General features: G+C 46.8%; 1 protein-coding gene across 1 annotated transcript; it reads right to left on the minus strand.

Annotated features, from left to right (window-relative positions):
* Positions 1-9,977: 9,977 nt before the first annotated feature.
* On the minus strand, positions 9,978-103,623 carry ACER3 (alkaline ceramidase 3). The gene is made up of 11 exons (XM_054164600.1): positions 103,479-103,623; positions 67,089-67,199; positions 57,060-57,112; positions 50,375-50,427; positions 46,893-46,974; positions 45,669-45,704; positions 27,777-27,835; positions 23,143-23,244; positions 17,514-17,618; positions 11,721-11,766; positions 9,978-10,831 (listed from the first exon to the last, which is right to left on the minus strand). The coding sequence occupies exons 1-11, from the start codon at positions 103,579-103,581 to the stop codon at positions 10,778-10,780; spliced, it is 804 nt and encodes a 267-aa protein (XP_054020575.1). The 5' UTR covers positions 103,582-103,623; the 3' UTR covers positions 9,978-10,777.
* Between the last annotated feature and the right edge of the window lie 40,556 nt (positions 103,624-144,179).

The raw sequence follows: 144,179 nt of genomic DNA on the forward strand, positions 1-144,179 counted from the left end.
CAGGGGGGATGAGCTCAATGATCTGCAGAGGTCCTTGCCAACCCCTACCTTCTCCCAGGTAACCAGCACCAGAACAAGAGGACACAGTCTCAAGCTGTGCCAGGGGAGGTTTAAGCTGGAGGTTAGGAAGAAGTTCTTCACAGAGAGAGTGATTGCCCATTGGAATGGGCTGCCTGGGGAGGTGGTGTGGAGTCACCATCACTGGAGGTGTTTAGGAAGAGACTTTGTGGGGTGCTTGGTTGCATGGTTTAGTTGATTAGGTGGTGTTGGATGATGGGTTGGACACGATGATCTCGAAGGTCTCTTCCAACCTGGTCTATTCTATTCTATTCTATTCTATTCTATTCTATTCTATTCTATTCTATTCTATTCTATTCTATCTGTGATTCTGTGAAGTGGGAGAGGTACCTGGTGATCACTCTCTGACCCTGGCTGCTGGGGTGTGATGAGACTGGCTGGGTAAGCGCCTACTGGTCCATGATTTCTGCCTGGAGAGGTCCTGCCCTGCAGTGATTATCTTCCTCTTACCAAGAGAAGCAGGACAAGAATGAGGTGAAATATGTGTAAACTGCATGCTCCAAGCTGCCAGCATGTTCTGACTCAGAATACAGAATACAGAATTAACCAGGTTGGAAAAGACCTTCGAGATCATCCAGTCCAACCTATCACCCAACACCATCCAATCAACTAAACCATGGCACCAAGTGCCTCATCCAGGCTCTTTTTAACACTTCCAGGCATGGTGACTCCACCCCCACCCCCCAGGCAGCCCACTCCAATGGCCAACCTCTCTTTCTGTGAAGCATTTCTTCCTAACACCCAGCCTAAATCTCCCCTGGCACAGTTTAAGACTCCTGCCTTTCCCTCTCCCATCCATATCAAGCACCTGAATTCCCTTCTAACTGTTGTGTGCTGGAGGAGGTGAGAAGATCCTGCACCATTTGTAATCAGCACTACACCTCTGAGCAAGGACCAGTGCTCAAAGGGCACAAGGCAGTAAAGGCTGAGGAAGCTCAGAACAAGTGCTGGAGTTCAAAGTGAACACAAATCACGTCCCCCTTTGCTTTAAAATGTTTCTGTGTTTGCTGGATGGCTGCCGGAAAGAAGCTTTCTGATACCGCCATGGGGGCTCAGGCTGTCAGAGCTGCAGGCAGGCAGCTTCTTCATCAACGCAGGTCACAGAGACTTCTGCAAGGCCTCTGACACAGTCCCCCACAACATCCTGCTCGCCCAGCTGGGGAGATATAGATTTGATGGGTGGACTGTTCGGTGGATAAGGAACTGGCTGGATGGTCACATCCAGAGGGTGCTGCTCAATGGCTTGAAGCCCAGATGGAGAGCAGTGACAAATTATGTCCCTCGGGGGTCTGTGCTGGGACCTGTGCTGTTTAATATTTGCATCAATGCTATAGACAGTGGGATTGAGGCACCACCAGCAAGTGTGCAGGTGACACCAAGCTGAGTGGTGTTGCTGATATGCCAGAGGGACAGGATGGCATCCAGAGGGACCTGGACAAGCTGGAGTGCTGAGCACAGGTGAACCTCATGAGGTTCAACAAGAGCAAGTGCAGGGTTCTGCCCCTGGGCTGGAACAATCCTCACTATCAATACAGATTTGGGGAGGAGGGGGTAGACAGCAGCCCTGTGGGAAAGGACTTGGGGGTGCTGGTGGGGGAGAAGCTGGACATGAGCAGGCAGTGTGAGCTTGCAGCACAGAAGGCAAATCACATCCTGGGCTGCATCCAAAGCAGTGTGGCCAGCAGATCCAGTGAAGTGATTCTGCCATTTTACTCTGTTCTGGTGAGACCTCACCTGGCGTACTGCATCCAGGTCTGAAGCCCTCAATACAGGAAGGACATGGACCTGATGGAGAGGGCTGTGAAAATGATAAGGGGGTTGGAGGACCTCTGCTATGAGGACAGGCTTCCAGTTCCTGAAGGGGGCCTACAGGAAGGATGGAGAGAGACTGTTTACAAAAGCCTGCAGTGACAGGATGAGGGGTAATGGCTTCAAACTAGAGAAGAGCAGATTTAGATTGGGGGTGAGGAAGAAGTTCTTCACTATGAGGGTGGTGGAACACTGGAACAGGTTGCCCAGGGAGCTGGTTGAGGACCCATCCCCAGAGACATGTAAAGTAAGACACAACAAGGCCCTGGGCAGCCTGATCTAGTTGAGGATGTCCCTGCTGACTGTGGGGAGGTCAGACTGGATGACCTTTGGAGGTCCCTTCTGGCCTGGACCATTCTATGATTCTGTGATTCTACTTGTGCACCCACTAGCTAAAACACACAGCCACCCATCTACCAAACAGCCATGGAGACAAAGAGGCCACCCCTGTGCCCAGCAACACAAAACCCAAGAAACACTTAGAAAAGTTATTATTTAACCCCCAAAAATTCCTTCATTATTTGAACTATAAAGACACAAATCAGTGCTTGAGTGCAGCAGGAATAACAAAAAGAATACATCAAATACTTCAAAGCTCCTGTGCTTTGCAAAACAAGAAATAGGCTGATACATAGAAAGGCTCACGTTAGTTACCAGCTGGTTTGGGTAGGAAGAATCAGTTCAGTGTTAACAACATGGTCAATAAAGGTTGCTCCTTGCAGCTCTGTTTCACAAGTCAACTGCTCTTCATCAGTCACACTATCTGCAACACCATACTGAATTTCAGGGGGAAAAAACCCCACACTTCAAAACTGATAGTGTGTCCATGTTAGAAAGTTTGGTCAGATCCAGTTTTGAGCTCCCCAGTTCAAGAGACACAGGGATCTGCTCCAAAGAGTCCAAGGGAGAGCTATGAGCACTGCCTTGTGAGGTGAGGCTGAGAGCCCTGGGGCTGTTTAGTCTGGGGAAGACTGAGAGGGGATTTAATCAATGTTTATAAATATCTGAGGGCTGGGGGTCAAGAGGGAGGGGACAGGCTCGGCTCAGCTGCAGCCTGTGATAGGGCATGGGGGAGTGGATATAAACTACAGCACAGGAGGTTCCACCTCGACATGAGGAAGAACTTCTTCACTGGGAGGGTCACAGAGCACTGGAACAGGCTGCCCACACAGGTTGTGGAGTCTCTCTGGAGGCTTTCAAGCCTCATCTGGATGCATTCCTGTGTGACCTCTGCCAGATTCTATGGTCCTGCTCTGGCAGGGGGGTTGGACTTGGTGACCTTCAGAGCTCCCTTCCAACCCCTAACATCCTGTGATCCTGTAATGCATGGGCTGTTTCATGGCCACTACAGGTGGCCAGATGTTGTTTGCTAAGAAATTAAGCATCCTCAGTGCATTAAGCTGAGTTGAAGAGTCAACATCCAACAGTCAGTTTGGAAGATCAAGAGAAAACGTAATTCCTGTTCAGTTTAAGGAGTACCTACTGCTTCTGCTGCTTGAAAGTTCTCTCTTCTGAAAGCCAGGGAACAACAGTGCACACAACCAAAGAACCTCCTGGAGTGACTAAAAAAAGAGTTAATTTAGAAAATTAAATTAATTTAGAACATTTTGGTCTGTGGTTTGCTGTGAGCAGATGAGGTGAGGACCAAGTTCTTCACTGAGAAAGCCGTTTGCCATTGGAATGTGCTGCCCAGGGAGGTGGTGGAGTCACCGTCCCTGGAGGTGTTCAAGAGGGGATTGGACGTGGCACTTGGTGCCATGGTCTAGTCGTGAGATCTGTGGTGACAGGTTGGACTCAATGATCTTTGAGGTCTCTTCCAACCTTGGTGATACTGTGGTACTGTGATGTGAAAGCGCATTCTATCCAACACTGGCTTTGGAGAAAGAGAAATAACTTCCAGAGCTTTGGGGAGAAGGAGGCTGACTCTGAGATTGTGCTTACCAGCAATTCCTGTGGCCAAATAACCAAAAGGCTTTTGATCTTTGCATTTTAAAAGCTCAGTCAGCTCTAAACGTTGGTGTGCAGATCCAGCTTGTGTGAAATATGTGCAAAATTGATTTGCAGGCACGGGTTTAGGGCCTTCCATTAATTAGCTGGGTTCTGGACTTGGCTCTTCTTAAAACTGCAACTACATCCTGACTCATTTTCAATGAGTAAAAAGGGAGAGTTGCTAAGTACAGTAAGAGCTTCAGGCATCAACCTTGCCCCCAGAATTATATATCAAAATCCCTGTACCCTGTATCCTTGAGTCCTGTGTCCAGTTCTGGGCCCCTCAGCTTAGGAAAGATGTTGAGTTGCTGGAAGGTGTCCAGAGAAGGGCAACAAAGCTGGGGAGGGGTCTGGAGCACAGCCCTGTGAGGAGAGGCTGAGGGAGCTGGGGTTGCATAACCTGGAGAAGAGGAGGTTCAGGGGAGACCTTATTGCTGTCTACAACTACCTGAAGGGAGGTTGTAGCCAGGTGGGGGTTGGTCTCTTCTCCCAGGCAACCAGCACCAGAACAAGAGGACACAAGTCTCAAGCTGTGCCAGGGGAGGATGTTAGGAAGGAGTTCTTCCCAGAAGGAGAGCTTGGCCATTGGAATGTGCTGCCCAGGGAGGTGGTGGAGTCACCATCAGTAGAGGCGTTTAAAATGAGACTGGATGAGGCACTTGGTGCCATGGTTTAGTTGATTAGATGGTGTTGGGTGATAGGTTGGATCTGATGATCTCAAAGGTCTTTTCTAACCTGGTTAATTCTATATTCTCTATTCAGTGCTCTCTGAAGCAACTGGATGGGAGCTCCAGTAACAGGGCTTTGCATGAAGTGCATTGCATTGACTGCTGTGCCCTTATCCTGCCTCTCATCAAACTTACACACACCAAAACAGCTGTGGGGCTAAATCCCTCAACCAGCTTTCAACAGCTGAAAGGATGCAACAACATCAGGGACATAGGGTGGTCAGACTCAAGTCTCATGCTCAAGTCTGAGCCAAGCAGAGACAGCTGTATTTCTGGAAAACCATGAAAAAAAGCAGCACAGAGAGCAGGTCAAGGGAGGTGATTCTCCCCCTCTACTCCACCTTGGTGAGATCCCACCTGGAGTACTGCATCCAGTTCTGGAGCCACTATTACAAGAAGGATCTGGACCTGCTGGAATGTGTCCAGAGAAGGGCCACAAGGATGATCAGCGGGCTGTAACTCTTCTCCTATGAGGACAGACTGAGGGAGTTGGGGCTGTTCAGTCTGGAGAGGAGAAGGCTTCGAGGAGACTTTATTGTGGCCTTCCAGTATCTGAAGGGGGCCTACAAGAAAGCTGGGGAGGGACTTTTTAGGGTGTCAGGTAGTGATAGGACTGGGGGAAATAGAACAAACCCAGAAATAAGTAGCTACACATTGGATGTTAGGAAGAAGTTCTTCCCCATGAGGGTGGTGAGACACTGGAAGAGGTTGTCCAGGGAGGTGGTGGAAGCCTCATCCGTAGATGTTTTCAAGGCCAGATTGGATGTGGCTCTGAGCAACCTAATGTAGTGTGAGGGGTCCCTGCCTATGGCAGGGGGGTTGGAACTAGCTGATCCTTGAGGTCCCTTCTAACCCTAACAATTCTATGATTCTATGAAACACAGCCTGTGTGAGCAACCTGATGTCGTGTGAGGTGTCCCTGGCCATGGCAGAGGGGTTGGAACTAGATGATCCTTGAGGTCCTTTCCAACCCTAACAATTCTATGATTCTATGAAAAAGAGCCTGTGTGTCTCCTGCAAACAGGAGAATTTGTAACCAAACCCAAACTGCCTTGTCTGAGGGATCCCTGGAGGGAACACAGCCTTAGCTCTGAGAAAAGACTTGCCACGAAGAGATCAGGCACTTGGCAGCTGCAGGCAGTCCTGAGCAAGGAGCTGAACACAGAAACCCAAACCCAATCTCTTACAAGTTGTACAGTGTGTTCCCCGCTGCTAAGGTTAGGGGCTCTCAAACAGAGCCGGCAGAGGATGTTCCAGATGGATAAGAAATGTTTTCGTTCAGGTAGGAAACAACCCGTGCCACGCTCTGGCCTGATGCAAAACCAGCTGAGTCATCTACAACCAACCAAATGTAACAGTCTGCATCACCTCTGTGCTAAAGAGCGCAGAGTCAGCATGCAAAGTTAGCTGTAGAAACAGCAAAACATTCAAGCTCCTTACAGGGGTAGCTAAAGCGCAGTTATCAGGAGGGTGTTTGATGTAATACTACAGGATTCTGTGCTCAATCTTTTGTTATTCTCTTTCCATGTAAGATCTTCTTAATCTTCTTTTGGCTTTTGCTTCTTATGGGTAATAAAGCTCCCACCATTTATCCCCCTTCACACTAGACTCCACCATTTATCCCTCTCCACGCTAAAGCCTCCACCATTTATCCCTCTCCACGCTAAGGGCTCCGCCCTTTATTCCTCTCCACACTAAAGCCTCCACCATTCATCCCTCTCCACACTAAACAGCCACAGTTAAAACAGCATTTTGCAGTCAAAGCCTCCCACTGTCTACTTATAAAGTGCAGATGTAGTTTAACCTTTCCATTGTTTTACCTGAATGTGGTAATTTAAGGTATGGGGCACACATCCTGCCAAAGTGAAGGTGTCCTCCTGGATTCTGAGGTCTACTGAAGAAAAGAGCAGTGCTGCTTTGGCAGAGCTCATCTTCCACTGAGAAAGGGGGCATTGACTTGTTTCACCACCTGCTATTTAGAAGCTAAAAATAAATCCATGGAGAGAAAGAGGTTTTAGAAACCCCTCAGTATTACTGAAACTCTTGAATGCAGACTAAACACAGTGGTAGTGACTGGGGGATACACTCTGTGGTCCTGGGAGGACTTTTCTGTTGTTAAGTTTCACATGGAGGAGAAAAAAAAACACCAAACCAACCCTCATTTATCTGTTTGAAATCAGGTGTTGGAAGCAAATGCTCTTAAGAACCAACTGCATTTCAAATCATACAATTTCCCTTCAGCCAAACAAGACAGCACAACATTAGAGTAAAGGAAAACTCGTTGTAAGACAGTATTTTCCATCACATCTCTTCCAAACCCATGTAAAACAAGTGATACCATTTCCATCTTAGCTTTAAATGGAACTTCACTGCCAAAAAGGTTTTGCTTCACCTCTCCAAAGCCCTCCTACACAGATGAACAGCAGGCTGAGCACAACCTAAGAGTGCCAGACCCCCACAACCAGTCAGGATGGCTATGGAGAGTGAAGAGAGTCAGCTGTGGATCAGTACAATACTGCTGCCAACCTCAGGGGCTGGGCATGGTCTAAGTCAGGCTGCTGAAAGGTCTGCACATTCAGGTAGAAGTAATTAAGGGCATGGGTACTGTACTAATACATGACAGAGGTAGATTGGCAAATGGCAGAGACTGCATATCCCAGTTCTGACCATGGGGTAGCCTTCTCAACACTCCAGGGCAGCACATCTTCCCTGTGCTGAAAGCAAAAGCACTTCAGCCAAGTCCAGAGATGAGTAACACTGCCAGCCACCAACACTGCCTTCCAAGTATGGATGAGGTTCCTCCTGATGGCAGATTTCTGTTTGTCTTATCTTCACTTCTGGAGAATGCATGTCTCGAGCTGTATCCAGGGAAGCTAGATCCCCAGCATAAGGTATGGTGTGGATCAGTACTGGGAGAGTTACTTTGAGGTCTTCCCCTCTTATTTCCAAGGAAGAATGCTTCAGCTCATGCTCTGCTGCTGATCTGTGCCAAGATGATGGTCGTAAGGCGGCAGCTCTCCTGGTTCCTCATATATGTCAAAGAATCAAAGAGTTCATTGCTATCAAGTCTGTCCCAACACACCCTGTAGGATTCATATTAAACCACACCAGCTGCTTCCATAATTCTCTTTAAAGTAGTGTGAAACCTACTCAAAAAAAAAAGCCCCAATAAGAGGATCAAAGATGACAAACCTTACAGGACGCAGTGCAAGAAAAGTTTGGGGATATGCTGCTCTAAGGTTTGCAGGATAAAAATCAGCAATGTCAGACAACTGATACAAATAAATAAAAAAGAATTAAAAAAGAAGCCATTTAAGAGCCACTGAACTGCACAGGAGTAAGGATGGATTTCTTTCCAGGCACTAGAAGCGGCAGTCTGAATTCCAGTGGCATGCAGCTGAAACTGGGGTTGCCATTTTCAGCCTCACTCACAAGATCTGTAAGGCAGTCAAACCAAAGCACCCATAAGTTCATATTAGTTTATGCTTAGAAGGACACAGACAGAAATTACATTCTTCAGGGTCTAGATTAATACAGGGTGAAATAAAAAACAAAGGCTGCTGGAAGGGGTGGTATAGAGGTGTGCATGGCCTTGGTTATTTGGAATGAAGGAAGAAGCCAATTTGTGTCCTTTTAGAGACCAAATCCTCACTGACAAATGAAACAGGAATGAAAAGCTAACAGCAGCATGAAATTACAACAAGAGCTTTTCCAGCCTTCTTTCAAATCCTGACAATTTAATCCAAGATCTGAAAAAACAAAGAAACAACTCCTCCCCCCCCCCTAAAAATCCCCAACAACAACCAACCTAAACACCTTCTAGTTGCAAATGTGTAGCAGAATCAATCGATTCCCCTAGAAGATGGCATGGTAGAGATGCCTATAAGAAAGTGGCTTCTTAGCACACTCTGCTTCCTGCAATTACAGGACAACCAGACAGAGCCTCCCCAAGATCCTCCAGCTGCAAACCTAAGGCCACTAAAGGTCATTTTTAAACGCTAACATCACACCAAGCAGATGTCCGAAGTGACTGTTGCTATGTCTTGTCGCTGCACTGCTCCTCTTAGGGGATTCTTTCCGTAATTTATGAATGAAATAAACACTGAAAAAAAGGGCCCCAGTGTGGAGGGAGCCTGGAGGTCAACAGGCAGGCACTTCCTTTTGTGTTTTTTTAGCTACATTTTTAACACAGTTCTCCAAAGCTCTCGACACAACCAAAAATACCTTCTGGAGAATTAAAGACACTTGAGCCAAGTTGCCATTTCCCTACCTCTGTGCTAGTTATTGCAGCCTCTTTCAGTCTGAGGATCACTCAGGTTTCCCAGCAGAGGTGCTGAGCTTGACCATGGAACTAGAGCCTACTGGCATTTAACATTTCCAGTCGGGAATCTTTCTAGTCATTTGCTGATTACAGGCTGAAATGAGCTGCTATCAGCCTGTGCTTGAATCTCTCTGAAGTCACTCAAGGTTAACTATCTTTTGCTAGCCCTGAGTTTGGGTCTACTTGATCCCAAGAGTCCAGGGTCAGTCCCAGAACAAAAGCCATGACATCATTTGGAGACTCACATCAGTTCAGGGTGTTACTGATGGAGACAGAGGATGAAAACACGGGGGGTAAAAAAATACATTGAAGGGAGGAGACCATTTTAGTCAGCACTGATTGTACAGTACTCAGGACTTTGTGATCTGGGAGACAGCTTTATAGCTGCATTACCCTGCCTTGCTGCTGTGGGCATGTTTTAAATCAATGGCACTTCAATCAGTCTTGAGCATTTTTTTTCCCTTCCTTCATGGCAAAAAGACTAAATCCCTCAGAGCATCAAAAGCAGACAAAAAACTGCATAGCGTGGCAGCAGGTAGGCCCTAGGCCAGACTCTTGTCACCCCAAGATGTGAGAAGCCAACATCACAGCCTCCAATGTGAGGTATATTTTGAAAACCTCTGTTGGTTCAATATTTATTTATTTTTAATGCTTCCTTATTAATTTTCCTCAGCTGGATAGCTCAAAATTGCAGAAACCAGAGGGTTTCACCCTCCCCATCAATTCCCAAAGTCTAGTTTTAAAAGGGTGGTCAACTTTTCACAGCGTGACCTTGGGGTGGACACATTAAGAGCAAGCAAAGTGCTGCCAATTGGTTTTTGGGGTATCCTCAACATCAGGCTTCTTCTTTCCTCTTTCTTCAGTATTTCTGAATGAGAAGATGTTTCTGAAAGTCAGACCAAGACTTGTAAAAGAAGGGAAAGCCACGAATTCAAGGCTGAACGACCCCACATCCGAGGTGTTTGTCAATCTGTAGCATGAAAGGTACAAGGGCAGTAAAAAGCAGGGATAGAAAAGGGAGGCATGGAAGTAATAATTCTAAAAAGTAAAGTATTTCTTGTGGGCTTTTTTACAGTCACTTTGCAGTCTCCTGATGGATCACTGGTCAGAAAAAAACACACATTAGGAATTCAGTTTCCACACTCAAATAAGACCCTCTGTATAAATGCCTCATCATCCTAAGTGTCTTCTGCCGGTCACACCCTGGAACATCCTCCGTGATGTACCTCAGCTGGACTAGAGAGGAAACGAAAGCTTGGTACAAAGCAAACCCAAATGGCACAGGTATCCCAACTGAAATTGCAAAAGAGGCTGTGGGAAAGCACAAGAGAAGAAAGCCCTAAATCAACCATTACATACTTCATTAATTGTAGAAAAGTGCAAGATTAAAGTAGTTCAGGTTAAGCACTGAGCTCACTAGCGGCCACACGAATGCTCAGCTCGGCCACCGCCGGCCTGGTTTTGCCATTCAGTTGCTACCATGAGTTTTAAACCACAGAAAGAACAACTGAATGAAAAGAAAAGGAAAGGTTTGCAATATACTTCCAAAATGGTTAGTCTTCTGTGACCAGCACGAAATATTAGCTCAGTATCATCAGCTATACATTATATACAGGAAAAACCAAAGGGGTCTTAATCTTTCCTTTTAACAACTTAAAATAAAGCTGTACTAAACATTATTTCCCTAGTGTGCCAACAATTTGCTCTGTCCTGGCCAGCTGGCCTAGTAGCACAGAGAAGTCCTTTAACAGGAAAAGGGACTTGAATTTTGACACTTGAAGCCACAGTTAACTGTTGAATCACTTCATTCGGCCAGGCTTAGGTGATCCTGGTGCGACTGCTGGGGTCTTGGTCAAAGCTTCTTGGGTGGCTCCACAAGGAGAACAGGCCATATTCCAAAAACAAACTGTTAGAAAGAGAAAAATAAGAGGGGGAAGATTTCCTGGACTATTATGGCACTTGGAACAGAAATCAAACACTGTTAACCACCACTTCAACTGCATTGCTAAAGAGTGTCCAATGGAGAGCCTGGAGGATGCTTAGGGGACTTGGGCATCTCCCCTGTGAAGAGAGACTGAGAGCCCTGGGGCTGTTAAGTCTGGAGAAGAGAAGGCTGAGAGGGGATCTGATCAATGTCTATCAATATCTGAGGGGTGGGTGTCAAGAGGAGGGGGGCCAAGCTCTTTCTGGTGGTGCACAGTAATAAGGAACAATGGATACAAACTTGAACATAAATTGATTCCACCTCAACATGAGGAGAAAATTGTTTACAGTAAGGGTGACAGAGCAGGCTGCCCAGAGAGGCTGTGGAGTCTCCTCTGGAGACTTTCAAAATCCACCTGGAGGCATGCCTGCATGGACTGCCCTAGGTGATCCTGCTTTGACAGGGGGGTTGGACTCGATGATCTCTGGAGGTCCCTTCCAACCTCTAACATTCTGTGATTGCTTGGGATGTGAGTAGAAATCAAAGATAGCATCCATCAGGAGGCATCAGTGAGCCCCAACACAAGCTTGTTTAGGAACAAGTCCTCTACCATGAGGGGAGTGGAATGCTACAACAGGTTGCCCAGGGAGGTGGTTGGGGTCCCATCCCTGGAGATATTCAAGACAAAGCTCGACAGGGCTCTGGGCAGCCTGATCTGGTTGAGGATGTCCCTGCTGACTGCAGAGGGGCTTGGACTAGATGAACTTTGGAGGTCCCTTCTCAGCCCAGACCATTCTATGCTTCTAAGCTCAATGCACAAGACATCCAAATGCAGCCCTGCATGAATGGACATGAAATATTGCCTGCTTACCTTCACCTTTGGCCTGTGCTTCAGGAACAGTGTCCTTGTGTATAAACTGAGGAGGAGGAGGAGAAAAGCATGCTTAAAATGTCATGTATGAAACAGCACACAAAAGAATAATGATACACTAAGCCCAGTTTTATTTTCAAGCTAGAGAAGATTTCCTTCTGTGATTGCAGAGCTCCCCATTCTGCCTAGATTCTGCCTACAGTAAATCCCTTTGTGTTAGAGTGTGATTAGCAAACTAATCTACCCTATCACCCATGTGGGTGGAGAGGGAGTGAGCCAGGGAAGTAAATATTCCCTCTGCTATGGAAAAGACTAAACAGAGACCAGAGCCTGTCATTTTGGAGGGATGAAATTAAATCAGTGTACCACAAAATACAGCAGATGTTATGGGTGTGGTGGGGAAGCAGCACAACTTCATTCTGCATCTGCATCCCCTTCCTAGCTCCATGTCCAGATGGAGATGGGTGACAAGTGGTGTCTCTCAAGCATCTGTACTGGGACCAGTGCTGTTCAATATCTTCATCAGTGATACAGACAGTGAGACTGAGGCACCCTCAGCAAGTTTGCTGGTGATACCAAGATGAATGGTGTGGTTGCTAATTCTGAAGGATGGGATGGATGCCATCCAGAGGGATCAAGATAGGCTAGACAAGTGGGCTGAGGAGAATCTCATAGGGTTCAATAAAGCTAAGAGCAAGGTCCTGCACCTAGGTCAGGACAATCTTCAATATCGATACAGGCTGAGGGCTGATGAAATTGAGAGCAGCTCTGCAGAAAAGGAGTTGGGGGTGTTGGTGGATGAGAAGCTGGACAGGAGCCAGCAATGGGCACTTACTGCCCAGAAGGCAAATCACATCCTGGGCTGCATCAAAAGAAGTGTGGCCAGCAGATTGAGAGAGGTGACTGACACTCTGCTCTGGTGAGACCTCAGCTGGAGTACTGCATCCAGCTCTGGGGCCCCCGACACAAGAAAGACATGGCAGGTCCAGGAGGGCCACCACGACATCAGAGGGCTGGAGCACCTCCCCTCTGAGGACAGGCTGAGAGAGAAGGGGTTGTTCAGTCTGGAGAAAAGAAGGCTCTGGGGAGACCTTATAGATGAATTTCACTATCTGAAGAGGACCGACAGGAAAGGTGGGGAAAGACTGTTCAGAAGGGCCTGCAGCAACAGGATGAGGCACAACGGTTTTAAACTGGAGCAGGGTAGATTTAGGCTGGATATTAGGAGGACCTTCTTTACAATGAGAGTGGTGGAACACTGGAACAGGTTGCCCAGGGATGTGGTTGAGGCCCCACTCGTGGAGACATTCAAGGTCAAACTTAATGGGGCTCTGAGCAACCTGATCTAGTTGAAGGTGTCCCTGCACACTGCAGAGGGGCTGGACAAGATGACCTTTGAGGGTCCCTTCCAACCTGATGCAATCTGTGATTCTGTGACCCCACTCTTTTATGTGGAGAGAGCTGATGTCACTGTGTGGCTGAGAAAATACTAAGGAAACCACTGCCTGTAGTTCATTTGGGGTATGAGAGACAAATCAGGCATCTGCACATTCCCTAAGGGCTAAAGGATGTAAACCCAAATGATTTTCTCTGTGCAGCATGCTAGAAAAACCTTGCCTGTGCTCCCTGAGCTGCCTACATTAGCTGGCTTTCTGTAAGGAACTTCCTTCAAAGATTGTCTCAAGCTGTTTAAGGCAGCAGACAACCTGGCAGCCAAAATGGAGCAGCTGTTGTCCACACACCATGACATATTTTACAGATCCAGATGCAGGCACATATCATAGATCCACATCCATAGCTATAGGTAGGTATGTACGTATCCATGTACAGGACAAGAGGAAGCAGCAGCAAGGTGGGTCAGGGGAGGTTTAGGTTGCATATTAGGAACATTTTCTAACCCCAAAGGGTTTTCAAGCCCTGGAACAGGCTGCCCTAGGAAGTGTTGGAATCACCATCCCCAAAGAGATTTAAAATCCATGTAGATGTGGTGCTGAGGGCCATGGTTTAGTGGTGACCTGGCAGTGCTGGGTTAACTGTTGGGCTTCGTGAACTGAAAGGTCTTTTCCAAAAAGAACAGTTCTATGATTCTCTGATAAAAAAAAGCCATCAGAAAGCGAATCACATCCTGGGCTGCATCAAGAATAGTGTAGCCAGCAGGTCAAGGGAAGTGATTTTCCCCCTCTATTCTGGTGAGATCCCACCTGGAGTACTGCATCCAGTACTGGAGCTCCTACTACAGGAAGGATCCGAAGGTGCTGGAATGTGTCCAGAGGAAGGGCCACAAGGATGAGCAGAGGGCTGGAGCACCTCTCCTATGAGGACAGACTGAAGGAGTTGGGGTTGTTCAGTCTGGAGAAGAGAAGGCTACAAGGGGACCTTATTGTGGCCTTCCAGTATCTTCAGAGGCCTATAGGAAAGATGGCAAGGGACTTTTCAGGGTGTCAGGGAGTGACAGGACTAGGGGGAATGGAACAAAACTAGAAATGGGCAGATTCAGCTTGGATGTTAGGAAGAAGTTCTTCAGCATGAGGGTGGTGAGAGACTGGCACAGGTTGCCCAGGGAGGTGGTGGAAGCCTCATCCCTGGAGGTTTTTAAGGCCAGGCTGGATGTGGCTGTGAGCAACCTGATGTAGTGTGAGGTGTCCCTGCCCATGTCAGGGGCGGGTGGAACTAGCTGATCCTTGAGGTCCCTTCCAACCCTAACAATTCTATGATTCTAAAGGTACTTCTTTTCCTTGCATTTGCCTTTTACTATCTACTATCACATCTGCCATAAAAAGGAGAGTACATTGTTAGATGTTGAAAAACTGCTGTGTAAGCAATTTTTCTTAACTACACAGAGTGTACCTGTTGAACATCTATGTTTGGCCTGAAACCGTGTCAGGGGAGGTTTAGATTGGCTATTAGAGAAAATGTCTTTATTGACAGAGTGGTCATGGATTGGTGCCCAGGGAGGTGTTGGAGTCACCATCCCTGGAGGTGTTCAAGAAATGTGTGGACACAGCACTTTGGGGATATAGTTTAACGGCCATGGCAGTGTTAGGTTGATGGCTGGACTCGATGATCTTAGAGACCTTTTCCAACCAAAACCATTCTATGCTTCTATGAACTAACAGACATTCTTTTACAGTTAAATGGTAAAATATCAACACATTACATGATGAACTAACTACAGAAATCCTCTAGCATCCAGCTTCAGTTCTGGGTTTTGTTCCTGGTTCCACTAGATGGTGGTGCAGAGCAGAATGAGAGACACAAATCAGCTGGCTGCAAGCTCACTAATTTAGGCTATGGTTTAAGTCTCTTTCTAAAGAGAACATCCTTGCACTTCTGGGAACAGACTTCAGCCATCACCCTTCTGCTTTACAGCATGATGCCTGCTGGTGTTCAGCAGTGACAGTGCCTATAAAAAAGATCAATTATGCTTCTAAAATGAAACATGTTGAAATACTTTGGGATTGCTGCTCAAGAACAGCAAGGTATTAATGGCTTACATTTGGGATTAATATACTCTGAAATGGTTTAACTGCTAGAGGCTGACCATTTCTCAACTGCATGCTCCTGAAGAACCAAGACTACATGAAGATTAACGACTACATGGCTGGGTGGCTGAGCCCAGGATGTGGTGGTGAATGGAGTTAAATCCAGTTGGTGACTCAGGGCTCAGCAGTGGGGTCAGTCCTCTTTAGTATCTTTCACAATGATCCTGTTGAAGGGATGGAGGGCACCCTCAGAAAGTTTAAAGATGGTATCAAATAGGGTGGAAGTGCTGATCTGCTAGAGGGCTGGGTGGAAGTGTTGAGCTGCTTGAAGATAAGATGTACAGAGGGATTTGTGCAAGCTGGGTTGATGGGATGAGGCTAATTGCATGAGGTTCAACATGGCCAAGTGCCAAGTCTTGCACTTGGGTGACAACCACCCCATGCTTGGGACTGGAAAAGGACCTGGGGGTGCTGGTCAACACCTATCTGAACATGAGCCATCAGTGTGCCCACATGGCCCAGCAGGCCAACAGCACCTTGGCTTGGAACAACAAGTGTGGCCAGCAGGACCAGGGAAGTGATTGTCCCCCTGTACTCAGCATTGGTGAGGTTGCACTTTGAATGGTAGGTTCAGTTTTGGGCCCCTCACTACAAGGACACATTCCTGTGTCCAGAGAAGGGCAATGAAGCTGGTGAAGGGTCTAGAGCACAAGGCCTGGTGGATGTGGGGAGGCCTGTGGATGTGGTCTGCCTGGACTTCAGCCAGGTCTTTGACACCATCCCCCACAGCAAACTGCTGGCTAAGCTGCCAGCTCGTGGCTTGGACAGCAGCACTCTGTGCTGGGTTAGGAACTGGCTGGAGGGCCGAGCCCAGAGAGTGGTGGTGAATGGTGCCACATCCAGCTGGCAGCCAGGCACTAGTGGTGTGCCCCAGGGATCAGTGCTGGGCCCCATCCTCTTTAATATATTTATTGATGATTTGGATGAGGGCATTGAGTCAGTCATCAGCAAATTTGCAGATGACACCAAGCTGGGAGCAGATGTTGGTCAGTTAGAGAGCAGAAAGGCTCTGCAGAGGGACCTCGACCGACTGGACAGATGGGCAGAGTCCAATGGGATGGCATTCAACAAGTCCAAGTGCTGGGTGCTGGACTTTGACCATAACAACCCCATGCAGAGGTACAGGCTGGGGTCAGAGTGGCTGGAGAGCTGCCAAACAGAGAGGGACCTGGGGGTGCTGATTGACACCCGCCTAAACATGAGCCAGCAGTGTGCCCAGGTGGCCAAGAGGGCCAATGGCATCCTGGTCTGCATTAGGAGCAGTGTGGCCAGCAGGAGCAGGGAAGTCATTGTGCCCCTGTACTCTGCACTGGCTAGGCCACACCTTGAGTCCTGTGTCCAGCTCTGGGCCCCTCAGTTTAGGAAGGGCATTGAGACACTTGAACATGTCCAGAGAAGGGCAACAAGGCTGGGGAGAGGCCTTGAGCACAGCCCTGTGAGGAGAGGCTGAGGGAGCTGGGGTTGTTTAGCCTGGAGAAGAGAAGGCTCAGGGGTGACCTCATTGCCCTCTACAACTACCTGAAAGGTGGCTGTAGCCAGGAGGGGGTTGGTCTCTTCTCTCAAGCAACCAGCACCAGAACAAGAGGACACAGTCTCAAGCTGTGCCAGGGGAAGTTTAGGCTCGAGGTGAGGAGAAAGTTCTTCACTAAGAGAGTTGTTCGTCATTGGAATGTGCTGCCCAGGGAGGTGGTGGAGTCACCATCCCTGGAGGTGTTCAAGAGGGGATTGGATGTGGCACTTGGTGCCATGGTCTAGTCATGAGGTCTGTGGTGACAGGTTGGACTCGATGATCTTTGAGGTCTCTTCCAGCCTTGGTGATACTGTGATACTGTGAGCTGCTGAAGGAACTTAGTGTTGCTTAACCTGGAGAAAACGAGGCTGAGCGGAGACCTTTTCATTCTGCAACTACCTGAAAGGAGGCTGGAATAAGTTTGGTGTTGATCTCTTCTCCCAACCCACAAGCAACAGGATGAGAGGAAACGCCCTCAAGTTGTACCAGGGGCGTTTATGTTGGACATGAGGAAAAACTTCCTTCACTGAAAGTGTGGTCAGGCACTGGAACAGGCTGCCCAGGGAGGTAGTGGAGTCACTGTCCCTGGAGGTGTTCAAGAAATGCGTGGACATGGCAGTTCAGGACATGGTTTAATGGCCATGGTGCTGCTGGGTTGATGGTTGGACTCAATGATCTTAGAGGTCTTTTCCAACCAAAACAATTCTGTGAATAACATCCAGTTTAGAAAACATTTCCTACCTAAGCAGGATGTGGAGGTAAGAGCCCAGGCCTGTGAGAATATGCCACCATGCGTGAAACTGTGTCACAGCTCCCACGACGGGAGGCATCTTCTCTCGTAGTGCTCTGTAAGAAACAAACATCACAATTATTCTTTCCCAGTACAGTGAGTGATCAGTCACTTCTGCACTCAATTTCAGGGAATATATTTATGGCATCCCACAGTCCCAGAGTTCTACCACTCTCCTTCTCCCAACTCCTGTGAACTTAAGACGAAATGCTGAGTTTAAGAGCTGAGAGAAGAAACAGGATCCATCAGACATTACCACTTGACATCTGGCAATCACACCACCAGCCTGGCTCTTCTCAGAGATGCCCAATGACAGGACAAAGGGCAGTGGGGGCAAGCTGGAGCACAGGGGGTTCCATGTGAACATAAGGGAAAACTTTGCTGTGAAGCTGCCCAGAGAGGCTGTACGGTCTCCATCTATGGAGGTATTCAAAACCTGCCTGGACATGTTCCTGCGTGACCTGCTCTAGGTGATCCTGCTCTGGCAGTGGGGGTTGGACTTGATGATCTTTTGAGGTCCCTTCCAACCCATAAGGTTGTGTGATTCTGTGCTTTGTGGAAGCTCAGCTTGCTTTCCTCTGTGCATGAGGCAAGAATGGCTGTTTAGTGAGGAAGCAAGGGAAGCAGAGAGTTTCTGCTCTGCCTTAGTGAGGCCACATCCTGGGTTCCAGACAGGGAACTACTAGGGAGTGTTGAGTGCAGGCTACGAAGAGGAGGAAAGGCTCCTCTGTGAGAAGGAAAGGCTGAGAGCCCTGGGGCTGTTTAGCCTGGAGAAGAGCAGACTGAAAAAGGACCTTCTAGATACTTATCAATATCTAAATGGCAGGAATTGACAATGGGGCAAGACTCTTTTCAGAGGTGCCCAATGACAGGACAAGGGGCAATGGGCACAAATTGGAATACAGGAAATTCCACCTAAACTGGGCCCCTCAGTTTAGGAAGGATGTTGACTTGCTGGAACGAGTCCAGAGAAGGGCAACAAGGTTGGTGAGGGGCTTGGAGCATAAGCCCTATGAGGAGAGACTGAGGGAGCTGGGGTTGCTTAGCCTGGAGAAGAGGAGACTCAGGGGTGACCTTATTGCTCTCTACAACTACCTGAAGGGAGGTTGTAGTGAGGCAGAGGTTGGTCTCTTCTCCCAGGCAACCAGTACCAGAACAAGAGGACACAGTCTCAGGCTGCGTCAGGGGAGGTTTAGGCTGGAGGTTAGGAGGAAGTTTTACACAGAGAGAGTGATTGCCCACTGGAATGGGCTGCCTGAGGAGGTGGTGGGGTCGCCGTCACTGGGGGTGTTCAGGGCAAGGCTTGACAGGATGCTTGGTTGCATGGTTTAGTTGATTAGGTGGTGTTGGATGATAGGTTGGACATGATGATCTTGAAGGTCTCTTCCAACCTGGTTTGTTCTATTCTATTCTATAGAGGCAAGTAAAGGCTGGTAAGAGTTTCTATCAAGAAATTAATGATAGGAATAGAATAGCTCTAATCAATTTTAAAAACTTCTTTGCTATGAGGGCGCCAAAACCCTGGACCAGGCTGCCCAGAGAGGTTGTGGAGTCTCCTCCTCTGGAGAGATTCCAAACCTGCTTGGATGTGACCCTGTGTAACCTGCTCTGGGTGACCCTGGTTTAGCAGGAGGGTTAGAGTAGATGATCTTCAGAGGTCCCCTCCAACCTCCATCATGCTGTGATTCTGTGAAATACTCCCCTAAGATGCTGGCATTTTGCAGTTATGGAATGCAAGCTACTTGGGAAGAGGCTAAGGGATGGAGACAGAGAAAGAAAGGGCAGGCACCACACTGCCCTGATTTCTCCTGCTCACCAGGCTTCTGCAGGTAATGCCTGCTTTGGTTGCTGGTGGAGCAGAAGTTTGCATCTGCATGTCTTCTCTTTTTGACTTTCATTTCACATTCAGTCAAAACAAAAAGGGGAAAATTCTGATTGCAGGTGCTATGGGAGAAAAATCTGCAGCTTCTGTGCTACTTTATTTACTGCCTGATGTTACAGTGTTCAGCCCCTTGACTAAATGCTAATCCCTCAGCTACTGCTTGGTTGCCAGAGCTGCTGAGGCACAAATATGAACACAGAGCTTTGATTCAGTCAGCCTGGGAATGACAGGGAATGTGGAGTACACAGCCTGTCACCCAAGCAGAACCTCTGAGTCTTTGGATGGCAGGAAATCTCAGAGCTTAAGTTCAAAAAGTGCATGGATCAAACCAGGAAAGCTGAGTGCCACAGATACTTTGGGTTTGTTTTTGTTAAATAAGCTTCAGACTTAATGAGATCTGAAAATCAAAACCCCAAAAGCTGAAGCAAGGTAACAGCTTTGAACATGAAAACCCAAAAGAGCAGGTAGGTGGATGATTCACAAGTTAGATCTTCAGAGAATAAAAGCTTACAAGGAACTGGAATATGTTTTCCCCAAAGGTTTGGGTAAAAATGCCACCTGGGGAAATTCAAGGCTCTGCAGACATCTGATCAAAGCTAGTAAACACGGGTGTGTTTTTTTCCCAGCATCATAACCAAACAAGCATTACAGGAAATAACTGATTGGGTTTTGTTGTTGTGTTGCTTTTTTTTCCCCCTTTTCAAAATGAGGATGGAAAAAATGTGCTTCAGCAGCTGGTGTAAGCTGGGAGTCTAGGATCAAGTTCAAAAGCCCCTCGGCCGTACCGCAGCTCAGCAGGCTTGGTGACTTGTGGGGGTGATGATCTCACCAGTGAAGTGATGCAGCTGCAAGAATCAACCCCTGATGGCAGTATTTGCAAAGTCACTCTATAACCACCCACCTGTGCTGGCACAAAACTTCTCTGTCCTATCTGTATCAACCACTTCTAGAGGTGAGGCACCATATTTTATACTCAGTACACCTAGCCAGAGCTTCGAGGATAATGAAGGGACTTGAACATCTCTCCTGTGAAGAAAGACTATGAGAACTGGGACTGTTTAATCTGGAGAAGAGAAGGCTGAGAGGGGACCCTATTATTGTCTATCAATATCTAAAGGGTGGGTGTCAGTAGGAAGGGACCAGGCTCTTTTCAGTGGCACCCAGTAATAGGACAAGGAATAATGGATACAAGCTAGTACACAGCAAGTTCCACCTCAACATGAGGAGAAACTTCATTACAGTGAGGGTGATGGAACACTGGAAAATGCTGCCCAGAGAGGTTGTGGAGTCTCTTTCTCTGGAGACTTTCAAAACCCATCTAGATGCATTCCTGTGTCCCCTGCCCTAGGTGGCAGGGGGCTTTGGCAGGGGATTTGTACCCTATGATGTCTGGAGGTCCTTTCCAACTCCTAACATTCTGTGATTCGGTGATACTTCGTAAGAAAAGTTTCAAGCAAACTCTGTTGGAGTTAATATTCCGCTGGCCTAACCCAGAGCAGGAACTCCTGAGCCAAAAGAGGCAGATGGAAACAACTAGACTTCTCTACAGCACACTGTGGTCTGGCCCTGACAAAGCAACCTACTGGGACACCACAGATTCAGCAGCTTAACAGTGTATTACTCAAGAATGGATTTTCTGGAGGCTGGCATCAACCTTCCCATCTTCAAACTGTGGTGGAACACAACCAAGCCAAAAAAGGGAGCCACAATGCAGATGTGCAGTTCCAAAGGAGCACACATTAAGAGAACAACCTGCTGGACTGCTGCTCTTTCATCACAGACAGGATATGCAGCCATAATCACAGAAGGTTTGGGTTGGAAGGGACCTTTCAAGGTCATCAAATCCAACCCCACTGCAGTCAGCAGGGACATAGAATCATATAATTGTTAGGGTTGGAAGGGACCTCAAGGATCATCTAGTTCCAAACCCCCCTGCCATGGGCAGGTACACCTCACACTACATCAGGTTGCTCACAGCCACATCCAATCTAGCCTTAAAAACAGCCAGGTATGAGGCTTCCATCTCCTCCCTGGGCAACCTGGGCCAGTGTCTCACCACCCTTATGGGGAAGAACTTCTTCCTAACATCCAATCTGAATCTACCCATTTCTGGTTTTGTTCCATTCCCCCCAGTCCTATCACTCCCTGACACCCTAAAAAGTCCCTCCCCAACTCTCTTGTAGGCCCCTTCAGATACTGGAAGGCTACAGTAAGGTCTCTTCAGAGCTTTCTCTTCTCCAGACTGAATAGTCCCAACTCCCTCAGCCTGTGCTCATAGGAGAGGAGCTCCAGCCCTCTGCTCACCCTTGTGGCCCTTCTCTGGGCATGCTCCAGCATGTCCAGATCCTTCCTGTAATAGGATCTGCAACCAGAGCAGGTTGTTTAAATCCCCAAACAACCTGACCTGGAGTGTTTTCAGGGACTGGGCATCTACTGCCTCTCTGGGCAACCTGGGCGGTGTCTCACCACCTTAAGTGTAAAATATGTCTTCCTTATATCTGGTCTAAATCTCCCCTCTTTCAATTTAACTTCATTAGTTCTTGTCCTCTCACAATAGATCCTGCTAAAAAGGTTGTCCTCATCTTCCTTAGAGACCCCTTTTAGGTACTGAAAAGCCATAGAAAGGTCTCTCCAGACCTTCTCCATGCTGAGCACGCCAGCTCTCTCAGCTTGTCCTCACAGAAGAGAGGTTCCAGATCTTGCATCATGGTTGTGGCCTCCCCTGGCCCTCTTCAATAGGCCCATATCTCTCCTGTGCTGAGGACTCCAGAGCTGGACCCATCAGTGCAGGTGGGGTCTCAGCAGAGCAGAGCAGAGGGGTGGAATTTCCTCCCTCAAATAGCTGGCCACAATGTCTTTGATGCAGCCCAGGATACAATAGTCCTTCTGGGCTGTCAGATGGTGGGTTCCTACAAGTTTTATCTAGAAGCCTTTTTTTACCCCATTTGGCAATATATTAAACAGAGAAAAAGCCCTTCTTGGCCTCCTCTACAAGTGCTAAGCCAGAAGACTTGAGGCTAATGATGACAGCCAATCATGGTGTACTGCCTCACAGAGTTACTGTTCCAGCAGCTGTTGTTTACTGCTGACAGATATATTGCAAGAGATATTTCTTTAACCTGCAGAACTATTGCTGTTGGTATTTTCCTTGGAAATGGCAAAAGCAGAAACCAAATGAAGAAAAAAAAAAAATCCAGGCAGGATAAAAACCCCATTCAGATGAAATCAAGTGTGAATAGCAAGCTTTAGCAAGCCACAGATGCTCAAAAATTACTTCAGTGACATTACTTTCTCTCAATTTAAACTGAAGTTTAAGAGAAATACCATCTATTTTTCCAAATAAATCTATTCAAGGATGAGAAAAAAAAAAGGACATTAAAGAAATGGCTGAGCAGTGAATTTGGTCATAAGCAAACTGGATATCACCCTCATGAAAGTTTTTTGTAGGCAGCACACCATAGAAAGCAGGAGATGGATCTGAATACACACCAGAGGAAAACCAAAGCTTTATGTTAAAAGACTTTTTTAAGAGCTCTGTGGACAAAGTGAAAGAACTCACCTCAAAGTGAAAGAGCTCATCCCAAAGTGAAAGAGCGAAGTGAAAAACTCACCTCAATGTGGAAGAGCTCACCTTAAAGAGCTCACCTCAAAGTGAAACAACAAAATGAAAGAACTCCCCTCAAAGTGGAAGACCTCACCTCAATTTATCACAGAAGATGTTGTCCACATTCCAGAGAAAAAATCCCATTAAAAATACAGTTAAAGATGTATAGCCTAGACCTCTAAGCCATGGGTATACCCTAGAGAGAAGAAAAGAAGATAAGTTTAGTTCTAGATGCTTTAAAGGCAGCTAGTAACATCCATCAATACCATTACATACAAATAAATTGCTCTTTTTTGTTGTTGTTTTTGTTTTCCAAAGGGGAAAATATCATAGTATCATAGTATCAGTCAGGGTTGGAAGGGACCACAAGGATCATCTAGTTCCAACCCCCCTGCCATGGGCAGGGACACCCCACACTACATCAGGCTGGACAGAGCCTCGTTCAGCCTGGTCTTAAACACCTCCAGGGACAGGGCCTCAACCACCTCCCTGGACAACCCATTCCAGGGCTTCACCACTCTCATGGTGAAGAACTTCCTCCTCACATCCAGCCTGAATCTCTCCACCTCCAGCTTCATATTTCATCTATTTAAATGCTCTACTACACCTCCTCCCCTCTCTCCTGAATTCACATTCTCCAAGACTGGTCTGACAAATGATCAGCTTTTCCATTTCTGTTGCTCTCCTAAATGCTGCTCTCTCCTAAGGCAGCAAGTGGGGCAACAGAGTCACAGAATCAACCAGGTTGGAAAAGACCTCAGAGATCATCAAGCCCAACCTATTACCTAATACCTCCTGAAAACTAAACCATGGCTTCAAGTGCCACATCCAAGGGAGGGCTACCAGGATGACGAAGGGACTGGAGCACTGCCTGATGAGGAGAGGCTGAGAGCCCTGAGGCTGTTTAGGCTGGAGAAGACTGAAAGGGATTTAATAAATGTTTATAAATATCTGAGGGCTGGGGGTCAAGAGAGAGGGGACAGGCTCTGCTCAGCTGTACCCTGTGATAGGACAAGGGATAATGGATATAAACCACAGCACAGGAGGTTCCACCTCAACATGAGGAGGAACTTCTTTACTGTAAGGGTCACAGAGCACTGGAACAGGCTCCCCAGAAAGGCTGTGGAGTCTCCCTCTCTGAAGACTTTCAAGACCCATCTGGATGCATTCCTGTGTGACCTGTGCTAGATTCTATGGTCCTGCTCTGGCAGAGGGGTTGGACTTGATGCTCTCCAGAGGTGCCTTCCAACCCCTGACATCCTGTGATCAAGAACCATGAGGCACATGGCAGAGACTACACTGATATTCCTGACTCAGGAACAGCCATCAGCAAGCCCAGGACATGAAAGAGCACTAAATGGCATGTTATACATGCTGGTAATTAAGTAATTATAGCCAGGATTGTTCAGGGAATAAATGGTGGTGTTTGGTGAAAGAATGAGAGAGAGGCTGGCATCACTTTTTAATGGGGAACATGCTTTGTGAAGAGAGAATGTTTGCCAAGCTGTAATCTTGGGAAGGAAGCAGATGCAAGAAAGAGATGAAAAGTGTGTGGGAAACAGGCCGGAACAGCAATAAATGATGAGGAGAGGAGGAAGCAGCAGCCTGGAAGGTTGTTCTTTGAGATTTTTACTCTAAACTTCAACTTCTGCACTAAGAAATGTGAGTGAGAGGAAGTTAATAGGTGTGTTACGGCAGGAAGAAATAAAATCAGCATGTGCAAGCGCTGGCACAGTCAGTGGAAAGACAGGAAAATGTTTGAGCAGTGCAAAGGAAGTAAATCATAGAATGGTTTGGCTTGGAATTGACCTTTCAAGGTCATCTAGTCCAACCTCCTGCAGTCAGCAGGGACATCTTTAACTAGATCAGGTTCTCAGAATGGTTTGGGTTGGAAGGGACCTTTCAAGGTTATCTAGTCTATCCTCCCTGTAATGAGAAGGGACATCTTTAACTAGATGCAAAAGTGACTTCTAGAGAAAAGAAAAGGTACCTTCAGGTTGGCACAGCCTCCCCAGCAAAACTAATTTGAAATTAGGAGTAGTTCAGTAAAAATCTACAAGTAGTTTAAATCTACTTGTCTCCCTATCCCAACTTCGTAACAAGTTTGCATACTATAACCAAGAGGAGAAGCAAGTCTTTGTAGAGCCAGGTTGCAATGAAATAAGGTAGTTAATTAAGAAAATACACTTCACATCCCTAGAACAGAACCAAAAGAGTAGGTGGAACTCCAGAGACAGACTTTGCTGGAGGCAAACAATGAATGATACCCTGGGAGGGATAATACCAGCGGTATCAACAGTGACAGAGGATCAGGTAGACTTGTGAGGGATTGTGTGTTTGGAAAGCTGCAACTTGGAGAGGGACCTATGGGTATTGGCTGACATTTGACTGAACATGAATCAGCAGTGTGCCCAGGTGGCCAAGAAAGCCAACAGCATCCTGAGCTTGTATTAGAAACACTGTGGCCAGGAGCAACAGGGAGGGAATCATCCTCCTTTACTGGTGAGGCCACACCCCGAGTACTGTGTTCAGTTCTGGTTCCCTCACCCCAGGAAGGACATTGAGGTGCTGGAGGGTGTCCAGAGGAGGGCAATGAGGCTGGAGAAGGGCCTGGAGTGCCTGGCCTATGAGGAAGGGCTCAGGGAGCTGGGGGTGTTCAGTCTGGAGAAGAGGAGGCTCTCTACAACTACCTCAAGGGAGGCTGGAGCAAGGAGGAGGCAGCCTCTTCTCCTTGGTGTCAAGTGACAGGACTAAAGGAAATGGTTTCAAGCTGCACCAGGAGAGGTTCAGTCTGGATATTAGGAAATATTTTTTCACTGAAAGGGTTCTCAAACATTGGAACAGGCTGCCCAGATCAGTGGTGGAGTCACCATCCCTGGAGGTGTTCAAGAAATGTGTGGACCTGGCACCTAGGGACACGGTTTAGTGTTGACCCTTCGGTGCTAGGTCAAGGGCTGGACTGGATATCTTCGAGGTCTCTTCCAATGAGATATATTCTGTGATTCTGTGAAAATGCTTCAGAAATAATGAGAATGCAGAAGTGTGTGCAATTTGCAGGACTGGAAAGAGAAAAGGCCCAAAGGTTTGTTTAGACAGACAAAGAAATTTTAATCTAAGTACCTGGAACTGTGCTCAGTCCTGGTAGAAGAAAGAAATTAAATGATCTGAACTTGATTCAACTTAGTTTCCCTTGGAAGTTCTCTAGGTTACCATTAAAGTTTCCATGTTTGTGGGTTTGTAAAGTGTCTTTAAACTGATGGTTGTTTCTAAAGCTGCAAACAAGACACTATTAGTTTGAAGCTCTTCTTGCTTAATAGAAGTCTGTGAACATTCCCTCATGGGCTATGGGGATTAATTGGGAGAAGTCAAACCAAATTAACTGGAATTGCAATTGGAAGGTGATCACAGAATCATAGAATGGTCTGGGTTGGAAGGGACCTCCAAAGCTCATCCAGTCCAACCTCCTCTGCACTCAGCAGGGACATCCTCAACTGGTTGCCCAGAGCCCTGTTGAGGCTCACCTTGAATATCTCCAGGGATGGGGCCCCAACCACCTCCCTGGGCAACCTGTTCCAGTGTTCCACCACCCTCCATAGCAAAGAACTTGTTCCTAAAATCCAATCTATATCTGCTCTGCTCTAGTTTGAAGCCATTGCCCCTATCCAATCATTGCAGGCCTTTGTAAACAGTTTCTCTGAAGCCTTCCTGCAGTCCCCTTCAGGTACTGGAAGGCTGCTATTAGGCCTCCCTGGAGCCTTCTCTTCTGCAAGCTAAACACCCTCAGCTCCCTCAGCCTGTCCTTGTAGCAGATGTGCTCCAATCCCCTGATCATTTTTGTGCCCCTCCTCTGGACCTGCTTCATCAGGTCCATGTCCTTCCTGTGTTGAGGGCTCCAGAGGTAGACACAGCACTGTAGGTGAGGTCTCACCAGAGCAAAGTGGCAGAATCACCTCTCTCCATCTGCTGGCCATGCTGCTTTTAATGCAGCTCAGGATGCCATTTGCCTTCTGGGCTGCTGAGTGCCCACTGCTGCCCCCTGTCTAGCTTCTATTCCATCATCACCTCCAAGGATGAGCAGAGGGCTGGAGCACCTATCCTATGAGGACAGACTGAAGGAGTTGGGGCTGTTCAGTCTGGAGAAGAGAAGGCTCCCAGGTGACCTAATTGTGGCCTTCCAGTATCTGAAGGGGGCTACAAGAAGGCTGGGGAGGGACTTCTCAGGATCTCAGGTAGTGATAGGACTAGGGGGAATGGAATGAAGCTGGAGGTGGGGAGATTCAGGCTGGATGTGAGGAGGAAGTTCTTCACCACGAGAGTGGTGAGGCCCTGGAACGGGTTGTCCAGGGAGGTGTTGAGGCCCCATCCCTGGAGGTGTTTAAGCCCAGGCTGGATGAGGCTCTGGCCAGCCTGATCTAGTGTGGGGTGTCCCTGCCCATGGCAGGGGGGTTGGAACTAGATGATCCTTGTGGTCCCTTCCAACCCTGACTGATACTATGATACTAAGTCCTTTCCTGCATGGCTGCTCTCACTTTTGTCATCCCTCAGCCCTTATTGATATCTAGTATTGCTCTGACCTAGGTGCAGGACTTGAGAAGATCAGCACACAAACTACAATCATGCATCTAAGTAAAGAAGCTTCACCACTGCCAGCTTCTCACATTGAAGCTCATCAAAGGAGGACACAAACACCAAGTTGCATCTTACAATGCTGAGTTACGTGTTACTTACCATAATACTATATAAACAGATCGTAGAACTATAATGGAAACTAGTGTCCCATACATGATCTGGAAATAGAAACAGAGATAAAATTCAGCAGTTAGATACAAGAGATTTTATAACAGTACAGGAGTGAAAAAACATTGAAGCCTCTGTTGGTTTTTACTTCCTAAGCATCAGACAAGTAGTATCCCCTCTCACTTCCTCTCCAGAAGTCTTCTGTTTGAAGTTTCAAATGAAAGTATGACTATAAACCATGCCCTTTAGGAAATTACCACAGAATAGGGTGGTGGTATGGGGTGTGGGGTGTGTGTGTGTGTAAGGGACCTCTGGAGATCATCTAGTCCAGCCCCTCTGCTAAAGCAGGATCACCTAGAGTGCCATTGCCCAGGATCATGTCCAGGTGGGATCTGAAATTCTCCAGAGAAGGAGATTCCACAATGTCTCTGGGCAACCTGGTCCAGGGCTCTGACACTCTCACAGGAAAGAAGTTTTCAGGTGAAACTTCCAGTGTTCCACTTTGTGTCCATTGCCCCTTGTCCTGGTGCTAGACACCACTGAAAAGAGTCTGGCCCTATCCTCTTGACCCCCATCCTTTAGATATTGATAAGCACTGAGAAGACCCTCTCTCAGTCTTGTTCAGGCTAAACAGCCCCAGGTGTCCCAGCCTTTCCTCCTTACAGACATGCTCCAGTCCCCTCAGCATCCTCATGGCTTCTGCTGGACTCTCTCCAGTAGTTCCTTGTCTCTCTTGAACTGGGGAGCCCATAGCTGGGCACAATACTCCTAGTGTGACATCACTAGGGCAGAGTGGAGGGAGAGGAGAACCTCCCTCAGCCTGCTGTCCACGCTCTTCTTAATGCACCCCAGAATACCATTTGCCTTCTTGGCCACAAGGGCACATTGCTGGCTCATAATGAACTTGTTTTCCTTCTCTGCAGAGCTGCTTTTTGACTTCACAGAAGAAGTCAGCTGTGTAAAAGATCTGCTTTCCTTTTCTGAGTTAGGAAGCAAACGCTAGATGGCACTCAGAAACCAGCCAGAAATCACAATGTAGCTGATTCCTATCTCCTGTGTTTCTGTGCATTTCAGTCTAGCATTGCCTGAGCCATCACCTACACCTTCTTTCACTGATATTTGATTAATATCTTTTTTCCTGAAAGCAAACACCTGAATAGACTCAGCACCAGGATGGAAGAAACTTTCCAGGAAGCATGTTAAACCCAACTACTACAGACTGTTGGGATTCAATCTAATTACACAGCAGGAAGGCTGCACGCTCTGAAAAGATCCAGGAGCAAAATCTGGCTCACTGTAGGCTTGATGAATTTGAATGTAATTGCCTGACTTAGAGAAAAAGTCAAAGCAATCATTTATTTTCTGCCTCATGATCTTTAAATCCCTCTCTTTTTTCTTTTTTTTTCATTCACCACCTTACAATTCACATAACACCATCTCCAAGACTAAAGAGGAAAAGGAATGTGGTCAGTCATGCCTGGAAGGTGATGCAGAAGCCACTGCAGCAGTGGAAGGTGTTCAGACACCGGTGACACTCAATTACTCTCCATGCTTTTTGTTCTGAACGCTGGTCTCCTGCTGCCAAAACTGCAGTTTCTTCTAAGCAGTTGTGCCTTAGAATCATGGAACTGTCATAGAACTCTCCAGTGACAAGCAGAGTCCCTCAGGGATCAGTCCTGGGACCAGTCTTGTTCAACATCTTTGTAGGTGCCATGGACAGTGGTGTTCAGTGCACCCTCAGTAAGTTTGCTGCTGACACCAAGCTGTGTGGTGCAGCAGACATGCTGGAGGGAAGGGATCCATCCAGAGGGACCTTGACAGGCTGGAGAGGTGGGCACAAGCCAACCTCATGAGGTTCAACAAGACCAAGGGCAGGGTCCTGCATCTCGGTCGAGGCAATCCCAGGCACAAATCCAGGCTGGGCAGGGACTGGCTGGAAAGCAGCCCTGAGGAGAGAGACTTGGGGGTGCTGGTGGACAAGAAGCTCAACAGGAGCTCTCAATGTGCACTTGTAGCCTGGAAAGCCAGTCAGATCCTGGGCTGCAGCAAGAGAAGTGTGGCCAGCAGGTCAAGGGAGGTGATTCTCCCCCTCTGCTCAGCTCTGGTGAGACCCCACCTGGAGTACTGTGTCCAGTTCTGGAGCCCCTATTACAAGAGGGATATGGACGTCCTGGAGCGTGTCCAGAGAAGGGCCACAAGGATGATCAGAGGGCTGGAGCACCTCTCCTATGAGGACAGACTGAAGGAGTTGGGGCTGTTCAGTCTGGAGAAGAGAAGGCTCTGAGGTGACCTAATTGTGGCCTTCCAGTATCTGAAGGGGGCCTACAAGAAGGCTGGGGAGGGACTTCTCAGGATATCAGGCAGTGATAGGACTAGGGGGAATGGAATGAAGCTGGAGGTGGGGAGATTCAGGCTGGAGGTGAGGAGGAAGTTCTTCCCCATGAGAGTGGTGAGGCCCTGGAATGGGTTGTCCAGGGAGGTGGTTGAGGCCCCATCCCTGGAGGTGTTTAAGCCCAGGCTGGATGAGGCTCTGGCCAGCCTGATCTAGTGTGGGGTGTCCCTGACCATGGCAGGGGGGTTGGAACTAGATGATCCTTGTGGTCCCTTCCAACCCTGACTGATTCTATGATACTACTATGATACTACTACTATGATACTATGATAAACAGAGATGTTACAGTCCCCTTATGATCTTTGTGACCTTCTGTTGGACTCCTTCCAGTAGTTCTGGCAGCCCAGAAATGGACATAATGCTCCAGATGTGGTGTCACCAGGGCAGAGCAAAAGGGGCGAAGAACCTCCCTCGACCTGCTGGACACGTTGGTCCTACTGCACCCCAGGATGCCACTATGGTGCACTGCTGTCCCATGGATAACTTACTGCCCACCAGGACTCCAAGGTCCTTCTTCATGGAGCTGCTTTCCAGCAGGTCAGGCCCTAATGTGTACTGGTACAAGGTGTTATTCCTCCCAGGGGATGCATGTGTTCAGTCATCTGACACCAAACAGGCTGCTGCAGTGACACAAAGTCAACCTTCCCTTTCCAAAGTCCATAAAGGCAAATTTCCAAGCTCCTTTTAGCTTTAGGGGTGAGATGAGCAGCATGCTGTGTTATCAGTGCATAGAGAGAGAACAAAGCAGACAACACAGCCTTTATGCTGGACAACAGGTAAAAAGCAAGCTTCAATATTGACTATGCAAAGTCATTCAGCACAGCAGCTCTTTATTTGCATTCAGAGTCAGATCAAATATCTCCAGTAACTGAAGTGCTACTACTGCATTCTGCTCTGTAGAGCTAAACAAAGCAAAACTATTCTTTAGGCTAATTGGTTCTGGTCTGTACTTTATACAAAGCTGTTAGATAATTCCAGTCCTCTTGCTGGGATACAGTTCTTTACCATGAGGGTAGTGGAACACTGCAACAGGTTGCCCAGGGAGGCAGTTGAGACTTGAAAAGGCTCTGGGCAACCTGATGTAGTTGAGGATGTACCTGCTTACTGCAGAGGGGATTGGACTAGATGAGCTTCATAGAATCATAGAATCAACAAGGTTGGAAATGACCTCAGAGATCATCAAGTCCAACCTGTCACCCAACACCTCATGACTAACTAAACCATTGCTTCAAGTGCCACATCCAATCCCCTCTCAAACACCTTCAGGGATGGTGACTCCACCACCTCCCTGGGCAGCACATCCCAATGGCAAATTACTCTTTCTGGGAAGAATTTCTTCCTCATCTCCAGCCTAAACCTCCCCTGGTGCAGCTTGAGACTGTATCCTCTTGTTCTGGTGCTGGTTGCCTGGGAGAAGAGACCAACCCCCACCTGACTACAACCTCCCTTCAGGTAGTTGTAGAGAGCAATGAGGTCTCCCCTGAGCCTCCTCTACTCCAGGCTAAGCAACCCCAGCTCCCTCAGCCTCTCCTAATAAGGCTGTGCTCCAGCCTTCTCACCAGCCTCATTGCCTAAACCTGACTGATGTTTGAGTTAGCTTCATGTTCAAATTGTTGGTGGTTGTAATGGCAAGATAAGTAATGTAATTGGATGCAATATTATATTGTGGCTTCCTGATCCCTATTTGTTCAGAGAGTCCAACAGAGGGCTACAAGGATGATTAAGGGACTGAAGCATTGCCTATAAGGTAAGGTTGAAGAGACCTGGGGCTTTTTAGTCTGGAGAGGAGAAGACTGAGAGGGGATCTAATAAATGTTTATAAATATCTGAGGGCTGGGTGTCAGGAAGGAAGGGGACAGGATCCTCTCACTTGTGCCCTGGGACTGGACAAGGGGCAACAGGAAGTCCCACCTCAACGTGAGGAAAAACTTCTCTACTGTAATGGTCACAGAGCACTGGAACAGGCTCCCCAAAGGGTTTGTGGAATTTTCTTCTGTGGAGACTTTCAAGACCTGTCTGGATGCATCCCTGTGTGACCTGAGCTATATTCTATGGTCCTGCTCTGGCAGAGGGGTTGGACTTGGAGATCTCCAGAGGTCCTTTCTAACCCCTAACATCCTGTGACCTTTGGAGGTCCCTTCCAACCCAAACCATTCTATGACATAAATTGGGAAAGAAAACCAAACAAAACCCCTGAGCCATAGCTTGAGTATCAAAGTGCTTGTATCAGTCCAAAGCTAAAGGTAAAAAAGGGGACTGCTCAGCTGTGCTAGGTGAGGCATGTTGGTAGAGTTCTTCATCACTGACATTTTGCCTAAGAAGACCTCACCAGATTAAATTTCAAAGTTAAATGCCATCTTAGATCATCAGCCTCATTTAAAGCAGTCTGTTTCATTTTCCTAATCAAATCCACTCTTTTATTCTAAAAGAGGGATGGCAGGGGGGAAAAAAACACAGAAATGCTCCTCTGGGACCCAAATCATAGTTTGATGCCTTTCCTTGCTGATTTCCTCCTTCCTACAATTTCCACTGCTAAAATGCTCTTCTACAGCAGGTACATGATAAAAATCTAGCCAGGAAGAGAAATGTCACCCTCATCAGGGTTTGATGACCTTCATGCTTTATCATAGAATGGATTGGACTGGAAGATACCTTAAAGACCATCTAATTACAAGCCCCCTGCCATGGGCAGGGCCGACATCCAGGTTGCTCAAAGCTTCATCCAGCCTGGCTTTGAACACTTCCAGGGATGGGGTGTCTACGACCTCTCTGGACAACTTGTTCCAGTGCCTCACCACCCTCACAGTGAAGAAGTTCTTCCTAACATCTAATCTAAATCTACCCTCCTCCAGCCCATAAGCCATTACCCCATGTCCTATTGCTACATACCCTTGTGAAAAAAGTCCTTCTCCAGCTCTCTTACAGCCCCCCCTAAAACACTGAAATGCTGCAGTAAGGTCTCCTCAGAGCCTTCTCTTCTCCAGGCTGAGCAAGTCCAACTCATCAGGCTCTTTGTTTGAGGTGGTAAGCAGTGTTAGACTAAGCCTAGAAAAGCTAAGCTTTTCTAAGAAAGGTGTTAGTTTTTTTTACTATGCCTAGAGAAACACAGCTAAGAAACATAGCTTTTATTATGCTTATAGGCAGTCCAAGGCCCAGGTAAAACACAGGCTAAAAATGCAAGCTTTTTTTCAGCAGCTGCTAAAAGCAGTAAAGAGGAGAAGCAAAGAAAAGCTCTCTTTGTAGAGCCTCTGACTTGGTTTCTCCTAGTTGCTTTAATGGCTTGCAGAAGTGGACAGCCTTAATGGAAGGAGGAAGGAGAAAAGGGGAAAGAAAAAACAAAACAAAAAGCCAAACCCCAGCAACGACTGAAGAAAAATCTGCCCACAGCTGACACTTCAATTTCTTGCCCTTTCTGCTCCCCCACACAAACAGGTTGTTAGCAGTAAAACACATTGGTGCTTAAAAGCCTGTGAAAGTCTGGAACAACAAACTGTTCTGCTCTGCATGCTGCAGTTCTCTTCTTCACACTGCAGGGAAGCTTCGTGGAGGTGTTGCTGTGACATGCACAGACTGGAGCTGCACATCTTGCTCCAGCTGCTTCTTACTAAAGGTCTATAAACCAAGCTACACAACTTCAGTTTATACTTCAGGGATCAGTGCTTACCTTTCCTCCTTTGCCACCCATGGATTTACTATCTTCACCATGCAAAAAATTTGTGAGGCATTACCCATCCACCCAAAGAAGGATCTCGTAGGAAATCAAATCTACCTTCTTCAAGCTGACTCAGATTTTTCAGCTCTTTTAGCTCCCCTTTGTTCTCCTTCTTTAACTAACACATCACTTAAGTGACAGATGAAAACCCAAGCAAGTTTTGTGCCTTTAAATTGTAAGCCAAAGAACACCCTTTGCACCACAACTGAAACAAAAGGAAGCAGCAGAATCTCATCATCTTTTGTTATCACTAGACTGGGTTGCCTCTTTTTCAAGATGCAAATAAACCTGCATGCATATCCGCTTTGAAGCCTGGATCTCTGCAATGAGGAACCCCCAAAGTCTTACTGAGTCACAGCAGATAACCTGACAAGAAGGCTAAATAGGAAACACATCCTGCTAATTCACAAATGGGAAGTAAGCATTCCAGAGCTCAGTGTCTGTCAGCGCTGATGATGAGGTTCAACAAGAGCAAGTGCAGGGTTCTGCACCTGGGCCAGAACAATCCTCACTATTAGTGCAGACTAGGGGATGAGGTGATAGAAAGCAGTCCTGTGGAAAAAGACCAGGGGTGCTGATGGACAGGAAGCTGGACATGAGCAGTGTGAGCTTGCAGCTCAGAAGGCCGATCACGTCTTGGGCTGCATCAAAAGCAGCGATGCCAGAGAGGTGACTCTGCCACTTGGCTCTGCTCTGGTAAGACCTCACCTGGAGTACTGTGTCCAGGTCTGGAGCCCTCAATGCTTGGAAGGACATGGACCTGATGGGAGTGGGTCTAGATGAAGACCATGAAAATGATCAGAGGGTTGGAGCACATCTACTATGAGGACAGGCTGAGGGAGCTGGGGTTGTTCAGCCTGGAGAAGAGAAGACTTCAGAGAGACCTAATAATGACCTTCCAGTACCTGAAGGAGCCTACAAGAAGGATGGGGAGAGACTGTGTACAAAGGCCTGCAGTGACAGGGCAAGGGGCAATGGCTTCAAACTAGAGAAGAGCAGATTTAGATTGGATGTTAGGAACAAGTTCTTTACTATGAGGGTAGTGGAACACTGGAATGAGATGATCAAGGAGGTGGATGGAGTCCCATCCCTGGAGATATTCAAGACAAGGCTCAACAGGGCTCTGGGCAACCTCATCTAGTTGAGGATGTCCCTGCTGACTGCAGAAGGGGTTGGACTGGATGACCTTTGGAGGTCCCTTCCAACCCAGACCATTCCATGATTCTATGTGGAGGCAGTTAGGCAAATCCCATGAATTCATAGACACAGAGCATGTTTTGGGTTGGAAGGCATCTTTAAAGGTCTTGTAGTCTGCCCCTGCCATGCACTGAGCAGGGACATCTGCAGCTAAATCAGGTTGTTCAGAGCCCCATGCAATCTGACCTGGAATATTTCCAGGGATGGGACATCTACCACATCTTTGGGCAACCTGGGCCAGTGTTTCACCACCCTCAGTGTAAAAAAATTTCTTCCTTGTATCTAGTCTGAATCTTCCCCTTTTTAGTTTCAAACCAAGACCCCTTGTCCTGTCACATCAGATCCTGCTAAGAAGGTCTGTCCCCACATTTCTTAGAGGCCTCTTTAAGTACTGAAAGGCCAGAAGAAGATTTCCCCAGAGCCTTCTCTTTTCCAGGCTGAACAACCCCAACTCTCTCAGCCTGTCCTCACAGCAGAGGGGCTCCAGCAATCCCATCATTGTTGTGGCCTCCTGTGGATCTTCTGCAACAGGTCAATGTCTCTCCTGAGCTGCACCCAGCACTGCAGGTTGAGTCTCAACAGAGCAGCCAGAAGGGCAGAATCTCCTCCCTCCACCTGCTGCCCACATTGCTGGGGATGCAGCCCAAGATAGGGTTGGCTTTTGGGCTGTGAGTGCACATTGCCAGCTCATGTCCAGCTTTTCAGCAACCAATAAACAAAGTCCTTCTCCACAGGGCTGCTCTCCATCCCTCAGCCTGGATTGATATTGAGGATTCACTTCTCATGGAATTAAGGTTGGTATAGTACTCCACATTGAAGGGAGCATGGTGGTGAATGGTGCCACATCCAGCTGGCAGCCAGTCACCAGTGGCATCCCCCAGGGATCAGTGCTGGGCCCCATCCTCTTTAGTATCTTCACTGATGATCTGGATGAGGGCATTGAGACAGTCATCAGCAAATTTGCAGATGACACCAAGTTGGGAGCAGATGTTGCTCAGTTAGAGGGTGGAAAGGCTCTGCAGAGGGACCTCAACAGGCTGGACAGATGGGCAGAGTCCAACAGGATGGCATTCAACAAGTCCAAGTGCCAGGTGCTGCACTTTGGCCACAGCAACCCCATGCAGAGCTACAGGCTGGGGTCGGAGTGGCTGGAGAGCTGCCAAACAGAGAGGGACCTGAGGGTGCTGATTGACACCCGCCTAAACATGAGCCAGCAGTGTGCCCAGGTGGCCAAGAAGGCCAATGGCATCCTGGCCTGCATTAGGAATAGTGTGGCCAGCAGGAGCAGGGAAGTCATTGTGCTCCTGTACTGTGCATTGGTTAGGCCACACCTTGAGTCCTGTGTCTGGTTCTGGGCCCCTCAGTTTAGGAAGGACATCGAGACACTTGAATGTGTCCAGAGAAGGGCAACAAGGCTGGGGAGAGGCCTATGAGGAGAGGCTGAGGGAGCTGGGATTGTTTAGCCTGGAGAAGAGGAGGCTCAGGGGAGACCTCATTGCTCTCTACAACTACCTGAAAGGTGGTTGTAGACAGGAGGGCGTTGGTCTCTTCTCCCAGGCAACCAGCACCAGAACAAGGGGACACAGTCTCAAGCTGCACCAGGGGAGGTTTAGGCTGGAGGTGAGGAGAAAGTTCTTCACTGAGAGTCATTCGTCACTGGAATGTGCTGCCCAGGGAGGTGGTGGAGTCACTGTCCCTGGAGGTGTTCAAGAGGGGATTGGATGTGGCACTTGGTGCCATGGTCCTAGTCATGAGGTCTGTGGTGACAGGTTGGACTCGATGATCTTTGAGGTCTCTTCCAACCTTGGTCATATACTGTGATACTGTGAAAATTGGTTCTTCATCTACCCTTCTAGTAGGTAAAGCAGCAACAGCCTTATACTTCCAGTTCTCTGTTTCCTCTGCTCCTGGCCTTCTTAATAAAGTCAATTTATCAGCCTCAAACATTAGTGTACACATGGAGAAGTGTCCACACTGAGTGATTTTGGGCTCTTGGCAACCACTGCTTAGCTATTAATATACCAACCAGCTATCAAAACACAGGTACCCAAAGCACTTAGAAGATAGAAACTGTGTTTGCAATTTACCATTAAGAAAACTGACCTCTGCATCTTCTTGGATTTCTGGAAAAGAAAACTGAGCAGAGAGAAAAAGGAGGACAATCTCCACTATGGCAGGAAAATAATCAGCATAGTTATGGCTGTTTAGGACCACAGGCTGCCTTGACAGCTCCTGAATAAACTAATTCAGATTGCCTTGGTTTGGTCCTCTTCAGATGCATGTGACTGACACACAAGTTACTGCTTCAGCTCTCTGGAGCTTCTGGGGCACTGCAGCAGTAAATTAAGCTTCCCCTTCAATGATATGAAAGAATCCAGTGCAGAACCACAAAGATTCTGAAGGGTATGTAACTTCTCCCTTCTGAGGAAAGGCTGAGGGAGCTGGGGCTGTATAGCTCGGAGAGGAGGAGCCTGAGGGGTGACCTCATTCATGTTTATAATGGCAGTGTTGAGAGGATGCAGCCAGGCTCTGCTCAGTGATGTTCAATGATAGGACAAGGGGCAATGGGTGCAAGTTGGAGGGTGACAGAACTGGAGCAGGCTGCCCAAAGGGGTTGTGGAGTCTCCTCCTCTGGTGATATTCAAAATCCACCTGGGTGCATTCCTACTCTAGGTGACCCTGCTCTGGCAGGGGGGTTGGGTGGTCTTTCAAGGTCCCTTCAAACCCCTAAATCCAATGCCTGTATTTTACTTCTGTCACTGCTGCTGCAAATTCACTGGTCATATTATACTGTGATCAGTGAACTTATCCAGGCACTCCTTCTCTCTGTCCTTTGGTGATCTATGTGCAGTTTTGAACAAAAGTTTGATATAAATACTTGTTTGGAACAACTATTTGCCCATCAGTGCATGCTCTTCCATTTTGAATGTGAGCAGGCAAGGTTCACTTGGCAGCACAAAAAGTAGCTGTGTTCTGGGCTGCATCCAAAGCAGTGTGGCCAGCAGGATGAGGGATGTGATTCTGCTCCTCTGCTCTGCTCTCCTGATACCCCATATGGAGTAGTACTGTGTCCAGTTCTGGTGTCCCCAGCATAAGAGGGCCACGGAGCTGCTGGAGTGGGTCCAGAGGAGGCCACAAAGAACACCAGAGGACTGGAGAAAGCCAATTGTACTCTGGGCTGCATCAAGAGAAGTGTGGCTACCAGGTCGAGGGAGGTGATTCCCTCCCTCTACTCCACTCCAGTGAGACCCCACCTGGAGTACTGTGTCCAGTTCTGGAGCCCCTACTAGAAGAAAGATCTGGAGGTACTGGAATGTGTCCAGAGAAGGGCCACAAGGATGAGCAGAGGGCTGGAGCTCCTCTCCTATGAGGACAGACTGAAGGAGATGGGGTTGTTGTGTTTGGAAAAGAGAAGGCTCTGAGGAGACCCTCTTGTGACCTTCCAGTATCTGAAGGGGACTACAAGAAAGCTGGGGAGGGACTTCAAAGGGTGTCAGGTAGTGATAGGAGTAGGGGGAATGGAGCAAAACTGGAATTGGGTAGATTCAGTCTGGATGAGGGTGGTGAGACACTGGAACAGGTTGCCCAGGGAGGTGGTAGAAGCCTCATCCCTGGAGGTTTTTAAGGCCAGGCTGGATGTGGCTGTGAGCAACCTGATGTAGTGTGAGATGTCTCCCTGCCCATGGCAGGGGGGGTTGGAACCAGCTGATCTTTGAGGTCCCTTCCAACCCTGACAATTCTGTGATTCTATGATCATTAGAGTGCAACCCTCCTGGCAAAGCAGGATCACCTAGGTCAGGGGATACATCCAGGTGGGTTTTAAAAGTCCCCACAGGAGACTCCACAATCTCTCTGGGCAGCCTGTTCCAGTGCTCTCAGCAGAGAAATGTCTCCTCACGTTTACATGGAACCTCCTGTATTCCAGCTTGTACCGATTGTTCCTTTTCCTGCCACTGGGTACCAACAAAAAGAGCCTGGAACCTTCACCTTGACACCCACCCCTCTAGATATTTATAGACATTAATAAGATCCCCTCTCAGCCTCCTTTTCTCCAGACTGAACAGCCCCAGTTCTCTCAGTCTTTCTTCATAGGAGAGATATTCAAGTCCCACAGTCATCCTCATAGCTCTCCACTGAACTCCCTCCACCAGATCCCTGTCTCTCTTGCATTGGGGAGCCCAAAACTAGACACAGTCTTCCAGCTGTGGCCTCATAAATATCTCGCTGTCCACTAGGACTCCAAGGTCTTTCTCCATGGAGCTGTTTTCCAGCAGGATGACCCCTAGTCTGTACTGGTGCCTGGTGTTATGCCTCCCCAGATACACATAACCCGGTCCACTACTGAATGAAATTTTGGTTGTTACAAGTGTACAGCCACCAGATGGTATGTAGCCAGTAAACAAATCAGGAGAGAGAACACTCCTTTGCAGGTGACAGCTTTCTAGGTTGTGTCACGTTTAAAAGCAGGTTCCTTGTGAGACTTCAGTCTGCAAGTTAACTGTTAGGGTCTTTTCTTCTACTTCCAGGGCCCTCTTGTATTTATGTGTCTATGGCTCACCCCACACCAGCAGCCTGCCTTGCCCCAGCCTTTCCCTTGTATAAGCACAAATGTACATGTGGTAAACAAGGATAAGCAACTAATCTGATTTAAAACTAATCCTGTTCAGTTCTCCAATCAAATTCATATCAGGGTGTAAATTTGTCTGCCAGATGGGAAAGAGGGGAGAGGCAGAGATGTCTTCTTTGACAGCGATGCTGGCTTAAAAACAACGACGAGGAAGCTGGGATGTTGGGTTGTTTAGCACCATGGAAATCAGGTAATATTTGTGCTCTAGGCTGAGAGATTTTGACATAAACAAGGCAATACATGCTTGCAAAGGCCACTCCTGCCTTTTACTTAAATGATGAGGTAGCAAAAACCTATCAGATCAATTGTCAGGCAGGAAAGTGGCTTTTCTTTTCCCCCTTCTAATGATCCATAGCCTCCAACTGACCAAAACGCGCATCTCACCCCTCCTGTGGTTAAAGCACTGCGACCCTTAAAGATCTGCAATCTGTGGATGCAGAAAAAGAAGCTGGGCTCCACCGCCACTGTGCCATGAATAACAAACCGAAATCCCCTTCATGCCCTGCTGGCAGTAATTTAGAAGTCAAAGTTGGGGAGGAAAGTAGAAAGTAATTCACTGAAAAACAAGGCTTGGATGCTTGCTACTCAATGTAAAAAGGACCCTTTTCCATTCTGGTTGCTCTCTTTGCAGAGAGAATGAAAATCAGGCTGAAACAATGAACAATACACAGCTGTCCATGTAGTTACTCCCCTTTTTGCAGGGCTGACAAATGAGGATGATCACAGACAAACACCTAGTGGAATCAAATCACAATATCACAGTATAACTAAGGTTGGAAGAGACCCCAAGGATCACCAAGCCCAACCTGTCTCGACAGACCTCACGACTAGACCATGGCACCAAGTGCCACGTACAATCTCCCCTTGAACACCTCCAGGGACAGTGACTCCACCACCTCCCTGGGCAGCACATTCCAATGATGAATGACTCGCTCAGTGAAGAACTTTCTCCTCACTTCGAGTCTAAACCTCCCCTGGCACAGCTTGAGACTGTGTCCCCTTGTTCTGGTGCTGGTTGCCTGGGAGAAGAGACCAACCCCCTCCTGTCTACAATCACCTTTCAGGTAGCTGTAGAGGGCAATGAGGTCACCCCTGATCCTTCTCCAGGCTAAACAATCCCAGCTCCCTCAGCCTCTCCTCATAAGGCTTGTGCTCAAGGCCTCTCCCCAGCCTTGTTGCCCTTCTCTGGACACGTTCAAGTGTCTCAATGTCCTTCTTAAACTGAGGGGCCCAATGCTACTTTATGTCCAAATGCCACTTTTCAACACTGTTCAGGATCAAGAATGTGATTTACACCACGACTGCATGAGCGTACGTAGCTTGACTTCAAGTCTGTGCAGCCCATTTGGTTGGAAAAATGCTTCCTGGAATTATGTTGAGGGGAGGTTTGTTTTGGTGCACACTAAAATAAAGGACAAGTATTAAGATCAAATATTACCATCTTCATTGATGATCTGGATGAGGGGATTGAGTCAGTCATCAGCAAATTTGCAGATGACACCAAGTTGGGAGCAGATGTTGCTCAGTTAGAGGGTGAAAAGGCTCTGCAGAGGGACCTCAACAGGCTGGACAGATGGGCAGAGTCCAATGGTATGGCATTCAACAAGTCCAAGTGCTGGGTGCTGCACTTTGGCCACAACAACCCCATGCAGAGCTACAGGCTGGGGTCAGAGTGGCTGGAGAGCTGCCAAACAGAGAGGGACCTGGGGGTACTGATTGACAGCTGCCTAAACATGAGCCAGCAGTGTGCCCAGGTGGCCAAGAAGGCTAATGGCATCCTGGCCTGCATTAGGAATAGTGTGGCCAGCAGGAGCAGGGAGGTCATTGTGCCCCTGTACTCTGCATTGGTTAGGCCAATGCAGAGTGTCTGGTTCTGGGCCACTCAGTTTAAGAAGGACATCGAGACACTTGAACATGTCCAGAGAAGGGAAACGAGGCTGGGGAGAGGCCTTGAGCACAAGCCTTATGAGGAGAGGCTGAGGGAGCTGGGATTGTTTAGCCTGGAGAAGGATCAGGGGTGACCTCATTGCCCTCTACAACCACCTGAAGTGTGGTTGTAGCCAGGAAGGGGTTGGTCTCTTCTTCCAGGCAACCAGCACCAGAACAAGGGGACACAGTCTCAAGCTGTGCCAGGGGAGGTTTAGACTCGAAGTGAGGAAAAAGTTCTTCACTGAGAGAGTCGTTCGTTGTTGGGATGTGCTGCCCAGGGAGGTGGTGGAGTCACCATCCCTGGAGGTGTTCAAGAGGGGATTGGACGTGGCACTTGGTGCCATGGTCTAGTCATGAGGTCTGTGGTGACAGGTTGGACTTGATGATCCTCAATGTCTTTTCCAACCTTATTGATACTGTGATACTGTGAAGAGAAGAGCCTTGCTTAGCTATGCAGGCAGGGAAATGCTCCCTCTGGATTTATGATGCACTTGGCAACCATAGTGAAAAAAATGAGTGCAGAACTTGCTTGGAATTTGGCAACAGCTATGTGTTCTCCATAAAGATCAATTTGGAAGGAGCGGTTGTAAAAAGCCCAGCACTTCCATGGCTTTAAATCTCTTCTACATTGATTCCTCATGTATAAATTACAACAGGGAATTTGTATTTTGAATCTAAGAGAAACCAGATGCAAAGAAAAAATCAAAGGTCTGGGGCAGCAGCTTAAAGTTTCCCTATTTCCAAAGAATTCCTAACATCTATTGCCTTAGATTTGTGACATGAGACAATACCTTTGTCGAGGTATCCAACTGGAATATGGTGGCGCTGTGATATATTTATTGCAGTAAATGTGGGTTGAGCAGATAATTGATTCAAGAAACAAAAGCCCAATATCAGCACTAAATCCTGCCACTGTTGTTAATAAAACCACTTGAAGTCACTTCATCCAAAACCAGTTACAACCAGCTCAGTAGAAGCACGGAAATTTGCTTCTTTCACCCCAGTAGGGAAAAAAAGAAAATAGTTGATTTTTGATTGTTTGTTTGTTTGTCATACAGGATCACAGGATGTTAGGGGTTGGAAGGGATCTCTGGAGATCTTCAAGTCCAACCCCCCTGCCAGAGCAGGACCATAGAATCTAGTGCAGGTCCCACACGAACGCATCCAGGTTGGCTTTGAAAGTCTCTAGGGAAGGAGACTCCGCAACCTCTCTGGGCAGCCTGTTCCAGTGCTTGGTGACCCTTACAGTAAAGAAGGTTCTTCCTCCTGTTGTGGAGGAACTTCCTGTGCTGTAGTTTACATCCATTTCCCCTTGTCCTACAACAGGGCACAAGTGAGCAGAGGCTGTTCCTTCCTTCTTGACACCCAGCCCTCAGACATTTATAGACATTTATTAGATCCCCTCTCAGTCTTCTCTCCAGACTAAACAGCCCCAGGGCTCTCAGCCTGTCTTCACAAGGCAGTACTCCACTCCTTTCATCATCCTCATAGCCCTCCATTGGACTCAAGCAGATCCCTGTCCCTCTTGAACTGGGGAGCCCAGAACTGGATGCAATACTTAACATTATCAGAAAACTCCTGCAAGTTCCTTTTTTTTTTCTATTGGTAGAATGAACAATTTGTGTTTCTAGGAGAGATTATTTGGAGCAGCTGGGATTTTATTTTATTCATAAGAGCTTCATTAATCCACCATCAGGAATCAGGAATCATTTTTAGAGCTGCTGATGCAGCAGGCACATTTTGACAAGCGATGGCACTGCTGGTTTCACAAATGAAGGCTTTAAAGCTCTGTCCTGCAAAGAGCTCAGTGCTTTTGCTTGGCAATTTTTCAGCTGTTATCTCTAATCACAAAAATCATAAATGAGGGGAAACTACTCAAGGCACACATAAAGGAGCATGATTTCTAACCTCCTGTGAAGAAGCAAGTAATAGAAGTCCTATCCACACAGGCAGTTGATGCATATTAATATTCCTGGGCTACTACAGAAGAAACTTGGATCAAATATTCCATTAAACCTGTAGGACCATGGCAACCAGCCTGCTATGTAGCCCTGCAAGACATTTGGTGCCTAAACTCAGCTTGAATTTGCACACAGTAAAACTGAGCAGTTGAAAAAAAAATCCTAAGATATAGTGGAGAGAAGAATGTGTTGCTGTCACCCAGCCATGCTGTGATGTTGGGTCATTGTTTCACAGCAGCTGCTAATGGACAGAAGGGGACAAGGATTCATTAGGCCCTTCCTTTCACACATACCTCAGCCCATAGTGAGGGTCATAGAATCATAGAATGGTCTGGGTTGAAAGGGACTTCCAAAAGTCATCTAGTCCAACCCCCTCTGCGAAGTCAGCAGGGACATCCTAAACTACATCAGGTTGCCCAGAGCTCTGTTGAGCCTCACCTTGAATATCTTCAGGGATGGGGCCCAAATCACCTCTCTGGGCAACCTGTTCCAGTGCTCCCCTACCCTCACAGTGCAGAACTTGTTCCTAACATCCAATCTGAATCTGCTCTTAGAATCATAGAATCATTAGGGTTGGAAGGAACCTTAAGCATCATCTAGTTCCAACCCCCCTGCCATGGGCAGGGAATAGAATCATAGCTCGTCACCTTGTTACACTTGCCACTGATGAAACCCATGTGAAGTATTAGGCCAAATAGTAAAAGACAACGTGCAATAAACCATCCTGGGTTTGTAGGTCACCAAGTAAGAACACAGCAACAGGCAGCAACACTGCTTAAAGGCAAAAGGAAAAGTATGCTTGACTTCCATTTTCCTTCTGCATATACAACCCTGTCAAACATCACAGAATGGTTTGGGCTGGCAAGGACCTTGAAGATCATCTGAGAGAAGACCTCATTGCTCTCTACAACTACCTGCAGGGACATCAGAGCGAGGAGGGGGCAGCCTCTTCTACTTGGTGGCAAGCAACATAACTAGAGGAAATGGTTTCAAACTGCACCAGGGGAGGTTCAGGCTGGATATTAGGAAATACTTCTTCGCAGAGAGGGTTCTCAAACATTGCAATGGTCTGCCCAGGGCAGTGGTGCCAGCAGTGTGCTCAAGTGGCCAAGAAGGCCAATGGCATCCTGGCATGCATCAAGAATAGTGTGGCCAGCAGGAGCAGGGAAGTCATTATACCCCTGTACTCTGCACTGGTTAGGCCACACCTTGAGTACTGTGTCCAGTTCTGGGCCCCTCAATTTAAGAAGGACATCGAGACACTTGAATGTGTCCAGAGAAGGGAAACGAGGCTGGGGAGAGGCCTTGAGCACAGCCCTATGAGGAGAGGCTGAGGGAGCTGGGGTTCTTTAGGCTGGACAAGAGGAGGCTCAGGGGAGACCTTATTGCTCTCTGCAACTACCTGAAGGGTGGTTGTAGCCAGGAGGGGGCTTGGTCTCTTCTTCTAGGCAACCAGCAACAGAACAAGAGGACACAGTCTCAAGCTATGCCAGGGGAAGTTTGGGCTGGAGGTGAGGAGAAAGTTCTTCACTGAGAGAGTTGTTCACCATTGGAATGTGCTGCCCAGGGAGGTGGTGGAGTCACTGTCCCTGGAGGTGTTCAAGAGGGGATTGGACGTGGCACTTGGTGCCATGGTTTTGTCATGAGGTCTGTGGTGACAGGTTGGACTCGATGATCTTTGAGGTCTCTTCCAACCTTGGTGATTCTGTGGTGGAATCACCATCCCTGCAGGTGCTTAAGCAGCCTGTGGACTTGATGCTTAGGGGTTTAATGTTGACCCTTCAGCGCTGGGTCGAAGGTTGGACTGGATGATCCTTTAGTCTCTTTCAACTGGATGTTTTCTGTGATTCTGTGATCATCAAGTTTGGACTGGATGATCTTTGAGTCTCTTCCAGCTGGATGTTTTCTGTGATTCTGGGATCATCAAGTTTCAACCCCACTGCCATGGGCAGGGCCACCTCGCACTAGACCTGGTTGCTCAAGGCCCTACCATCACTAAGCGGCCCCCCAAAGCAGCGGCACAGTTTAAAACCAAGATCAGCTTCTCCAACAGAGCAAGACTTACCTGATGGAATACAGGTTCCTTCAAATTCAAGTAAACCTGGAAAGATTAAAAAGAAAAGAGAGAAATCATTTGCAACAGAGAACAACTGCAACATTATTCACCTAACTACTGCCAAGACTCGTTCTGTTAGAATCAAGTTGTCTGCCCATGCACCATTAAAGGTTGATTAAAGACCTGAAGTTTCCTCTGGCAAAACCTGGGGTTTTAACTGTGGAATTATTTTAAATTAAGAGGCATGAATCGAGACATTAACATCTAGAATCTCCTTGTTTAAAGAGAACTGCAACACCAACAAACCAATTAAGATGCAGGAATTACCCAGCCCCATTCTCAATCTGCATTACAAGAAGCAAGTGTACTCTGCTTTGATTTGCTGTTATCAATATTTTGGAGAAGGCTTTAACCTGGCTCTGGCCAGCCTGATCTAGTGTGGGATGTCCCTGCCCACGGCAGGGGGGGTTGGAACTAGATGATCCTTGTGGTCCCTTCCAACCCTGACTGATACCATGAACGTCTCTATTCGTGTCACCAAAAGCTGCTGGCTCTTCCTGTCGTTAATGCAGTGCATTGAATTGCTGCTTTCGAGTAGAGAAGGGCAGGAGGATGTAGGGATAAGGTGGCACAAGTGTAAAAACCTGCAGGAGGCCCAGAACTGGCAAGCAAAAAATGACCTCTAATATTTCCAAGAAAGGATTATCAACCAAAATAATGCAGGAGATTCCACCTGTGGTTGACAGCCAGCAGGAAGCTCATTTTATTCATAAAAGGAGCACACTGAGAAAGAGAATCAAGTTCACCACGACACAAGAAAAACCCCTTTCAATTTTTTTTTAGCAGCTCATCCTGGCTGTTGTTTTAGAACTCCAGGACTGGGTGCCAGAGCTCCCTGTCTGCAGCCTGTTGAACACAACTATTCTGATTTCTGCAGATGAATTCAAGCCAGGGGAGATGAGGAACGCAGCTTTTATCCAAGGTGCCGTAACGAGTCCACGGTGATTGTTTTTCTCGTATGCCTCTTAGAGCTTTTCTTCTTCATTTATTCTACACAGTGCTTTAGACAGAAAGGTTTCAGGGTTCTCTTTGGCTAGCAGGTAATTTTCCCAACAGAACAATAATCGCTCCTTCTTGACTAGAAGTGAGGAGGATTCATTAATACCCTTCCTTCACTAGCAAGAAAAAAACCAACCTACAGGTGAAAATGGCACATTAGAGGAAGTTACTTACTATGCTGACTACGAAGCTGTATGTTATTAACAAGAAGAGCAGTGGATAATTGACTGTGTTCTTGTACTTGAAGCATTCATACCTGGAACAGAAGATAAAGGAGAGTGATAACATTCAGCACTTACCATACAAAGGATGCATTTTTTCAAGGTATATTATCCCAAAATTGGTAAGAAAATTGATCTAAATGAGCCTTAGGCCCTTCAAAAGTTTTAATTTTCAGATGAAAATTCAGACTTTTACAGATAACTGTTGGGCTTTTGTTTTTAATCTACTGCAAAAAAAAAACCCCACCTCCCCAATAAGCTCATGTATATACAAAAAAAAAATAAAGGAAAAACCCAGTTGGTGGGAAGAGTTTGAGAAGCAGAAGTGGTTTCAGGAGGTGATAATGGATGGCACATTAGAAATGAGTTTAAAATGCACTGCAGCTGCCAAAAAACCACCACATCTGTGAGCTAAAGGCAGCGTGGGAAAGGGACTGCCTTACAAAACAGTGATCTGGGAAACTGCAGATTGTTTATGGCTGTAGTACACTCACAGTGCAGTAAATTTGCTAGATTGAGTACTGGTAGAAGTGGAAAGCAAAACCAGCTAATTGCTCCCAGTATGTAAAACAACTAATTAAAATGAGCTTCACTCCCTACACTACACTTCAGTCACAGTTGGGATGGAATTACCCAGGCACATCCCAGACCATTTCTCCACCAGGGAAAAAAAAAAAGTCCAAAAACCTCAACAAAAATGAACTTTGAGAAGAAAAAATATCATCAGGGCTAGAGAAATTGTCTCAGTAACTTCAAATGACACCTGTGCAGTTTATTTCATAGAATCACAGAATGGTTTCAGTTGGAAAAGACCTCCAAGATCATCAAGTCCAACCACAGAATCATAGAATTGTTAGGGTTGGAAGCAACCTCAAGGATCATCCAGTTCCAACCCCCCTGCCATAGGCAGGGACACCTCACACTACATCAGGTTGCTCAGAGCCACATCCAGCCTGGCCTTAAAAACCTCCAGCGATGAGGCTTCCATCACCTCCCTGGGCAGCCTGTTCCAGTGTCACACCACCATCAACCTAAGACCACTGTGGCCATTAAACCACGTCCCAAAGTGCCATGTCCACATGCTTCTTGAACACCTCCAGGGACAAGTCCAACCATCTTATTAATAATTATAATTATCTGAAGGTGTGGGTGACAAGAAGAAGGGGACAGTCTCTTGTCAGTGGTGGGCAGTGAGTGGACACAAACTGGAACACAAGAAGTTCCACCTCAACATGAGGAAAAACTTCCTTACTGTAAGGGTGATGGAGCACTGGAGCAGACTGCCCAGAGAGGTTGTGGAGTCTCCTCTGGAGACTTTCAAAACCCATCTGGATGTGTTCCTGAGCAACCTGCCCTAGCTGATCCTGTTTTGGTAAGGAGGTTTAACTCAATCTTCAGAGGTCCCTTCCAACCCCTACAATTCTGTGATTCTCTAACTCTACATTTAATTACAAGCTTTTGGGAACAAACATTCTGGTGGAGGAATAAAAAGGGAACAAATTAAAAATAAGCAGGAACATAAGGGTTAAAATAAAAATCAAAATCTATCAGGCAGCTCAAAGTGCTCCATTGCAAAATGGCTTTGCCAAGGTAATTACACAGCTTGAGAGGAGGACTAAAGGATGTGTAAAGGAATGTCCTGCAGAACCACCCTACTACCTACCTTCCAGAAAACCAAACTAGTTATTAAAGTCCTTGTACACCAAACATTAGCTCATTCCTCAGAACATTTTAATTACTGCCAAGCATACCTACACAGCATCTTATCAGAGCTAGAAATGCAGTAAAACACCCTTCAGTGCTTTTGAAGATAGTATGTTAACCACTGCACAAAATAAGCAGGATTATTCTTTTCTTTCCTTTTTCCCCCAACACATTTTTTTTCCATAGCTATTTCTCATCCTTTTCCCCAATCACATTCAAATCAGACAGAAGAAATGCAAAGGTAATTTCAAAGAGATAGGGATCTGCAATGGAAATATTTCCACTAACAGAAGCATTCAGACTCTGGTCCTCAGTTTGCACAAATATATGCATCACATACTGATAGCAATTACCACAGAGGTGGCTTTAGTCCTTTTAACACCCCATCCCCATTGCAAGCTATCAGTAAGCCTCAAAGATATTCCAGTTTTTAATGGCTAATTGATAAGTCTGAAAGGAAAAAGAGACATTTTTGTCTCTTTGACAAGTTGATTGAGGAAGAAGTTCTTCCCCATGAGGGTGGTGACACAGTGGAACAGGTTGCCCAAAGAGATGGTGCAAACCTCATCCCTGGATGCTTTTAAGGCCAGGCTGGATGAGGCTATGGGCAACATGATCTGGGATCTTTACAGTTGCCAAATGCTACATTGCCTCCAAAATGAAATGGAAGAAAACATCCTGGCATGGCATTAAGCTGTCATGTGTGTTCCAAGACACTCTCTATAAAATATGCACTCAGCTCTTTATTAAAATGTTTATTTATTTTTCTTTTTCTTTAATTTTCCAGATGAGTGGAAAGCAGATTCAACAGAAATAGGAAATTTGCATTTGGAGTCAGACAACATCATTGAAATACAGCTCAGATAAATGAGAATGTTGCTAATTTTGCAGGCATAACTGCAGTTGATTTTATGATGTCTGCTGTTTACACACCAAGGAAGACTGAGCTGTTTGTACACTACACAAAGTCTTTAACAAGAGGTTTTGGGGTTGTTGGTTTTTTTCCCTGCAAAACACACACTGTGGATGTAGACAGGAGGGGGTTGGTCTCTTCTCCCAGGCAACCAGCACCAGAACAAGAGGACACAGTCTCAAGCTGCGCCAGGGGAAGTTTAGGATCGAGGTGAGGAGAAAGTTCTTCACTGAGAGAGTTGTTAGCCATTGGAATGGGCTGCCCAGGGAGGTGGTGGAGTCACTGTCCCTGGAGGTGTTCAAGAGGGGACTGGACGTGGCACTTGGTGCCATGGTCTAATAGTCATGAGGTCTGTGGTGACAGGTTGGACTCGATGATCTTTGAGGTCTCTTCCAACCTTGGTGATTGTATCATTCTATGATCTCTAAATTAGGAAACACTAGGACTAAAGCCAGGCTGGTGTTCTAATGACCAAGTCATAACCCTGTGCTGCCAGTAAAACTGAGATCTCACTGAAATCTGTAGCCTCACTACACCATAGTATGGTCTGGGTTAGAAGGGACCTCCAAAGGTCATCCAGTCCAACCCCCTCTGCAGTCAGCAGGGCCATCCTCAACTACATCAGGCTGTCCAGGGCCCTGTTGAACCTCACCTTGAATATCTTCAGGGATGGGGCCCCAGTCACCTCTCTGGGCAACCTGTTCCAGTGTTCCACTACCCTCAGCATACACCAGATTAGGCTTCACAGAATTGGCATTTCAAAAGGTAGTATTTCATAAAAATATCCAGAGAAAAAAGAGAATTGAACAAATACTTACAGGCAGTAGACAAACACACAACAACTGTATATCATTGGCAGCTCATCCAACAGCTACAAAAAGCAGAGACATCAAAACATGAAAATGACTTTTAACTTGCATGCTTGTGGAAGTTAATTAAAGAGAGAGAAATCTTAAGGGAAGAGGAGTTTTGAAGTGATTTGGATATTCACCTTCATGGCTGTGCTTCAGACTGCAGCTGTGTCAGGTCCTATTCAAGCCCAGAAAGCTTGCTGCATTGATAAGCTTGTTACTCTGAACCTTGCAGTTTTATAGCAGACAGAAACTCTTTTACCCCTCCCCAAAGGAATAAAAGAAAATGCTCCACATAGAATCGGAAATTTAAATGGAAGTACTATTCACAACTATGCACAACAGTACAAAACCATACCAAAATACACAACATTTAAATTCAGCTTCAGCCCAGGTCTCTCCAACCTGGGCTTTAACATCTACTGGAGAGAATCCAACAAAGAGCCACAAGGATGATTAGTGGACTTTAGCATCTCCCTTATGAAAAGAGACTGAGATCCCTGGGGCTATTAAATCTGGGGAAGAGAAGACTGAGAAGGGATCTGATCAGTGTCTATCAACATCTGAGGGGTGGGTGTCAAGTGGAGGAGGCCAAGCTCTTTTTGGTGGTACACAGGATTAGGGAACAATGGATACAAACTTGAGCACAGAAGGTTTCACCTCATCATGAGGAGAAACTTCTTTACAGTGAGGGTGCCAGAGCCCTGGAGCAGGCTGCCCTTAGAGGTTGTGGAGTCTCCTTCTCTGGAGACTTTCCAAACGCATCTGGATGCATTCCTGTGCAGACTGCCCTAGGTGATCCTGCTTGACAGGGGGGCTGGACTCCATGATCTTTTGAGGTCCCTTCCAACCTCAACTGTACTGTGATACTGTGAAAACTTCACTAGGCCAACATCTTCCAAAACCTCTCCCATCAGGCCTCAATACAGAATTAATCAGGTTGGAACAGAATTAACCAAGTTGGAAAAGACCTTCAAGATCATCCAGTCCAACCTATCACCCAACACCATCTAATCAGCTAAACCATGGCACCAAGCACCCCAGCCAGGCTCTTCTTAAACACCTCCAGTGATGGTGACTCCATCACCTCCATGGGGAGCCCTTTCCAATGGGCAATCTCTCTTTCTGTGAAGAACTTCCTAACATCCAGCCTAAACCTCCCCTGGCACAGCCTGAGACTGTGTCCTCTTGTTCTGGTGCTGGTTGCCTGGGAGAAGAGACCAACCTCTGCCTGTCTACAACCCCCCTTCAGGTAGTTGTAGAGAGCAATAAGGTCTCCCCCGAGCCTCCTCTTCTCCAGGCTAAGCAACCCCAGCTCCCTCAGCCTCTCCTCACAGGGCTGTGCTCCAAACCCCTCTCCAGCTTTGTTGCCCTTCTCTGGACATGTTCCAGCATCTCAACATCTTTCTTAAACTGAGGAGCCCAGAACTGGACACAGGACTCAAGGTGTGGCCTGACCAGTGCTGAGTACAGGGCAGGATGACGTCCCCGCTCCTGCTGGCCACACCGTTCCTGATCCATGCCAGGATGCTATTGGCCTTCTTGGCAAGCTGGGCACACTGCTGGTGTATTACAGCTAAACCCAGGTATTTCTCCAGGAGGTTGTCACCTTAGTGGAGATGAAATTAAAATACTAATCAGAAGAAAGGTGATTTTTCAAGGGCAGGTAGCTCAAAATTGCTACTAATTTATCATCATCAGAAAAAAAATATATAATCATCATATCATTATTTTCTTCCAAAACTTTTTTTCATCAAAGAGCAAAAGCCAATTTCTGCTCATAAAAATACAGTTAAACTTCCATTTAGGATCTCTTTAAAAGTCCCTTCCAACCCAAAGCATTCTCTGAAGGACTGCAAATGATGGAAATGCAAAAGCAGACAAATGGATCAATGAAGATCCACTACCTCTGATTTCCAGTACATTAAATAAATGATCACAGGTGGCTATCTTGGAATTGTGACATCCTAACAAAACCAAGTACTAGAGCAATCCAGGTTTTGATCCCTTCCCCAGCATGAGTCTGACAGTTGGTGGCCACGTACAGAAACCAAACTGCTGCTACTAGCACAGGGTACTTAACAAGTTCACAACCATGTTTTTGTGAATGATGAGGGATGTTAGAGAATTACAGAATCATTTCAGTTGGAAAAGACCTTTAAGATCATGAAGTCTGGCCACTGCCTAACTCTGCCAAGTCTGGTGTAAAACCGTGTCCCTAACCACCTCATCTCCGTGGCTTTTAAGCATCTTCAGGGATGGGGATTCAACCACCTCCCTGGGGAGCCTGTTGCAGCATTTTATAACCATTTCAGTGAAGAAGTTTCTTCTAATGTCCAATCCAACCACTCCCTTGGGCAACTTGAGGCCTTTTCCTCTCATCCTGTCACTTGTTACTTGGGAGAATAAATTAACTCCACCTCACTCCAACCTCCTTTCAGGTACTCGTGGAGAGCAAGAAGGCCTCCCCTTAGCCTCCTTTTGTCCAGGCTAAACAACCCCAGTTCCCTCAGCTGCTTTTCATATGACCTGTTCTCTGGACCCTTCACCATCTCCACTGCCTTTATTTGGACCCAATAAACAATTAAGTAAGAGCAATTAAGGAAGAGCATTCAATTAAAAGCCTTGCTCTTACAGCTTACACAAACCCTTTTACAAAGCCAGCTGATTCTGCATGGCTTGGGAAAAAGAGTTTCTAAGTGCACAAGCAGGAACTTTCTTCTAGTTTTGAAATTTCCTATTGGAAAAAGGGATCTAGTTCTTTAAGGAAGAAAAGAGATGCATTATCCTGACTGTGAGCTATTGCCTTTTTGTGGTTTCAGTCCTAGAAACTTCAGGAAATGTTTCACAATGCTGCTGCACAGCCCTACGGACTGGCTGCCACTGGAAGGGCAGGTCTTGCTTCTTCACCCACACTCCCACTGCTTCTCTTGAGTGAGGCTGTCAGGCTTGCCTGAACCATGGTGAGCCTGTTCCAACAGCTGATCCAGTACACAACTAACCTTACACAGAAAGGTCTAAATCTATGAATCTGTGCCTTATGACTGCCAGGGACTGCAACAGGTAGAATAAAATACCAGGAATGCAGATGGCAGCTGAAGCTTAAGAGGCATGTTAGGTGGCCTCTTGTCACATTAGTTTATTGATGCTGTGAGGGGGAAAAACAAAAACAAAAACCCAAGCAAAACTGAATTCAGCTTTATCCTAATAGTTATTCACAGAATAACAGAATGGCTTAGGTTGAAAGGGACTCAATGAGATCATCTACTCCAACCTCCCCACCATGGGCAGGGAGGACTCTCAACCAGACTCAGCTGCACAAGGCCTCATCCAACATAACCCTAAACACCTCCAAGAAAGGGGCATCCACAACCTCCCTGGGCAGCCTGTTTCAGAGTCTCATCACCCTTGTACTGAAGAACTTCTTCCTAAGAACCAGTCTAGCTCTACACTCCCATTCCTCCTTGTCCTGTCACGAAACACCCTTATGAAAAGTCCCTTTCCAGCCTTCCTCTGGGAACCCTTCAGGCACTGGAAAGCAGCTGTAAGGCTCCTCTGTAGTCTTCTCTCCTCCAGGCTGAACAACCCCAGTTTCCTCAGCCTATCCTCCTAGGTTCAGTGATGCACTTTTCTAAGTCTGCTGGGAATTAGCAGCAGGATTAATTCAAGCAGCTCTTTAAGGGTGAGTCACTGAAGGCCTCATAAAAGAAAGAAAGAAAGAAAAAGAACCAAAAGCAGGGGGAAGAATAAGAAATACAATATAGCCACATTTTCAAATGCAGATAGCTGATTATACTCTGAAGTTCAGGGACATAATGGTAACATCAAAAAGCCTCTCAGAATATCCTAGTTACAATTTGCTTGCAGAAGACAATAACTTCTGTATCCAAAGGGATTAATAGTTCCTGAAATACAGTCAGCAGCATGACTGAGCATGTCTGACCAGCAAAGAAACCTGGAGAGAAGGAAACTCAGTGAGCTGATTTCACAGGTTGAAGAACCTGTCTGGATTTGTGAATGCACAGTCCAGCTGATTCCCATAAGAGTAAGAGGAAAGAAAAAGGAGGTGATGACTTGAAAAGGATTCTAAATAACTGCTTTCAAGACCTGGAGCTTACCCATTTCTCTTCATTAAGCAACCTGAATTGATCATTTACAGTGTTAAGACTGCAACACAAATGTAAAAAAGCCATCTCTCCCAACAGTTATCAGTGCAGCCTTTCAATGATAACGAGAGATAAAGTGCACATGAAAAGATTATTTACTGCTTGAAACGTTTCTTCTCTGGTGATTCATAAGCTAACAATCAGAGTCATTATGGCCCACTGGCAGATTTCACTTGGCTGCCAAAACAAGAAGTGTGCTTTCTCTGCCTCACACGAAGTCTCTTACACCACTTGGAAAGATGATGCAAGACATTGCTGCTCTCTTCTCATCTGCTTCTGCCCACCCTTTACCCACCACAGTTTATAGGCCCCTTATTTGCTCTGATGCAACACCAGAACTACGTGGTAAATTGCATCAGAGTGACTTGGATTAAGACAGGCACTCAAACAACCACAAAACCACGTAAGATTGTTTTAAGCCTGGATCATTTTAATGAGCTAGGTTTCAGGGAGGCCTTGCTCACCTCTGCATCAGTGTAGGAAAGGAGGATCTGAAACACTAGCAGGGTTAGGAACAGGCAGCTGAAGGAAGAGAGAGGAAAAGGTGGAAATTAAAGGCAGATTTAGAAGTGAATACCAGTAAATCACACCTCAGGTTGGGAGGGAGTGGCAAAATGGATCTAGCAAACACCTGGTTCAGGCCAAGAAAAGCACTGAAGATTCTTACATGGTGACAACAGTATGCTCCATAGAGGCTGACAGGCCTCAGCACATCTCAGAGGTAGAAACCAGAGCATAATGGAGATTGGAATTCCATTCAAGACACTAACCTTACATGCCCAAATATGCAGTGTTTCAGATGCCATTCTGGACAGCAGAAATCTAGGACTCTACCCAGTTGCCTCAGTACAGGTGCCTAAATGCCAGCTGAGATGCTCTGTCATCTCCAACACACACACACACACTCAAAACTGAAAGATGTGACAGGGGGGATCTGCACCTTTGTGGGATGGGAGAGGGAGGGCAGAAAGAGCACTCACAGGGTCTAAGGTGACACTAAACACCTATATTCAGATGAATAAATATGATTCAAGTTAAGACTGGCAATGGAGCCTGGAGAATGATTCAGTTCTGCTGACTGGCTCTCTAAACTCTGCTGGCTTGTTTCCACTGACTGTAGTGGGAGCCCAGACTTCCAGTACACACTTTTAAATAGAGGTTTCTTTCTTCTGAACCGAATCCCACTTCACCCTGACTTTAATTCAAAGGTGAAATGCCTTAATGTTCTCAGACCTAAAACAGGAGAATAGAAGACTGCAAGTAATTAATGACAAGACAAGAAATAATGGTCTCAAGTTGCACCAGGAGGAGGTTTGGATTGGGTATTAGGAAGAATTTTTATACTGAAAGAATGGTCAGGCATTGGAACAGGCTGCCCAGGGAGGTGGTGGAGTCACTATCCCTGAAGGTGTTCAAAAAACAAGTAGATGTGGCAGTCTGGGATGTGGTAATGAAGGTGTTGGGTAGAAGGTTGGACTTGAAGATCTTAGAGGTCCTTTCCAGCCTCAATGATTCTATGATTCCTCATGTCCCTTTAGAAAAACAGGAAAAACCAGGACCAAGTCCTTAGGGCCAGCAATTTATTAGATTCACAAAACAGTTTAGATTGGAAGAGACCTTAAAAGATCATCTAGTTCCAACCCTGCTGCCATGGGCAGGGACCCCTTCCACTAGCCCACGTTGATCAAGGCCTCATCAAACCAGGCCTTGAACACCTTCAGGAAGGGAGCCATCCATGACCTTCCTGGGCAACCTGTTTCAGTGTCTCACCACCCTCACTGCAAATAATTTCTTAATCTCCAGTCTAAATCTGTCCTCATCAATCTTGAAGTCCTTCATTGTACCAGTACAAACCATTGTAAAAAGTCCCTTCCTAGCCTTCTTGTAGGCCATAGGCAAATACTGGAAAGCTGCTACAAGGTCGCCCCAGAGCCCTCTTTTCTCCAGGCTGAAGAACCCCAGCTCTTGAAGCCTGTGCAGCACACAGAATGTCTTCCACTTAAGAACGAGGGAGAGAGAAAAAGATTCAACCACTGCTACTCAGAAGATCCTGACTTCAGTGTTAATGCTACAGCTATGTCTAGATAAATGGAAAACCAAATAGAAAACATTAAAATGACAAAAAGAATACAATAAATAAAACCAACTCTAGTCTGTACTGCTTGCTTTTAAGCCAAAGCTCTAAGAACTTTAAAATAACAACTTGAGTAAAAGTGTGATTTCCCAAAGGATGAAGTGTCTTCTGCTAATGTAAGCAGAAGTATGTATAGCTCATTTTAGATGCAAGTTTATATTCCTGTGCATCTATCAGTGGAAAATATCTAATGAAACAAGACCTGCACTACTCTCTTGTTGAGAGCAGGACTCAAGTACAGTGCTTCAGGTAGATTAACTCATCTCACATGAGCTTCATCTCATCAAGAAATGGCAATATGACCATACAGGGAGATAGAGAAAATGATTCACAGCTACTTGTCAATACTCACCTGCATTTCATACTTCAGGGTCATGTGGAAGCACCAAGATCCCAATCCCACAGCTGAAAACAAATCAAAACTGTGGTTAACAAAGGAGCCTGTGTAAAACTTTGAGGTACATTAACTCAACTGCATGAACTTTACTGGGGTTAAAAAAAGAACTTCAGCATATCATTTCAGTGACAAAAGCTCAATTTTCTACAGTTTTCTACTTCACATTGCAGTCACCAGTGATGTCCTGGAATTTCTGGGGGTTTGAGGAGTGGGTGTCATCTTTCCCTCCTCTCAACACTCTCTCCTGTGACTGCTGTAATCTCAATGAGGACAGGAGTGGTTGAGAAGCAGAAAGAACAGAACATGACTCTTCCGCTTCTCTTCTTTTTGCCTTTGTTTTCAAGGTGCCAGCACTCCTGAAAGCCTGTGACATTTCTGCTTATTATCCAGGGTTAAAGGGTAAATTCTACAAAGTCAGCTCTAGAAGCAGAAACTCATGACTACTGAAACTCAGACCTTGAAACTCAGGGCAAACAAACAAAACCCCATGCAGTACAGATTCATTTCATGAAACGAGATCACCCTTTCCAAAGCTCCTTCTTGGAAGCTCATCCTTCTATGTAATGATTTTCATTTATTTGAAATACTTTATTTTTAAACCCTGGATTGACTTCTGGAATTGAGTTATGAGATGGATGCTTTGCCTGTACACAGCCTTGTTTTTTCCAGTCAGACACGGACAGTGTTTCTTGGAAGTTCGATTTCACTGCTGAGAGCAAAACTGAGAGAGTATTTAATTTATCATTCATTACCCTGAAATGTTATCACTAACAAACTCTCATTAAGCACCAGCTCGTTTTTATTTTGCAAGAACAAGTGTATTAACTCAATGCCTTGTCCTCCTGCAAGAAATGATGTTCTGCCTCAGACTCTAGACTCAGAGCAAGCCAAGTAATTTGCACTCAGGGCTGGAGCACTGGGTAGAGCTGCTGAGCTTCACTTCACCTTTCCACTCAACAGCTCATTTTGTGGACAAACAGATCTCTAACACACTGTGAGTTTTGGGAAGGACTCCCAAGACACTTGACAGAATTGTCTGGAGATGTTTCTTGAGATGCTATTAGACTGGCATTGTAAGTATTACATCTACTCAATTAAAACACATACCTAAGTGTGTAACTTTACTGCAACAGAAAACTGTAACACGATACAGAGCTGGGAGGAGTGGCTGACATAGCTGTGCCACCATTTCAGAGAGACCTGGACAGGCTGAAGAGCTGGGCAGAAGGGAACTTGATAAAGTTCAACAAGGGCAAGTGTAGAGTCCTGCAGCTGGGGAGGAATATCCTCCTCTACCAGAATAGAATAGAATAGAATAGACTAGACCAGACTGGGTTGGAAGAGACCTTCAAGATCATCGTGTCCAACACATCAACCAATCCAACCCACCTAAACAACTAACCCATGGCACCAAGCACCCCATCGAGTCTCCTCCTGAACACCTCTAATGATGGTGACTCCACCACCTCCCCGGGCAGCCCATTCCAATGGGCAATCACTCTCTCTGTATAGAACTTCTTCCTCCTACTGGAAAGCAGCTCTACAGAGAAGAACCTGGGAGTGCTGGTAGACAAATAGTTCACCAAGAGCCAGCAGTGTGCTCTTGTGGCCAAGAAGGTCTGTGACCTTCTAGGGTGCATTAAGAAGTGTGCAGCCAGCAGGTCAAGAGAGTATCTCCTCTCCCTCTGTTCTGCCCTAGCGAGTCCACATCTGGAATAATGGGTCCAGTTCTGGGCTCCCCCAGGGCAATAGAGACAGGGAACTACTGGAGAGAATCCAACTGAGGGCGACAAAGATGGTGGGGGGACTGGAGCAGCTCCCTGACAAGGGAAAGCTGAGAGACCTGGGGCTGTTCAGACTGGGGAATAGCAGAGAGAGGATCCTCTCAATGCTATCAATATCTGAAGGACAAAGGTCAAGAGGATACAGACTTTTCAGTGGTGGCCAATGACAGGACAAGGGGCAACAGGCACAAACTAGAACACAGGAGGTGTCTTCATTTGAACATGAGGAAAAACTTCTTTCTTTGAGGGTGCCAGAACACTGGAGCAGGTTGCTCAGAGAGGTTGGGAAGTCTCCTTCTCTGGAGAAATTCCAAACCAACCTGGATGTTGTGATCCCGTGCAGCCTGCTCTGGGTGGCACTGTATTAGCACAGAGATTGGCTTACATGATCCTCAGAGGTCCCTTCCAACCCGCACCATTTTGTGATTCCGTGATGCAGCCCCATCTAAAAACTTCTTGCCAAATACTTTAATGACATTAATACTCTGAGAAAATTAAGAATGGCTGTCTAATAGAACACAAACAACCATCTTCACTTCTCTAAGTTCTGATTAAACAGTTTTCCTTCTGAAAAAGATCTTTCCAAACAATAAGCAATAACTGTTTTTCACCTTCATTGAGACTTTAATGAGAAATCCTTGCAGCCATTTTTCTGTGTACACAGAATAAATTACAACTAGTGTTCATTCTGAATTAAAAAGCGGGGGGAAAGGCACATTAGAACCATCATTGCATCAGTTCTATCCATTATCCTGGCTGTCAGAATGATTTCAGTATCTTCTTGATACAAGCTCTTAACAATGCACAAGTGCCATTTTCAAATATGAGCAAAATCATCCCATAAGAAATTTCAGCTGATTTTAAATTGACCAAATGGGTTGTTAAGGCTTGGGGGTTTTGTTCCTCTTTTTTGTTGGTTTGTTTGTATCATTTATCATTGTGGCAGATTTAGGCTATGCCTTTAAAACTTAGCTGCAGATTTCGAGCAGAAAAGTAGGAAAACATAAATAAATCACCATTGGGTGTAAAAAGGAAAACAAAAGATTATTCTAAACAAATTCATTGGATGAAAGTCTGGCATAAAAAGCAGCTGTATTGTAACAATTCTTCACATTTCACTTCCATTCCCATTCCTTTCTTTTCACATCTTGGCTGTTCTGCTTCACTCAGGAGATAACAACGCTTCTGGCTGGCCTTGAGAAGATAAGCTAACCTGTTTTTCTCTCAACTCCTCTCTTTTCTCTCTCTGGTACAAAGGGGAGAGGGGAGGAGGTTTGGGGGGAGGGGGGCAGTGGAACAGCTTCCCTGGTCTCTTTTGGGGACCAGGGGGGTTTCCATGCTATTTGCTAATTGTAAATACCTGTATAATATAGTAAATACTGGATATTGCTTTCCATCATAGAGTGTAGTTTTTGCTTGTAAATACAGCCTTCATTTGCTTCTAACTGAGTTGGTCTGGCTGAGTTAATGTTGGATGGGGAACTTCAACCCATCACAATCATAAAATCATAGAACTGTTGAAGTTGGAAGAGGCCTTTAAGATCACGGAGTCCAACTGCTTGTCTAAAGCTCACAGTCCCACCACTGCTGCTAAGCTACTACCACTAAACCATGACCCTCAGCACCACATCCACACATCCTTTAAATACCTCCAGGGATGGTGACACCACCACCTCCACGGACAGCCTGTCCCAATGTCCAAGAACCCTTTCTGGGATGAAATCTTTCCTAATACCCAACCTGAACATCCCCTGGCACAACTTGAGGCTCTTTCCCCTTGTCCTGTTGCATGGGCGAAGAGACTGACTTCCACCTTGCTCCAATCTCCTTTGACAGAGTTGTAGAGAGTGAAGAGGTCTCCCCTCAGCCTCCTCTTCTCCAGACTAAACAGCCCCAGTTCCCTCAGCCACTCTTTATAAGACTTGTGTTCAAGGCCATTCACCAGCTTAGGTGATCTTGGGACAGGCTTCATCACTTCTATGTCCTTCTTGTGGTGAAAGACCCAAAACTGAACACAGTATTTGAGGTACAGCCTCACCAGAGCCATTACTTGAGTTAATAAATCTCAACAATCAGCTACTGAACTCCTCCTATTCCTCCCACAGGATTAGAAGCAGTTATTTCTGGTTGATTTTTCCCCTTGCAGGCTTTGCAAACAATCAAGAATGCTGCAGATATTCATGTTTCAGGTCATTAATTCCACATCTACAACTGATTTCTAAAAAATAAAAAACAAAAATAAAGAAACCCTCTTGCTTCTGTGTAACGATCACAGTTGGAGCTTCTTCTTCAGGGGTGGTTTAGTGTGAAGAAAAGGAGGCTGAGGGTAGACTACATACAACTACTTGAAAGAAGGTTGCAGTGGGGTGAGGCTCAGACTCTTCTTCCATGTAACAAGTAATAGGACAAGAGGAAATGACCTCAATTTGTGCCAGGGGAGGTTTAGGATGGACATTAGAAGATAATACTTCAGTGGAAGGGTTTTCATACATTGGAACAGACTCCCTAGGGATGTGGTTCAATCCCCACCCCTTAAGGCGTTTAAAAGTCAACATCTGTCTGGGCCCCTCAGTTTAGGAAGGATGTTGACTTGCTGGAACATGTCCAGAGAAGGGCAACAAAGCTGGTGAGGGGTTTGGAGCACAAGCCCTGTGAGGAGAGGCTGAGGGAGCTGGGGTTGCTTAGCCTGGAGAGGAGGAGGCTCGGGGTGACCTTATTGCTCTCTACAACTACCTGAAGGGAGGCTGTAGACAGGCAGAGGTTGGTCTCTTCTCCCAGGCAACCAGCACCAGAACAAGAGGACAAAGTCTCAAGCTGCACCAGGGGAGGTTTAGGCTGGAGGTTAGGAAGAAGTTCTACATAGAGAGAGTGATTGCCCATTGGAATGGGCTGCCCAGGGAAGTGGTGGAGTCACCATCACTGGAGGTGTTCAAGAGGAGACTTGATGGGGTGCTTGGTGCCGTGGTTTAGTTGATTAGGTGGTGTTGGATTAATTGATAGGTTGGATCTTGAAGGTCTCTTCCAACCTGGTCTATCTATTCTATTCTATTCTATTCTATTCTATTCTATTCTATTCTATCCTATCCTATCCTAAAGATGCAGAGATGTGCTGCTGAGGGACATGGTTTAGCACCAGACTTGGCAGAGTTAGAGAATGGTTGGACTCAATAATCTTAGAGGTCTTTTCCAAATGAAAAAAAATCTGTGATTCAATGATCTCACTAAAAGCTACACCTTGGTTGGAAATTTTTACCTTCTGAAGGAACACCATTTCCTCTCTCACTACTGTAACTCACTTCTATAGATACTCCAAGTCACTCAGCACTTTTGCGTCAACAAACCACTCAAGCTACAGGGGATATACATAAATTATGCCTTAAGAACAGAATACACAGAGAGCTGCAATACTGTGAGGTCAGAACAGCACTTAGACTGGAAATGGAAAGCCAGGTTAGCTGCTCTATGGAGACTAACATGATGGGGTTTTGTCCTGCAGCAAACACATTTTGTGGTCAGAGCCAGCTGACAGAATAGTTGTGCTAGAACCATAGAATGGCTTAGGAAGGAAGTGACCTCAGAGATCATCTACTCCAACTCTCCTGCCATGGGCAGGGATGCCTCTCAACTGGACTCAGCTGCTCAAGGCCTCATCCACCCTGGGCTTGAACATCCAGGAGGGAGGCATCCACAGCTTCCCTGGGCAGCCTATTCCAGAGTCTCACCACACTTGTACTGAAGAACTTCTTCCCAAGATCCAGTTGAAACCTACTCTCTCTCTCAGGTGAAAAAAAAAAAACAAAAACCATTCCATAAGTGAATTTTCCATATGGTAAGTCCCTCTCCAGCATTCCTGTAGGATCCCTTCAGGTATTGGAAAGCAGCTGCAAGGCTTCCCCAGGGTCTTCTCTTCCCCAATCTGAACAATCCCAGCTCTCTCAGCCTATCCACATACCAGAGGTGTTTCAGCCCTTGGATCATCCCTTTTGGCCCTCTTCTGGACACACTCTAACAGCTCTGTGTCCTTCTTATGCTGGAGACACCAAAACTGGGTGCAGTATTGGAGGTGAGATGTCACAAGGGCAGAGTTAGGGGGCAGAATCCCCTCCCTTGCCTTGCTGGCCACACTCCTCTTGACGTGGCGCAGGACATGATTTGCCTTCCGCGCTACATGAGGGCACTGTTGGCTCCTGTTTAGCTTCTCATCATCCACACTCCCAAGTCTTTTTCTTCAGGGCTACTCTTAACCCACTGTGCATACAACTTGTACTTGTGCCTGGCATGGGCCCTACCCAGATGCACCCTAGGGGGACACAAATGACTCCTATGAAGCTCTGCTGTATGGTCTTCTGGAGAAGTATGGTGGCTGAAGTGAATTCAGGAGTCTGTGTTCAATTTAGTATCCCTTTACAGATCAAGTCTACACTCCTTTAATTACAGCTTAAGTAGAGTGAAATCTGTCAATAAATCAGATTACTATCAGGGAAAGAATTCTCTCTGGTACTTAAGAGATTCACAGAATGGTTTGGGTGAGAAGGGACTTTAAAGATCATCTAATTCCAACCCACTGTCATAAGTCATTAGTTAGATCAAGGTTGCTTAATGTCTCAGGTGTTCAACGCCTCAATGCTGCTGCAAAAACTTCACCCTTTGAATCAAGAAGCCTGAAAGTAAGACTGATAAATAAATGGCATCCTGAAATAAATTTGAAGGGCTCAGGAAAAATATCAGCTAACAAGAAATTTCTGTACACTCACTCTCCCTCCACTTCAATACTCTTCTCATTTACCCACATGCACTGAAAGAATGCCATCCTTCCTGGCACATTTCACTTACATTTAAAGTCTGTTTATCTTCTCGTTTGCTGCTTTTGTTCTGTAGTAGAAATGTTAAAAGTTTTGTAACTCCAAACCATTCTGTTCCTGTTTTTCAGCCTTCCATATTCCTTTACATCTTTTTGACTATTGTAAACCAGCCCAGCAGAGACAAAACAGAAAAGAAACCTTTTATAGGAGTGACCTTTAATGTTCAGGTTCCAACACATGAGATAAAAATCAAGCCATGCAAGCATTTATCACTTCAGACAGGAGTCAAAGACAGCCCAGGCACAGTTGAGCAGAGCCCAGCTGGAACTCAAGACTGCCCTCCAGCACAGCTGTCACTCACGTGGACAAAGCTTCCCTACATGAACACCAAGACCAGGGTAAGGCTGAGGTTCAGGGGATTTACTGTGATCAGAGACAGTCTTTTTTCTTTAAACATTAAGGAGTGCATGAGAAATGCCCTCTCAGGGCAGTCTCGCTGTGACAGTGTGACATTTTAGTCAAGTAGTGGCACACTTTGTCCATCATTAAGTGTTACTGACGCTCACGGTGAAGACAGAGTTGACAACAGTGGTTTACTTTTTCTCTCTATGTAGTTAAAGAACAGCAGCATGGGATACTTGGACTCTACAACATGCAAAGATTCATAGAATCACAGAATCTTTTGGGTTGGAAGGGACCTCCAAAGGTCATCTAGTGCAAGCCCCTGCAGTCAGCAGGGAGATCTTCAATTAGAGCAGGTTGCTGAGAGCCCAATCCAACCCGACCTGGAACGTTTCCAGGGGTGGAGCGTTGACCACATCTCTGGGCAACCTGGGACAGTGTTGCACCATCAGCATTGTAAAAATACTTTCCTTCTATCTCAACTAAATCTCCCTTTTTTAGTTTAAAACCATCACCCCTTCTCCAGTCACAACAGGCCCTGTTAAAAAGACTGTCCCCATCTTTACTGTCAAGTAATGAAAGGCCACAAGGAGGTCTCCCTACAGCCTTCTCTTCTCCAGGCTGAACAACCCCAATTCTCAGCCTGTCCTCCAGCTTTCTGTCATCCTGGTGGCTTCCTCTGGACCTGTTCCAACAGGTCCATGTCTTTCATGTGCTGAGGACTCCAGAGTTGGATGCAGCACTGCAGGTGGGGTCTCACCAGAGTGGATCAGAGGGCCAGAATTACCTCCCTCCACCTGCTGCCCATGCTGCTGGGAATGCAGCCCAGGATGCAAGTGCACATTTCCAACTCATGTGCAGCTTTTCAACCACCACTACCTCCAAGTCCTGATCCATAGGGCTACTGTACATCCATTCACCCCTCAGCCTTTATTGGTACCAGGGACTGCCCCAATCCAAGTGCACAGCCTTGCACGCAGCCTTGGTGAATTTCAGATGGACCCACTTCCCAAACTTAATCAAGTCCCTCTGGATGGCATCCCATCCCTGAGGCATGTCAACCACACCACTCAGCTTGGTGTTGTCTGCAAACTCACAGAGTGTGCACTCAATCCCATGGTCTATGACACTGATGAAGTATGGATCCCTGAGGAGCACCACTTGCTGATCTCCATTTGGACATCAAACCCTTGAACACCGCTCTCTTGGTGCAACCATCCACCCAATTCCTTACCCACCAAATAGTCCACCCATCAAATCCGCATCTCTGCAATTTAGAGAGAAGGATGCTTTATGGGACCACCAGCTTAAACATTTACACTCTGCTTCTTTCCTTTTCTTTCTAAAAGGAAACCCTGACCTTCAAGAATATCTTTTGACAAACTGTTATAGTGAGACAAAAAACACAGAATTGCCTAGACTGGAAGAGACCATGAAGATCATCAAGTCCACTGACTTGTTACACTTGACTTGTTAGAATCTTAGCATCAATAAGGTTGGAAAAGACCTTAGAGATCATCAAATCCAACATATCACCCAACACCTCATGACTTAACTAAACCATGGCTTCAAGTGCAACGTCCAATCCCCTCTTGAACACCTCCAGGCATGGTGACTCCACTACCTTCCTGGGCAGCACATTCAAATGGCCAATTACTCCTTCAGGGAAGAACTTTCTCCTCACCTCGAGCCTAAACTTCCCCTGGCACAGCTTGAGACTGTGTCCTCTTGTTCTGGTGCTGGTTGCCTGGGAGAAGAGACCAACTCCCTCCTGGCTACAACCACCCTTCAAAGTAGCTATAGAGAGCAATGAGGTCTCCCCTGAGCCTCCTCTTGTCCAGGCTAAAGAACCCCAGCTCCCTCAGCCTCTCCTCATAGGGCTGTGCTCAAGGCCTCTCCCCAGCCTTGTTGCCCTTCTCTGGACACGTTCAAGTGTCTCAATGTCCTTCTTAAACTGAGGGTGGCAAAGCACTGGCACAGGCTGCCCAGGGGAGTTGTAGAGTCTCCTTCTCTGGAGACTTTCAAAACCTACCTGGATGCATTCCTATGCAGACTACCCTAAAGTGATCCTGCTTTGACAGGGGGGTTGGACTCAATGATCTCTTGAGGTCCCTTCCAACCTTTAATGTACTGTGATACTATGAACTTCCTTTCAGATATATAGAGGGCAATGAGGTCTCCCCTCAGCCTCCTCCTCTCCAGGCTAAGCAATCCCAGTTCCCTCAGCCACTCCCAATCAGTCTTGTTCTCCAGATCCTTCATCAGCTTTGCTGCCCTTCTCTGGACATGCTCCAGCAACTCAGATTCACAGATTGCATCGGGCTGGAAGGGACCCTCAAAGGTCATCTTGTCCAAACCTTCAATGTTCTTGCAGTGAGGGGCCCAAAACTGAACCCACTGTTCAAGGTGTGGCCTTACCAGTTCCCAGTACAAAAGCACAATGGCTTCCCCGCTCTTGCTGGTCACATTGTTCCTGATTCAGGCCAGGATGCTGTTGGGTTTCTTGGCCACCTGAGCACACTGCTGGTTCACATTTAGATGGCTGTCAAGCAGCACCCCCAGGTCCTTTTCTGCCAGGCAACTTAGCAGACACTCTGCCCCAAGCCTGTAGTGTTGCACGGAGTTGTTGTGATTCAAGTTCAGGGCACACAAAAACCATTAATATAGTTTGACATTGATTGGAATTAGCACACACATCATCTGTCAAACATCATCAGAGGACACAATAAGTTAACATGCATTGAGTAGGCCTTAAAGCCAGAAAAAGGTCACTTGAAAAATCTCTTAAAGCTATTGAGTGAATTCTAACTTCAGAATCTCCCAACAAACACTCCTTCTCTGTAAACATTAACAAGGAGAACAGATTGAGGCTTACATTTCACACACACAAGTAGTATTTGGATTATACTCCTTGGTTTATTAATGTTTGGGTGTCGTTCACTGCACATCTGAGCTCTCTTTGTGATGAAAAAGCAAATGAAGTTTTTCACACCTACCTGTGAGACACAAATATGCAGCTAAATATCGTTTTTCCAGGCCTTCTTTGTAGGTCTGAATCGCACCATAGATTGGAGGTAGAATGAAAATCAGGTTACTCACTGTGTTCCCTGGAGGACAGAAACCAAAAGAAGTGGTTTAGAACTGGGTGCTGTGCACTTGAAATGAGTAAATCTGCATCCACTCACTACAAACAGGTTCAGCAGCTTTCATCTATAAAGCTGCACCTCTCTGGAAGTTGTTTTCTGCTTTTACACATAATACAAAGTTCAGTTTTGGAACCATACAGTTAACTACTTGAAGACAGCATGTGGGACATGAGAAGTCAGTGTGCATTTGCAGCTTGAAAAGCCAATGGCTACTTGAGCTGCATCAAACAAAACAAATTGAGAGAGGTGATTCTGCCACTTTGCACTGGTGAGATCTCACCTGGAGTATTGTGTCCAGGTCTGGAGCCCTCAATATAGGAAGGACATGGACCTCATGAAGTGGGTCCAGAGGAGAGCCACGAAAATGATCAGGAGATTGGAACACCTCTCCTATGAGAACAGGCTGAAGAGGCTGGGAGTGTTCAGCCTGGAGAAGAGAAGGCTCCAGGGAGACCTAATAGCATCCTTCCAGTACCTGAAGGGGGCCTAAAAGAAGGATGGAGAGAGACTATTTACAAAGGCCTGCAGTGATAGGACAAGGGGCAATGGCTTCAAACCAGAGAAGATTTACACTGGATTTTAGGAACAAGATCTTTACCATGAAGAGAGTGGATCACTGGAACAAGTTGCCCAGGGAGGTGGTTGGGGCCCCATCCTTGGAGACAGTCAAAGTGAGGCTCGATGGGGCTCTGGGCAACCTGATCTAGTTGAGGATTTCCCTGCTGACTGCAGAGGGGGTTGAACTGGATGAGCTTTGGAGGTCCCTTCCAACCCAGACCATTCTATGATTGTATGATTCTCTGAAATATCTTAACTCTTTTGTCTCTTTTCACATGTAAGGATAGTAATAGAACAACTAATTTAACTAAGAAGTGTGACTTAAATGGTGCTTACTTGTTGGCAAGAGGCAGAAAAATAAAGTTACCTTCACTGCACAGCTCATGAATTAAAACTCAACTCCTTAAGGACATGTAAGCTCCAAACAGTTGGTATTTTAAGAGTTGTTTGTTTGGGTTTTTTCCCTTTTCTTAAAGCTATTCTTGGAATTTTCTCCTCCATGCTCCCTTCAGATATTTTAAGGTCACCAAGTGACTTGTTCCCAAATGAAACCAGTTCAGTCTTTACTATTAATGTGCTGGCCACTGAGCACACACAGAAGCAGCTGGCTGGGTTGGTATGTCACAGATCAAAACAAGACCAAAGAATATCAGAAGGGATAAAATAAGGAACAGGAAAAAGGCTGAGGCCACTGCTCGTCATCACAATAGCCAACTGTCAAAGGTGATCAAGAGCCTGAACTTCATCAAGACACCACTGCCCACCATCCCTCCTACTGAGGCCGGGATGCATTGCAAAGAAATGATACACGGAGCAGACATCTGAGAAAGCAAGAACAAGCCAACAGCCCAGGATAATAATAATAATAAACCAGGTTGGAAGAGACCTTCAAGATCATCACGTCCAACCCATCAACCAATCCAACCCACCTAAACAACTAACCCATGGCACCAAGCACCCTATCAAGTCTCCTCCTGAACACATCCAGTGATGGTGACTCCACCACCTCCCCAGGCAGCCCATTCCAATGGGCAATCACTCTTTCTGTATAGAACTCCTTTCTAACATCTAACCTAAACCTCCCCTGGTGCAGCGTGAGACTGTCCTCTTGTTCTGGTGCTGGTTGCCTGGGAGAAGAGACCAACCTCTGCCTGTCTACAACCTCCCTTCAGGTAGTTGTAGAGAGCAATAAGGTCCCCCCTGAGTCTCCTCCTCTCCAGGCTAAGCAGCCCCAGCTCCCTTAGTCTCTCCTCGTAGGGCTTGTGTTCCAAACCCCTCACCAACTTCGTTGCCCTTCTCTGGACTCGTTCCAGCATCCTTCCTAAACTGAGGGGCCCAGAACTGGACACAGGACTCAAGGTGAGGCCTAACCAGTGCAGTGTACAGGATCTTCTACCAAGAGGCACTGCTACTCCTCCAGCACTGGGGAAGGCAAAAGATGGTTTCATAGAATCGTGGAATTGTTTTGTCTGGTAAAGATCTCCAAGATCACCGAGTGCAACTGCCAACCTAACACCATTATGGCCATTAAACCATGTCCCACAGTGCCATGTCCACACCTTTCTTGAATACCTCCATGGATTGTGACTTCACCACCTCCTGGGCAGCCTGTTCCAATGCCTGACCACTCTTTCAAGAACGAAATTTTTCCTTATGCCCAACCTAAACCTCCCCTGGCACAATTTCAGGCCATTTGCTCTCATTCTATCACCTGGTAGGTAGAAGAGACCAACCCCCACCTCGCTCTAACCTTGTTTCAGGGCATTGTAGGGAAGAATGAGGGCTCTCCTCAGCCTCCTCTTCTCCAGACTAAACAACCCCAGCTCTCTCAGCTGCTCTTCTTAAGAATTTTTCTCTAGACCCTTCATGAGCTTTATTCCTTTTGTTTTCAAGATTACTCTCTTAGTCTTACTTGGTAGCCCTAAAGTCAAACATGACAAGTTTCTTTAAGACTGCTCTCTTAGTCTGAAGTTTGACAGACACGGGACTGGCAAGCTGTCCTGGCCTACGCAAAAGTACCAAGAAGCATTGAGAAGTTCAAGTGAAGGATAAGGAAATGCTCTATTTTGAAGCAGAAATGATACAGATTCAGCTATTCAGCCAAAGCACAAATCCTAATTTTGAGAATAAAGGTTATATAATGAAAATAAAATGGCATGCAATTCAGGAAAAAGAGCAGCTCTATTAAAAAAATGAATGTTGGTAAGATAAATTAAACTGCACATGTTCACACACCACTAGCCAAATAGATATCAAATTGAAACTATAATTCCCAAATAATTCAATGGAAAGTACAATGTAGGAGGCTGTGAAGAAGCCAAACCCCTTGTAGGCTGAACATGAGCCTGCAGTGTGCCCAGGCAGCCAAGAAGGCCAATGGCATCCTGGCCTGCATTAGGAACAACGTGGCCAGCAGGAGCAGGGAGGTCATTCTGCCCCTGTACACTGCACTGGTTAGGCCACACCTTAAGTCCTGTGTCCAGTTCTGGGCCCCTCAGTTTAGGAAGGATGCTGACTTGCTGGAACATGTCCAGAGAAGGGCAACAAAGTTGGTGAGGGGTTGGAACAAGCCCTGTGAGGAGAGGCTGAGGGAGCTGGGGTTGCTTAGCCTGGAGAAGAGGAGGCTCAGGGGAGACCTTATTGCTCTCTACAACTACCTGAAGGGGGGTTGTAGTGAGGTGTAGGTTGGTCTCTTCTCCCAGGCAGCCAGCACCAGAACAAGAGGACACAGTCTCAAGCTGTGCCAGGGGAGGTTTAGGCTGGATGTTAGGAAGAAGTTCTACACAGAGAGAGTGATTGCCCATTGGAATGGGCTGCCTGGGGAGGTGGTGCAGTCGCCATCACTGGAGGTGTTCAGGAAGAGACTTGATAGGGTGCTTGGTGCCATGGGTTAGTTGATTAGGTGGTGTTGGATGATAGGTTGGACATGATGATCTTGAAGGTCTCTTCCAACCTGATTTATTGTATTCTATTTTTGGCTTTTTTATTCAGCAGAAAAGCACAGAATGGTTTGGATTGTAAGGGACATCAAAGATCATCCCCTGCCATAAGCAGAGACACCTGCTACTATATCAGGCTGCTCAAAGGCCCAAACAACCTGGCTTTGAACACTTCCAGGGCTGCAGCCTCCACAGTTTCTCTTGGCAACTTGTTCCAGTGCCCTACTGCCCTCGTGGTCAAGAGTTTCTTCTTAGTGTCTAATCTGAATCTGGCTTTCTCCAATTTGAGTCATTACCCCTTATCCTATTGTTACATGCCTTTGTAAAGCATCCACATCCAGCTGTCATGTAGGATCCCTTCAAATACTGTAAGGTCTCCCTGAAGCCTTCCCCCTGAGCTGAACACCCCCAACTCTCTGTGCCTGTCTTCATGGGAGATGTGCTCGAGCTGTCTGATCATCTTTGTGGTCCTCCTCTGGACCCTCTCTAACACTTAAGAAAAATATCTCAGAAGAGTTTCATTTTCTAAAACAAAGGACAAGACTGAGCAGACAATGACTGCATCACTCCCCTAATTCAAGTATCTGTTTCTCAGGAGTCCTAATTCCCATTGTGCAACTTAAAGAAAAGTGAAACCCACGAAACTATGACCATACAATCCCAAAGCAGTACAGCACCTCTGGGAAAAGAGTGGCTGGAAAGCTGCCCTGAGGAAAAGGACCTGGGAGTGTCAGTTGACAGACAGTTGAACATCAGCCAGTTGTATGCTCAGGTGACCAAGAAGGCCACCACTATCCTGGCCTGGATCAGCACAGCATGGTCAGCAGGAGTAGGGAAGAGATCGTCCCTCTGTACCAGCACTGGTCAGGCCACACTTTGAATACTGGGTTCAGTTTTGGGTCCCTCACTGCAAGAAGAACATTTTAAGGGGGTAGAACACATCCAAAGAAGGACAAGGGTCTGGAGCACAAGTCCTGTGAGGGGTAGCTCAGGAACCATGGCTGTTTATCCTGGAGAAAAGGAGGCTGAGGGGAGACCTCACTCAACAACTCCCTGAAAGGAGGTTGTAGTGAGGTAGGATTGGTCTCTTCTCCCACATAACAGGATGAGAGGAAAAGGCTTCAAGTTGTGCCGGGGAGGTTTAGGTTAGACATTAGGAAAAATTTCTTCCATGTAAGGGTTGTCAAGGTCTGGAACAGGCTGCCCAGGGAAGGGGCTGAGCCCTCTGGAGGCATTTAAAAGATGTGTGGAAGTGGTGTTGAGGGATATGCCTTCGCAGTGGGTTTGGAAGTGTTGGGTTAATGCTTCAAGTGGGTGATCTTAAGAGACCTTGTCTAGCCTAACCCATTCTATGTCAAAGAAGCTCAGCTGAAATCAAAACACCTTTGCAAAGGCATACAGGTTGATAGCACACAAAAGGCTTTTCCTATGCTTAAATTCTTTGAGGAACCATTAACCTTTTACCACATTCCCACAGTGCTGCAAGGGGCAGTGATTCACTCCTGGGTTTGGAAGAAATCCCCTGCATCTCAGCATCCTGTGGTACGCTGCCCATTAGCGTGTCCTCCCACAAATCACGCGGAGAGGTCATCCAGCCTCAGAAAGTAGAGTAAAGGCTGCAGAGGACTGGATAGTGACTCTTCTGTTTTTGAAAGCAGTTCTCAGCTATGGCCATTTTTCAGAGAAGTTATTAGACATTTGTGATGGGTGGAGGCAGACCCCCTCCCCACCATGGGCAAAAATAACGACTCAGCAAACGGATTGCAAAAGCAGTGGAAGGTTTAAATGGAAAAGCAGTCAATGTTTACAGAGCGCCAGAAGCGCAGTGACAAAAGACATCCCAAAAGCAGACCCAGAAATATCCCATCCCCACCTGGGGGTACACCCAAGACCCTCAGGGTTCCTTCTTCCCCCCTCCCACCCCACTGCTAGGCTAGTCTCAGCTGGCCAGATCTGAGACTGCCCATCCCCGTGGCCTTGTGCCTACCCAGGCCCAAAAGGCCGGGAGACATCTCCCCCAAGTTACCGGGTGGCGGCGAGGGAAGAAAAAGAAAGCGCCAGACCCCCCGCTGAGATCTTAGAGTGGTGCAGGGTATTGTGGTGTGAAATACCTGGCTTCCTGTGTCCACCCACTGGGCTGGACTTCTGGACGCAGGAAGCACTCCTGGTATGAACACAGCAGAGGGCACCCAGCCCAAACGGCTACAACACGATATAAATATCACTCTCCAAGGCCGCCCCGCTGTGAAAGTGTCGAAAAACTTGGCCCACATTCAAATATGAAAATGCCAAACAAACAGAACTACCACAAGGGTTTATCCACAAGCGGGAAGGGATGGGACTTTAGAAGAGCTGCAGGAGGGGGTAACAAACTTCAGACAGATTCCAGGACGTGGATAAGAGATATTCAGGGTGGTTTTTTTCTGTAGGAAAGCAAAGCTTTCGACATTTCCTGTAAGACTTTAATGATGTTCAATTATTGCAAATTTATGAGCGATTAATCTAAGAGCATCTTGCAGAGAAGAGGAAATACCGCGGACCTAATCTAGCTGTAAATTCCTGCCACTCCTTCTCTGCACTTTTTTGGCCCACCTTATTCAGAGCATTCATAGCACGGATTAGACAAGCCTGTTTGCAAAACATATTTACTGGAAATGGTGCACATTGTTTTTCACCGAGGGAAATGAAGGTGGGGGTGGGGGTAGGGAACAATGAAGCCCTCTTGGCACGCTGCTAGCAAAACGACTTCTTTCCAGAAGAGAAAGTACCAGACCTCTTTCAAACCCAAGGTCCCTAGGAGTGCATATTTTATAAAAAAAAAAGTCTAGCTGGTCTTTAAAGGATTATCCTCACACAGAGTAACTTCTAAATTCATTAAAAGGGATTTGGACTAATTCCATCAAAAAACGATGGTGGGATATGCACAGAGATTAGCAAACAATGGCGAGAAAGGAAGAACGAGCGGCACGGCTACAGAGCCACGACTCTAAAGTTAATTAGCGACCAAGGAAGTGAAACAAGTTCTGAAGGAAATAGATATGGAAGCTGAAAATGGGGAGAAGTTCAATTGTCAAGAAAGCTGATCTTTTTCTTTTTTTCCACTACTTTTTCACTCCTTGGGAAAACCAGAAACTGAAGAATTTGCAAGTAAGGCACAAGGCAGGGGGCATGCAAAATAATGAAAGAAAGGTTATTGCAAGAAATATAGTCTAGGAGAAGTTAGGTGAGGCATGTGGATGGACCCAGGCTTAACTCTGTACAGCATTCTTAAGTTTCACTACTGGATTCCTAGAATGCTGGTCCAGGGAGTGATCTGTGTTTTCCTTTAATGACCAAAGATGGCTTGTCAGCATATTACCTTCAGCATGTCTGTCAACAGAAAGGACACCCAGATTATTAGAGAAAGAAATGAATGGACTTGTGGACTGAAATGACAGGAATGGGATTAAATCTGATGATCAAGAACATGTCTTTTAATGTGACTATGAATCCTTATTTCACAGAATTACAGAATGAGCAGGGTTGGAAGGGATACAGAGATCATCGAGCCCACTCCCACACACAAAGCAGGTTCGCCTAGAGCAGGTAGCACAAGATGGGATCCAGGTGGGTTTTGAATGACTCCAGAGATGGACTCCACAACTTCTCTGAGCAGCCTGGTCCAGTGCTCTGCCATCCTCAAAGTAAAGAAGTTCCTCTTCATGTTTAGATGGAGCTTGATATGTTCAAATTTGTACCCATCCCATTGATGGGAACCACTGAAAAGAGACTGCCTCCATACCCTGCCATCCACCCTGAGGGGAGAACTTGCTCTAACTACTTTAAAGGAGGTTGTAGCAAGGTGGGGGATAAGATGAGAGAGCTCAAGTTGCACCAGGGGAGGTTTAGGTTGGATAGTAGAAGAAATTTCTTCACGGAAAGGCTTCCTGGGAAGGTGGTCAGATCACCATCCCTGGAGGTGCTTAAAAGCCACAGTGATGTAGTGCTAAGGGAGCTGGTTTAGCACCAGACTTTGCAGTTAGACAGTGATTACAGAATACAGAATTAACCAGGTCGGAAAAGACCTTTGAGATCATCAACTCCAACCTATCACCCAACACCATCTAATCAACTAAACCATGGCACCAATCAACTAAACCATGGCACCAAGTGTCTCATCCAGGCTCTTTTTAAACACCTCCAGGGACGGTGACTCCACCACCTCCCTGGGCAGCACATTCCAATGGCAAATTAGTCATTCTGTGAAGAATTTCTTCCTAACATCCAGCCTAAACCTCCCCTGGTGCAGCTTGAGACTGTGTTCTCTTGTTCTGTCACAGGTTGCCTGGGAGAAGAGACCAACCCCTGCCTGGCTACAGGCTCCTTTCAGGTAGTTGTAGACAGCAATAAGGTCTCCCCTGAGCCTCCTCCTCTCCAGGCTAAATAACCCCAGCTCCCTCAGCCTCTCCTCATAGGGCTATGCTCCAAACCCCTCACCAGCTTTGTTGCCCTTCTCTGAACACATTCCAGCAAGTCAACATCTTTCTTAAACTGAGGGTTGGACTTGATGATCTTAAAGCTCTTTTCTAACTGAAACAATTCTATGATCCTAGTTGCAACAGTAGATGGTCATACAGAAATAAGAGACAGGATGGAAAAACATCAGGAACATGACACAGAGTTAGAATACAGGAGATGTTGTCAGCAAGAGAGGAAAACTGCTATTACAGAAAAGAAGCAAGAATTATCGTCTTCAGCTTTTGACAAGTTGACCAACATGATTTACAGAGAGTTAAGAGCTCCTTTCTCCTCTGTACACAGAATGACTGAGAGCTTTACCAACTGCAAGGGTCTTTTCAAAACTTCAAATGCTCTTTGTTTCTGTCAACCAAATGAAGACATTTCACTCTGCTCTGGTTTCTGCAAGCCTCAACAGAAATCAATAGAAACACAGCAAAGAAGAAAATTTTTCCAGTTGAAAAAGCTGACTAAATACAAAAAGCTCATTTAAAATCACAACTAACAAACCTGACATTGATGACAGGCTTTCAGCCTCCCCTTAATGTCAACTGCACCCGAGTGTGACATAGGAGAAAGGAGAGAGGCTGCTGTTTTCTGAAATGGATACCCAAGCTGCAATGAAGTCAAAGTGGCCCTTTAAGTAAAGCAAACAAGCAGACAAACAAGATTGTCAGGCTGAAAACATCCATTTCATTGTCTGGTTTTTGTGCTGCTCTGCACAGTCAATTTCAGTGCAATTCCTGGTTCCTGCCGCTTTTTTTTCCCCCCTTTTTCCATCATTGCATGAAGAACATAAAAATAATGATAGAAAAACCCCAAAGCTTGTCAGATGGCATCATCCAGAACTTTAATCATCCTCCTAGCTGCTTTCAGATACAAGGTGGCATAATTACAAACCCATAAATCTAAAGTTAATTAACAAACAAGGAATTGAAAATGAGTTCTGAAGGAAACAGAGAAGTTGGGGGGGGGGAGGGGGAAGGAAGCTAAGCTTTCAAGAAACTTCATCTTTTTTGCAACATTTTGTTCTTCAAAAAAGGAGAAAATAGTGCAGGGGATCTCCTTGGGGAAAACACAGATTGGAGAATTTGAGAGCAAGGCATGAGGCAGAAGATAAGCAAAAAAAATTAGAGAAGAGGGGATTCTGTCCCCTGCTCCACTCTGCTGAGACCCCACTTGGCAGCTCTAGAATCCTTAGCACAAGAGACATGGATCTGTTGGAGCAGGTCCAGAAAAGACCACAAAAATGATGCGAGGGCTGGAACCTCTCTGCCGTGAGGACAGGCTGAGAGAGTCGAAGTTGTTTAGCCTGGAGAAGAGAAGGCTCTGGGGAAACCTAATTGGGGCCTTTCAGCACTTAAAAGGGGCCTATAAGAAAGATGGGGACACACCTTGTAACAAGGCCTGCAGTAAAAGGACAAGAGGTGATGGTTTTAAACTAAAAGAGGGAGATTCAAATTAGTGTAGTGAAGAAATGTTTTACAGTGAAGGTGGTGAAACACTGGTGTGGTGGGTTGAAAATTCCTCCCAACATTTAATTTGCCAGACCAGCCCAGTTGGAAGCAAATGAAGCTGTATTTACAAGCAAAACCACAATCTACAATGAAATGCAATGAATGTGTACAAAAGATACAGTAGTTACACTATTTACAGGTATTTACAATTGACAAACAGCCCAAGAGCCCCCCTAGCCAAAAACCAGGGGAGCTAATAGCTTCTCTTCTCCCTGCCCCCCTCCTTAACCCCCTTGGACACAAAAGGACAAGAGACAAGCAGAGACATTAGACTTAGCCAAAACAATGCAGCCAAGGTCAAGCAGAAGTGAGTTAGTATCTCCCAGAGTGGGCAAGCCAAAAGAGAAAGATTATTTACCAAATTAGCTCTTATGGCAGCTATCCCTCCAATGGGATTGCTTAGAACGGTCATTATTTCCTTTTTACACCCAGTAGAGATTTGTTTACATTTAACTACTTTCTGTTCAAGATCTGTGGAAAATTTTAAAGATACAGCCCTAAAAACTACCACAACTGGCCAAGGTTGCTCAGACAAGAGGTAGATGCCCCATCCCTGGAAACATTCTATGTCAGGTTGGACGGGATTCTGAGCAACCTGCTCTTCATAGAATCACAGAACTGTTAGGGTTGGAAGGGACCTCGAGGATCATCTAGTTCCAACCCCCCCTGCCATGGGAAGGGACACCTTCCACTAACTCAGCTTGCCCAGAGCCACATTCAGCCTGGCCTTAAAAACTTCCAGGGATGGGGCTTCCACCACCTCCCTAGGCAACCTGTTCCAGTGTCTTGTTGAAGATGTCCCTGCTCATTGCAAGACGGTTGGAACAGACAATCTCTAAAGGTCTCTTCCAACCCAAACCGTTCTATGATTCTCTCTCGTGGCTTTTGTTTCTTGAATCCTCTCCAGCAGCTCTGATGCAAACCACAGCTCTTATCAGAGGGTTTAGCAAAGAAATGTCAAAGCAATGAAGTTCAGGCATGTTTGGGATTATAACCATCCACCTTTGGCTACCCTCCTTGTTAAAGAAAGACTTTTCTCTTGGAAGGATCTCCTGGGATGTGAAACCCAAGATGAATAGAGAGAAAAATAATTGAAGAAAGGTGTAAATAAGGTAGCACTGTGGCCCAGCAAGACCACAGAAGGTGAAACAGTAAAAGAGAGGAAGACATTTTGAAATTTGATTTGAACTGGAGAAGGAGGTAGCCTAACAGCTTAAAGACTGAGGAGGAACCTAGAGTATTTCCTTGTAAGAAACTCATTCAAATCTAATAAGGGAATTCTTGCTAAGATTCAAGTGCTTCACAGCTCAGCTACCCCAGCACTGCAGTGTCAACAGAGGAATTAATTGCAATAAAATCCAACAAGTTTCCATAAGGTATATGTTATATATTATCAGTCAATAATAACTAAGCCAGAGCCCAGAGGAGGTTTCTATCACTGACATTTCAAAAGACAGGCACTTATGATTGTTCAAAGGACCCAGCTACACAGGATCAGCTGTTTTAGCCACTAGCTTCAAATCTTGTGCCGCTCTTGCTTAGGGCTTATCATCAAGAGGGCAGCACAGCAATTAGATTTTCACTTCCACCAGCCATTTTTAATATCTTCCACTTCAAAGTCTGCAATAACTACACTTCAGAGTGTCAGGAAATGAAAACTCCTGTCTCCAGTTTCTCCATTTGGTATTTCAGAAGGAGCTCAAGGGGAGAAAACTCGAGTCATCCCGACGGGAATTTGGCCAATACGTAATTACTAAATTCCCTCACTTGCCAATGTGGATCAAGGATCAATATAAACTTCCTGTTACTGAAGCACACAGAGCATTACTCCAGGCTGCAGCATGGGACCAACACCGACTTAAACAATAAAAATGAGGGTGAGGGGTGTTTAGAGTGTTTGGGTTTTTTAAGTGACAAGATCCTTTTCTTACCTCCTGTCATTCTCTCTCCCAAAGAGAAAACAAACTTTGATTTTGTTTACCTGGACATGAAGTGAAGTTGCAGCTTCGGCAATGCAGCTGCAACTGGTGTTAGTCACCACATTTCTGCCAACGAAAGGGGAAAGATACTGAAGGAAACAAACAGTGGAGTACTGTGTCCAGTTCTGGAGCCCCTATTACAAGAGGGATATGGACATGCTGGAAAGTGTCCACTTTGAGGGCCACAAGGATGATCAGAGGGCTGCAGCACCTCTCCTATGAGGGCAGACTGAGGGAGTTGGGGCTGTTCAGTCTGGAGAAGAGAAGGCTCCCAGGTGACCTAATTGTGGCCTTCCAGTATCTGAAGGGGGCCTAAAGGAAGGCTGGGGAGGGACTTCTCAGGAAGTGATAGGACTAGGGGGAATGGAATGAAGCTGGAGGTGGAGAGATTCAGGCTGGATGTGAGGAGGAAGCTCTTCACCATGAGAGTGGTGAAGCCCTGGAATGGGTGTCCAGGGAGGTGGTTGGGGCCTCATCCCTGGAGGTGTTTAAGACCAGGCTGGATGAGGCTCTGGCCAGCCTGAGCTAGTGTGGGGTGTCCCTGCCCATGGCAGGGGGGTTGGAACTAGATGATCCTTGTGGTCCCTTCCAACCCTGACTGATACTATGATACTGCTATGACAAGCAATTACTGAACTGTGTAAACTGTGTAGGAACACTTCCTGAAGAACTATAAAACCAAGTGCAGACAAATAACACCTCCAACTAATAGGTTATTAGAGGCGACTAGCAGATCTCCCCAGGTATGTAAAATCAGAAATCTAAAGAGCAAGTTCATACAGATCATGGGAATAATAAAATCAAGGGACAGATAAAACACTGCAGAAAAATGTGATAAAGCAAGCACATTACAAAGGAATGGTGCATTCATTGAGATCTCTGCAGATGTTGGTATGTTATTAGGAGAACAAGTGAGAGGGGATGACCTGTGGACATGGCACTTTGAGACATATCTAAATGGTCACGGTGGTCTTAGGTGGATGGCTGGACTGGGTGTGGAGCAGGTTGAGAGTAGCTCTGAAGAGAGAGACTTGTGGGTATTGGTTGAGGAGAAGCCCACCATGAGCCAGCAGTGCCCTCATGCAGCACAGAAGGCAGCTGTGTACTGGGCTGCAGCAAGAGAAGTGCGGGCAGCAGAGCAAGAGAAGGGATTCTGCCCCTTTACTCTCCATTCCTGAGACCCCCACCTCCAATACTGCATCCAGGTCTGGTGTCCCCATCAAAAGAAAGACACAGAGCTATCAAGCAAGTACAGAGGAGGACAACAAAGATGATCCAAGGGCTGAAGCACCTCTGCTCTGATGATAGAATGAATGAGCTGAGGGTGTTCAGCCTAGAGAAGACTCTGGGGGAACTTACAGCTGCCTTCCAATACCTGAAGAGATCCTACAGGAACGTTGGAGAGAGCCTTTTCATAGGAGTGTCTAGTGACAGAACAAGGGAATGGTTAGAAGCTCAGGGAGAGTAGGTTTACACTGGATTTGCATTACTAAAGAGCAGCATTCTGCACTAACAGATTGAAACAAGGGAAAGAGAAGTTTAGGTAGAACACCTGGCAATCGAGTTTATTTAGCAGCAGCATCTCCCAAAGAAGCCATGAAACTCGGAATGCTTTCAAACAAGAGCTGCGAGATGAAGAAACAATAACTGCAAACTCTGCAACATGAAGAAACAATCCAGAATGGGCAAAGAAAGGGAACAAACAAGGCAGGAGCACAGCCTCCTCCTCAGTGCTAGCACCAAAACAGATGCATACCACTGGTGTGAGCACAGCACGTTCCACTCGCACACATCTCAGCCCAAGCTGCAACAGAGCTTCCAGTAAGGCAAAGAGCTGGGACAAGGCCAGCTGGGAGGTTTTAGGTTTGAAGTCAATGTGTAGGGCAGTGCTTTGACAGGCTGGAGAGGTGGGCTCATGACAAATTCATGAGGTTCAACAAGAGCAAGTGCAAAGTCCTGCATCTGGGTCCAGGCAGTCCCAAGCACCAATACAGGCTGGGCAGTGACTGGCTTGAGAGCAGCCCTGAAGAAAAGGACCTGGGGGTGCTGGTGGATGAGAAGCTCAACAGGAGCCAGCAGTGTGCACTTGCAGCCCAGAAAGCCAATCACAACCTGGGCTGCATCAAGAGAAGCATAGCCAGCAGGTCGAGGGAGGTGATTCTCCCTCTCTACTCTGGTGAGACCCCACCTGGACTACTGCATCCAGTTCTGGAGCCTCTATTACAGGAAGGATCTGGAGGTGCTTCAGTGTGTCCAGAGAAGGGCCACAAGGATAATCAGAGGGCTGGACAACTCTCCTGTGAGGACAGGCTGAGAGTTGCCGCTATTCAGTCTGGAGAAGAGAAGGCTCCAAGGAGACTTTATTGTGGCCTTCCAGTATCTAAAGGGAGCCTACAAGAAAGCTGTGGAGGGAGTTTTTAGGGTGTTGGGTAATGATAGAACTAGGGGCAACAGAACAAATACAGAAACAGGTAGATTCAGATTGGCTGTTAGGAAGAGGTTCTTCAGTGTGAGGGTGGTGAGACACTGGAACAGGTTGCCCAAAGACGTGGTGGAAGCCTCATCCCTGGAGGTCCAGCCAGGGTGGATGTGGCTCTGAGCAACCTGATCTAGTGTGAAGTGCCCCTGGCCACGGCAGGGAGGTTGGAACTAGCTGATCCTCGAGGTGCCTTCCAACCCTAACAATTCTATGATTCTATGATCTTGCAAGCTGCTTCTCCCTATCTGGGCCTCTGTTTCTTCAGCGTATGTAAAGGTACACCGACATCCTTCTGAAGGGGTAAATCATTTCAGTGATTTACTGATGGGGGTGGGGTAATGAGTTAAATTTAGGGGGGGGGGGGCGGGGGGTGAGTTAATTATTAACAAGACAATTTGATTTTTATTCCCAGTGCTCATTTATGAGCAGTTCCAACATGCTGTGTCAAGCACTAGGCTCCGATTTATGGCCCTTACACAATTAATATTCCAGCTGCAGAATTCATTCCCTTGGCATTCATCCTACCAGTTCAGCTAATATTTCTGGAGCTGGTTTTTGCTCCCATTGCACTGTTTCGTGTTACATTTGTGTTCTCCACAACGCTCAAACGGTCATTAGAAGGAAAAAAGCTCCTGCCACTCCCGAGGAACAAAGCACACAGAGGAAAGCTCAGTTCAGACCTGTGAAGTGTGGGTGTATTTTCTAAGGCACAAGCCTCTCGTTGGTATGCATGGCTTACAAAACACTACTTAAACTGCTTCTGAGTTGCCCCAGGTTACAATTAAGACACCTCCTTTTCCTCACCCTCACCTCTCTAAAGTGCTTTGCAATTGTGAAGTAAAGACATAAGAAAATTCAAAGCTAACAGGAGAAGGTGCTGAAGCTAACCTTGCTTCTGAGAATCACTGAGTGCCAGGTTGGAAGGGCACTCAGTGGATCATCTGGTTCAACCTTTCCAGGTGATAGTGTAGTTGAATGAGATGGCCCAGAACCCTATCAAGCTGAGCCTTAAAACTGTGCAATACAAGGGAATCCACTACTTCCCTTGGGAGATGATTGCAATGTTTCACTGTTCTCATAGTGAAAAAATTTCTTCTGGAGTCCAATCAGCATCTCCCCAGGATTAGACTCAGGATAATAAAACTACTCAACAACCACAGCCCAATTCAGATCTACAGCAACCACAAGGTATAATATACTAAAAATAAGTAAGTGAAAGCTAATGCTACACAGATGCCAATATCCTCATAAGAAACTGATGCCTCTGCAATAGAGAAATCCAACTTCTGTCTTCATACTGCAGAGTTAAATTTAGATGGCAAAACATTCATTGCTGGGTTAAGAAGTCTTTGCTCTGTCCTCTCTAACCTAAAACATATTTTACTTATTTTTAGAATCGTAGAATTGTCAGGGTTGGAAGAGACCTCAAGGATCAGCTAGTTCCAACCCCCCTGCCATGGGTAGGGATACCTTCCACTACATCAGGTTGCTCAGTGCCATGTCCAGCCTGGCATTAAAAACTTCCAGGGATGAGGCTTCTACCACCTCCCTGGGCAACCTGTTCCAGTGTCTCACAGCCCTCATGGTGAAGAACTTCTTCCTAACATCCAGTTTGAATTTACCCACCTCTAGTTTCGCTCCATTTCCCCTAGCCCTACTACTACCGGACACCCTTCAAAGTCCCTCCCCAGCTTTCAGGCTCCATTACTGCAGTGTCTGAGCAACCTCAATCTTCTGTGTACTTATCAACAGCCTTTCAGGAAGAGGACCAGACTAGAAGATGGTGTCTGAGTCACCAAGAACTGGCTACATAGAACTGAAGCCAGGACTTTCAAACACTGAAGTGCTCCTCTAGCCCCTAGACCATCCTTACCTGCCCCAACAAAAATGAGTGAGTTCATAGTATCATAGTATCAGTAAGGGTTGGAAGGGACCACAAGGATCATCTAGTTCCAACCCCCCTGCCATGGGCAGGGACACCCCACACTAGATCAGGCTGGCCAGAGCCTCATTCAGCCTGGGCCTAAAACACCTCCAGGGACAGGGCTCCAAACACCTCCCTGGACAACCCATTCCAAGGCTTCATCACTCTCATGGTGAAGAACTTCCTCCTCACCTCCAGCCTGAATCTCCCCACCTCCAGCTTCATTCCATTCCCCCCTAGTCCTATCACTACCTGAGATCCTGAGAAGTCCCTCCCCAGCCTTCTTGTAGGCCCCCTTCAGATACTGGAAGGCCACAATTAGGTCACCTGGGAGCCTTCTCTTCTCCAGACTGAAGAGCCTCAGTTCACTGCAATACCTCTCATAAATAAAGCTTCAAAGTAGAAAGCACAGCAGAATAACAACTGGGTACCTTCCAGAGGCAAATCTTCTTATGTTTAGTGTACTGGAGTCCTTGCCCCACATCTCCTGATGGAATTCTTAAAGGCTATCACAAAAAGTGTGTAAAGACCTGGAACTTGGATTGAAGGAAGGATGACTGATTTATTTTTCCTTTCCCCCAGAGGGGACTGCCTTGAAGCCTTTGATGAGTGAAGTCCAAGGCCCGCAGGAGATGCCATTACCCAGATGAGGGTTAATAAGAGATATTACAAGATGTGGAGGACCAGCTGTGAAGTTGAACAGGTAATTATGTAAGCAATTGCAAGGAAAATATTCTGAGGTGACAGGTCAGAATAAAGCCAGCTACAGCAGTTAAATCAAAAAGCCATTTTCTTCACTTATTGAAGCCCGTTTTGCTAATTATCTTATATGGCTCTAACTGTGTCTATCACACCTATGCCTGTCACAACTGCAAGGCATTCTGAAGCATTCCTAAATGGGTTTTGGTGTTTTGAAGGGTCTATAACACACACAAAAGAACCCAAACAGCATTTTATGCATGGAATAACAGTGCCAGAATCTATTCTTAGCCATGAATGGTTTAGTGGTAGCGAGGGCACTGTGAGCTCTACGTGAACGGTTGGACTTGATGATCTCAAAGGTCTCTTCCAACCTCAACAGTTCTATGATTCGACACCCAGGTTGGATGGGACCTTGAGAAGTTGGTCTAGAAGGAGGAGCCTCTGCCCATGGCAGGGGGGGGTGAGTTGGAACTACATGATCTTTAAGGTCCCTTCCAACCCAACCCATTCCATGATTCTATGATTTTCTGAGATAGCAGGATGCAGCCTAGATAGATATGATAGCACACAGTTCCTTTACAGGACATTTTATTCCCAATCCAAGATATCCACAGTTAACTGGACTATTGGGAATAAACTTTCTTATCATAGAATTGCTTTGGTTGGAAGAAATCTCCAAGATCACCGAGTCCAACCATCAACTTCATGACGCTATAGCCATTAAACCATGTCCTGAAGTGCTATGTGCACATATTTCTTCAACAGCTCCAAGGATGGTGACTCCACCACCTCCCTGGGCTGCCTGTTCCAATGCCTGACCACTCTTTCACAAAACAAATTTTTCTTAATCTCCAACCTAAACCTCCCCTCACACAATTTCAGGCCATTTCTTCTCATTCTATCACCTGATACGAGAGACTAACCCCTACCTGACTCCAACCTCCTTTCAGATAGTTGTAGAGAGCAATGAGGTCTCCCCTCAGCATCCTCTTCTCCAGGCCAAACAACCCCAGTTCCCTCAAGCCACTCCTCAAAAACCTTTGTTCTCCAGACCCTTCACCAGCTTTGTTGCCCTTCTGTGGACATGCTCCCGCACCTCAATGTCTTTCCTGTAGTGAGGGGCCCAAAACCAAACACAGTAATCAAGGTGCAGCCTCACTCGTGCCAAGCACGAGAGCAAAAGTACATGAGCTGATGTTCCATCCTCTTGTATTTTCATGTTGCTTTTCTAGAGCGTGGGAAACCTCATGGAAGTAAAAAAGCAGCAGCATTTCCCTGCTCAGCCTTCATCTGAACTGATAGCAAGCAGATCAATTATTTTGAAGTACACCTGGAAGGATTTTGCAAGCGAATGTAAAGTAAAAACAGTTGACAGAGGCAGATCATTTGAAATATCAATCTAGAGAGCTCGCTAAAAGTAAGCTCTTACAGATGGAAAATGCAATCAGAACCTGAAGAGATTAGGCTCAGATGATGTCAAGTCAGAATATTACATGCAGTAAGCTTGTTGCTGATGGGCAGATTTGCTTCCATTACTGCTTTTACTGGAAAACAAAGTAATGCTTAATTTAAATGTTTATTTTAAGACAAGCTGATGATGTCAGTCTGGAAGGAAACAAGGAAGATGGAGAAGCTTACTCTTCAGCCACTGCCAGAATTAAACAGTGGTGACAAATAGGAGATGATCATCTGTTTGATTTTCACCATACCCAACTCCTTCCAACCTTTCTTCTTCTGTGCTTGTGTCAACATCCTGGCTTTGTGCTCAGTGTTTGTACTAACTCCTTCAAGCCTCAGGCTCTGTCCAGAGCAGAAAGCGGCTTTGGGAAGCTGACAGTACCAGAGTACACCCAGCCCAGCTTCTGTCAGGCCTCACCACAAACACAGATACCAACTTGAGGCACAGAAAGCTGTGGTTATCACCTCAAAGGCTCAAGAGGAAATGACACACTTCAAAAACTTAACTGTCATTGCTCATAGGTTCAAGCAGATAATAACAGAAAGGCCCAGCTTGGAAGGGACCTCAGAGATCCTCTACTCCAACCTCCACACCATGGGCAGGGACACCTCTCAACTAGACTCAGCTGCTCAAGGCCTCATCCAACCTGGCCTTGAACACCCCCAGGGAGGAGCCATCCACAGCTTCCCTGGGTAATCTATTCCAGAGTGCCACCACCCCTATACTGAAGAACTTCTTCCTAAGATCCAGTCTAAACCTCCTCTCCCTCAGCCTCAAACATTCCCCCTTGTTCTGTCACTAGACACCCTTAAGAGAAGTCCCTCTGTAGCCTTCCTGTAGGATCCCTTTAGGTACTGCAAGGAAGCTGTAAGGCTTCCCTGGGGTCTCTTCTTTAGGCTGAACAAGCCCAGCTCCCTTAGACTATCCTCCTAGCAGAAGTGTTTCAATCCTTGGATCACCTTTGTGGCCCTCCTCTGGACTCCAACAGCTCTGTGTCCTTCTTATGATGGGAACACCAGAGAATAATATGTGTCAGTGCTCTTTTCAATCTATTTGCAGCTTCATTTTGAGTTGCCTTTCTCTGGAGATCTAATCTAATGCACCTTAAGTATACCACAGGAAAATAACCAGATGGGTTTTGAATGCTTCCAGAGATGAAGACTCCACAACCTCTCTGGGCCTTGCTTTCCTCCTGTTCTTGGTATCAGCATGGATTCCACCTGAGCATCTAGAACAATTAAAGTCTCTCCTCCTAATGACTCATTATGCTATTCTACAGCATTTTGCCTTACTTGGATGGTATGAAATTGCAGGTGAGATGCTAGGTGACATATGTAAAACATAGCATGTGTGGATAATGACAGAATCACAGAGTGCCAGGTTGGAAGGGACCCCGAGGATCATCTGGTCCAGCCTTTCTAGGTGATAGCATAGTTGAAATGAGCTGGCCAGGCACCCTGTCAAGCTGAGCCTTAAAACTGTCCAGCACAGGGGAATCCACTACTTCCCTTGGGAGATGATTCCAATGTCTAACTGTTTTCATGGTGAAAAAATTTCTTCTGGATTCCAATCAGCATCTCACCAGGAGTACCCCAGGATAATAAAACTACTCAACAACTACAGCCCAATTCAGATCTACAGCAATCACTCAGACATCAGTTGGTGACACTCCTTTTCTCTTCAGGAGTATTAAGAGAAAATCCCATCTCTAGCTAGCTAGTTTTTATGCCTTCGGTGAAAAAACCTAAGGCTACCAGGATCAGGTGACAGAAGAGAGCCACCTGATGCCAGGAATGACTTGGACTCTTCTTGACTCCTAAACACCCAACGTAGAATCATAGAATAAACCCAGCTGGAAAAGACCTGAGAGATCATCAAGTCCAACCTATTACCTAATACCTAACACCTCCTGACAACTAAATCATGGCTCCAAGTGCCACATCCAATCCTTTCTTGAACACCTCCAGGGACGGTGACTCCACCACCTCCCTGGGCAGCACATTCCAATGGCCAATTACTCTTTCTGTGAAGAATTTTCTCCTCACCTTGATTCTAAACTTCCCCAGCACAGCTTGAGACTGAGTCCTCTTGTTCTGTCACAGGTTGCCTGGGAGAAGAGACCATTTCTTTGATGCAGGCACTTTTCTCTGAAGTCTTCATAATCTATTCCAGTTAATATGACAATTTCCAGCCAAGAACCTTCAATAGTAGCCAACTAATTCATTAACCAAAGGCTTAAAGTTTGTCATTCCAGGTCCACAATTTCTAACTCCAACTCTACTCTTTAGTCACCACTCAATTGCCATTTCAAGCCAACTTTCTTGTTCTTGCATGAAAAAGGAAGAAAAAAGAAAAGAAAAAAAAAGTAACTGCCCATCAGCCTGTGGCTTGGACAGGTGCACTGTGCCCTGGGTTAGGAACTGGCTGAAGGGTCAGCCCCAAATAGTGGTGGTGAAGGGTGCCACATCCAGCTGGCAGCTAGTCACTAGTGGTGTCCCCCAGGGATCAGTGCTGGGCCCCATCCTCTTCAATATCAGGGTCAGAGAGGCTGTAGAGCAGCCAGGCAGAAAGGGACCCGGAGGTACTGCTTGACAGCTGGCTGAACATGAGCCAGCAGTGTGCCCAGGCAGCCAAGAAGGCCAATGGCATCCTGGCCTGTATCAGGAATAGTGTGGCCAGCAGGAGCAGGGAAGTCATTCTGCCTCTGTACTCAGCACTGGTCAGGCCACAACTTGAGTACTGTGTCCAGTTCTGGGCACCTTAGTTTAGGAAAGATGTTGAGATGCTGGAATGTGTCCAGAGAAGAGCAACAAAGCTGGGGAGGGGTTTGGAGCACAAGCCCTGTGAGGAGAGGCTGAGGGAGCTGGGGTTGCTTAGCCTGGAGTAGAGAAGGCTCAGGGGAGACTTTATTGCTGCCTACAACTACCTGAAAGGAGGTTGTAGCCAGGTGGAGGTTGGTCTCTTCTCCCAGGCAACCAGCACCAGAACAAGAGGACAGAGTCTCAAGCTGCACCAGGGGAGGTTTAGGCTGGAGGTGAGGAAGAGAATTCTTCCCAGAAAGAGAGATTGGCCATTGGAATGTGCTGCCCAGGGAGGTGGTGGAGTCACCATCACTGGAAGTGTTTAGAAAGAGCCTGGATGAGGCACTTAGTGCCATGGTTTAGTTGATGAGATGGTGTTGGGTGACAGGTTGGAGTTGATGATCTCAGAGGTCTTTTCCAACCTAGTTAATTCTGTATTCCGTATTCTACCAGCCCTGGACGCTTGGCAAAAGCTACTTATCTAGAGGGAAAATGAAGCCTCTTCTCCACAAAACAAGTGTCATTACTGTCTCACAATCTAATTCAAATACAGGAGGACATTGAAGGGCCAAGCTTCAAGCACTGTGTTTTTGTTCTAAATAGAGCTCAAGACCGTAGGTACACAGTGACAGCTCATGAGGTGGATGAGTACCATTTCGGCAGAAGTCAATTTTTTCTGGACAATAAACAGTTGCCACTGAAAATTTATAACTGAACAGAAAATCTTTCAAATCATAGAATGATTTGGGTTGGAAGGGACATTAAAGATCATCTAATCACAACCCCTATGCCATGGACAGGGACACCTTCCACCAGACCCCACCCAACCTGGCTTTGAACACTGGCAGGAAGGGTTCATCCACAACCTCCCTGGGAAAGCTATGCCAGGGTCTCACCATCTTTGGTAGAACAGGAACCATTTAAAGAACATATTGCAGATGAACATGGGAAAAGAAAGTAATATATCCCCAGGAAGAAGAGATGAGGACAGGCTGAGGGAGCTGGGGTTGTTCAGCCTGGAGAGAAGGCTCTGGAGAGATCTTAAGAGTAGCCTTCCTGTACCTGAAGGGGGCCTACAAGAAGGCTGCAGAGGAACTGTTTACAGAGGCCTGCAGTGATAGGATGAAAGGCAAGGTTTTGAAATTAGAGAAGAAGAAATTTGGATTGGATGCTATGAACGAGTTCTGCACCATGAGGAACACTACAACAGGTTGCCCAGGGAGGTAGTTGAGGCCTCATCCCAGGAGATATTCAAGGTCAGATTTGACAGGGCTCTGAGCAACCTCATCTAGTGAAGATGCTCCTGCTTACTTCAGGGGGTTTGACTAGATGATCTTTGAAGGTCCTATCCAACCCAGCCCATTATATGATTTGATTCATTTTCTGTTCAGTTTTCAACAATTCTCAATACATGCAATATAAAACAGGGGGGGGAAAGAAGTTAGTAATGTGGAAATCAGCATGGAAGAGTTTAAAAGCAAGAAAAAGAATTGAAGACCTTGGAAGTGCATGTGCTTAAGAAAAGGAAATAGATCCAAAACATTTCTCTGCAGCTTATAGCACAGAGAAAGGAGAAAAGGCCAAGAAAAAGTAATTTGGGATGGACTCAAGTTTTAACATTCAGTTACTGTGCTGACATTAGTCATTGTGCCAAGAGTGCTTTCTGAGGGGCCTCACAGGGAGATAAAACTTGGGCCTTGAAAGATTTAGCGGCCACGAAACCCCAAACCTCTGAGCGGAAAGCAAGCGTGGTATCAGAGATCACAAAGCCACAGCCGTTTAAGTGAACGAAAACAACATCTGCTGCATGATTTCACTGCTGCCTTGCACTTCTCTGCTGCTTCCCACAGCATCCACACAATTCAATGGAGCTGATTCTTACTAGAAACTGCACTCACCCGCTCCAAAGAGACATGTGTGATACAAACTGGGTTTCACCCTGCTAGCAGTAAAGCAAGCCATCAACTTCCACATTGCTGCTGCAGAAATTTCACTGGCTGCCCAGAAAGGTTGTGGATTCTCATTCTCTAGAGACATTTAAAGCCTGGGGTGCAGCAAGAAAGGTATGCCCAGCAGGTCTAGGAAGGTTCTTCACCCCTTCTACTCTGCCCTGCTGAGACGACACCTGCAATACTGTGTCCAGTTTGGGGCTCTCCAGATCAAGAGAGACAGGGATCTGCTGAAGAGAATCCAACAGAGAGCCGCAAGGATGATTAGGGGACTTGAGTATCTCCACTGTGAAGAGAGACTGAGAGTCCTGGAGCTGTTGAGTCTTGAGAAGGCTGAGAGGGGATGTCATCAATGTCTATCAGTATCTGAGGAGTGGGCCAGGCTCTTTTTGATGGTGCACAATAATAAGGCAAGGAACAACAGATACAAGCTTGGACATAGAAGGTTTCACCTCAACATGAGGAGAAACTTCTTTACAATGAGAGTGACAGAGTCCTGGAGCAGGCTGCCCAGAGAGGTTGTGGAGTCTCCTTCTCTGAAGAATTTCAATACCCACCTGGATGCATTCCTGTGTGGAATACCCTAGGTGATCCTGCTTTGACAAGGGGGTTGGAATCAATGGTCTCTGGAGGTGCCTTCCAACCTCCAGTGTTCTATGATTCAGAGACCTGTCCGGATGCATTCTTGTGTGACCTGCCCTAGGTGGGACTTGATCTCCAGAGGTCCCTTCCACCCCTTACCATTCTATCTAAGCTGCAGCGGTATGGAGATGGCATTAATCTGCACCCACCTGCAGAAGTCAGATCTGCAGGTGTAGGGTATCATGAACAGAAGTGCACTGGCAGCCTTCTTTCTAAATTTCTTTTATTAAATTGGAAAAAAAAAAACCAATCATAGAAGAAAAACATTTTGCTTCTCCAATTTTCCAGGCTGTTTACTCAGGCACTGGTCAGCACATTGCACACAACTAGTTCTTCTTGATACATGGGGCATTTCCACAGCAGTGTAAAGGACATTAAGGAGAGGAAAAAAGAAAAGGAAAAACAAAAGAGAGAACTCAAAGGATGAAGAAAAATAACCAAAAACCAACCAAGTTAAAGTTTTCCACTCATTGAGTAAAACATCACCTGAAGCAACTCTGAATTTATAGATTTTGTGCTTTTCTTCTTAAGTCTACAAGATTTACAGCCTGAAAAGATCTGTGTCCTGTGGGAGGGATGCAGGGAGTGGCTGTGGACATGCACCCCGTAGCTCTCCCCCCGAGTTCAACAACCCTCAGAGCAGGCTCCACAGCTTGCCCACTGCAGTCTGGGGCCAGCTCCAGAGCTGACAGGAGGACAGCACTGGAAATTCCCTCCCAGAGCCATCAAGCCTATGAAGAAAATTACACAAACAGACCCTTTCTTATGCAGAAAACCTTGTTAAGGACCTGTAGAGGAAAAACTCATCCATTTTACCCAGAAGAACGGGGAAAGAAAAAAAACATGTGGTGGTTTGAGTCATTTTAGCTCCCTGCTGTAGGTGACATCTGCTTTCAGAGAAAAACAGAACTGCAGATTCTGTTTCTCAAAGACATGCAAGTAAGTGAGGGACCTGGGGGTGCTGGCCGATGGTAGGCTGAACATGAGCCTGCAGTGTGCCCAGGCAGCCAAGAGGGCCAATGGCATCCTGGCCTGCACCAGGAACAGTGTGGCCAGCAGGAGCAGGGAGGTCATTCTGCCCCTGTACACTGCACTGGTTAGGCCACACCTCGAGTTCTGTGTCCAGTTCTGGGCCCCTCAGTTTAAGAAGGATGTTGACTTGCTGGAACGAGTCCAGAGAAGGGCAACAAAGTTGGTGAGGGGTTTGGAACACAGCCCTATGAGGAAAGGCTGAGGGAGCTGGGGTTGCTTAGCCTGGAGAAGAGGAGACTCAGGGGTGACCTTATTGCTCTCTACAACTACCTGAAGGGAGGGTGTAGACAGGCGGATGTTGGTCTCTTCTACCAGGCAGCCAGTGCCAGAACAAGAGGACACAGTCTCAGGCTGTGCCAGGGGAGGTTTAGGCTGGATGTTAGGAAGAAGTTCTATACAGAGAGAGTGATTGCCCATTGGAATGTGCTGCCCAGGGAGGTGGTGGAGTCACCATCACTGGAGGTGTTCAGGAAGAGACCTGATAGGGTGCTTGGTGCCATGGTTTAGTTGATTAGGTGGTGTTGGATTGGTTGACAGGTTGGATGAGATGATCTTGAAGGTCTCTTCCAACCTGGTTTATTCTATTCTGCTCTCATCCTTGGGTTTCCTCATTGTGAGGTCAAAACACTCATTAGGAAGGACCACAGCAGTGTGCTCCACTACCTTCCCAGTTGGGAAACAGGTCTGTGCCTGAACAAATGGTACTGATCTGAGAAGATGAAGCAAAACTGATAAACAAATGAAAGATCTAATACAGAAACATTCTGTCCCAAGACTGTAAGTGTTAAAACTATTTTTAGTGTTCAACTGTGCTACCCAGCTCTACAGGGCTTCTTTCATCTAATACTGCATCCAATTCCTAGATGCTGGATCTCATCCAAACAAAAATCCTTATCCAATTGGAATCAGCAATTACTAAAAACCCAGCCTGCAGAATAGTAGTAAGTTGAGCTTCCATTGCAAATAAAGAGCTCATTAAAGCACTGTATAAATCAAAGAGCTTCCAAGGTCAAGTTTTATGACCATAAAATTGATGCTTGAAATCCCACAAGATGGAATTCATACAAACCATACTCTGGTGTCCTGTGCTGTACACAGCCATGACTCAGAGAAAAGCAGATGTGTTGGAAGAAACTGGGGGAGAGACACAGCTAGCAGGTGTTATGTACAACTGCCCTGGCTTCACAACCCTGTACTGTTAGGCAGAGGCAGATGTTCAGCTTACCCCTAATGTGTCTTCCTAACTCTGTTTTCCTGCCTTTTCCTTAAACTCCTAAGTCAAGCTTCAAACTAACACCCTGAACCTTGTCCAGCTGAACTAGCCCCTACTCTTACCCCTTCTCTAATCATTCTGGTTGAATAGAAGAATCAGGGCAATGCTGCCTGTCCTAGGCAGCAAGGAAAAATCCCCTCTTGCTCACAAAGCCAGCTGCAGACCCCTTAAGATACACACACCCTGCACACACCATCCCGGGGTCACTCCAAGGACGGTGGATTCCAAAAGCAAGTCCAAAGGAACCAAAGAATAATGCAAAACCAAGTAAAACACAGTAGAGCCCCAGGACACAGCTGGTAAACAGATACACTAATCTCAATTTTGAAATAAAGCTTGGAATTTCCCTCAGGAAAGCTTTGCAATGTGGAGGGCAGGTTGAGTCACCAGCTGCTGGAAAGGAAGGGCAAAGAACTGGTGAAGAGCAAAGTAAGGCTGGACAGGGAGGGCACAAAGGGTGCACCACCTCACTGAGATTGTCCCAAAGGACTACTTCTGCTTCCCAAACATGAGACAATCACAGAATTGTCAGGGTTGGAAGGGACCTCAAGGCTCATCCAGTTACAACCCCCCTGCCACAGCCAGGCATACCTCACACTATAGCAGGTTGCTCAGAGCCACATCCAGGGATGAGGCTTCCACCACCTCCCTGGGCAACCTGTGCCAGTGTCTCACCACCCTCATGGGGAAGAACTTCTCCCTAACATCCAGTCTGAATCTACCCATTTCTAGTTTTGCTCCATTCCCCCCAGTCCTATCATTACCCAACACCCTAAAAAATCCCTCCCCAGCTTTCTTGTAGGCTCCCTTTAGATACTGGCAGGCCACAATAAGGTCTCCTCGAAGCCTTCTCTTCTCCAAACTGAATAGCAGTAACTCTCTCAGCCTGTCCTCACAGGAGAGCTGCTCCAGCCCTGATCATCCTTGTGGCCCTTCTCTGGACACACTGAAGCACATGTTCTGCCAGAGGCCAATGGACCTTGCTGCAAAGGAGCTAATGATTCTGCAGATGCTGACTGCACTGAACACCTACCAAAAAAACAAAAGTTCTTTTTTTCAGACACTGATCACAGTGCATATGCAGCACATTTCTTTAATGAAATTAACTTACAACACCAGGGAAAAAGCACTCTGGTCAGACACCTCAGGGTTTTGAGCTAGCCCAACACCCCCAACACACCCCCCCACACCAAATATTTCACAGCTGCATTTTCAAGTGCACAAAAAGGTCTGTGTCTGAAACTGTGCCCAGCAAAGTCACTGGACTCTACCCAGAGCTTGGCTGTACAGGAATCCTCTGATTAGCTAATGGTAGAAGACTGAGTCTATAAAGAAACACTGCTCTGGTTTTTGTGAGTTTTAACATTATCTAGAAACTTCTCTGTTCCTGACACCTTCCTTCCTTCTTTATAGTACTTCCACAAGCACAGAAGAACTCATGCAGCAGCTCAGCATCTCTGTAAAGGGACTGAAAAATGGCTGTAATTATTAAGATAAATGTAAAAAGCCCTACACTTCAAGAACTTAAAGCAGGTAGGTAGCTTTTCCCTGATAACCACTTGCAAGTGCCCTTCTAGCATTATAAATTTAAGTTTTTGATACGTGTTTTGAATTGAAGGAACTCTGCATTTTTTTAACCTTTCATGACCCATGACCCTTTCTGTTGATCCACTTCAGGCTTTTGAAACAGTTGCAGTGCCTGCAAGGGGCTAGCACACTCAAGCTGAAACAACCACATACTGCTGAGCTGCTGGGACTGGAGACAGCTCCCAGAGCTCCTCTGAACACTTTTGCAGTGATTATTAAATCTTTCTTTTGTTTAGAAAACATCTTCCCCACTGATCTGTGAAAGGCTCCAGCAAACACTGAAAACGCATTACTTACATAGCAGTTGCACACACAAAGACACAACAAACCTCAAACTAAAGACATTTTTGTCTTTCAATTATCACAACAGTCATTTTTATCTGTGACTGAAGGCTCATTTGAAGGCATTTAAAAGTCAGCAGTGCTCCTTTGCTGGAATTTATTTCACATGAATCTTATTTCCTCCTACAAATACATACCCTTCAAATTCACATCATGCCCTCCATAAACCTGCCTTAGTTTGCACAGAAGCAAAATTACATTGCACAAATGTCACTGTTCTGTTACCATTTGGAGTGGCAGATGTCCAAGTGCCAGCTGCAGAAGTACTCTATAATTAGTGCTTCATATTCAGTAATGCAATATTTTGTTAAATCCTACATCAGAATTTTATTGTCACTTACTAACCACACAAGTATTAGTAAACACACACATGGTCCATTACCAGAGTGTCCTGCAAGTTTTAAGCATATCTGTAATGAGATGGATAAATGAGAACTGTTGACTGGGCAAACATGGGCTTTCCAAAGCCTTCCATGACAGCTTTCAGGAAAACAGAAAATTAAGCTGTCATGAGAAGAAAGGTAAAGTTGCACCATGGATTGGAAAGTGGCAGAGAGACAAAAAAGGGAAGAATGAAAAAAACCCAATCGTTTCAAAAGTCATTAAATACTGAACATAAAGAATTAACCAGGTTGGAAAAGACCTTAGAGATAATCAAGTCCAACCTAACACCCAACACCATCTAATCAACTCAGTTTAAGAAGGACATCAAGACACTTGAACGTGTCCAGAGAAGGGCAACGAGGCTGGGGAGAGGCCTTGAGCACAGCCCTGTGAGGAGAGGCTGAGGGAGCTGGGGTTGTTTAGCCTGGAGAAGAGGAGGCTCACTGCTGTCTACAACTACCTGAAGGGGGATTGTAGCCAGGAAGGGGTTGGTCTCTTCTCTCTAGCAACCAGCACCACAACACGAGGACACAGTCTCAAGCTGCACCAGGGGAAGTTTAGGCTGGAGGTGAGGAGAAAGTTCTTCACTGAGAGAGTCGTTCGCCATTGGAATGTGCTGCCCAGGGAGGTGGTGGAGTCACCGTCCCTGGAGGTGTTCAAGAGGGGATTGGATGTGGCACTTGGTGCCATGGTCTAGTCATGAGGTCTGTGGTGACAGGTTGGACTCTATCTTCGAGGACTCTTTCAACCTTGGTGATACTGTGAAACCATGGCACCTCATGCAGTTTCTGTTTAAACACTTCCAGGGATGGTGACTCCACCACCTCAATGGGCAGCCCATTCCAATGGCAAATCACTCTCTCTGTGAAGAATTTCTTCCTAACATCCAGCCCCGCAAATTGTGGCAAAATGCATCACAGAAGTGCCAGAGGATTATCTCCAGAGTTAAATTAGGTATGTACATTTGTAACTTGAGAAGGGAGATAAATGAATGCAACAGTGTTTGACACTGACTCAAAATTAGAGAATCACAGAATGGTGGGGGCTGGAAAGGACTTCTGGGGACCATCTAGTCCAAACCCCCTGCTAAAGCAAGGTCATCCACAGCAGGTTGTACAGTATCACTTCCAGGCAGGTTTGGAGCCTCTCCAGAGAAGGAGACTGTGGTGGGTTGAAATCACCCCCCCAAAATAAAATTGCCAGACCAGCTCAGTTAGAAAGCATATGAAGCTGTATTTACAAGCAAAGCTACAATCTAAAATATGAAATGCAATGAATATGTACAAAATACACAATATTTACATATATATATACAATTTACAAACAACACAAGATCCCTGCTGGACAAACCAGGGATCTACAAATAGCTCCCCTTCCCTCCCCACTGTACACAGGACAAGAGACAGAGCAGAGAGCTGCTGCTAGTACTTAGCCACAATGAGAACACATTCAAGGTCAGCAAAAGCCAGCAGAAGCACAAGTTAGTATCTGCCAGAGCAAGGAAGCCAAAAAAAAAAGAGAGAAATTTAGTTAGCCAAACTAACTTTTATGTTAGGTATCTGCCCAATGGGATTGTTCAAACCATATCATTCTTTTCCTTTTCACATCCAATAGTGATTTATTTACATTTGATCACTTTCTGTTCAAGATCTGTGGAAAATTTTCTAGGCACAGCCTAAAACTACCACAGAGACTCCACAAACTCTCTGGGCAGCCTGCTCCAGGGATCCAGCACCCTCAAAGGAAAGCAGCCTTCCCTCCTGTTTACGAGGAACTTCCTGAGTTGTAGTTTGTGCACATCGCTCCTCATCCTGTCTCTGGGCACCACTGAAAAGAATCTGACCCCACCCTCTTGACCCTTGCCCTTTAGATATTGGCAAACATTGAGAAGATCCCCTCTCAGTCCTCTCTTCTCCAGGCAAAACAGCCTCAGGTCTCTCTCACCTTTTACCTAATCACTTAAAATCGTTAAAGAGCTAAGAAAGCATGACAGCAGAGACCATTTGTCTGGCTTACAAGTTTATTTCTGATTCTTACTTTACTTCTTACTCTTAATCTACTTCTTATTCTTTGAAGGAAACAACCTCTCTCTTCTTTTGTCCACAGCACAAGAAAACCCCCAAAAGTATTCATCCTAAAAAGCATCCCACAGCTGAGCACACTCCACTTGTCTTTGTAGCCATCATCAACCGGCTTAATGTTCCCTTCAGCTTTTTGTCCCTGCTGCCCCCTAAATTGAGGGATCTCCCTCAAGAAGCCTGGTAATTTGAAGAGGAAAGCTGTAATAAGGCTTCCCACAATTAGGTCAATGAAGTTTCCCATTCAAGCCCCTTTCAGTCATAAAAGGTGAGGCTGTGCCACTGTCTTCCCTTAAATTGCACTTTAGAACTCAGCTGTGTTTGTGATGCCTTTAAATAATTCAGATGCAACCAAGCAGTTGGGCTGATCACACCCAGTTAATCCTGAGATCCTTTCTTCACCTGTCACTTTGTTAGTGAAAGGACAAGAGACACAGCTCTTGATGCCAGACAGAGCTGGCTTTATTTGATTTTCTTAGCTCCCAGGGAGAGCTCACCTAGCAGCTCATCAGTCTCTGGCTGCTTTCCAAAGCCTCTGGCAAAAAGAGGCAAAACAGAGCAGGACACTCAGGAGGACCAGGTGACAGTAGGTATGTTGCAGGCAAAATTCAGTATTAACAACGTTACTTCAGCAACCTGCAAAGTTTACTTGTAGTTGGAATAACAATCCCCGTGCCAAGCAGAGATCTGTGCATCTGGCAGCTGTCTGGTTTGGAGCACAGCTTACAAGAGCGTTTTTGTGTCACTTCACAAGGTAAGGAACACTCAGATGGCAGTCTACACGTTAATGAGGTATCTCACATCTAACAACACAGGTAACAGGCATCTCAATCTCTTATCTCCTTCCTGAAGGAAAATAAGAAAGGTTTAAGGAAGAGCAGCAAAAGTGGCTCGAAACATGGAAATCCTCATGATCTGTTTGGGTTGGGTTTTTTTATGTGAGGAAAAGTAGGAAATAAATATGGAAATAAGGGAAGCAGAGTTACAAATATTTGTTGCCTATATTTCTAATGGAAATAAAAAGCAATGGCTTTAACTTTGGTAATAGAAAAAAAATAATCTTTTCTTATGTGAAGAGAGCAGAATGTACTGAGGCAGGAGCAGAAGCCAAGAAAGAATATAATGATCGACCTGGACTTCTGCAAGGAGCCCACTTGAGTCCAGTTCTGGTGTCGCCATCACAAGGAGGACTCAGAGCTATTGGAGCACGTACAGAGGAGGGCCACAAAGATGATCCAAGGGATGGAGTACCTCTGTTATGAGGATAGGCTGAGGGAGATGGGATATTCAGCCCAGAAAAGACTCCAGGGGGACCTTAGAGCTGCCTTCCAATAGCTGAAGGGATCCTACAGGAAGGCTGGAAAGGGCCTTTTCTTATGGGTGTCTAGCAACAGGACAAGAAGGAATAGTTTGAAGCTGAGGGAGAGTAGGTTTAGACTGGATCTTAGAAGTTAGAGGGTGGTAAGACTCTGGAACAGGTTGCCCAGAGAGGTTCTGGGTGTCTCCTCCCTGGGGGTGTTCAAGGCCAGGTTGATGAGGCCTTGAGCATCTGAGTCTAGTTGAGAGGCACCCCTGCCTATGGTAGAGAGGTTGGCATAGATGATCTCTGAGGTCTCTTCCAACCTAAGCCATTCTATGGCAGAAATGATTTCAACAACTCCTTGAGAAGCCCAAAGCTATATTCCAGGCACTTGCTGCTGTAAATGCCAACATGAAGATCTACTATCTGAAGAGTAGGTGTGTTGTAGAGGGTGTCTGCTATTCCTGGGCAATGATAGCTCAAGGCAGTATTTCACATACCTAGAAACACCACTCAAATTTGATCCAAACTGAAACACAGCACTGAGTTGATAACAACAAATTCACCTTTGTGATCCTCCTGGCTGAGAATTAGAAGCCCCCGGGTAGCACACAGGGCTGCTCTGAATTTAAAGTACTTAAATTCTTATTACTCTCCATGTTTTCAGCAAAGGACATCTATAAAGATTGGCTGCATCCACTTTTCATATTCTACAAGACAAACCCTTCTTACAGCCATGACACTGAATGCAAGAAGGGAAAGACACTTCTCATAGAGACACTCACATCAAAACAGGCCACCAAACCAACACTACCTGGGCTAAACTGGGGTGAAACATCAACCCTGCCAAAATAAGGAATAAACTAACATTTCAGAACTTAGTGCTAAAGAACAGCACTGCCATTTGACCTTGTTCTGTTTGCATGGGTGGAAGGATGATGGTTTTTCCTTTGCTTCTGTGTTCAGCTTTGGACCCCTCACAAGAAAGACACTGAGGTGCTGGAGCTCTCCCAGAGAAGGGCAATGAAGCTGGTGAAGGGTCTAGAGAACAAAGGTTGTGAAAAGCACCTGAGGGAACTAGAATTGTTTAGTCTGGATAAGAGGAGGCTGAGGAAAGACCTCGTTGCTCTTTACAGCTCCCCGAAAGGAGTTTGTAGTGAGGTGGGAGTTGGTTTCTTCTCCCTCATACCAGATAATAGATTAAGAGGAAATGGCCTGAAATTGTACCAGGGGAAGTTTAAGTTGGATACTAAGACAAATTTCTTTCTGGAAAGAGTGCTAAGGCATTGGAACAGGCTGCCCAGGGAGATGGTGGAGTCACCATCCCTGGAAATGTTAAAAAAACTTGCAGCTGTGGTGCTTAGGAACATGATTGTGTGGTGGACACGGCACTTCAAGACGTGATTTAAAGGCTGTGGTGGTCTTAGGTTGACAGTTGGACATGATGATCTTAGGGTTTTTTTTCCCAACAGAAAAAAGTTCTATGATAAATTCTACGATTATTTTGCTTCATTTGGTATGCAAAAGCTTGGGTAATTCAGCTGGAGCTGAATTTGACCTGGAAAAGCTCAGTGAGAATAAAAATAAAAAGCAAAAAGCACCCCTACTACTTGCCCTCAAGCACACAGGAGTTAATCCCAAGCTCCTGAGAAACCCTGAGGGAGGAATTACTACACCATACAATAGATTTGATCAGTGAGGGACATGAGTCCTTTTAGGGCTTAACATGGTTAAGCTGGAAAAATAATTCTTTTCAACTGGCTTTCCATTTCAATTGGTTTAATATTCTACAGAAGGCTGTTAGTCATCCACCTCCACAAGAGAGGAGAACTGGCTAGGTGCAGCCTCAGAAAGGCAAGGAAAAAACAACCCATAATTTTTTTTTCATTATTAAAATAATGAATCTTTGTATAGAGGCCATGGTGTTTGAGGTGCATCAAGAGAATGCAGCTACCAAGTGCTCCAACACCACCTTACCTTCACATCTCTGAACACAAGCTACTGATCATCTGCCATCACTTAACACTAGCTCTTTAAGGAGTGAATGACAACGAACTGCACGTAGGCTTCTGGAACACAATGCAGCAATTTGGACTAAAATTAGCATATTAAAAACAAATTGCTAAATGGCATAAAGATGAAACTAGCACAGCAAAGCTTTCAGTGTAGCTCTTCAACCTACAACCGAAGGGAAACATGATATTTAATTTGGATTTGCCAGTATCCTACAAGCTTCAGGCCTCCAAGAGTTTCTTATACTTTATTTATATCATTTAATGTAAAATTCCTAAATAGCAGCAGCTTCACTGAGTTGGACCAAGACAGTGGAAAGTCAGAAACTGATGTTTACTTTTCTGTAATGCTACACTTAAAATAATTCTGGCAGTGAATGAGTTTTCAAAAACTCATCAGCAACATCGAAAGTGGCCACAATGAGAACTCTGAAGGAGATGAGGAGAATATTTTTATGCTTTCTGGTTTCTTTGCTCTCTTAATTTGAATTTTTGATAGAATAAGGAAGCCATTAAGATACAGCAACTGAGAGAAGCCCACTGGGTCAGACAGACCCCTAATACACTCTCAACTCTCTTGCTTAAGCAACTTAATTTTTGGGTAACATCTCTGTGACCTTCCAAAGTAATTAACTTGACACTAAATAATTCAGAGAAAGGTGGAAAAGACTCTTTAGTTGTTCTATGAAACATTGCCACCTGACTTTTGCTGGCTGAGATTTAACCGTAGAGGGTTCATATCATCCAAAAAACCCCACTATGTCCTCTGACCCTGAAAGCACAGTTACAGAATTATGGCTGAAGAAAATCTACACCAACCCTGTTTAAATACTCTACTGCTAAACTAACTCTAAAAATACAGTGGGTTTATTTGTTTGCTTTTTAATCCTCTACCACTTAAATACTTTAATTTACAGCACAGCCCTTACACCAAATTTTCTCAGCACAACTGTCATACCAACAAACTGGCTCCAAACTTCAAACCCATGAGGAACCCGACTTTCTATAATTAATCCCTTCTTCTTCTTAACACACACCTTTCTCCCTCCCACCATTACTCTCATCCTCCCCCTTCCCTCTCCTGCATAATCTAGAAGCAGGTGGAAAAGTTTCATTTCCCACAACCAACAATGAGGGGGTTAGTTCAAGAATTTACATGCCAGTCAAATTTATTTTCACATGGGTGAAGAGACAGAGCTTCCTCTTCCCTGTGAGGATTATGCCACAAACTACTTTTTGCCACGAGGAAAACACAAAAGTGCACAATCTGCAAAAGTCCCGTTCTATTTAAGAACTTCAAAGTTCGTCTCATTTTCAGAGTGTCTTCAGCTGGGTTGTCTCTTTTCAGCCATAAATCTACACACCAACTTCCTTTTCCCTCCAGGTTTCTGTGCTGCTGTTACTCAGATGCAGCACTCCTTCCTATTCCCACACTCTGAAACCTCTTTCACAACTATTCATTTGGGTTCCTCACCCATGTCAGCGTTTGTAACCAGGAGTCACAGCCTGGCACAGATGCCCAGAACCTTCCATCTCTTGCATGCCAAGCTCTTCCAAAGTGCTGCTGAAGTATCCCAGCTATGAGAACGGCCTCCTCAGATTGCCCACTCCAAGCACTTCAGGGTATGTGAGCCTGTTCACTTCAGAACTATTTTCCTAGGGTCTTAACACTTCAAAACAAGCTGCCTTTCTTATATATGTGAAAGCTTCTTGTAGGACAGGGTGTAGGGCTAGTTGCAGCAACATAACCACTACTACACCCTTTAAAGTCACTGCCTAGGATACAAAAATATTTACTCCTTCAGCAAACTCTCAGTGGCACAGGACTCTCTTCTCTCCTGAATGACCCTGCACTCGAAACAGCTCCCTTTTCCCCTAAAATGCACTCGAATGTATCTAAATTCCTGACTGCCTCTGGAGAAAAAAAAGAAGAAAGAAAAGAAAATAAGAGAGAGAGTTTAAGGCCAAAACTTTGGCCTGCTCTCTCGCAGTTGCTTCGAGCTATCCTAAAAGACCACCACCTGCAACAGAGCAACCCTTTGAGCTGTTCTAACTTCTACCACCTGTAACAGCGCAAACTGACGATGGTCAAGACCCACCAAAGACCAGCTGGGCAAAGGTGTCTCTCCTGAATGAAGAGGTCTCTTCTTCACAAAGAAACTTTCTCCCGTGAAGCGTCCCCCTGAACGCTTTTGCTCGGTTTGACCGACCACAGACGGGTTGATGCTCCCATCTCCTCTCAAGGGGTGCTGTGCTACAGACCTACATGGCTTCACAGCACAGCACCCCAACCACTACTTCAGTGAAAATTCCACTCTTCATCCATCCACACAGTGCCACACAACCAACCCTGCCCCAGCGCCAAGCCCCTGAGCCCCACCTGACCTGGCCACCCCACCTCGGCCCAACCCAAGTCCCCTAACACCCCCCTCCCGCCCCTGCCATCACTTCGGACCCAGGCCGAAGGAACAAGCTTGGGATGAGAGAAGTCAAAGACGCGGGAAGGAGGAGGCTACACCATCATTCCCTTTAGAGGCGGACTCGGGGAGGAAGGGGACAGGAAAACAGCCATTTCCCCCCGCCGGGGCGGGCTGAGGGGCACCGTTACCCTGCCATTTGTCCCACGCAGGAAAGAGAGGCCACGGAGAAGGGGGAATCCCCCTGCGTGGGGCCTGGTCAGTGGGGTGAGAGCACGGAGGGCTGGGGTAGGGGGTTAGGGGCTGAGGCAGCGGCGGGACGCGGCCCCTCGGGTCGGTGCAGGGGCAGGGAGCGGGGCGGTCACTCACAGAACTCGGCGATATAGTAGGAGACGGCGTAGTTCTCCTCGCACCATTCCAAGGTGGAGGTCGGCGGGCCCCAGTAACCCTCCCGGTCAGCGGCCGGAGCCATCGCGGCGCCCGGTTCAGGCCACTGGGAAAAGGGGAGGAGGGAGAAGGGAGAAGGGCATAGGGCCCGGAGCGCGGCGGCAGCGGGCGGGGACCGGCGCTGGGCCCGCCCGGCCCGGGGAGGAGCCGCGGCGGCGGCGGCGGCGGCAGCCCAGCCCCGCCGGTTGCTCTGGCGACGGGCTGCGGCCTGTGGGAAGGGCGGGCCGGGCTGGGCTGGAGCGGGGCAATCTTGGAGGGAAGGAGGAGGTTGAGGTGAGAAAGGCAGATTTAGGGACAACCCCGGGGGGAGAGGCCGGGCGGGGGCACGTTTGTCCCCGAGGGCCCGTGCGGAGGCCCTGCGGAGAGCAGGCAGGACGGGCAGCATCACGGCCTCCGGGAAGCTATGCTCTCCTCGCCTGTTTTTTGGGGGGTACAGTATGCTCCCCTGGATAGATTTGGTGGTTTCCGTGGGTTGGCAGTGGTTTCCCACTTGCTGTTTTTGATCGCAGGCTACAGGGAGGGTTTGTAACGTGAGTGAGGCAAGCGTCGTGGTTTTAAATGAAGAGACAAGTGCGTCTCGTAGGCTGGGAGGAGGGAGAAGGGAGGGTTTTTTATAGCACTGCCTACTACACGGGGGTTTTCTCTCCTCTGATGCCTTATTTAGTTTCCTCAGTGCTTACTACGCGTACTATACTTACACCCATAACATGCAAAGTGCTCCTCAAACAGAGATGGTATCCAAAGGCAAGGAGAGTCTAAAAAGGGAAAGACCTGAAACACATGAGAGAAGAATAAAATGTACAAGCAAATGCCTAATAATATTTTCTGGGTTTTCTATGTCAGATAAAGGCTCAAAGACTTGATGAGAAGCTTGGTCCAGACCTTGAGGGCTGTACACAGTGCTTATACCATACACTTCAGCAGAATTTATTATCCTTGCATACAAACTCATAAACTTCTTTTTTTCTACATTTTATTTCTCTTCACCTCCCCTTCTGTAAGCTAAAAAAAACTTCTTTCTAAACACAGACCTTTCCTAGTGTAAATGCTGGTGTTTCGTGGTGTGTCCATACCTCGTCAAGAATAATCCATCTTTTGCAGTTCAGGATCACAGAAGCACAGAATGGTTTGGAAGAAAATTTTCAAGGTCATCTACGCCATCCCCTCTTGCAGTGAGCAGAACCATCTTTAACTACATTACATTACTCAGAGCCCCATCCAACTTGACCTGGAATGTTTCCAGGGATGGGGTATCTACCACCTCTCTAGGCAGCCTCTTCCAGTGTTTCACCACCTGTGTTGCAAAAAAGAAATAATCCTTATATCTAGTCTAAATTTCCCCTCTTTTGGTTTAAAACCACCACCTCTTATCCTGTTGCAAAAGACCCTGCCAAAAGCTCTGTCCCCATAAATAGCTGAGAGCAATATAATTGTTTTCAGATTCAGGTAGAGATGTGGTGAAAGTTTTTCACAGTCATATGAAACCATAGAATTGTGGGATTGTTTTGGTTGGAAGAGACCTCTGAGATCATCAAGTCAAACCATCAACCCTACACCACCAGAGCCATTAAACTGTGTCCCAAACTGCTGTGTCCACACATTTCTTGAGCACCTTCAAGGATAGTCACTCCACCACCTCCCAGGGCAGAAAAGCTTTCAAAGCAAAACTGATTTTAGTGATGTCAGTGATAAAATACTTAGATTGTCAAAACATCATCAAAATCACTGTGCTCTTCTCTTTTTTTTTTCTTTTTTTTTTTTTTTTAAAGGAAAGATGTCTTTTCTTTTGTCTTTTTATTTTTTTCCCCAGAGTTATATTATTCTTCCCAAATTTAGACTTTCAAGACTGAGGTCTGGAATCTCAAAACTGGTTTGAGGTACTTTAGCTTTTTAGACTTTCACAGAATCACAGAATCAACCAGGTTGGAAGAGACCTCCATGATCATCAAGTCCAACCAATCACCCAAGCCTAACTAATCAACCAGACCATGGCACTAAGTGCCTCATCCAGGCTTTTCTTAAACACCTCCAGGAATGCTAAACCCACCACCTCCCTGGGCAGCCCATTCCAATGGCCAATCTCTCTTTCTGGGAAGAATTTCTTCCTAACATCCAACCTAAACTTCCCCCTGCACAGTTTGAGACTGTGTCCTCTTGTTCTGTCACTGGTTGCCCGAGAGAAGAGACCAAACCCCATCTGGCTACAACCTCCCCTCAGGTAGTTGTGGACAGCAATAAGGTCTCCCCTAAGCCTCCTCTTCCCTAGGCTAAGCAACCCCAGCTCCCTCAGCCTCTCCTCATAGAGCTCGTGTTCCAGACCCCTCACCAGCTTTGTTTCCCTTCTCTGGATGTGTTCGAGCAACTCAACATCTTTCTTGAATTGAGGGGCCCAGAACTGGACACAGTACTCAAGGTGTGGCCTAACCAGTGCTGAGTATAGGGGCAGAATGATTTCCCTAGTCCTGCTGGACTTTACAAGGTTCAGTTCACATATTAAGGAATTTTTGAGGGCTCTGATCTATCTTCTGTTATCATGAAATTATTTGACCAGTTGAGAATATCCTTACTTACTGCAGGGGGGTTGGACTAGATGACCTTTAATGATCCTTTCTCAAACATTCTCAAATGGCTAGGCATAGTAAGCAGACCATGTTAAGATTCAAACCTCCTAGATAACTCACAATTACGGCAACACTGAATTGAAAAACTCAGGAGGGACACTCACAGTTGTATTGCTGTATGCCCCCAAACCAACAAATCCAAGGCAGTAATCACCAAACCTCCCTAACTTGTATTTAAACCAAAGAAACAGCTTATGTACTGTGTACCTGCCAGCCTGATAAATTGGTGCAGAAACAAACTATTTATAAAGCATCACGGTTAAGACAGAGCATACCAACTGCCACAACCCTCAAAACAGCTTCATTTTGGCTCCCTTAATCTGAGCATGAATTAATCAATCAAGCAATGCCCCACATTGGGTGCCAATTAATTTTGTAATGTGGTGGGTTGAAAATTCTCCCCGACATTACATTTGCCAGACCAGCTCAGTTGGAAGCAAATGAAAGCTGTATTTACAAGCAAAACTCCAATCTACAATGAAATGCAATGAATATGTACAAAATATACAATATTTACAGGTACCTACAACTGATGAACAGCACAAGGACTCCCCTGGTCTTTGACCTAATACCTTCTCCCTCCCTCGCTCCCCTTACCCCCCTGTACATAAAAGGGAATAGGGAAAGGAGCAGAGAGACATTAGAACTTAGCCAAAACAAGGCAGCCAAGGTCAAGCTGAAGCTAGTTAGTATCTCTCCCAGAGCAAAGAAGTGAGAGAAGTGAGAAATTGTTTACATAGATTCATAGAATCAGTCAGGGTTGGAAGGGACCACAAGGATCATCTAGTTCCAACCCCCCTGCCATGGGCAGGGACACTCCACACTAGATCAGGCTGGCCACAGCCTCATCCAGCTTGGTCTTAAACACCTCCAGGGACAGGGCCTCAACCACCTCCCTGGACAACCCATGCCAGGGCTTCACCACTCTCATGGTGAAGAACTTCCTCCTCACCTCCAGCCTGAATCTCCCCACCTCCAGCTTCATTCCATTCCCCCTAGTCCTATCACTACCTGAGATCCTGAGAAGTCCCTTCCCAGCCTTCTTGTAGGCCCCCTTCAGATACTGGAAAGCCACAATTAGGTCACCTCTGAGCCTTCTCTTCTCCAGACTGAGCAGCCCCAACTCCTTCAGTCTGCCCTCATAGGAGAGGTGCTCCAGCCCTCTGATCATCCTCATGGCCCTTCTCTGGACACCTTCCAGCACCTCCATATCCCTCTTGTAATAGGGGCTCCAGAACTGGAGGCAGTACTCCGGGTGGGGTCTCACCAGAGCTGAGTAGAGGAGGAGAATCACCTCCCTTGACCTGCTGGCCACACTTCTCTTGATGCCGCCCAGGATCTGATTTGCATTCTGGGCTGCAAGTGCACATATCTTTCCAATGGGATTGTTTAGAACAATCATTATTTTCCTTTTTACACCCAGTTGTGATTCATTTACATTTTACTACTTTCTGCTCAAGAGCTGTGAAAAATGTTTAAAGGCATAGTCTAAAACTACCAAATTCCACCCCTTTTAAACAATTCCATTGGCTGCTAATACTACGCATCTAATCTAAATCAATTTCTAGAATAATGAGTAAATAAAGTTCATGGTGATTCTAAAATTAACTGTTTTGATATTAGAAGGTCTTAACAGGAAAAATAATTCCAATTTTGAAACTGCAGCAGTTCAAAAGCTAAAGAAATGGCAATTAAATCTCTCATTCCAGGAACACTAATGGCAATTAAATCTCTCATTCCAGGAACACTAAATGGGAACACTATGAAAAAAAAATCATTTAAAAGCTAAACAATTTGTGTGATATTCACAGAACCACAAAATCACCAAGGTTGGAAGAGACCTCAAAGATCATCAAGTCCAACCTGTCACAACAGACCTCATGATTAAACCATGGCACCAAGTGCCACATCCTGGAGAAGAGGAGACTCAGGGGTGACCTTATTGCTCTCTACAACAACCTGAAGGGAGGTTGTAGACAGGCGGATGTTGGTCTCTTCTCCCAGGCAACCAGCACCAGAACAAGAGGACACAGTCTCAGGCTGCACCAGGGGAGGTTTAGGCTGGATGTTAGGAAGAAGTTCTACACAGAGAGAGTGATTGCCCATTGGAATTGGCTGCCCTGGGGCGGTGGTGGAGTCACCATCATTGGAGGTGTTCAGGAGGAGACTTGATGGGGTGCTTGGTGCCGTGGGTTAGTTGTTTAGGTGGTGTTGGATTGGTTGAGGGGTTGGACACGATGATCTTGAAGGTCTCTTCCAACCTGGTCTATTCTATTCTATTCTATTCTATTCTATTCTATTCTATTCTATTCTATTCTATTCTATTCTATTCTACTCTACTCTACTCTACTCTATTCTATTCTATATGTCAAGCAGAGAAACAAACATAGAGCTCTTGAAATGCTTATTTTACTAAAAATGGACTTGACATGCCAATGGAGTCATTTCCTGTGGCTTCAGGTTGCCTATGGCAAGGGATCCTTTCTGCAGACAGTTTTGTGTTGCCCTCATGGCTTGACTGATCAGTGAGGCTAATTGAGTCATGTCAGTTCACACCACTAGAGGGGTATGTCCTGTAAATTTAGTATGTGGATCCAGGAATTTATTCCTTGAGGAATGGGAAAGGGCTGTTGCTCACAATTTGCACTTTGTTGAGCTCTTTCTCTTTGTGATCCATGAAATTCAGGAAATGATTTCTGAAAATGTTTTTTTCTCTCTCTCCAGGTGAGCACTTTATTGTGACTTGTGAGGCAGTTTAATTTCTGCATAAAATGAGATTTAACAAAGGGATTGATTAGGATTCATTATGGCTACATATGCTGGGGAAGACTGAACATTCTCCCTCTCATCATTCTATGTGTGTGAGGTGGAGGTAAAATTGACACCAAATCATGGAATGGTCTGCGTTGGAAGGGACCTCCAAAGCTCATCCAGTCCCACCCCCTCTGCACTCATCAGGGACATCCTCAACTAGATCAGGTTGCCCAGAGCCCTGTCAAGCCTCACCTTGAGTATCTCCAGGGACAGGGCCTCAACTACCTCCCTGGGCAACCTGTTCCAGTGTTCCACTGCCCCCATGGTGCAGAACTTGTTCCTAACATCCAATTTAAATCTACTCTTCTTGAGTTTGAAACCATTGTCCCTTCTCCTGTCACTACAGACCTTTGTAAACAATCTCTCTCTATCCTTCTTGTAGACTCTCTTCAGGTAATGGAAGGTCACAATTAGGTCTCCTTGGAGCCTTCTCTGCCTAAGCTTAACAACCCCAGCTTCTTCAGCCTGTCCATGTAGCAGATGTGTTACAACCCCCTGATAATATTTGTGGCCCTCCTCTGGATCCACTCCATCAGGTCCATCTCCTTCCTGTATTGAGGGTTCCATCTTGAAGATGTTTCCACCACTCAGTTCTATTAATGTTAAAATGAAGCTATCCTCTACATAAATAAAGCTGAGGTTTGTGCTAAAAATGCCCTGTTACAATTTTACATTCTTTATCACAGACTCAGAGGATAGTTTGCTTTGGAAGGAACCTTTAAAGGCCATCCAGTCCAACCCCCCTGCAGTCAGCAGGGACATCTTCCACAAGAACAGGTTGCTCAGAGCTCTGTCTAACCTGACATGGAATGTTTCCAGGGATGGAGCATCTACCATCTGTCTGGGCAACATGGGACAGTGTCTCACCAACCTCTTTGTAAAGCATTTCCTCCTATCTAGACTAAATCTTCCCTCTTTTGGTTTAAAATTATCACCCCTTTTCCTGTCAAAACAGGTCCTGCTACAAAGTCTGTCCCCTCCTTTGTTATGTGCCCCTTTAAGTACTGAAAGGCAGCAATAACATCTCCATGGAGCCTTCTTCATGCTCACAACCCCAACTCTCTCAGCCTGTCTTCACAGCAGAAGTTTTCCATCCTCCTGATCATCTTTGTGGCCCTTAAATGGATCTGTTCCAACTGGTGCATGTCTTTCCTACGCTGAAGTCTCCAGAGCTGAGCACAACACTGCAAGTGGGGCCTCGTGTATTACCTACGAACCTGTACCTCCTCTAAGGATCTTATTTTATTGGGTCATAATTTATACAACATCTTGGGCATGGAATCCTGAGCCAGACCTCTTGGCTCTAACATCTCACATCCCAAGAAAATGTTGTGTTTGAAATACTGCAGCTTGACAAGTCATCATTGGCAGCTTTCCTGTACTTGTCTAGTCTGTACTGGTACCAGGAAAGGGTCATTAACACCTCTAGATCCTACAAGCCCGATCCTGTGTAGCATGTAATTTATCCCATCGATTTATATGCAGATAGAGTGAGTAAGCTGCTAAAGAGCTGGGTTGTAAGAGGCTGAATCAGACCCTTTGTGAAGCACCTTGAAGTTTAAGGGCTCTTTATGAGCGCCGTTGTTGGGATGATGACGATAATTATGCCTGAAGTAGAATCACAGAAAGTTATTGGCACCTGAATGAGGGAAAAAGAGAAGTAATTTTTCAGGATCTGATCCAAGAAACTTCAGCAGCTTTTAGCAGAACTGATTTCCTATTCATAGCCAGGTGAAGCTGAAACGGGGTCTGCGCCTGGGCTGGAGTTAAATAGAATAGAACAGAATGGAGTCATGAGTTTGTCAAGCACCATCCAAGGGACTCAGGTCCTGGAGCCATATAAATATTCATCACCTCCCCAGTGTAATTTGACTTATTCTTAGTCATATTTTCGAGGCTATTGTGTGCATTTTGACACATGGCTGTGGGCGCGAGTGACAGCGTCGCAGACTTCAGCTCTGCGCATCCAGCATCGAAGGGTTCAGACATGAGTGCAACATCCTGAATGTTACAGGCTTGTTGAAAACAGGGGCTGCTGAGTGCAGGAGTTTAGGAAGAAGGTGCAGCCTGCTGAGGAGAGTGGAGAATAGTTCAATCCCACGTTGAATCTTAGCAACGTAGAATTGTTTATTATTTTAAGGAATAGCCTGGAGAAGAGAAGGCTCAGGGTGACCTCATTGCCCTCTACAACTACCTGAAGGGTGGTTGTAGCCAGGAAGGGGTTGGTCTCTTCTCCCAGGCAACCAGCACCAGAACAAGGGGACACAGTCTCAAGCTGCGCCAGGGGAGGTTTAGACTCGAGGTAAGGAGAAAGTTCTTCACTGAGTGAGTCGTTCATCATTGGAATGGGCTGCCCAGGGAGGTGGTGGAATCACCATCCCTGGAGGTGTTCAAGAGGGGACTGGATGTGGCACTTGGTGCCATGGTCTAGTCATGAGCTCTGTGGAGACAGGTTGGACTCGATGATCCTTGGGGTCTCTTCCAACCTTAGTTAATACTGTGATACTGTGATACTGTGAATAGGTAAGCAAAAATACCTGTATTTCCACCCAATGCTTTCTTTGGCAGCAAAAGGCATTTCCTAATGTTTTACTTCTCTTTCCTCGTTTTCCCCCCTCCCTCATGGATCTTGGGGCTGCTGTGATGTGGCGACGCTCAAAATCAGGTCTGTTCAAGGGTCTTGTTTCACACACTCCTTTTGTCATTGAATCATAGCATGGTTTGGGTTGGAAGGGACCTTTAAAGCTCATCTATTCCAACCCACCTGCACTAAGCAGGGACATCTTCAACTAGATCAGGTTGCTCAGAGCACCTCCCAAGCTGACCTGGAAGATTTCCAGGGATGGGACATCTACCACTTCTCTGGGCAACCCAGGTCAGTGTTTTAACACTCACTGGAAAGAATTTCTTCCTTGTGTCTAGTCTAAATCAATGCTTTTTCAGTTTCAAACCATCACTCCTTGTCCTGTCACAAGAGCCCCTGATAAAAAGACTGTCTCCATCTTTCTTAAAAGCCCCAATCCTCCACACAGCTTTTCAGGAGCTGTTTTTCTTCTTCATTCTTTTCCGAGCATAAGCCTGTCTGATCAGGTCTATCAAAATGCATCCTACAACTTTGCAACTCAAAAGCTGAGGCAGGTGACACCATCCACATTTAATCAAAATCAGGGTGTTTGCTTTCTGATAGCAGTGGATTAAGCTGAAGTTTATCTGCACCCAGTGGTTACTACCCTGAGAAGAGACAGCATGTGTAGGTGTCTCCAAGCACCTGCAGCTTTCAAACCCATTGTATTAACCTGAAATAAAATTGCTGTCAGTTTGCACTAATTTGCAGGGTTGGAACTGGTATGGGAGGAGATAAACCTGCTGTTCAGCCATTCCCAAGGGAGAAGCAGTTGACAGTGGGAGAAGCGTGGAAGCGAGAGCTCGGCTTAGTAATGTTCCCAGTCATCTGAGCTTAATTCACCCTTATATGTGAATCAGAGCCCTTATCAGCTGCAGAATGTCTGGGGTAAATGCACACCAGTTTAAACTGAAATACCAAATGCAAAGCTGTTATGGGAGGGAGGCTTCCTTCCACAAGCACAAACGGCATGTGCCTCAATCTCATTGACTTTCAAAGGAATCTGGGAATCAGTCCGCCTTTTGTGCCTTTGGAATTCTTCTCATGCTTAAAAAAAAAAAGAAAAGAAAGACAAAAGCAAGTGCCATAACAATCCATTGCTGACACTTGTAAACAGCATTCTCTAGGAATAGCACAGAATCACAGAATTCTGTGATATGTAGTAAGCTGCCTTCTTCTGCCTGCTTGTTTACACGCAGGGAGCTCAAATGAAGAGACTTTGTAAACAATATTTCAGTCTGTTAATCTCTAATTAGATCTTGCCTTAAAGGCTCAATTCACTTCCTTAAATGCTGAGATTCTTTCAGAGCAGCAGCTCTGGCCAGGAAGGATGCCCTAGGGTCACTGGATGTTTCCTAGACCAAGTGTCATACTCCCTGTGCCTCTCAGCTGTTTTGTGTCCAGCAGCACTCGATGCCTGTGTTACAGTATCACAGTATCACAGTATAACTAAGGTTGGAAGAGACCCCAAGGATCATCGAGTCCAACCTGTCTCCACAGACCTCATGACTAGACCATGGCACCAAGTGCCACGTCCAGTCTCCTCTTGAACACCTCCAGGGACGGCGACTCCACCACCTCCCTGGGCAGCACATTCCAATGACAAACGACTCTCTCAGTGAAGAACTTTCTCCTCACCTCCAGCCTAAACTTCCCCTGGCGCAGCTTGAGACTGTGTCCCCTTGTTCTGGTGCTGGTTACCTGGGAGAAGAGACCAACCCCTTCCTGGCTACAACCTCCCTTCAGGTAGTTGTAGAGGGCAATGAGGTCACCCCTGAGCCTCCTCTTCTCCAGGCTAAACAACCCCAGCTCCCTCAGCCTCTCCTCACAGGGCTGTGCTCAAGGCCTCTCCCCAGCCTCGTTGCCCGTCTCTGGACACGTTCAAGTGTCTCAATGTCCTTCCTAAACCGAGGGGCCCAGAACTGGACACAGGACTCAAGGTGTGGCCTAACCAATGCAGAGTACAGGGGCACAATGACTTCCCTGCTCCTGCTGGCCACACTATTCTTGATGCAGGCCAGGATGCCATTGGCCCTCTTGGCCACCTGGGCACACTGCTGGCTCATGTTTAGGTGGCTGTCAATCAGCACCCCCAGGTCCCTCTCTGTTTGGCAGCTCTCCAGCCACTCTGACCCCAGCCTGTAGCTCTGCATGGGGTTGCCATGGCCAAAGTGCAGCACCTGGCACTTGGACTTGTTGAATGCCATCCCATTGGACTCTGCCCATCTGTCCAGTCGGTCGAGGTCCCTCTGCAGAGGCTTTCTACCCTCTAACTGACCAACATCTGCTCCCAACTTGGTGTCATCTGCAAACTTGCTGATGACTGACTCAACCCCCTCATCCATATCATCAATGAAGATGTTAAAGAGGATGGGGCCCAGCACTGATCCCTGGGGGACGCCACTAGTGACTGGCCGCCAGCCGGATGTGGCACCATTCACCACCACTCTCTGGGCTCGGCCCTCCAGCCAGCTCCTAACCCAGCACAGAGTGTTGCTGTCCAAGCCATGAGCTGACAGCTTAGCCAGCAGTTTGCTGTGGGGGACAGTGTCAAAGGCCTTGCTGAAGTCCAGGTAGACTACATCCACAGGCCTCCCCACATCCACCAGACGGGTCACCTGATCATAGAAGGAGATCAGGTTGGAGAGGCAGGACCTGCCCCTCCTAAATCCATGTTGGCTGGACCTGAGCCCTTGGCCGTCCTTCAGGTGCACAGTCATTTCCGCCAGGATAATCTGCTCCATCACTTTCCCTGGCACTGAGGTCAGGCTGACTGGCCTGGAGTTTCCAGGTTCCTCCATCCGACCCTTCTTGTGGATGGGGACCACACTGGCCAGTTTCCAGTCATCTGGGACCTCTCCAGTGAGCCAGGACTGGAGGAAAATGATGGAGAGCGGCTTGGCCAGCTCATCTGCCAGCTCTCTCAGCACCCTAGGATGGATCCCATCCGGTCCCATGGACTTGTGGGTGTCCAAGTGGCTCAGCAGGTCCAGAACTAATTCCTCATGGTGTTTTAGCAGCTGAATTGAGCTGAGGTGTCTGGCTTATTGGACTGGATGGATTTGGATGAGGTCATGAACCCCAACTCCTTACTCTATTTGAAAATCTCCCCACTCTGATCTCATCAACCTTGAATGTGTTTAAAGGTGGTTTGGATGTGGTGCTTGAGGATATGGTTTAGGGTTGAACCTTGCAGGGTAGGGTTATTGGTTGGACTTGTGACCCTGAGGGTCATTAGCAACCTGAATGTTTCTGTGATTCTGTGATTCTGAGGTCAGTGAAGCTCCTGTTATGTGTTCTGTGCTCATGGTGTCCTTGAAAGGTACATACACCACTGACTCTTGGACTTGCTTTGACCTCAGCTGGCTGAAATTGAGGCATTTCTGGGAAACAGCCTTACTTCCCGATATTATACCACTCATGGGAGTTACTTGTCCTTAGGACATAAACTTCCTATAGGAAATCTGGGAGGAGAGATATACCAGAAGAAAAGAGCCACAAAATATTGTTTCTGTCCAGCACTTGAACAGGGAACAATGAGTCCTTTTGGGACTCAAAGAAGGCTAGTAGCCCTTTTCACGTGGTGAGATCAGGAGAAGGGATTCTCTCTGTTCCCATCACAGGATCACAGAGTCACCATGGTTGGAAAAGACCTCTAAGATCATCAAGTCCAACTATCCTAACTCCTTCTTCATGAATAGAGCTATAAAAGGATTTGGAGAAGAACACATCACTGGCTCTCTCTTACAAACAGCTCATTATGGGGAAGCACAGAATCACAGAGTGAAGGGACCTCAAAAGATCACCTAGTCCAACCCCCCCACTAGAAGGATCACCTTGGGCAGATCACACAGGAACACATCCAGTCAGGTTTTGAACGTCTCCAGGGAAGGAGAGTCCACAACCTCTCCGGGCAGCCCACCCTCACAGTGAAAAAGATTTTCCTTATGTTCATGTGGAACCTTCTATGCTCCAGCTTGCACCCATTGTCCCTTGTCCTATCATTGGACATCACTGAGCAGACCCTGGCTCTGTCCTCCTGACACTGCCCTCACCCCTCACTTTTCTCTCCAAGCTAATGAGCCCCAGCTCCCTCAGCCTTTTCTCCGAAGGGAAGGGAGGACACTAGCAGCTTGCAACTGAAATCAGAATCTGTGTGTAGTGGTGTGATATTGCTGTGGCACAGAGGAAAGAGTGTTGTTGCACAACAGAAATATTTTTAACCCTGCAGGAAATATTTTGAAGTCTCCACATTTTGTGTGACTTGGCAGTGTCCAAAGCCAGTGGGGTGAACTATGCAGGACTCTCCTGGCAATAGAAGCTACCTTGTGCAGATAAGTTGCTGTTGCCAGTGTCACTCTAGTTTTATAACTTTCAGTTTAAGGAAGAAAACAGCCACAAACCATTAATTTGATTTTCCATAATGAATCAACCACTGTCTGAACCTGGAAGGCAAAATACCACAGAATCACAGATTGTTAGGGGTTGGAAGGGACCTCTGGAGATCATCGAGTCCAACTTCTCTGCCAAAGAAGGATCACCTAGGGCAGGGCATACAGGTATGCATCTAGATGGGTTTTGAAAGTCTCCAGAGAAGGAGATTCCACAACCTCTCTGGGCAGCCTTTCCAGAGCTCTGGCACCCTCACCATAAGAAGTGTCTCCTCATGTTGGGGTAGAACCTCCTGTGTTCCAGCTTGTATCCATTCCTCCCTGCCCTATTACTGGGCACCACTGAAAAGAGGCTGGCAAACTGGCACCTTCATGTTGTCACCCACCATTTATAGATGTTGATAAGATCCCCTCTCAGCCTTCTCAAGACTAAAGAGCCCCAGGACTGTGAGTCTCTCTTCATAGGAGAGATGTTCAAGTCCCTTCATCATCCTCATAGCTCTCCACTGAACTCTCTCCAGCAGATCCCTGTCTCTCTTGAATTGAGGAGCCCAAAACTGGATACAGTATTCCAGGTGTGGTGTCACCAAGGCTGAACAGAGGGGCAGAGTACCCTGTGGGATGCCCATCCAATTGTGCCCTGCTTAGCACCTGGTCTCCTGGATAGGGAAAGCAATTTCCTTGTATTGCTGCTCTTGGAAACCTCTACATGATAGAGAAACTCACTAGGAGCAAGTGAAGAGTCTCAGTGGTAGGCAAGTACAGGGAGATTAAAATGTTAAATGTTAAAAGAACTCCTGAAAGATCAGACACTTGAATTCTCTTCAGTTGCACTGCACCTTCAGTAGGGAAGGCAGCTGCTATTTTCTTGAGGGTGCTGGTGGATGAGAAGCTCAATATGAGCCAGCAGTGTGCACTTACAGCCCAGAAAGCCAAGCAGGGTGCATCAAGAGAAGCATAGCCAGCAGGTCGAGGGAGATGATTCACCCCCTCCACTCTGCTCTGGTGAGACCCCATCTGGAGTACTGTGTCCAGTTCTGGAGCCCCTATTACAAGAAGGATCTGGAGGTGCTGGAATGTGTCCAGAGAAGGGCCACGAGGATGATTAGAGGGCTGGAGCTCCTCTCGTATGGAGACAGACTGAGGGAGTTGGGGCTGTTCAGTCTGGAGAAGAGAAGGCTCTGAGGTAACCTTATTGTGGCCTTGAGTATCTGAAGGGGGCTACAAGAATGCTGGGGAGGGATTTTTTTTAGGGTGTGAGGTAGTGATAGAACTAGGGGGAATGGAAAAAACCTGGAAATGGGTGGATTCAGGTTGGATGTTAGGAAGACGTTCTTCCCCATGAGGGTGCTGAGAAACAGAATCAGGTTGCCCAGGAAGGTGGTGGAAGCCTCATTCCTGGGTGTTTTTAAGGCCAGGCTGGATGTGGCTCTGAGCAACCTGTGTGAGGTGTCCCTGCCCATGTCAGGGGAGTTGGAACTAGATGATCCTTGAGGTCCCTTCCAACCCTAAACATTCTATGATTCTATGATTCTTCCTTGTTCCATGTGAAAATAGCATATTTTCTCCAAACAGATGGACATCTTCCTACCTAGCCTAGAAACAAAACACATGTTGCTCATGTAAATAAACTATTCTTATAGTTCTGCCATTTACTGCAGGAAGCAGCAGGAGAGGAAAGAGATCACCTCCCATTATTTACTTGGCAAATGTCCTCTCTTCCTACGCTGGCTATCAGGTAATTACCAGTGAGCTAATCAACTTGCACCTCAGCCAAACTCTTTATGTTCATGTCATCAATAAAGGAGACTGCTCAGATGGTTCAGATTGGCTTTATTTGTAAAGCCTGGATCTTTCAGATCTATGAACTAAAAGAGGGATTAAAGCAAATACAAGGAAATGGAATAAAAAATTTCCACTTATGGCTGTCCTCTAGGCTGACTTGTGTCCCATGGTCATTCCCACAGTTAATGTTTGATGATCAGTTGTAGGTCATGCCTAGACATGGAAAGAAAGATGTTTTCTGGAGCTGTTGCACTACTGGTGGCATCAGCTCAAGAGAAGTGAGTCACTTTAGCTTGTATTGCAAAAGGCCATTGCTATAGACACCTTGGTGAGGCCCTCATGCTGCATGCATTTATATGAAGGAGAGCTGGCTTCTGGACATAGAATCATAGAATTGTTTAGGTAAGAGAATACCTTTAAGATCACCAAGTCCAGCTGTTGATGCAGCACTGCCAAGTCTGCCACTAAACTGTGTCCCTCAGCCTTACATATGCATGTATTTTGAATCTCTTCAGGGATGGGGATTGCACCATTTCCCTGGGCAGCCTGTTTCAGAGCTTGACAACCCTTTGGGGGGAAAATATTGTTCCTAATATCACAGGATCACAGAATCACAGGATGTTAGGGGTTTGAAGTGACCTCTGGAGATCATCGGGTCACAACCTTACTGTGTCCAGTTCTGGGTCCCTCAGTTTAAGAAGGACATCGAGACACTTGAACATATCCAGAGAAGGGCAACAAGGCTGGGGAGAGGCCTTGAGCACAGCCCTGTGAGGAGAGGCTGAGGGAGCTGGGGTTGCTTAGCCTGGAGAAGAGGAGGCTCAGGGGAGACCTCATTGCCCTCTACAACTACCTGAAGTGTGGTTGTAGCCAGGAGGGAGTTGGTCTCTTCTCTCAAGCAACCAGCACCAGAACAAGAGGACAGTCTCAAGCTGCACCAGGGGAAGTTTAGGCTCAAGGTGAGGAGAGAGTTCTTCACCGAGAGAGTCGTTTGTCATTGGAACGTGCTGCCCAGGGAGGTGGTGGAGTCACCATCCCTGGAGGTGTTCAAGAGGGGATTGGACGTGGCACTTGGTGCCATGGTCTAGTCATGAGGTCTGTGGTGACAGGTTGGACTCGATGATCTTTGAGGTCTCTTCCAACCTTGGTGATTCTGTGATTCTGTAATTCTGTGAACCCCCCCCGCCAGAGCAGGACCATAGAATCCGTTGCAGGTCACACAGGAATGCATCCAAATGGGTCTTGAAAGTCTCCAGAGAAGGAGACTCCACAACCTCTCTGGGTAGCCTGTTCCAGTGGTCTGTGACCCTTGCAGTAAGGAAGTTCCCCCTTGTGTTGAGGTGGAAGCTCCTGTGCTGCAACACCTGGGATAAAGCCACGAGCACGCACCCCGCAAGCTACCAGCGAAGCCGTGAGCTTAGGAGTCGGAGCCCAGGCTGCTTCCCCTCGCGACCAGGATTGTGCCGCGCCTCCGTTCACCCAGGGCAAAGCCAGCGCCTGTCGCGACAGCGCCGTTAACGGCCCGCCGGCCGCCGAAGCCGCACCAGCCATCGCCCACCGCGTGGCACTGCCGCCGGCAGCCTGCCGCGCCTGGCCACGAGAGCGCCCCCCAGCCTCCGATACGCAGCAGCAGCAGCAGCACTCCCTACCTGGGTACAGCCAGCTGGGAGTAATTCACTAGCTGCCTCTTGGGCATAACTCTCCTTGTGGAGTCTCCCCCCAGCCGTGGCCGAGCGCCGTTTCGCTCCCGGGGTATTCTCTGTTACGGTCCTCCCGGTTGGCATACAACTGTTTACATTGCTGGAGTTGCCCAAATGCTGTGCATTCCCCCTGGGAATACAGCTAACAGCGAACCTCCTGACACGCTTTGGCAAGCTTCACGTTAATAAAGGCTGCTTCATGTTAATAAAGGCTATTGATATTTTGATTCATATTTCCATAGCCTTCATAAATAAAGGAAAAAATATTATACATCCCTTTTCTAACCACTCAGAGCAGATGGGGAGGAGAACCTCCCTAGACCTGCTGGACACACTTTTCTTGATTCACCCCAGGATGCCATTGGCCCTCCTGGCCACCAGGGCACGTTGCTGTTTCATGGATAACTTGCTGTCGACTAGGACTTCAAGGTCTTTCTCCATGCTTTCCAGCAGGATGACCCCTAACCCGTACTGGTGCCTGGTGTCATTCCTCCTCATGCACATGAAGCACATTCTGAACTCTGGCTGTAATGGTAGGTCACAGAATCACAGAACGATAGAGGCTGGTAGGGACCTCTGGAGATCATCTATCCCAACCATTCTGCCAGAGCAGGGTCACATAGAGCAGCTTGCACAGGACAGCATCCACCACATGTGATATTCTACTGAATTACCATCTCAGGCAACTTCTGTCTGTCCCAAGTGCTGAGCATGGCAGCTCTGCACAGTCTGAGTCACTTGATGGCTTTCTGAGTTCAAATACCACAGGAGGTGTGACTTCAAAGGTACGTCGTGCTAACGTATGCCTGAGACTTGACTCAATGTGTTTAGCTGTGTGATTTCTGGGATCCATAGCAGTAGTTTGTAGCTTTCTGGAAGAACTTGGAATGTCCTGGGAAAGGGATGCAGGAACTCCATTGTAGCTAGCCTTAAAAAATAACTGTAGATTTGCCACCTGTAAGATGAGAAAAGGATCCATAGAATAAGCACTGCTGGTACCAGCACTGCCTTTTCTGCAAGACCATCACTAACTGGGCAGGGTTAACTACACTGCTCTAGGAGTGAATTTTCTTCTTTATTTTGAGGGTGACAGCACTGGGCCAGACTACTCAGAGAGGTTGTGGAGTCTCCTTCCCTTGATAGGTTCCACATCCAGCTGGATGTGATCCTGTGCAAGCTGCTTTAAGTGAACTTGCTTTATAGAATAGAATCATAGAGTTATTTTGGTTGGAAAAGATGCTTTAAGATCATTGATTCCAAACATTCCCTAACTCTACCAAGTCTGGTGCTAAACCATGTCCCTCAGCAACACATCTCTGTGTCTTTCAAACACCTCCAGGAATGGGGATTCAACCACCTCCCTGGGAAGCCTGTTCCAGCATTTGAGAACTCTTTCAGTGGAGAATTCTCTTCTAATATCCAACCTAAACCTCTCCTGGAGCAACTTGAAGCCATTTCCTCTCATCCTATCACTTGTTGCTAGGGAGAAGAGACCAACTCCCACCTTGCTCCAACTTCCTTTCACGTAGTTTTAGATAGTGAGAAGCCTCCATTTCTCCAGACTAAACAACCCCGGTTCCCTCAGCTGCTCTCCACAAGGTTCTCCAGACCCTTCACCAGCTTTGTTGACCTTCTCAGAGCCTACTCCAGAACCTCTGTGTCTTTCTTACAGTGAGGAGCCCAAAACTAAGCACTGTACTCAAGGTGTGGCCTCACCAGTGCTGAACAGAGGATGACAGCAGGAGAGTTGGACTAGAGGACTCCAGAGGTCCTTTCCAACCCCTACTATTCCTTGATCCTGTGATTATCTGCTTCACTTCTGCTACCCAAACCATGTGTCCCATTTATGAACAGGTCCAACTGACAGAGGTTGGGGGATCACTGGTGCTTGAATGAAAGGAGAATAAAATTCAGTAAGACTCCAGAGCAGTCTTGGATGTTCCCTCATGCCCATCTTCCCAAAGAAAGTTGTGATGCACTCAGAGGCCAGTGTTGTACATCCTGCCATCTGGTCCAAGGCTGTCTACTACTCATTGCTCCTGATGTACCAGAGACAAACAGAAACAGTTTAATACCTTCTTGCATTCTCCTTTTAAATAGACTATTTCTGCCTACTGCTGCTTCTTCTTCCCCTCTACTCTGCCCTGGTGAGGCCACATCTGGAGCATTGTGTCCAATTCTGGGACCCTCAGTTCAAGAAGCACTTCAAGGAACTGCTTGAAAGAGTCCAGCACAGATCCACAAAGATGCTGAAGGGAGGAAAGTCTGGGGGACCTGGGGCTCTTTAGCTTGGAGAAGAGGAGCCTGAGGGGTGACCTCATTCATGTTTATAAAGCTGTGCAGGGCAGTGTCAAGAGGATGGAGTCAGCCTCTAAGTGATGCCCAGTGACAGGACAAGGGGCAATGGGTGCAAACTGGAGCAGAGGAGGTTCCATGTGAACATAAGGAAAAAGCTTTTTCCTCCACCCTGTGAGGGTGGAGCAGGCTTCCCAGAGAGGTTGTGGGGTCTCCTTCTCTGGAGACATTCAAACCCCATCTGGACATGTTCCTGTGTGACCTGCTCTAGGTGATCCTGCTCTGGCAGGGGGGTTGCACTGGATGACCTTTTGAGGTCCCTTCCAACCCCTAACATTCTGTGATTCTGTTGCCAGAGACTGCACCGTTCACGTGACCATCTCCATTTTTGCAGCCAACGGTCTCTGAAGGCTTTGGAGGCCAGACTGCTAATCTCTTGACAAGCAAGTGTATTTCTTGACAGTGTGATTGGTGTTGGCCCGTTGCCCTCAATGGCTTGGCCCTCTGACAGCTGGCAGTGATTTTCTGACGGCTGGAGCCCCAGTCACATGCCCCCTGACAGCAGCAGAATAATATTCTCATGCCCGCGATAATGGCAAATGTGTTTGGAAAGCTCATGAATAAAATTCCCTTCTCTGTCTCTTTTTATAACACTGAGATGCTTTTCTCTTGCCCAGTTTCCCCTCATTTTTCTTTTCTTTTCTTTTTTCTTTTTTTTTTTTCTTTCCTTTTCTTTTTTTACCCTCCTTCCACACTTATTTCTCCCACTCTATTACTATTCCTCATGTTACCTGGGGGGCAGAAACACACACTTCCAATTTCCATCCTGCTCTTTCTTTTGGTCTTCTAGCAATATTCCCCAGATATTGTTGGCAGGAGGCTGACTCCTGTGTGAAGCTGCCACGCAGAGCCCCTCTTATTTTGCCCCTACCAGCTTCCAACAATGTTGGTTCCATCTTCCCTCACCTTCACTTGCCAGCTTTGATACTTATTTTCAAAACATGTCTTTGACTCTTGTGTTTTCTCAGGAAAGCTTTGGCCTTGGTTCCACAAGCCTGACATACCTCCTGGTTCAGAATACAGAATTAACAAGGTTGGAAAAGATCTTAAAAACCATTGAGTCCAACCTATCACCCAACACCCTCTACTCAACTAAACCATGGCACTAAGCGCCCCATCCAGGCTCTTTTTAAACACTTCCACCTCCCTGGGCAGCACATTCCAATGGCAAATCTCTCTTTCTGTGAAGAATTTCTTCCTAACATCCTAAACCTCCCCTGGTGCAGCTTGAGACTGTGTCCTCTTGTGCTGGTGCTGGTTGCCTGGGAGAAGAGACCAGCCCCCACCTGGCTACAACCTCCCTTCAGGTAGTTGTAGACGGCAATAAGGTCTCCCCCAAGCCTCCTCTTCTCCAGGCTAAAAATGTATAAAGTACAGAGAGGAACCTTGGGTACAGGGAGGCAGGGAAAAGAGGGAGACAGGGTGTAAAAGCTGGGGTTGATTTTTGCTTTCCCTCCTAGGAAGTATGGTTTGCCCTCAGCTGAGCAGGAGAAGGTGGCTGACTCAGCTACACATCAGAGGAGGCGTCGACGAAGCTGAGTCTGGGGATTTTCTTAATGGGACTTACTGATTGTCCCAGAGAAACTGGTTGTAGGAGGGAGGGGTTTGCTGCCAGCATGTGGGAAACCTCCTGTTTCAGCAGTCTGGGATGAAGGGTGAATGACTTATTCTCTAGGGGTTCTGGTAAGATAGGATAATAAATTATTCTGCTGTTTGCAACAGCCCCCTCAAAAAAGACAGTGTGTCACTAAATGCATAGGGCTTGTAGTGACAGGGTGAGAGGGAATGGATTGAAGCTTGAGGAGGGAAGGTTTAGACTGGAGATTAGGAAGAAATTCTTTAGAGTGATAGTGGTGAGCCACTGGAACAAGTTGCCCAGGGAGGTTGTGGATTCCCCCTCCCCGGAGGTGTTCAAGGCCAGGTTGGATGGGGCCTTGAGCAACCTGGGCTAGTGGAAAGTGTCCCTGCCCATGGCAGGGGGTTGGGTGTAGATGGTGTTTAAGGTCCTTTCCAACGCAAACCATTGTATGATTCTATGATTGTATCATAGTGCTTCATCACAGGTGGGATGCCACCATCCAAATCAACCTGGTACCATTGTGCATAGCAACACCCCCTCCAGCCACCCCCCGTGTTCCATGACACTTGTTTTACCATTGCATTTGTCTGGTGGTGCTGAGCTATGCTTGATGGGTCCAGCTCCAAGGCTGGAGCAGTTCCTGAGCTGTGCTTGCCCTTTGAAAAGAGGACTCAGACTCAGTCTGGCAGTGTGGGCACTTTGCTGGCTCTCAGCCTGCCTGCAGCAGAAGTTCTAAACTTCCATGCCATGTTTAGGAATAGCTGAGCTGAGAAAACTGCTCCCTTGCCAATTCCTGTGTCTTTCTCTGGTTAATGTGAACAAGAGCTAGGACCTGCATGACTACAGCTGACATGGACTCTAAGCTTCCTTTCACAGCTGTACCCCAAGCTGTGAAGAATGTAGCCATCAGCTGGAGCAGAGAAAGTTCCATGTGAACATAATGAAAAACATTTTCACTGTGAGGGTGGCAAAACACTGGAACAGGCTGCCCAGGGGGGTTGTAGAGTCTCCTTCTCTGGAGACACTGAAAACCTACCTGGACATGTTCCTTCTCTAGGTGATCTTCTCTAGGTGATCCTGCTCTGGCAGGGGGTTGGACTGGATGATCTTTCGAAGTCCCTTCCAACCCCTAATATTCTGTGATGATTCCGTGATGTATGGTGTGCTTCCCTCATTGCCCTTGCACAACATTTAGTTTGTAACACTTCAAAGGTTGAATTTTTTGGATGAAATAGAAATATCTCCAGAGTGGGTGTTTCCATCCAAGCTGGTTACCACAGCTGCCCATTATTGTCAGCAAAGGCTATAATTTAATCTTAAAGTAGAAGTCTAAACAGGGGTCAGATTCATCATGGCCTAAGACTGCTTCCTTTTATATTCCTGTTAATTACACACAGAAGCCAGGCTGAGTACTTTAGACAGAGTTGGCTTATGACTTCAAATGTCTTGAATGAAATGAATCCTGCCCAGATGTTCACACTCTTTGGACCTGCACAATTTGATCTGCAGACCTGAGATGTTCTTAGAACCATATAATCATCCAGGCCAGAAAGAACCTCTGAGATCATGAAGACTTGAGAGAGGTGATCCTGGAAGCTCTTCTTAGAAGGATCCATTGATTGTGTAAGGGTAGAAAGTGCACACAGAATCATGGAATCATAGAATTGTTAGGCTTGGAAGGGACCTCAAGGATCACCTAGTTCCAACCCCCCTGCCATGGCCAGGAACGGCTCACACTACATCAGGTTACTCAGAGCCTCATCCAGCCTGGCCTTAGAAATCTCCAGGGATGAGGCTTCCACCACCTCCCTGGGCAACCTGTTCCAGTGTCTCACCACCCTCATGGGGAAGAACTTCTTCCTAACATCCAATCCGAATCTACCCATTTCTACTTTTGTTCCATTCCCCCATCTCCTATAATTACCTGACATCCAAAAAAGTCCTTCCCCAGCTTTCTTGTAGGCCCCCTTCAGATACTGACAAGCAGCTGACAAGTGGGATCTGGTCCTGTTTGAGAGGTGAGAATTTCACAGAATGGTATAGGTTGGGAGGGACTTCTGGAGGCTGCATAGCTCTGCTCAGCCATCTGAAGCTGCTGCTTCAGACAGGACAACCAGCCTCTGAACTCAGGGATTTGTGGCCCCAAAGTGGAACACAATCACAGAATGTTGAAAGGGACTGTGAAATGTCATCTGGTCCAACCCCGCTGCCAGAGCAGGATAACCTGCAGTGGATCACACAGGAATGCATCCAGGCAGAAACACAGCATAGAATCACTGAATGGTGGAGCTTTGAAGGCACCTCTGTGTAGCCAGCTAGTCCAAACCCCCTGCTAAAGCAGGGTCACCCACAACAGGTTGATCAATAGCCAGGCAGGCTTGGAATGTCTCCAGAGGAGACTCCACAACCTCTCTAAGCAGTCTGTTACAGTGCTTATCATCCTCACAGAAAGAAGTCTTTCCTTGTGTTGAGGTGGAACTTCTCATGTTCTAGTTTGTGCCTGTTGTCCCTTGTCCTGTTACTGGGCATCACTGAAAACAGACTGGCCCCATCCTATTGTCTCCCACCCTTTAGACAGTGATAAGCATAGAGAAGATCCCTCTCAGTCTTCTGCAGGCTAAACAGCCCCAAGTCTCTCAGTCTGTCAGAGATACTCCAGTCCCCTCATTGTCTTGGTAGTCCTCTGTTGGACTCTCTCCAGTGTTTCCCTGTCTCTCTTGAACAGAGGTGCCTGGAACTGGACACATTTCCTCAAGGTTTTCTTAAGCCTACACCAGAGCATGGTCTTGCATTTAAGTAGGTGAATTTGGATGCAAATGTAGGCTGCAGCCAGCACCTCGAGCATCACAGGCACAGCTAAACTGGTGACCCTCAGTGACAGCTCTGTTGCATTCAGCTTCCTGACATTGCCTGAATTTGTTAGCGTGATTTTCCAGTTGGATATCCAATCTGAGGCACCCAAAAAGACCTGATGCTCAACCCCCCACACTTCCTTCCCAAGGCCACTGAGACACTGATGTTACAGAGAGCTGCTAAATCAGCAAACCAACATGACTATGCTCGTGGATACAATTTCAGGGAAGGATCACAGGATCACACATGATCACAGGATGTCAGGGGTTGGAAGGGACCCAGAGAGGTCATCGAGTCCAACCCCCCTGCCAGAGCAGGACCATACAATCTAGCTCAGGTCACACAGGAACACATCCAGATGGGCCTTGAAAGGCTCCAGAGAAGGAGTTTCCACAGCCTCTCTGGGGAGCCTGTTCCAATGGTCTGTGACCCTTACAGTAAAGAAGTTCCCCCTTGTGTTGAGGTGGAAGCTCCTGTGCTGCAGCTTACATCCATTGCTCCTTGTCCTATCACAGGGAGCAAGTGAGCAGAGCCTGTCCCTCCCTCCTGACACCCAGCCCTCAGATATTTATGAATATTTATTAAATCCCCTCCAAGTCTTCTCTTTCCAGACTAAAAAGCCCCAGGTTCCTCAGCCTCTCCTCACCAGGCAGTGTCCCAGTCCCCTAATCATCCTCGCAGCCCTCCACTGGACCCTCTCCATCAGATCCCTTTCCCTCTTGAACTGGGGAGCCCAAAACAGAACACAGTACTCAAGATGAGGTCTCACCAGGGCAGAGTAGAGGGGGAGCAGAACCTCCCTCGATCTGCTGGACACACTCTTCTTAATACACCCCAGGATCCCATTGGCCTTCTTGGCCACCAGGGCACATCGCTGTCCCATGCACAACTTGTTACCCACCAGGACTCCCAGGTCCGTCTCCATGGAGCTGCTCTCCAGCAGATCAGCTCCCAGCCTGTACTGGTGCAGTTTATTATTCCTCCCCAGGTGCAGGACTCTGCACTTGCACAGGAACATGTCTAGACTGGAGCTCAAGCTCGGAAGATCATTCCTTACCTGTATGAAGCATCCTTCACTAAACATATCAGCCCCTCAATGTTCATTCATTTGGTGTATTTACTTGACTCCCCTTGCTGGCTGGTAAGGCCTGCTGCCTGGGCCCTGCTCTGATTCAGAACTTACAGCCCTTCTCCATAGCTCTTCTTATTATAGAATCAGCTCTTTCTATCATAGAATCATCAGAAAATTTGCAGATGACACCAAGTTGGGAGCAGATGTTGGTCAGTTAGAGGGCAGAAGGGCTCTGCAGAGGGACCTTGACCGACTGGACAGATGGGCAGAGTCCAACAGGATGGCATTCAACAAGTCCAAGTGCCAGGTGCTGCACTTTGGCCGCGGCAACCCCATGCAGAGCTACAGGCTGGGGTCAGAGTGGCTGGAGAGCTGCCAAACAGAGAGGGACCTGGGGGTGCTGCTTGACAGCCGACTAAACATGAGCCAGCAGTGTGCCCAGGTGGCCAAGAAGGCCAATGGCATCCTGGCCTGTATCAAGAAGAGTGTGGCCAGCAGGAGCAGGGAGGTCATTGTGCCCCTGTACTCCGCACTGGTTAGGCCACACCTTGAGTCCTGTGTCCAGTTCTGGGCCCCTCAGTTTAAGAAGGACATTGAGACTCTTGAACGTGTCCAGAGAAGGGCAACAAGGCTGGGGAGAGGCCTTGAGCACAGCCCTGTGAGGAGAGGCTGAGGGAGCTGGGATTGTTTAGCTTGGAGAAGAGGCTCAGGGAAGACCTTATTGCTCTCTACAACTCCCTCCTGGTTGTAGCCAGAAGAGGGCTGGTCTCTTCTCTCAAGCAACCAGCACCAGAACAAGAGGACACAGTCTCAAGCTGCACCAGGGGAAGTTAATGAGGAGAAAGTTCTTCACTGAGAGAGACATTTGCCATTGGAATGTGGGAGGTGTTCAAGAGGAGATTGGACGTGGCACTTGGTGCCATGGTTTAGTCATGGGGTCTGTGGTGACAGGTTGGACTTGATGATCTTTGAGGTCTTTTCCAACCTTGGTGATTCTGTGATTCTATGATTTTGGCTAGAAAAGACCCTTCAGGCCATAGAGTCCACCCAGCACTGCCAGGTCACCACCAAACCACGTCCCTGAGCACCACATTTACATGTCTTCTAATTATCTCCAAGGATACCAATCTCAACTTTCCTTGATGCAACTTGAGCCTGTTTCCTCTTGCCCTATCACTTGTTACCTGGAAAAATGGATTCCTGTTATACAGGGCTTGTCTTTCCTGCTGGGACTCCAAGTGCCTTTGTCAGAAGCAATCACCATATTGTGGCAGGCCCCAGCAGCATGCATGAATGGAGAAGAGATTGTTCATCTCAGAGGTCAAGCTTTGAATCCTGGCATCTTCTGCATCTTGTAATATCTTCCACATGGAATTATAGAATGTTCCAGGGTGGGAGGGACCTTTAAAGGTCAGTGGGGTAGGTTTAGGCTGTGCCTAGGAAAATTTTCCCCAGATTGCATAAGAAAATGGTAGAATGTAAATAAATTACCATGGGATGTAAAAGGGAAAATAATCACAGAATTAACCAGGTTGGAAAAGACCTTCAAGGTCATCGAGTCCAACCTATCACCCAACACCATCTCATCATCTAAACCATGGTTACCTCATCCAGGCTCTTTTTAAACACTTCCAGGGATGGTGACTCCACCACCTCCCTGGGCAGCACATTCAAATGGCCAATCTCTCTTGCTGGGAAGAATTTCTTCCTCACATCCAGCCTAAACTGCAATAGTGTTTTAGAATCATAGAATTGTTGGGGTTGGAGGGGACCTCAAGGATGGTCCAGTTCCAACTGCCCTGCTGTGGGCAGGGACACCTCACACTCTAGCAGGTTGCTCACATCCAGCCTGGCCTTAAAAACTCCCAGGGATGAGGCTTCTATCATCTCTCTGGGTAAACTGTTCCAGTGTCTCACCACCCTTCTGGGGAAGAACTTCTTCCTAACATCCAATCTGAATCTACCCATTCCTATTTTCTTCTCCATCCCCCTTAGTCCTACCACTCCCTGACACCCTAAAAGTCCCTCACCTGCCCCATTTTCCCCCTTTTCCCCCTCAAATACCAGAGCAGCTGGGCTCTGTTGGAGTCTCTTCCCACCCCAGGTGTGGCCACTTGGCCCTCACCACCAACTCCCCTTTTTAATCCCCACCAGGAAAGGCAGATGCCCCATGCTGAGCCCATCTGGGCTGAAAGATCCTCCTCTCATCACTGGTGAGTCCCCATGGTGTACACTAGGTGATGGTGGTGGTGATGACAAAGGCTGGGGGGCCTGGTGGCCCCCCAGTTAGGTAGGAAGAGAGTTGATGGCCCCTCCAGTATCATCCATGGGTGCTTCCTGGGCCTCCTTACTGGGGCTGAGTCCTCTGTGTGGTATCTTGGCTGGTGAAGGTCTTGCCCCTGGATCTGGGATGGGTGCACAAATGGTGATGGAGCAGGAGCTGTTTAGTCATATGATATCCTGCTAATTACACTACTTTTACTTGGAGGCCCCTTGAGTCTGCTCTCATCATTCAATAAGTCTCTGCTTTTGTGCCTCATTTACAGACCATTTCTCCCCCCTCACTGCTTCCTTTCAGAAATAAGGAAGGAAAGGAGGAAAAAAAAACAATAAAGCATATCTGGAAAACACATCCACTTATCAATCAACTCTGAACAGGAAGCCTTGAGGTAAAGGGGCAGGTTGGAAAGGGAGAATCACTTCTTATGAATCACAGGCCAAATGTCATAAAGAACAGGCAGGAGAAGACTGCATCCTCTCCATTGTGGTTATGTTTCATGGTGGTAAATGCAGAGGGGAAAAAAAAGTTCAAGCTGGCATGGAAATCTCAGTCACACTTCCCTACAGAAAGAATGACTGAGAAAGGGACACTGTGACAAGTGAATGCCCATCCTTCATACAGAAACACAGAACTAACCAGGCTGGAAAAGACCTGAAAAACTATTGAGTCCAACCTGTCACCCAGCACCACCTCATCACATAAACCATGGCACTAAGTGCCTCATCCAGGCTCTTTTTAAACACTTTCAGTGATAGTGACTCCACCACCTCCCTGGGCAGCACATTCCAATGGCCAACCTCTCTTTCTGGGTTTCTTGTGCTGTTTATAAATTGTAAATATTGTGTATTTTGTACATGTTCATTGCATTCCATATTTCTAGATTGTACTTTTGCTTGTAAACACACCTTCATTTGCTTTCCCTCTGAGCTAGTCTGGCAGTTTTATTTTGGGGGTGATTCTGTGAAATCACCAAGGTTGGAAGAGACCTCAGAGATCATCAAGTCCAACCTGTCAGCACAGACCTCATGACTAGACCATGGCACCAAGTGCCACATCCAGTCCCCTCTTGAACACCTCCAGGGACGGTGACTCCACCACCTCCCTGGGCAGCACATTCCAATGATGAATGACTCTCTCAGTGAAGAACTTTCTCCTCACCTCCAGCCTAAACTTCCCCCGGTGCAGCTTGAGACTGTGTCCTCTTGTTCTGGTGCTGGTTGCTTGAGAGAAGAGACCAGCCCTCTTCTGGCTACAACCTCCCTTCAGGTAGTTGTGGAGAGCAATGAGGTCTCCCCTGAGCCTCCTCTTCTCCAGGCTAAACAACCCCAGCTCCCTCAGCCTCTCCTCACAGGGCTGTGCTCAAGGCCTCTCCCCAGCCTCGTTGCCCTTCTCTGGACATGTTCAAGTGTCTCAATGTTCTTCTTAAACTGAGGGGCCCAGAACTGGACACAGGACTCAAGGTGTGGCCTAACCAGTGCAGAGTACAGGGGCACAATGACTTCCCTGCTCCTGCTGGCCACACTCTTCTTGATGCAGGCCAGGATGCCATTGGCCTTCTTGGCCACCTGGGCACACTGCTGGCTCATGTTTAGGCAGCTGTCAATCAGCACTCCCAGGTCCCTCTCTGGCAGCTCTCCAGCCACTCTGACCCCAGCCTGTAGCTCTGCAGGGGGTTGTTGTGGCCAAAGTCCAGCCCACCACAGTTACCTGGTCCAACTTCCCTGCAGTGAGCAGAGATATCTTCATCTAGAGCAGGCTGCTCAAAGTCCCATCCAACCTGACCTGGAATGTTTCCAGGCACGGGGCTTTTACCACCTTTCTGGGCAACCTCTGCCAGTGTTTCACCACCCTCAGTATTAAAAATGTCTTCCTTGTGTCAAGCCTAAATCTCCCCTCTTGTAGTTCAAAGCCATCACTGCTTATGCTATCAAAAAGGTTGTCCCCATCTTCCACATCTCTCTTATTAATCTGAGATGCAAACTTGCAGTGGAGAGCAACCGTTTTGCAGTGCAGCCTGTGTTAATCAATGTTTAATTAAACAAAACTGGAGGGAATTAGGGCAGTGACAGACACAGAAGGGTATCTGGATTTGACATGGGGTGATGCCATGAATGCTGGCAGTCAGGAGCTCTTGAATCACAGAATTGTTGGGGTTGAAGAGACTTCAAAGATCATCTAGTTCCAACCTTCCTGCCAGGGGCAGGGACACCTCACACTGGATCAGGTTGCTTAGAGCCACCTACATAAGACCTTCTGTTTGACCTTGGCCACATACATAGCCTCACCTACAGAATATTTAGGCCTTCAGGGCAAGCTCTGCTACTATCTTTACATGGTACCTTCCTCTGAGGGACTGTACTGTGACTTATGGTTGCTGCAATCACAGAATGATAGGGGTTGGAAGGGACCTCTGGAGATCTAGTGCAATCCCCCTGACAGGGCAGGATCACCTAGAGTAAGAAAGCTGAGTGAGGGACTCTTTAGGGTGTCAGGTAGTGGTAGGACTAGGAGGAAGGGAACAAAAATAGAAGTGGGTAGATTCAAATTGGATGTGAGGAAGAAGTTCTTCCCCTTGAGGGTGGTGAGACACTGGAACAGGTTGCCCAGGGAAGTGGTGGAAGCCATCGCTGGAGGTTTGTAAGGCCAGACTGGATGTGGCTCTGAGCTACCTGATGTAGTGTGAGGTGTCCCTGGCTGTGGCAGGGGGGTTGGAACTAGATGATCTTTGAGGTCCCTTCCTACCCTAACAATTCTATGATTATAAGATGCACAGGACAGCATCCAAATGGGTTATGACATTTCACTACCTCTCTGGGCATCGTGGTCTGCCACCCTCACAGGAATAAAGCTCCTCCTCGCATTTAGATGGCATAGCTACTTATCTTCAGCTTTGTGCCTGTTACCACTTGTGATGTCACTGGGATCACTCTAAAAAAGGCTGGCCCCATCTTTCTGACACCCAGCCTTTAATTATTTATAAGCATTAGTAGGATCCCCCCCTCACTCTTTTTTTCTCTATGCTAAAAAGCATCAAGTCCTTTAGTCTTTCTTGATAAGGGAGATGTTCTTGTCCCCTAATCATTTTCACAGCTATTTGCTGTACCCTCTTAATCAGTTCTCTGTCCTTCTTGAACTGGGGAGCCCAGAACTGGGGTCTATACTCCATATGAAGCCTCACCAGTGTGGAGTAGAAGGTAAGCAGAGCCTTCCTTGACTTGCTTGCCACACTCTTCTTGATGCACCCCAGGATACCAATTGGCCTTCTTGGCCATGAGGGCACATTGCTGGCTCATGGTCATCCTGTTCTCTACCAGGACTCCCAGACCTTTTTCCATGGAGCTGCTTTCCAGCAGGCCAACCTGTAACCTGTACTGGTGCAGGCTGTTATTCCTCTTTAGGAATGACACTTGACCTTGTTGAGTTTCATGAGGTTTCTCTCTGCCCCACATTCCATTCTGTCCCAGCCTGACCATGTCATCCAAAAAGATACCTCAAACCTTGCAACTGGTGGAAATGTTCTGTGTGCAGGTAGATAGAAGTTAACTGCCTAAAAGCTCTCATTTAGGATGCTGAGGATAAAGTGCAGTGAATCAGAATTTGTTTGTGGTTTAAATCCACTCAGGGTTGATTGGTTTCTATCCTCCTGATTCAGAAGTGTTTATTTAGTCCCATCCTTGCTGCAAACATCCTTTGTGCCGACCGGGAGTGGATTTTTGCCTGTGTCAGGTCTAAAGTTAGCTTGTAGTGAATACAAAAGAGGTGCCAGTGGGAGTGTTTGATGAGAAATGACCTGCGTTGGCACAGGGCAGGTGGTCATACTAATGGTGTCATGTTGCTGGGGTGTGGACTGGTTATTGGATGTCACTCTGGTATAGCTTCCTGAGCAGACACTTCTTCATCTAAAACTGCATAACATTTCACAGAATGACAGCATGGTGGGGTTGGAAGGGACCTCTGGAGATCATAGAATCATAGAATGGTCTGGGTTGGAAGGGACATCTAAAGCTCATCCAGTCCAAGCCTCTCTGCAGTCAGCAGGGACATCCCCAACTAGATCAGGTTGCCCAGAGCCCTGTCCAGCCTCACCTTGAATATCTTCAGGGATAGGGCCTCAACCACCTCCCCAGGCAACCTGTTCCAGTGTTCCACCACCCTCATGGTGCAGAACTTGTTCCTAGCATCTAATCTAAATCTGCTCTTCTCTAGTTTGAAGCCATTGCCCCTCATCCTATCACTGCAGGCCTTTGCAAACAGTCTCTTTCCATCCTTCTGGTAAGCCCCCTTCAGGTACTGGCAGGTCTCCCCAGAGCCTCCTCTTCTCCAGGCTGAACACCCCCAGCTCCCTCAGCCTGTCCTTGTAGCAGAGGTGCTCCAAACCCCTGATTATTTTTGTGGCCCTCCTCTAGACTCACTCCATCAGGTCCATGTCCTTCCTGTATTGAGAGCTCCAGGCCTGGACACAGTACTGCAGGTGAGGTCTCATCTAGTCTTGCACCCATGCTGAAGCAGGGTCACTTAGTTCTGGCTGCATAGGATTATATGTAAACTGGTTTTGAAAGTCTCCAAATAAGGAAACTCCACAACCTTTCTGGATTTTTTGTTTGCACTGAAGAACAGCATTTGGAGTACTGAAGTACATGGAGTACTGCATCCAGTTCTGGGCAACACCAACACAAAAAGGACATCAAACTGCTGGAGCAGGTTCAAAGGAGATCCACAAAGATGGTCAGAGGGCTGGAGAACCTCCTCTATGGGTAAAGGCTGTGAGATTTGGGGCTGTTTAACCTGAAGAGAAGGCTCCAAAGAGATCTTATAGCAGCCTTCCAGTACCTGAAGGTGGGGTACCTGAAGCTGGAGGGCTTGTGACAGGACAAGAGGCTTTAAACTGGAAGAAGGTAGATTTAAATTAGGTATTAGGAAGAAATTCTTTACAGTGAGGGAGGTGAGACACTGGAACAGGTTGCCCTCTTCCAGCCCTTCCTCTTCGTGTTCCTACAGTGCACAGGGGCTGCACAGCAGCACCGAAGAAGACAAGAGCAGTGAAAGGCTCAATAGAGGATTTGGTGACTCATATTTGATGAATGCCTCACAACCAGCTCTACAGTGGGACTGCAGCAGCTTAACTGCTTCAGGTTGGCTGAGGCAGGGAGGCTGAGGTCCCACCTGCTTTGTGGCAGCCATGCCTCCCGTGCCAGATGTTGTGCTTTGTTAATCCAAGTGCATCAAGAGACACCTTCCTCTTGCTATTTGTGGCACATAAAAATCAACATGCCACTTACAGATCTTCTCTGGCTGTCACCCCAGCCACTTCTGCTCTGCTATTACCTGCAGGAAGTTGACCTCCTTCCAGCAGAACGCTGCCTTATTTTCTGCATGAATGCCAGGAATGCTCCAGCCTTGTGACCCCATCTAAATTATAGGTGGGGGAGAAGGATTTATGCAGGGTATTACAGGATGAGTGGCTGGTGAAAACCAGAACACTGGGCCCCCATCAGGAAGAACATCCTTTCTATTTCCATAGTGCTACGCTTTTACTGAGAACCACGTTTTGACTGTTGTGGTGGGTTGAAATTCCACCTCCACCCCCACCCCCACCCTTAATTTTGCCAGACCAGCTCAGTTGGAAACAAATGAAAGCTGTGTTTACAGGCAAAGCTACAGTCTACAGTGGAATGCAATGAATATGTGCAAAATATAGAGTAGTCACAATATTTACAGGTATTTACAATTAATAAACAGCACAAGAACCCCCCTGGTTGAAGACCAGGGGAAGCTACTAGCTTCTCCTTTTCTGCCTCCCCTAACTCCCTGTACAAAAGACAGGAGAAAGGAGCAGAGGAATGTTAATAGCAAACCAATGCAGCCAAGGTCAAGCAGAAGCAAGTCAGTATCTCTCCAGAGTGAAGAAGGGAGAGGAGAAAATTGTTTTGGTACAACCAGTCTTATGGTAGCTCTCTCCCTTTTTTACACCCAGTAGTGATTTATTTACATTTTACTACTATTCTGTTCAAGAGCTGTGGAAAAGAAATTAAAGGCATAGCCTAAAATGACCCCAACTGTGCACCTCAATTCTAAGAATCACAGAATGCCAGGTTAGAAGGAGACTCAAGGATCATCTGGTCCAACCTTTCTAGGTAGTAGTAGAGTTGAAATGAGCTGACCCAGCACCCTGTCAAACTGAGCCTTAAATCTGTCCAGTGTAGGGGAACACAAGCCCTAGGAGGGGAGACTGAAGGAGCTGGGGTTGCTTAGCCTGGAGAGGAGGAGGCTCAGGGGTGACCTTATTGCTCTCTACAACTGCCTGAAAGGAGGTTTTAGACAGGCGGGGGTTGGTCTCTTCTCCCAGGCAACCTGTGACAGAACAAGAGGACACAGTCTCAAGCTGCATCAGGGGAGGTTTAGGCTGGATGTTAGGAAGAAGTTCTACACAGAGAGAGTGATTGCCCATTGGAATGGGCTGCCCAGGGAGGTGGTGGAGTCACTGTCATCGGAGGTGTTCAGGAGGAGACTTGATAGGGTGCTTGGTGCCATGGGTTAGTTGATTAGCTGGTGTTGGATGATAGGTTGGACATGATGATCTTGAAGGTCTCTTCCAACCTGTTCTATTCTATTCTATTCTATTCTATTCTATTCTATTCTATTCTATTCTATTCCCTTGGGAGATGATGCCAATGTCTAAGCGTTCTCATGGTGACAAATTTTCTTCTGGATTCCCATTAGAACTTGTCCCCATCACCCTTTGTCTTTTGCATGTGACTCCTTGTAAAAAGGAAGTCCCCATCCTCTTGGTAGCCTCACTTTCTGTACTGCTCCATGGTAATAAGGTTTCCCATAGCCTTCTCTTCTCAAAGCTGAACAAATCCCGTTCTCTCAGCTGTTCTTCATATGGCAGGTCTTCTAGAATCATAGAATCAACCAGGTTAAAAAAGACTTCAGAGATCATCAAGTCCAACCTATTACCTCATACCTAACACCTCCTGACAACTAGACCATGGCTCCAAGTGCCACATCCAATCCTTTGTTGAACACCTCCAGGGACAGCGACTCCAATGGCCAATTGCTCTTTATGGGAAGAGCTTTCTCCTCACCTCGAGCCTAAACTTCCCCTGGCACTGCTTGAGACTGTGTCCTCTTGTTCTGTTACTGATTGCCTGGCAGAATAGACCAACCCCCATCTGTGTACAACCTCCTTTCAGGTAGTTGTAGAGAGCAATAAGGTCTCCCCTGAGCCTCCTCTTCTCCAGGCTGAACAACCCCAGCTCCCTCAGCCTCTCCTCATAGGGCTTCTAGTCCTAAGGTATTTTTTGACTTCTGTCTTGGAGGTGTGATGGAAGAGGTGAGGACAAGAGCCCAGAGCCCAGAATTCCTCATATAGACCTGTCCAGTACCTGAAGGGGGCCTGCAAGAAAGCTGGGAAGGAACTGTTTACAAGGCTTATAGTTGTAGGACAAAGGGCAATGGTTTGAAACTGGAGCAGGGAAGATTTGGATTGGACATAAGGAAGAAGTTCCTTACTGTGAGGGTGGTGGAACACTAGAACAGGTAGCCCAGTGAGGTGGTGGAGGCCCCATCCCTGGAGACATTCAAGGTGAGCAATATGATCTGGTTGGTGATGTCTCTGCTCACTGTGGGGGGACTTGGACCAGATGACCTTTGAAGGTCCCTTCCAACTGTATATAATGTGTGAATCTGTGAATGGAAGCCCCTGTGCAGTGGGAGAGCAGGCAGGTGGTATAAAATGAGAACTACCGAGCCAAGCAGCAGGCAGCACACTGAACAGGACACAATCCTCTGATCTCTGAGCTAGATGTACCACACTGACACACAGAATCATGGAATTGTTAAAGTTGGAAGGGACCACAAGGATCATCTAGTTCCAGCATCCCTGCTGTGGGCAGGGACACCTCACACTGCATCAGGTTGCTCAGAGCCACATCCAGCCTGGCCTTAAAAACCTCCAGGCATGAGGCTTCCACCACCTCCCTGGGCAACCTGTGCCAGTGTCTCACCACCCTCATGAGGAAGAACATCTTCCTAACATCCAATTTCAATCTACTCATTTCTAAGAACCTGGGTTCTCTCTCAAAGTGGAGTAGACAGGGAAGTGGTTGCTTTCCTTTTACCATTTCTCTCCTGCCAGAGTGGTCAGAAACACCTCAGAAAGCCAGAGGTTCAACTCCATCCCTTTCCAGCAGGGATTTCTAGCAGACCTGCCTACCAACAGCTTGCTGGTCCTAGGGATGGGGTTCAAATGGTCTACCCTCCTCCCAGTGACACCCAGCAGCTCAGCAGGAAAGGCATTGCATTGAAACCATCCCAAATCCCTGCTGGGATAATGGGTTCACCCAAATGCCTGTTCTGGTTCTCCCTGCCATATGGCAGGAGCCATCACCCCCTTCTTCTTCCCTTGCCCTTTGCCACATAGATGAAACCAACTCCAGCCCAGAGCTTGTTCCAACTGCAGTGAAAGGATTAGGTTTTACCCATTTTCTCTGGCTACATTCCATGATGGAGGCTCAGAGGAGACCTTGGGTCTTCTCCAGCAGCCCTTCTCTGCTCTCAGCAATGCCTCCTCCACGGTCCTAGCCATGATGAAGGCTGGCTCCAAGCCCATCTCATCTCCTTCTGGGAGAAAATGCCAGCAGATGGTGCTCTAAGACCCCAAATTATGCTCTTTGCCCCACATCCCAGGGCAGGGGCACCTTGGTACAAGCAGTCCACAACACCCTCTTTTCTCAGGTCTTTCCCATCCCGGGCACTGCACTTTCAAGCTTCTATAGGGCAAAGTTTCAAACTTACATGTGTTATAACCATCTTCCAGCTCCATCCATCCTCCAGGGCCTTCCACGCCAGTAGCATTTTTCTTTGCAGAGGGAATTTTCAGGCTAAGAGACACACACACACACAAAGATGCTAACTTCTTCCATCAGATTTGTTCTGGTCAAGCTCAACTAATTCTTTCCTCTAACTCATAAAAAACCTGACCCTCATTTTATTGACATCTCCTTGTACCATGCTGGTTTGAGGACAGAGATGTTCCCAACAATCCTCAGGGATAAAGAAGGCCATTTTGTGATAAAAAAGACAACTTTCAAGGCAAAAAGACCCATGAAAATATACCCTGGACTGAGGCAATGACAGGCAGTGCTGGGAGAGTGAGTTATAGCTGTGCTCTGTGGTTTATGGGAGAAGCTGGGGCTGTGTTTACAAAGCAAGAAGAGTAGTGCAAGAAAGTGCTTTTAAGCTGTCAGCTCTTCATAGCCTGTGCTTGTTTAATTATGAACTAAAGAGAAAGGTGGTAGAGATGAGAGCATGCAAGTGTTTAATGCCTTGACACTAGGTCGTTGGAGCAGGCAAGGAGTGGCTTGAGAGCAGTCTTGAGGAGATGGACTTTGGGGGCGTTGGTTGATCAAAATAGGTTGGACCTGATGATCTCTGAGGCTTTTTCCAACCTGTTTGATTCTGTGAGTCTGTGGAAAAACTCACCATGAGCCAGCAGTGGTTGCTTGCAGCCCAGAAGGCAGTCATGTCCTGAGCTGCATTCAAAGCAGTGCAACCAGCAGGTCAAGGGAGGTAATTCTGTCCCTCTGCTCTTGTTGAGACCCCACCTGGAGCACTGTCTTCTGTCCCGGTGCTCCCAACACAAGAATGACATAGAACTGTTGCAGTGGGTCCAGAGGAAGGCCATGAAGATGGTCAGAGGGCTGCAGAACCTCCCCTGTGGGGACAGGCTGAAAGAGTTGGGCTGTTCAGCCTGGAGGAAAGAAGGCTCCAGAGACACCTTAGAGCAGTCTTCCAGTACCTGAAGAGGGCCTACAAGAATTCTAGGGAGTTGTAGTGATAGGATGAGAGGGAATGGATTGAAGCTGGAAGAGGACAGATTTAGACTGGATATTAGGAAGAAATAATTTACAGTGAGGGTGAAGAAATTATTTACAGTGAGGGTGATGAGATGCTGGAACAGGTTGCCCAGGGAGGCTGTGGATGCCCCTTCCCTAGAGGTGTTCAAGGCCTTAAGCAGTGTGGTCTAGTGGAAGGCTCATGGCAGAGGGCTGGAACTAGATGATCTGTAAGGTCCCTTCTAACCCAAGCAATTCTATGATTCTATAAAAAGCAATGTGGAAACTTTAAATGTTACTATTTGTTTTGTGGTGGTACTTTGTAGGGAAGCCAAAACAAGAGGTGAAAATTTGCCTGCATCACCTGGGTCAGACAGTAACATTTGTGCCCTTGTAGTTTCTGAGTCCTTCTGTTGAACAGCTGCTCTTCTTTACCATCTTTACCATGAGGGTGGTGGAACACTGGAATGAGGTGCTCAGGGAGATGGTTTGAGGCTCCATCCCTGGAGATATTCAAGGTGAGGCTGGACAGGGCTCTGGGCAACCTGAGCTAGTTGAGGATGTCCCTGCTGAATGCAGAGGGGGTTGGACAGGATGAGCTTTGGAGGTCCCTTCCAACCCAGACCATTCTATGAATAGAAGAATCATGGAATTATAGAATTGTTTTGGTTGGAAAAGAGCTTAATATGTTTATCATTTTTATCAGGGCCTGTTGTAATAGGTCAGAGGGGGGATGGTTTAAAGCAAAAGGAAGGGAGATTCAGACTAGATATAAGGAAGAAATGTTTACAGTGAGGGTGGTGAGACACTGGCTCATGATGCTGAGAGAGGTGGTAGATTCCTCATCCTTGGAAACATTCCAGATCAGGTTGAATGGTGCTCTGAGCAACCTGCTCAAGTTGAAGATGTCCTTGCTGACTGCAGGGGGTTAGACTAGATGACCTTTGAAGGTCCCTTCCAGCCCAATCCATTCTATGATACTATGATTCTATGGGGATCTCCCCCCAGCCTCCCCTTTCAGTGACAGCTCTTCCTTGCTGGAAACCAAGCTGCTGCTTCTCAGCCAAGAAAAGCCAACTCTGTGGTGCTTGCTCCAAAACTCACAACTGATTTTCCTGGCCAGATTTAGAGAAATCCCCACCAAAATACAGCTGTCTCTGAGATAAACCTCAGCAGGGGGTTAGCAGCTGCCTTGCAAGGGGACTCACACATCCTGCTGAAAGTGTAAGGGGCAATTTGGCTTGGCAGGATGTAATTAACCAGTGCTGGAGTTTGGCTGGGGTGACTACAGCTAACATCCTTTCACTCCAGAAAATTGCTGTGAAGAACTTCAGGTAATCCATGAGTCTATCACCACGAGTCTTGACTATCTCCTATCTCCTGACTCCCATCCTGGAGATGGCAGCTCCTGCAGTGCCTGGGCCATCCTCCCTCGTGGGAGGAAGAAGATGCTGGAAGTGCTGCTTAGGAAGCCCTGCAACCCTCCCGCACCTTTGCTGTTGGGAAGAAACAAGCTATTTGATAGAGAATGGAGAAATACATGAGTAATGAGATAGCTGTCACCACTCCCTGTGGATAACCTCACAACAGCAGAGCTATTTATAGACAGAAGTGTCTGAGAACTTACTTGCTTTGACACTGTGGCCGTGGCAGAGTAATGGATAGCTCTTCAGGACACGTTTGCCAAACCACTCAATTAGGAGCAATGAGGTGCAAAATTATATGTGCAAAGAGGTGGAAACGTAGATGTTGGAGATGAAAAGGACCTTGCTGGCCTGCCAGCACCCCCTAGTTCACAACAGGAAAGAGATGGAGCTCTTCTCTGAGCACCTCCATGTAAAATTGTTCTTTTGTAATGGATATTTTTGAGCACATGACTATGATGTGTGGAGCCTGAAGACTAGAGGTGGTTGGGTTATTGTTTGCTGCTCTGGGTGCCTGTGTGTGTATAAATCTCTGTCTACACTGGGAAATTGGTTTCCTTCTCTCCTGAGGAAGAAAGTTAGAAAGAACTCATTTCAAAGTGGAGCTCCTCTTTTGATTCATTCCTTGGGATATGAGAAAGAGTAGCTTCTTCCAAAAGGGCATATCCATCTCTGGAGGTCATTAGACAGAGAGCTGATCAGAAACTGCTAAGTGAGAAGTGCAGCCAGCAAGCACTCCTTATTTTCATTCTTCCTTGTCATTGCTCACAACCCAAAATGAAAAAGTGTCACTGACTTGGAAACTAGTGGTCTTCTCCTGGGGGGGAAGAAACCTATCTGCTCAGGGGTGGACAGGAAGATCTTGTTTCTACTTTTGAGGGCCACAAAAATTGGGATGCTGGAACACCTCTGCTACAAGGACAGGCTGAAGGAGCTGGAATTGCTCAGCCTGGAGAAGAGAAGGCTCTGAGGAAACCTAATCGCAGCCTTCCAGTACCTGAAGGGGGCCTTCAAGAAGGAAGGAGAGGGACTGTTTATAAAGGTCTGCAGTGACAGGATGAGAGGCAATGGCTTCAAACTAAAGAAGAGTAGATTTAGATTGGATATTAGGAAGAGGTTCTTTACCATGAGGGTGGTGGAACACTGGAACAGGTTTCCCAGGGAGGTGGTTGGGGCCCCATACCTGGAGATATTCAAGGTGAGGCTTGACAGGGCTCTGGGCAACCTGATCTAGTTGAGAATGTCTCTGCTGAGTGCAGAGAGGGTTGGACTGGATGACCTTTGGAGGTTCCTTCCACCCCAGACCATTCTCTGATTCTACTTCTAAAAATGCCTTTGTCAGACTGGAGTGGGGTTTACTGACTTTGGGGATTTTGAGGGATCCAGGCTTTCAGATCACACTCAGTGCCTGGGAAATATGTCCTTCCAGTTCTTCTTTATTCTGGTTATGGATGAAGTTTGGTCCTGAGAGGAGTGTGCAGCTCACTGTTTATTCCAGCTGTTCTCTCAAGGCTTGTGCTGGTCTTTGTCCGGGATTACTCTTTTGCTGAATTAATTTCAGGAGAAAGAAGGAAAGACAAATTGGACCCAGTGAACTGCTTGCAGTAGAGACATTTCCCTTGCTGTGCTGCAGCAGAAGGTGACATAATTTCATAGAATAAAGAAACACCCATTAAAGGTCATAAAGATGCCCAGGTTGTTATTAAGCTGAGTTGCAGCTGCCATGATTTGGATTGCAAAGGGCTCCAAATGCAATCACCTGGCTCATGGGGTCACTGTCAGCATGGTCTGCAGGCTGCACTGCTCCTTTCTTCTTTCCTGCTTTGCCCTCTACTTTCTTCATACCACCTCCATCTTCTGTGCAATACAAACCTTTATTATTCCTGTTTGTAGTAGTCATTAAAACACTGGGGGTTAATTAGCAGGGCAAAATCCAGCCAGCAAGTGCCAGCAGACCTAAGCAGAGGCGTTGGATCATACCTTGAAGCCAGTTGTGGTCTGGCAAGCAGGGAGGAGAGGTCGGAGCCCTCCTCTGTACTCTTTTGGGGAGTGTTTCCTCAGCCCTTGGACACATGGAGTAAGCAGCAGCTCTGCAGTTTGGACACTGACTGTGGTTCATGTGGTTGCTGTGCTTCTCCTGACATCCCCCCTAGCATCCTTGTGTTACTATCCACAAGCCGTGTCCACCACAGGGTGAGATTAACTTAATTTTCCTTCATGCATCTAAATGTAAATGCCTCCATTTGATTGAGTCACCTTCAGCTCCCATGTTTAGTCACAAAAGAGAAATGACCACTGCTAAAGCAATTCCCCAGCCCATTTAGGTGCCTGCCTTAGAATAAGTCAGATGATGCATTGTGCCTCTAAAATCAAAGGAGACAGCTCCTGGCTGACTGGGATTGCCTGTGCCGATCACAAAGGATTGAGATACAGCCCCACTGAAACTTCCCCGAGCCTCATGTGCCTAATCTGCAAAAGAATTTCCCCCCCAAAGCATTTAAGAATGTAGATAAAGATCAATTTAACACAACTATTAACCCCAGGTGTACTGGGCAGCCTTTTGGTTTTCCCTGCAGGTCACACGCCAGTGCAGTCTGCCCAAGAGTGTGATTTAATCCTTTGGTCTGCAGATGGTTTTGAGTTCATGAGACATCCCCAAAGGGCTGATGGAAAGTAGAAACAACAGGCTTAGCCATCACAGATGTTGTACAACAGTCTGTAGCTCTACAGAGAAATTTTGTAGAACAGGATCACAGAATCATAGGATGGTCCAGGCCTGAAGGGACACCCAAAGGCCATCCTGTCTGACCTCCCTGCAGTCAACAGGGACATCCCCAACTAGATCAGGTTGCCCAGAGCCTCTGAGCCTTGTCTTGAATGTCTCCAGGGAAGAGGCCTCAACCACCTCCCTGGGCAAGCTCTTCCAGTGTTCCACCACCTTCCTAGTGCAGAACTTCTTCCTGATATCCAATCTAAATCTGCCCTTCTCTGGTTTGAAGCCATTGCTTCTCATCCTGTCACTGCAGGCCATTATAAACAGTCTCTCTCCATCCTTCCTGTAGGTCCCCTTCAGGCACTGGAAGGCTGCTATTAGGTCTTCCCAGAGCCTCCTCTTCTTCAGGCTGAATACCCCCAGCTCCCTCAGCCTGTCCTCACAGCAGAGGTGCTCCAACCCCCTGATCCTTTCTGTGGCCCTCCTCTGGACCCTCTCCATCAGCTCCATGTCCTTCCTATGTTGAGGGCTCCAGAGCTGGACACAGTACTCCAGGTAATATCTCACCAGAGC

The sequence above is a fragment of the Dryobates pubescens genome, chromosome 10 (assembly GCF_014839835.1).
Source record: "Dryobates pubescens isolate bDryPub1 chromosome 10, bDryPub1.pri, whole genome shotgun sequence".
In the NCBI taxonomy this organism is placed as follows: Eukaryota; Metazoa; Chordata; class Aves; order Piciformes; family Picidae; genus Dryobates; species Dryobates pubescens.

What these genes read in the sequence shown, in the direction of transcription:
- ACER3 (XM_054164600.1), bottom strand. Translation starts at nt 103,581, where the DNA reads ATGGCTCCGGCCGCTGACCGGGAGGGTTACTGGGGCCCGCCGACCTCC. An exon ending in CTACTATATCGCCGAGTTCT is followed by an intron (nt 67,200 to 103,478) that starts GTGAGTGACCGC and finishes TCTGTCCTCCAG; the next exon opens with GGAACACAGTGAGTAACCTG. An exon ending in TACCTCCACATCCTGCTTAG is followed by an intron (nt 11,767 to 17,513) that starts GTAGGAAATGTT and finishes CCTCCTCCTCAG; the next exon opens with TTTATACACAAGGACACTGT.